The sequence below is a fragment of the Carcharhinus amblyrhynchos genome, chromosome 9 (genome assembly GCF_965287045.1).
Source record: "Carcharhinus amblyrhynchos chromosome 9, sCarAmb.v2.hapA, whole genome shotgun sequence".
In the NCBI taxonomy this organism is placed as follows: domain Eukaryota; kingdom Metazoa; phylum Chordata; class Chondrichthyes; order Carcharhiniformes; family Carcharhinidae; genus Carcharhinus; species Carcharhinus amblyrhynchos.
This window is the reverse complement of record NC_137332.1, coordinates 68,154,414-68,298,592: the sequence shown is the minus strand read 5'-3', so window position 1 is coordinate 68,298,592 and position 144,179 is coordinate 68,154,414. Positions and strand designations below refer to the sequence as shown.

General features: G+C 41.9%; 1 protein-coding gene across 1 annotated transcript; it reads left to right on the top strand.

The window, feature by feature from the left end:
* Nucleotides 1-81,688: 81,688 nt before the first annotated feature.
* Nucleotides 81,689-128,817, top strand: LOC145347910 (regulator of G-protein signaling 5-like). The gene is made up of 5 exons (XM_080195880.1): nt 81,689-81,811; nt 97,188-97,298; nt 115,835-115,896; nt 122,956-123,122; nt 125,029-128,817. Exons 1-5 carry the CDS (start codon nt 81,768-81,770, stop codon nt 125,188-125,190), a joined length of 546 nt encoding a protein of 181 aa, XP_080052006.1. The 5' UTR covers nt 81,689-81,767; the 3' UTR covers nt 125,191-128,817.
* The last annotated feature ends 15,362 nt before the right edge of the window (nt 128,818-144,179 follow it).

Sequence of the window (144,179 nt, the reverse complement as noted above, 5' to 3'; positions counted from 1 at the left end):
GTTGTTTATCTTTGTGGTTGTGCCTTGCATTCATGGTTTTTATTCCATGGTTTTCTCCCCAGTTGTTAATAAATGCAGAGAATAGTTGAGGCTCGAATACAGATCTTTTTGGGTACCACAGATCATATCCTGCCTTTTTTTTGTATTAATTCATAAGACATGGGGCATGTCTGGCTGGCCAGCGTTTATTGTCCAGCCCTAGCTGCCCGAGGGCCATTTAGAATCAACCACATTGCTGTGGGTCTGGAGTCACACGTAGGCCAGACCAGATAAGGATGGCAGATTTCCTTCCCCAAGGACATTAGTGAATCAGATCACATTTTTCCGACAATTGACAAGGGTTTCATAGTCACCATTCTTAATTCCAGATTTTTTTTATTGAATTCAAATCCCACCAGCTGCTGTGGTGGGATTCAAATCTATGTTCCCAGAACATTAGCTGACTTTCTGGATTAATAGCAATAATATCACCAGGTCATTACTTCTCCCTGATCCTTACACATTATTTCATACATCTTGGCCAATCTAGGAGTTGTACTGATTAAACAGATGGAGCTGCTGGCTGACAAGTTTCTGGGTTCTGATAGACTTCATCTTAGGATCTTAAAAGAAGTGGTTAGTGGGAAAGCAGAAGCATTACTGTTAATTTTCAACAGTTTGTTTAGATTCTGGAAAGATTCCATCGAACTGGAGGGTAGCAAATATAATTATTCAAGAAGAAAGGGAGGCAGAAAACATGAAATTGTAGGCCAGTGAGCTTGTCATCTGTTGTGGGGAATGTATCAGAATCAATCATTAAAGTGGTTATAGCTGGCCACTTAGACAAGCTCAAGGTAATTGGGAAGAATCAGCATAATTCAATGAAAGAGAAATTGCGCTTAACCAATTTACTAGAGTTTTTTGGGGAGTAACATGTGCTGTGGATAGAGGGGAAGCTGTAAAAGTATTGTACCTGTATTTTCAGAAATTATTTGATGACGTGCCACATCAAAGGTAATTGCAAAAAATAAAAGCTTGTGGTGTGAGAAATAACCTATTAGCATGGATTGAAGATTGGATAGCTGGCAGAAAGCAGCGAGCATGTGAAAATGGGTCTTTGTCTGATTGGCAGAATGTGATGAGTGGAATCCCACAGAGGCTGGGAACTCAACTTTTTACAATTTATATTAAAGAGGGGAGCAAAGGCATAGTAGCTAAATTTGCAAATGACGTAGAGAGGTTGGAAAATATGTTGTGAAAAAGACATAGAATTTGAAGATGGATTTAGATAGATTCAGTGAGTGGGCAATAATCTGGCAGATGGAATGTAATGTGGGAAAGTGTGGCATTGTTCACTTTGTTGGGAAGATTGCAAAAGCTGAGTATTACTTAAATGGAGAACAACTTCAGAATGCTGAGGGATTTAGGTGTTCTTGTGAGTGAGTCACAAAATGTTAGAATACAAATGCTGCAAGTAACCAAGAAAGCTAATGGAATGCCATCCTTTATTATGAGGGGAAAGAAGTAAGGATGCTGTGCTTCAGTTATGCAGGTTATTGGTGAAACTGCATCAAACTGTGTACAGTTTTGGTTTCCTTATTTCAGGAAGCTTGTAAATTGGAGGTAGCTGAGGGGAGGTTTACAAGTTTGATACCTGTAATGAATGGGTTGTAGACTTGATGCGACTTGATTGAAATATAAAAGATCCTGAATGGTATTAACCAGGTGGAAATTGAAAGGATGGCCACGATTCTCTTGTCGCGACCTGTGACTTTTCTGGTGGGTCGCAGTGGGAAATACGCATTGTTGGCCTTGTACCGGGATTTGCACATGTGCCAGGAATGCATGCGCATCTCCCACAGCCAGAGAACAGTCGGAGCCCAGACCACGCAGGAAGACAGGTAAGTCATTTGAATCTTTTTAAAATGTATTTTAAATATGTTTTCAATGTGATTATTGGGAACTTTCAGGTCCCGATTGAATCTCCCACCCTGCCAGGAGTACTTCATTCTGGTGGGGTTTACACTGACTCCCCACATTCAGGGAACTAGCGGGAAAACCTGCCGGAATGAAGGGGGAGGGGCAATCGAGGTGGCGGGGGGGTGGTGGTGCCCCCGGACATGGGCACCCTGGCAGTGCCAGCCCATGCCCCCGGCACTGCCCAAAGGGCAAAGTGCCTAGGCCTGGGGGCAACTTGACATTGCCCCTTGGAGCCTATTGTGGGCAGGGCTTAGAGGCAATTGGTGGGGGTGGGGTGTCCCGCTGCCCCTCTGCAGGCAGGATCGATCTGGGATGGAGGGAGGGCAGCTATTGGGGCAGGTGGGGATATGCCTGCCCCTGGCGTGTAGGGGGGGGGGTCTGACCCCACGAGGGATCTGCCAGGGTGAGGGTGTTGAGGGAATTGCTCCTGCTGTGGGAAGGGGGTGGGCTAGACATTGGGGTGCTCCAGGACTGGAGTGGAGGGGGGTCAGGCTGGTTAGCGATCAAGCTGGCCAGTAAACAGGGAGTCTGACAGATCAGGACCATTGAGAATGCGCAGAGGTCCAGAACCGTCAAACCCTGGTGAGAATAGGCCCCAGCCCCTTTGGTTTTTAATGAGATTCATGACTGGGCCCTCTGCAGTGCACAGAGTGCAGAGACTCAGGTGAGAAGCTGAACTGAGAAAACAGTCAGGATCTAGAACAGTTTACCCGCCAATTCAGCACCTTTGGGGAAATCGCGGATGTTTCTTCTTGTGGTAAGTCCAGATTAGAGGGCACTATTTTGAAATGAGGGTTTCCCTTTTCAGGACAGAGATGAAGGCCAAAGTTTTACTGGCATGCCCACCCCAGAATTGGGGCAGGTGAGGCTCACAGAACGGAATTCTCCATTGGCTTTGGTGGGATTTTACGAGCCTCGCCTGAATGAGGTCTTAAAATACCAGCTGAGGAGAATATTTTTCTGAGGGTTGTGTAACTTTGGAAATCTGCTTGAGGCGGCTGAGGCGGAGTCACTGAATATTTTTAAGGCATGGATTGACCCATTCACTCCTCCAATTTAACTTTTTTCCCATATGTTCAAGAGCTAGAATGTAATTTTCTTGTCTCTGGCAGGAGAGAAATAGTTTGAAAGTTGCAATGGACTATCTGCAATGTCCTAATTATGTTAGGAGCTGTGAGTTTTAAACAAAAAGAAAAGGTGTGGTTTATACATATAAATTCAAACTACAACAACAAATTTATTCTAGGACCTTTTGTATAGACTGAAACTAAAACAGCAGCCTGTGCAATACCCTAACACTATCAAATCACATGATCAGCTCTTAAAGTCATCATGCAACCATTTAAATATCTAACACAATCAAAATAATACCAACGGTTCAAAACTTCCACCCCAAGGTGTGACTAAAATGTACATTCCTCCAATTTCTCTAATCTATTATTTTCTCCTCACAAGTTTCATTCTCTCTCATTTTATGGATTGTGGTCCGTATACATTGAACATTCAACCTTTAACTTGCTTTGTCTTTCTTTATGTATTTTCATGCTTAGTCATTATTTCCAAGACTTCAAAGTCTGTTAAATTTCTTACCTTCCTCAGCATTTCTTTACTTCTATCAACTATGTATTTCAAAAGTCAAGCTTGATATTGTTCAGTCATTACATCCTGGGGGCCAATTTAGCTCAGTTGTCTGGACAGCTGATTTGACCTACCTTCAGGAACAGACATGAAAATGTATTTCATATGGTGGTGATTCAATATCTTGATAGTTGCATTACAAACATTGTAGTGACCAATAACTTTTAAGGAAGAAAATTGAACCTCTAGTGACTGACTGAAATGATGTGACAAGATTTCAAGACTTTTACTGTAATAAACAAGTTAAAAGTAACATTGACTAAACACTTTTTTTAGGCAACTTATATTTTAAACTATGGAAAAGTGTCCCCCTTTTAATCTTTAGATTGATCAAAAATCCTACTACATGGTTACACTTTAGTTAAGTGGACACTTAATTTTCCAGGAAACAGTCCAAAGTGATGCTTAACTGCCATAGGCTTGTTTTCTTTCTTATCCATTCCTTTTCCAGTCTGGCAACTCTTAATTCTAGAACTGACTTTCAAACTGACTTTGAAAATTCTTCCCTTTATCTGTGACTTTTAAAATCTTGAGAACTCAGTGAACTCTTTGAACATTTTGTATCTTTTTTCCAGTTCTTTCCCTCCCTTTACCTATGAAGTTTGTACAATATAAGTTCTTCCTTACCTCTCTTTTATTCATTTTGACAACTGTTTGTACCCCATGCAATTATTTTTCTTGATAATAAATTTACTCCCATCCAGTGTAGGGATACAAAACAGAAAATGCTGGAAAATCTCAGCAGGTTTGGCAGTATCTATAAGGAGAGAAAAGAACTGATGTTTTGAGTCCAGATAAACACCGATGTTTCTGCAGTCACTGTGATTCAATGTTTTCAATTTCTTACAATCTCCTCATAAAATGTAACACTAAAGTATTATTAAACCTCCTGGAATTCAAATCAAGGCAATGAATAATGGACATTACTTTCTTCATGTGTACCTCATTCACTTTAATACATGCAATTTATTGTTTCATCAATCTTCTTTTGATTGACCACTTCTGCTTTTCTGTTTTGCCAGTCATTTCCACTTTTTCCATACTTAGTGTTTTTAAAAAAGCTTTAATTATTATTCATTTTTATGGAGGCAGATCTAAAATTAGTCAAATATTAAGCAACTAGGTCAATTTAATAGATAACTTTTAATTGCTGACCGTGTTAATTAACCTACTAATGTAGCACTTGTGTTATTAGCTACAGGTAACACAGTAGTGACTGCTGTTGACTCACAGCTCCAGGGACCCAGGTTTGATTTAAATCTTGGGTCTCTGTCTGCATGGAGTTTGCACGTTCCTCCTGTGTCCAGGTGCTCCAGTTTCTCCCACGGTCCAAAGATGTGCAGCTTAGGTGGATTGCCCCTCAGTTTGTTTGTGAGTGTGTGTCCTGTGATAAGAACATAAGAAATAGGAGCAGGAGTAGGCCATCTAGCCCTTCGAGCCTGCCCCGCCATTCAATAAGATCATGGCTGATCTGTTGTGGCTCAGTTCCACTTTCCCGCCCTCTCCCCATAACCCTTAATCCCCTCTCTTATCAAAAACCCATCAACCCGCTTCTTAAAAATATTTAGCGAGGCAGCCTCCACCACTTCAACGGGCAGAGAATTCCAGAGATTCACCACCCTTTGAGTGAAGAAGTTCCTCCTCAACTCCGTTCTAAACCGCCTCCCCTTTATCTTGAGGCTGTGCCCCCTAGTCCTACTGTCTTTTTTGAGCGGGAAGAGTCTCTCCACCTCTATCCTATCCATCCCATTCATCATCTTATACGTCTCAATGAGATCTCCCCTCATTCTTCTAAACTCTAGCGAGTACAAGCCTAGTTTATTCAGCCTCTCCTCATAGCTCAACCCCCTCAACTCCGGTATCAGCCTAGTAAACCTCCTCTGCACTCCCTCCAGGGCCAAAACTGGCATCTCTTCCTAAGCGTACCCTGCTTAAGACAGTGTCTATTGGGATAGGCTCTGATTTCCCGTGGCCCTGAATTGGAAGGAAGAGGTAAAATGAAGTTATTAGTGATGTACCAAACTGTTTTAAAACTGCTGTTATATGTCAGCTGTTAACTGCATCAGTAAAAAATCTTCTCGGTCTTTTAATCTTCATCTGTTGGTTCAACCTCCTGATGATATTCCAAGTTAACCATCACTACCTTCTTCATTGTTACCGCTGGTCAACTCTGAAATCATTTTCTGAGCACTTTTAACCCTAGTGTTTGTGTGAAGCCTGCTGACTGGGTAAAACTGTTCCGCTGACTCAGTCTTACCCATGGACACCTACATATAGGAATAAAAGTTATGCCTTGCAGTAAAAGTAAAAGTAAAAGTAATACCTTGTATTAGAAACCAAGTACGATGGTGACTTATCATAAATTAGATTTTTTTCTAACATTCAGGTCATAATTCACATCGCCATGAATGAGTTATTTGAACTGATTGATGAATAGTGAAAAACATTGAATCACTGGTTAGATTATTTTGTATCCTTTGTGGAAGGAGTTCTTTTCCATTCAGTTATAATGTAGCTTACCAAAGAGAAAATCTTCTCTTGCCAGATTGTGTCACTAGGCAATTCATAGATATTAAAAGTGATTTGGATATTGTAACTCCCTTAGATTAAGCCAGAAATTCTAATGCGTAATGAGAGAAGCAGAATACTTCTTATCTGCTGTTATGGTTCATTGTTTTTTTTTGAAAGACTCTAAAATTTTCCAAATGCAGCATTTTCATATCAAAGACAGGACAGAAGATTAAGCTACTTATGACTCTTGTATTCCCAATGAAATAATTGACAAATTCATCCATTAGTGAGATCAACTCAATATTAAGGTCAGACTTTTTGAGCCCTGCTTGCCTGAAGTCAACAAACTTTTTAATGGTCCACTAAATTGTTTGTCCTGTCCATGATGGTTTCCGCAGTGGGTGGCATCGGGAAATGTACCCCTAAGTTTTGGTCAGTCTTAGACTGCCATGAGGTTGGCCCAGTATGATGGCAAGAAGTTAAGTTACAAGCAGCAGCCCCCCAATTCAAACACAAGGTTGTTAAGTAAAGGTTGTGATTCTGTCATGGTGGCAATGATTTATTCCTGTGTACAATTCTACAGAAAATCTATATGGAGCTTCCTAATATATTTAAACACATCAAAAAATGTTAATAACCCTTATTGTTGCACCTTGCTAGTATTTCTAGTTCCTCATTACATACATAGCAAACTATCTGGCTGAAATTGTGTAAATCACATAATTCTGAAACATTGGGAGTTGCAGCAATGTCCTCTGAATCATTTATAATCACAAGAGATCTGTTTACTCCAAGCTAGAAATTCCAGCATATCAAAAATATTTCCACAGCAAATGCCAAAACAAGAAGGAAGCATTATCATTCTCCTCTGAGACCGCTGAACGTGAATCCAACCAGAATTCCTATCATAATGTTACTGAGTTTTAACTCATGTACCTATACACAGCAGTGATTCTTTGTCCTATTTTGTACTCCTCAGTTAATAATTTAGCTCCTGAATTTCATCTTTCTGAAGTGCTTTTAAGTAATTTGCTTTGACTGTGCACTCAAAAATATCAGCTAATAAATGTTAATTTAGTATTGAAACAATATTTTTTACATATTTTTCTGTTGCAAGTAGTTAAACAGCAATATGTCGAGGCATAGGGATGTGTCATGGAACCCTATAATAAGAGTTAGGTTTAAACAGTTTGGGGGAGACTACCCATTTTACAAGCTCAATATGTAAATCTTAGAAGAGACCCTGATAAGCATCACTTGATGCATTTAATATTAATTCCAAATTTACAACCAAAACTTGGGCCCTGGGAATTCTGGCAGTTCTAAGGTGACGAGTAAAACCAGATCCATGAGATAAGTCCATTTGTAGCACTACTTCTTGGCCAGGAGGAACATGAGCATTTCTTTTATTCAGTAGGATTATATTCATGTTGTCTAGAATCCCCAAGGTGGAGGAGGAGGCCATTCGGCCCATCAAGTTTGCACCGACTCTCCGAAAGAGTATCTTACTAGGCCTATCCATCCACCCTATGCCCGTAACCCCACACTTTTTTTTAACCATAGCTAATCCACCTAACCTGCACATCTTTGGACTGTGAAAGGAAACTGGAGCATCTGGTGAAAACCCATGTGATGCAGAGAGCATGTGCAAACTCCACATAGTCACCCAAAGCTGGAACTGAACCCCGGTCCCTGGCACTGTGAGGCAACAGTGCTAACCACTGTGTCACTGTGCGCCCCACCTGCCAGCAATTATGCTAGCTCTCCCAATTATGTTGGACATGTGCCATGATGTCTGGTCTTAACCAAAATCTTTTCCTCCTATTGCCGCTCCAAGTAGTTTTAAGCGTTAAGGTGAAGCAGAATGTTCTGGGCAGGGAAGGGTTGGTGGTCATACCAAGCCTCTTTCTGAGACAGGTCCATAAGATCAAGTTGTCATGGGAAACCTATTGAAATGCAATTTGACAGTTTTCACACTGGGGGGCACAGTGGCACAGTGGTTAGCACTGCTACTTCACAGCGCCAGGGGCCTCGGTCCAATTCCAGGCTTGAATTACTGTCTGTGATGAGTCTGCACGTTCTCTCTGTGTTTGTGTGGTTTTTTTCTGGGTGCTTGAGTTTCCTGCCACAGTCCAGAAGGCGTGCTGGTTATGTGTATTGGCCATGCTAAATTCTCCCTCTGTGGAACAAAACAGGTGCCGGAGTGGCGATTAGGGGCTTTTTACAATAACTTCATTGCAGTGTTAATGTAAGTCTACTTGTGACAATAATAAATAAATAAAATTTGTCACAGGAAAAGACACATCTGTTTTTTAGGAGCGGAGTAAAAAGTCTCACGACACCAGGTTAAAGTCCAACAGGTTTATTTGGTAGCAAAGCCCCTAGCTTTCGGAGCACTGCCCCTTCATCAGGTAAGTGGGAGTTCAGAAGCTGACATAGCGACAGAGAGAAAGAGAGACAAAAGTGGTAACTGCTGTGAAGAACAGAGAAAGATTTTGCTTCAGCAATTCAGCAGCATGCTGGTGAGAGCTGGTTCACTGTTTGAAACAATGGGGATGGGACAGATGAGATTCTTGGAGATTTAAGGCACACTGAGTTTACAAGGTGGGTATTGTAGGAAGGAATCAGTTTTGGAATACTAAGAATTTGATCAGGCTAAATGGAATAGTGTTCAAATAACACTGGAAGATTTGACCTGGTATGGATGGGAGAAGTGAGCCTAATGAGAAGCTGGGAGGAACTCGAAGCTCAACTATCATGCTACACATTACCAGAAGTTGGCGTGAAGTAAAATGTTTTGGATGGAATACTTCAATTGCATTAATTAGTTCATACAAAAGTACCTTTTCTTTAATTTGGTGTGTGGTAACCTTTGAAGTAGCACCTTGTAAAATGTCTTCTTGAAATCTAAATACAGCACATCCACAGGTTCCCCTTTATCCATGTTGCTTGTTATTTCCTCAAAGAACTCCAATAAATGAGTCAAACATGATTTATCTTTCACAAAACCATATTGCCTTTGCCTGATTGCTCTGAGATTTTCTAAGTGCCCCACTATAACTTCCTTAGTAATAAGTTCCAGGATTTTCTCTATGACAGATACTAAGCTAACTGGTTTGTAGTTTCCTGTTTTCTGCCTTTCTAATTTCCTGAGACCTTTACAGAATCAAAGGAATCTTGGCATATTTTGCCATAGAACTGGATTTTAAAAGTAAAGAAATGTTGTTATAATTGTACAAAGCATTGGAGAGACCTCACCTGGAATATTGTGTCCAGTTTTGGTCTCCATACTTGAGGAAGGATATATTGGCACTGAAGGTAGTTCAGAGGAGGTTCACCAGGTTGATTCCAGGGATGAAAGGGCTGTCATACAAGAACCAGTTGAATAGCTTGGGCTTGTACTTACTGAAGTTCAGAAGAATGAGGGGGCAATCTGATCAAGGTGTATAAAATGCTAAAGGGGATTGATAAGGTGAACATCGAACAAATGTTTCCCCTTGTGGGACAGTCTAGAACAAGAGGTCACAGATATAGAATGATGGGAGGTAGATTCAAAACTAAGATGAGGAGAAACCACTTCTCTGAGAGGATTGTGAATCTATGAAACTCACTGCCCCTGACTATAGTAGAGGCAGTATCAATCAACAAACTCAAGAAAGAAATGGGTATATTTCTGATGAAAAGTGGCATAAAGGACCATAGGGAGCTGGCAGGAAAGTGGAGTTGAGACCAGGATAAGATCAGCCATGATCATGTTAAATAGCAGACTGGGCTCGAAGGATTGAATTACCTACTCCCTGTTAACTCCTATGTTCCTATGTTATTATATTTTAAAAGCTAATCTCTTTACAAATATGAGAATTTAGCACCAATATTGGACCTTCCAGAGTATAATGTTTTAATGATCTTTCTCTCTAACAGGAAAGGTCCGATGGAACATAACTACAGCTTTTGCAGTTGTTGCAGTGGAGAATCTGATTCACTTAAATGTGTTTCACTTAAAGTTGCACTTTTCAGGAATGCATCTACAACTTTAAGTGAGGAATTACTGCACAGCTTTATCATAACTTCCTTGATTTTGTACCCTGTGCTTGATGTATGAGGAGCATTTGAGGACTCTGGATCTGCATTCAATGGAGTATAGAAGGATGAAGGGGGATTTCATTGAAACTCACAGAATAATGAAAGGCCAGGAAAGAGTGGACATAGGGAAGATTTTTCCATTAATAGGAGAGACTTGGACCTAAGGGTACAGCCATAAGAACATAAGAACATAAGAAATAGGAGCAGGAGTAGGCCATCTAGCCCTTCGAGTCTGCCCCGCCATTCAATAAGATCATGGCTGATCTGTCGTGGCTCAGTTCCACATTCCTGCCCTCTCCCCATAACCCTTAATCCCCTTGCCTATCAAAAGCCTCAGGTTAAAGGGATGACTCTTTAGAACTGAGATGAGGAGGGATTTCTTCAGCCAGAGGGTGGTGAATATATGGAATTTATTGCCACAGAAGGTTGGAGGCTAGGTCATTGAGTGCGTTTAAGACAGATGGATTAGTTCTTGTTTGGTAAAGGGGTCGAGCATTACGGGAAAAAGCGGGAGAATGGAGTTGAGAAACTTATCAGCCATGATTGAATGGCGGAGCAGGCTCGACAGGCCAAATGGCCTAATTCTACTCCTATATCTTATTGTTTTATGCCCAGGATTACAAAAGCTTTATTATCCACTTTCTCAATCTGCCTTGTTGTCTTTAATGAGTTGCATCTCTGCTCCTATACTCATATTAGAATTTAACTCTTTACTTCATATTTCTTCACTCCTTATTCTTGCTACCAAAATGAATCACTTTGCACATTATACTTCATCTGCTACATGTCTGCCCACTCCACCAGTCTGTATTGAAGTTGACCACTATCCTCCTCACAGTTCACAATACTGCCAAGTTTTGTGTCATCTACAAATTTTGAAATGTGTCCTGTACACCCAAGTCTAGATCAATAATATATAACCTTGAAATGGAAAGATTTGTAGCACCATGGGGAAAATTGAACAATCTGAATAGATTTGAAAGAGCCCGCATGAGGGCATTATAGGCCAAATGACCTTCCTTGTGCTGTACGATTCAGTGATTAAATGAAATTAATTCAAATGGTCAAACTAACCTCTACATCATGAAGTTAGTGTGTATTTAAACTTACTTATAAACAAACATTTCCAGGAAAGTTGAATTCAGTTGTGCAAAGCCATATCTGATAATTGCCTTCTGGAGGCATCTCAATAACTGCTCAGCATGCATTTTTATTTTGCCTGGTTTCTGTAATTATGTTCTTTCATTTTAAATGGAAATACATTACCTGTAATTGTATTCAGTTCTTGGATGTATCCTGCATCCTAGTTCTCTGAAACCAATTGCAAATTATGTTCTTTGTTCAGGAACCATGTTTTTGTGTCTACCTGAATTGAGTCACATAGCAACACCCCTTCTATCTACTTCCCTTCAAAGGATCGCAGTCATAGAGATAAAGCTTCAGGAACACTAACTAATTACAAAGAAATGAATTTGCAACATATTGAGTTGAGGCTCATGTTCTGCTTGCAAATTCTAAAATAATACAAATACACATCAAAACAATATGTTCCTCTGTTAAGTAAGCAGATTGTAAAACACACTTCCTTTCAGACCTAAAAGTAACCTGATAGAGGTCTTTAAAATGATGAATAGGGTGGACACAACCCACCTATTTGAACAGACTTCTAATTGATCCCAATCAATGTTCCTACATGTTGGACAATCCAAGATTATGGCCGTACACTATATAAAATAGTAAATCTAACCAGTAAACCCAATAGGGAAAGAAGGACAAATTTCTTTACTCAGTGAGTAACTCGCTAACTTTGAAAGTGATTGAGACAAATACCTTTAATGATTTCAGAAGGAAACTAGGTGTGTACATGAGAGAAAAAGGAATAGAAACAAATACTGAAAGGCTGAGAGGAGATAGAATGGAAGGAGATTTATATAAACACCAACACAGAAGAATAATCTGTTTCTTTGCTGTAAAGTTTAAAGTTTATTAATTAAATCACAAGTAAGGCTCACACGGGAATGTGGAACTGAGCCACGACAGATCAGCCATAATCTTATTGAATGGCGGGGCAGGCTCGAAGGGCTAGATGGCCTACTCCTGTTCCTATTTCTTATGTTCTTATTATCACTGCAATGAAATTACTGTGACATTCCCCTAGTCACCACAGTTCAGCATCTTTTTGGGTCAATGCACTTACCCGGCACATCTTTCAGAATGTGGGAGGAAACCCATGCGGACACGCAGAGAACGTGCAAACTCCACAGAGAGTCACCCAAGTCAGAAATTGAACCCAGGTCCCTAGCACTGTGAAGCAGCAGTGCTAACTACTGTGCTACCATGCCGCCCCTAAGTTCTACGGCAAAAGAAAATCATTGTTTGGACCTGTGGCTAGGGCACCAAATGGTGCTGTGTGTCAATCAACATCATAGAAAGTTAGATTAAAGGTAATAAGGTGTCAGGAGGACAGAGAAGAGTGTGAACGGCTGATGTCCATGACTGGGTACTAAATATGGACTATGCCCAATTAGTAATGATTGCTAGAGGTCAAGATTTGTGGAGATCCATGATTAGTAACCTTCCTTCAATTGAGGATGCTACATGAAGAGAGATGTTCTATAAAGTTCAATGTAATCATCTCTCCATTTTATTTCCCTTTGTTCTGGACAGTGTGACATGGAAACTTGACTGCCAGTATGTTAACCGACAGACCATTCTTGTCCAGATGTTGAGTGTTGTCAAGCTGTTCTATGAAGGATATTACAGATCTTGTTGTCATGGTTTATTTCCACACAGGCCTACAACTTAGATGGTACTGAATAAATGTGGCTATTATGTGGTCACAGGATAATGTAATATCGGTGCATCAAACTGACCAAAACTGTAAAGCAACCTGCACTATCAGTGCTGCTTATTTGACAGTAAGTATCTCATATCATTTAAAAGCAGTCTGCAATTCTTAACAGATACAAGCTACAGGAAAGCACTTTGTGAGGCTAAGAAATCACTGGAAGAACTACATAACTAAGGATTGCCAGGTTTCCAAATGCAGCATTGGCGGTCATCAACAAAGAGGTCAGCACGGGCAGTGTGGTGCTTTTTTGGAGAGCTGGTGCAGACTTGATGGGTTAAATGGTTCCCTTCTGCACTGTAGGGGTTCTATGGTTCTCATTTCAAGTACCCCCTGCATCCTCTACTATCTCCCTACAGGTAAGAAGACCTCCTCCCTTCAACACATTGCTGCGTCACAGCGCCAGAGACCTGGGTTTGATTCCCGGCTTGGGTCACTGTCTGTGCAGAGTCTGCAAGTTCTCCCCATGTCTATGTGGGTTTTCTCCGGGTGCTCTGGTTTCCTCCCACAGTCCAAAAGATGTGCTGGTTAGGAGCATTAGCCATGCTAAATTCTCCCTCAGTGTGCTGGAACAGGTGCTGAAGTGTGGCGACTAGGGGATTTTCACAGTAACTTCATTGCAGTGTTAATGTAAGCCTACTTGGGACACTAATAAGTAAACTTCTTAAAAAATTGCAAATGTGCATTTTAACACTTTATGATGAGACATTTATGGTTATTTTAGACAGCATTGAGTTAGTGATACACATATGGACCATCATCCACCTGCTGTCCACTTGCATTAAATGGCTAGATGTTCTTTCTTGATGAGGATCAAAGGTCATGAAATCATCCCAGAAGGAAGGAAAATAATGATGGCCACAAAATGAGATTCAATCTTATTGTACATGTCAATGCCAATATGAGGCAGGACCAATTCACTCTGGTTTTGGCTTCTGTTCTTATTTGTGCTATAGATGGTGAGATATGCTGGTGGGATAACTGCTTTTCCCTTACCACTGGGTTGTTGTTTGAGTGTTGTGACTTTAAAATAGACAAACAGAGGCTTTCTGTTAAGTATTAAATCAGAAGAAATATCAATATTTATTTACGTAACACCTCAAAATGTAAATGCAAATATTCATTCCTTCAAAACCCACAAACACAAGCAGGGATGAATTCTAGAGTTGAAGCATTCACGTAACAATCAGTAAGAGAATCAAAAGTTATAGGAATAAAATGGAAAGTGGAGTTGAGGATTATCATATCAGATCAATCATGATCTCACTGAATGGCAGAGTAGACTTGATGGACTAAATGGTCTATTTCTGCTCTTTAAATCTTAGTCTTATGGTCTTAACAAGAAGCAAATCACATATTTAAATTAGTTCTTTAAGATGTAAGCCTTGCAGGCATGATGGGTTTTCCTTCATGGTCTTTTGAAGATAAAAAAGCTGAGGTTAAAAGATGTTGGATTGGGTTGTAGCTGAATTCCTTAGAGACAAACATTGGTAGGTGAAGACAAATGAATTCCTCTTTCATTGCCTGGATTGAATGGTTGTATTCGGTAGGATTCCTTTCATCTTATTGAAAGATGGTCTTTCTTGTGTGCTGTTGACCTCCAGACTGACTGGCCCCTGGCTAGTCCGCATAGTAATGAGATTTGTTATCTGCAGTGAGTTTCAATCTTGTCACCATATGATAAATTCTTCTTAGTCCACGCAAATGATTTGCAGTTAGGAGCCATTGCTACACAATAAGAGAATGAATGATAGCCATTCACACCCATTTGTGATAAATTGGATCCTTCTTAGGTCTTGTTGTTAAGTTTTAAGATTGCATACTTAGGTACCGATTTTACCATCAACTTACGCTTGTTTTTGGATACAAAAAATTGGTAAAGTTGAGCTTAAGGCGAGTAGCACGATCTGCACCCACCTCCGCGCTGGTTCCCCCATTACCGAGGCCCAAAAATGGTCACGATCATTGAATGCATTAAAAATGAATAAATGGGCTGCATGCCCACCTTTACCAGCACTTCCCCCTTTACCACCGTGTTCGCCAATGCCAAATCGGCGCGAAACAGACACGCTCCATAAAAGTCCAATTCCTATGCTCCGTCAGTGAGGGTTGGGGAGGAGGTAAATGCTTAGTGTCCAACAGCTCTCTGCTGCTCACGGGTGGCTTTTCGTTGAGGCCATTTTCTTTCTCGGGTCTTGGTGGCTCTGCAAGTGTGGGGGTGGGGGGTGGGGGGGCTGTTGCTCTACAAGGTCTCCGATGTCCGATTTGCAGCACAGACCCGGGTCTCAGCACTGACCTCAGGTCTTGTGATGCTGCTGGGTCTTAGCGCACTCAGCTCATTTCCAGCTGAAGGACATGCACAAAGTTCCTGCGATGTTGCACTGCTGCAGCCCCTCAATTTTTTCAAAGAGCTGTGATTTGGGGAGCATGTGGCTGGGGGAATTAGGGACCAGTGATTGTGGGGAGCATATGGCTGGGGGAATTGGGGGGTATGGACAGTGACTGAGATGGGGGGGTCACAATCCGCTGCCATTCTGCCTTAGATCAGTGGGGAGGAAGGGAGGTCCGCTGCTACTCTACCCGAGATTGGTGGGATGGGGGAGGCAGAGAAGTCCACTACTCTTCCTGAGATCAGTTGAGCGGGGGGGAGGGTTCGTTGCCACTCTACCTGAGATCAAATAGGTGGAAAGGGGGTCCGCTGCCTCTCTGCCTGAGATCGGTGGGATGGGGAAGGAGGGTCCACTGCCACTCTGCTTGAGCTCAGTGGGGGGGGAAGGGTGTCTGCTGCCTCTCTGCCTGAGATCAGTGGTGGGGGGAAGAGTGAGGGGCCATGATCAGCCTGGGTGGCAGGGTGTGGGGTGATAAGGGGATCATTAATGTTGTGGGGATGGGGCAATGTCTGTGGGGGCCAGGGGAAGGTATTATTCAGCCCAGGAGGGATGTGGCAGGAAAGTGTCATTGTAGCATTTTTTGTCTGCTCATGTGCATTTGGAGACGCCGATTGGAGCTGCAGGATTTTAGGCATATTAAGCCCCACAACTTAGTGCAGCGCAATTCAGAATCGCTGATATTTTTCAGGCAGTGCGTGTATGGGGGCACCTGAGGATGGATCTAAAAATCGGATCTGAAACACTCCAATTTCAAGTGTGTGCCCAGTACTTCGAAGCAAAATGGTAAAATCGGGTCCACAGAGTCTGGAGAACTGTTGCATTCAAGTTCACGTACAAGGGAAATCCTAGGGGATTTTTCACAGTAACTTCATTACAGTGTTAATGTAAGCCTACTTGTGACACTAATAAATAAACTTTAAAATATATCCAGACAATGAGGCTGTAAATTGCATATGTGACCTTATGCTTTGAATGTCTTTCCAAGGTGAGTTTTTAAAAATTCATTTATTGGATGAGGACATCACTGGCTAGGTCAGCATTTATTGTCCATCCCTAGTTGCCCTTTAGAAGATGGTTGTGAGTTTCTTGTAATGCTGCAATCCCTAAGATGTTCTCAGGATGAGTGGTTGTGGGTTTGGAAAGTGCTGCCTAAGGAGCCTTGGTGAGTTCCTGTAGTGCATTTTGTAGCTGGTACACAGTGCTGCCACTGTTCATTGGTGGTGGAGGGAGTGATTGTATGTGGGAAGGGTAGCAATCAAATGGGCTGCTTTGTCCTGGATGGTGTCGAGCTTCTTGAATGTTGTTGAAGCTGTATTCGTCCAGGTAAGTGGAGAATATTCCATTATACTCCTGACTTGTGCCTTTAAGATGGTGGAACAGGCTTTGGGAAGTCAGGAGATGACTTACTTGCCACAGAATTCCTAGCCTTAGACCTGCTCTGGTAGCCACATTATTTATATAGCTAGCCCAGTTCAGTTTCTGGTCAATGGTATCCCTTAGAATGTTGATGATGGGGGATTCAGCAATGGTAATGCTATTAAATGTTAAGGGAAGGTGATTAGATCTTCTCTTGTTGGAAATGTTGAAAGAGGAAGGGTGTAAGAGGAAGTTCAGCTTAACAAATAGTAGACAGTCCACAATGAATAACTTAAAAGTTATGACTGTGCCTTCACTAGGCATGATAAACCCCTCCACTCCAGTGAAAAATTGAATCTTGATTACTTTTTTTGTTTCCATGTTAAGGCATGAGAAGCTTCAATACACATTCCAACATGCATACATCCATCTTTCAACAGTCACAACTGGCATTATCCACATCAGCCAGATTTTCTGTTTCCACGTTGAAATTTCTCATTACCTTTCTCAAATGATGCAAAAATTGAATTTCTTTTGGGCATTGGCATTTGGCCCCAGGAAGACTCTAGTTCTCCCTTTCCTTTGGGAAAATGCAGAGTCTACACTGGATAGCGTTCGTGTCTTATAAGTTTGAATATGACATGGGCATTATATTACCCAATGACCTAAAGTGGAATATGCGCTTAAAATGTGCCTGTGGGAAGTGCAGTCAGTTCTGCTGAAGCTGTATATCATTCCCCATGCCTACAATTGGCTGTGGTTTGACTTCTTACATAAGCAGTTACTGGAAAATGTAACATCGATTCGTCAGTTGAAAACTATTTAGTTGAGGATGGAAAGGAAGCATTTGGGTCATACATTTCTCTCAACATTGCCAAACCGAGTGCAAAACCGTGCTTAACAGAAAAGGAACCAATGGTCCACGTAGTTTCTGTAAAGTTGATTTATTCCCAGAGGTTGAGGTCTCGAGGTTTACTGTTGAGGGAAGCAGGAACACATTAGCAGAACTGTGCAAAATAGGGACTCCCTTCGCAGTTATTTTAAAATACACTTCTAATTAGAATCAATATTTATATTGAACAGTCTCAAAGGCAATCTTCCTAATCAAAAGGCCAGCAGACATTGAGGGCCAGGATTTCGTCCGGAAATATAAACGCATGCATTGTGATTCTCCAAGTACTTGCACAACTGGAAAAGGTTCACTTGTTTCCTCTTTCTCATGAAAACTAGGGAAACTGGAGTATGCCGTGGGAAAACCATGGGACGGTCTGGAAAGGTTTGGAACATTTAATTAAAGCATTTTTGGATCAATTGAGAGAAAGAAAAACATTATTAATCCGTTAATTGTAAACAGAAGGAAGAGCTAAAAGTACCCAAAGTTAATATTTTCCAAAGATTAGAGTCACTTTTCTAATGGACTCGGTTTGATCAAAAGCATCAGAGCCGTGTTTATAAAGACGCTATGTCTTGCTTCATTAGACTGACAATATCAATACACAACAGGAATTGTCCGGATAATCACATCTAATCTTAACACCAATAAAATAACAACCTTGTTTTCTGGCTACACTGGAGAAATAACAAAACAGGTCCATAATTTCCTATTAAATGAACTTTGATATCCCACCAGATGGCCATTGAAAAGGTCGTTAATGAAATAACGAATGAAATCTATCAAGCAGGGACGTGCAGTCCAAATCACTGTGCGATAGGAGTTTATTTTCCTGCACGTTTTAAAAATGAATTTTGTGCTCATTAGCCTGAAAAATGGGACTGCTGGAGTATGAATCTCTCCTTCACTTTGCACTAAATGCCAACGTAAAACACTCCCAACACTAGTAACATATACCTCAATCTGATTCCATTGTGCCAAACTATTGCCAGCTTTGAATTTTGTGCCTTCATCAGAACTTGGTCCGAATCAATGCCTCCCATAACCCAAGACATTTTAAAAATGCAAGTTCCGGATCAGGTACTCCCCGTGCAGGACTAACGCTGATCAGCATATTGTGAACCTGCATTGAGAGCCTAATCTTTGAGGTCGGAACGATTTGCGGTTTGGGCTTGGTTTCGATCAAGCTGGCGCCTGCTACAGCTTACCGACTGTGGGAAAGCAGTTCCCGTACGGAGCTGGCCGGGAAGTTGGAGCCTGGGTTGGCAGCAAGAGCAGCATCAGGGAGGTAGCTCCTTTTCTGGAACCAGGCACTCCTGCTCCTTCTAGCCACCCCCTTTCTCCCACCACTAGAAAGAAAAATAATTTAAACTTGTTTGGCCCAGCAACTTGGTGTCAATAAACGTAGAATTTGCAGGCACATGAAAATTGCAATTGGCGCCTTATCATGCTAATGACCAATTGTTATGCAGATTCATGATAATATATCATATAATGTATGGTTCTCGAATTTTAGGTATGATATGGGGTCAGAGGTCAAATGTTCAGGGAATTGCATATGGGGAGTTGGTAAATATGATTAAAATCAGTGAAAATCAGGTCAAATTTTAGTCTTAAGAGTTCTCATTTTTTAAATACCTAAACTTGGTCAGGGCAAGATTAGGGCCAGTTACAGACAGCAGGGGGAAGTTGTGTGTGGAACCGGAGGAGATTGGAGAAGTATTGAACCAATATTTCTCTTCGGTGTTCACGCAGGGGGACATGAATATAGCTGAGGAGGACATTGGGTTGCAGGGGTGTAAAATAGACAGTATTACGGTTGATAAAGAGGATGTGCTGGAAATTCTTGAGGGGCTGAAAATAGATAAGTCCCCTGGTCCGGATGGGATCTACCCTAGGATTCTCTGGGAGGCTAGAGAGGTGATTGCAGAGCCTCTGGCTCAGATCTTCAGGTCGTCATTGGTCTCTGGTGTAGTCCCGGAGGATTGGAGGATAGCGAATGTTGTCCCATTGTTTAAGAAGGGGAACAGAGACTTTGCCGGGAATTATAGACCGGTGAGTCTTACTTCTGTTGTGGGCAAGGTTTTAGAAAAAATTATTAGGGATAGGATTTATAGTTATTTGGAGTGTAATGAATTGATTAGAAATAGTCAGCATGGTTTTGTAGCGGGTAGGTCGTGCCTTACTAACCTTATTGAGTTTTTTGAGAAGGTGACCAAAGAGGTGGATGGGGGTAAGGCAGTTGACGTGGTATACATGGATTTTAGTAAGGCGTTCGATAAGGTTCACCATGGTAGGCTTCTGCAGAAAATGCAGATGTATGGGATTGTGGGTAATCTAGGAAGTTGGATCAGGAATTGGCTATCAGATAGGAGACAGAGGGTGGTGGTGGATGGTAAATATTCATCATGGAGTGCAGTTACGAGTGGTGTGCCTCAGGGATCTGTTTTGGGGCCACTGTTGTTTGTAATTTTTATTAATGATCTGGATGAGGGTATAGTTGGGTGGATTAGTAAATTTGCTGATGACACCAAAGTTGGAGGTGTGGTAGATTGTGAGGAAGGGTGTCATAGTCTGCAGGGAGACTTAGATAGGTTGCAGAGCTGGGCCGAGAGGTGGCGGATGGAATTTAATGCGGAGAAGTGTGAGGTAATTCACTTTGGTAGGAGCAACAGATGTGTCGAGTATAGGGCTAACGGGAGGACTTTGAATAGTGTGGATGAACAGAGGGATCTAGGTGTGTGTGTACATAGATCCCTGAAAGTTGGGAATCAAGTAGATAAGGTTGTCAAGAAGGCGTACGGTGTCTTGGCGTTTATTGGTAGGGGGATTGAATTTAGGAGTCGCAGTGTAATGTTGCAACTGTACACTACTCTAGTGCGGCCGCACTTGGAGTACTGTGTGCAGTTCTGGTCCCCGCATTACAAGAAGGATGTGGAGGCGTTGGAGAGGGTGCAGAGGAGGTTTACTAGGATGTTGCCTGGTATGGTGGGGAGGTCCTATGAGGAGAGACTGAGGGATCTAGGGTTGTTTTCGTTGGAAAGAAGGCGGCTAAGAGGGGATCTTATTGAAACATATAAGATGATTAGAGGTTTAGATAGGGTGGATAGTGATAGCCTTTTTCCTCGGATGGAGAAAGCTAGCACGAGGGGGCATGGCTTTAAATTAAGGGGGGGTAGCTACAGGACGGATGTCAGGGGTAGGTTCTTTACCCAGCGGGTGGTGAGGGATTGGAATGCCCTGCCTGCTGCAGTTGTAAATGCGTCTAGTTTGGGGGCGTTTAAGAGATCTCTGGATAGGTTTATGGACGAAAAGGGATTGGTATAGGCTAGTGGGTCATTGTTTTTGTAACTGGTCGGCGCAACATCGTGGGCCGAAGGGCCTGTTCTGCGCTGTAATGTTCTATGTTCTATGTTCTATGTAAACTTGGATATGGGCATTGTTGACTAGGCCAGCATTTATTGCCCTTGACTAAGTAGTTTGCTAGGCCATTTCAGAGAATTTTTAAGACTCAACCACATTGTTGTGAATTTGGAGTCACATGTTGGCCAGACCAGGTAAGGATGGCAAATTTCCTTCTCTAAAGGACATCAGTGGTCTAGGTGGTTTTTTAATGACAATCGACAATGGTTTCATGGTCATCATTAGACTTCTAAGTCCAGATCTTTATTTAATTCAAATTTCACCATCTGCTGTGGTGGGATTCGAACCTGGGTCCACAATACATTATGCTGGATCTCTGCATTACTAGTCCAGTGACAATACCATTAAGTTTATTGTTGATTAGTATCACAATTATGCTTACACTAACAAGCAATGAAGCCACTGTGAAAATCCCCACTGCCTCCCCAATAATTGATCCAATATTGGTTTATAATATATTCAATTAGGTTACTTTACCTCTGGCAGCATATATAATTTTGATGGATTGGACAGGATCAGAGATGCAATTTTTAAAAATCCTTCAAGGCAAATAGCACCATGGCCTAGGACAGCATCTGTTGCCCATACCTTACTGCCTTGAGAAGGTGGCAGTGAGCTGCATTTTTTAATCACTGCAGATATGTAGATACACTCACAGTACTGTTAGAAATGGAGTTGCAGAATTTTGATCCAGTGAGAATGAAGGAGTATATATTTTAGGATAGTGGTGGGGCTTGGAGGGGAACTTGAGTGTAGTGGTGTTCATGTACATTTGCTGCCCTTGTTCTTCTTGGTGATAGAGTCATGGGCTTGGAAGGTGCTATCAAAGAAGACTTGTTGCAATGTAACTTTTATTTATATATACACACACAGAAACAGACAATGCTATACTGTGCATCAGTGATGGAGGTAGTAAATGTTTATGTTGGTGGACAGAATGCCAGGCAAGTGGGCTGCTTCATTGTGGATGGTGTTGAGCTTCCTGAGTATTGTTAGAGCTGCATTCGTTCAGGCAATTGGAGGATATTCCATCACACTCCTGACTTGTGCCTCATAGATGCTGAACAGGCTTTGGGAGGTCAGGAAGTGAATTGCTCCCACAGAATTCCCAACCACTGACCTGGTCTCAATCATAGTATTTGTAGGTGTTTGATCATTTGATCCTAGTGGTGAAGCTAGTATAGTGAATGTATGATGGATTGAATGGCTGGAGGAGTTCGGGGTTTAACTTGGCAGGTTAGTGGAGGACTTTGTTACTCTGCAATGCTGGGGTATCAGAGGGAAACATTCAAAACACTCGCTGACACAAGATGATCATTACTTTGTGACAGATGCATTCAACAAAGACTATGTGATGAAGACAAACACAACATTCCAGCAAGACATTTTTTCACCAGATGAAGCAGACAGATGGGAAAAATGTTGCCCAATTGGTCGCTAGATTGCAGCATGCATCTGTGTAATTATGCAATTGATTTGGCTATTCAGCTCAGCGATCAAGTTGTACAAATTTGCCAACACGAGGCATAGGTTGCTTGAAAAAGCAACTTGTTAACACTGGCACACATGTTGAAGGTGGCAGCTTTGTTTGAATCTGAGGAGCTTCAATTCTAGTCAATTACATTGGATGCAGATAGTTTAACTTCAGTGTTCGTGAGATCAAACTCAAGCCAGCGAATAAGCTTAAATCCCCCAGGGAAAAGGTAAGGGTAGCCCAAGTATGAATTCTTCATTAGTATACAGTGAAAAGTATTGTTTCTTGCACACTATACAGACAAAGCATACCATACATAGGGAAGGAAAGGAGACAATCCAGAATGTAGTGTTACCATCATTGGTAGGATGTAAAGATCAACTTAATGTGAGGTAAGTCCATTCAAAAGTCTGATGGCAGCAGGGAAGAAGTTCTTGAGTCAGTTGGTATGTGACCTCAGACTTTTGTGTCTTTTTCCAGATGGAAGAAGGTGGAAGAGTGTATGTCCATGTGTGAGGGATCCTTGATTATGCTGGCTGCTTTTCCGAGGCAGAGGGAAGTGTAGGCAGAGTCAATGGATAGGAGGCTGGTTTGCATGATAGACTGGGCTTCATTCACAACAGTTTGTAATTTTTTGCTGTCTTGGACAGAGCAGTAGCCATACCAAGCTGTGTTACAGAAATGATGCTTTCTATGGTGCATCCACAGAATTTGGTGAGAGTCATAGTGGATATGCTAAATTTCTTTAGGCTACTGAGAAAGTAAAAGTATCAGTGAGCTTTCTTAACTATAGCATCAGCATGAGGGACTGAGACAGGTTGTTAGTGACCTGAACAACTAGAAACTTGAAGCCTTCAAACATTTCTATTTTGTCCCCATTGATGCAGACAGGGGCATGTTCTCCTTTACACTTCCTGAAGTCAATGATTATCTCCTTCCTTTTGTTGAGATTGAGGGAGAGATTAATGTCATTGCACCGTTCATCAGAGTCTGTATGTTTCTCTTGGATACTGTCTCGTCATTGTGACCCACTATGGCGGTGTCATCAGCAACATCACTTGAAAATTGAGTTGGAGGGGAATTTGGCGACATAGTCGTAAGTGTATAAGGAGTATAGTAAGGGGCTGAGACACAGTCTCTGAGGACACAGCCTTGAGTATTATGATCCACAAGCACCAGCAAAAGTCATTGTGGATTCCAGTCATGTGGAACTAGGAGTAGTGCTAGTGCTGACATGTGCTGGAGAACCAAGTCTCACTGCTTAGGCAAGTTGACCTTAGATGTGGGGGGACTGAGACGGAGTCAGAAGCCTTGAGACTGCTCTCAGCATGTGAAAGATTACTTACATACCTGTTTGGCATTGAATTTGAGTTGCTGACTGACCATAAAGCACTGGAGGTGATATACTCTGAGGTCAAAATCATGTGTAGATAGTTAAATTTCAGCAATACCAGGTTTTCCACAATGCTGATTTACTATCAAGGCTACTGGAGGTGGACAAGATGGAAGGGTTTATGCTAGTGAAGGAAGTTGAATGACTTGTGCAATTTGAAGCAGTGCATTCAACACCCAAAACAATGAAAACAAGAGCGATAAAAGACAGAGTCATGCAGAGACTCAGAATTAAAAGTCATCAGGCATTGAGAATCCAGACTGGGAAATGAAAGGAGTACCCACACAAGCCGTACATTACTGTGAGAGATGATCTGTGCACAATTGGGAAATGTTGGCTCAGAGGCAACAGACCTTTAGTGCTAAGGTGCCCAAGGTATAGGATGGTGACAACACAGCTCATGAAGGATTGCTTGATATGAAGTAGAACCTGCAAACCTTGGTTTGGTGGTCTGGAACATAGAACAATTCAGCATATCCTCTCACAGATGCCATGTTGTTAGCCAACCCAACCCACCTGAATCACTATGCAGCACAGTTGCACTGTAGGAAAGCGTAGCTGTAGATTTCTTTCAAAAGAATCAATTCTCGTTCGACTATCACATTTGCTACTATGTGTTGAGATGAGGTCTACAACAGCAGAGGTAACAATGACAGCATTGACAGAGATAATTGCAAGGCATGATCCATCAGTTACCTTGTATTCAGACAATGGGCTGCAGTTTATCTCACAGGCCTTTGCTGATTACATGCAATTCAAAGGGATTCGGCACAACAGAGTAATGCTGAAATGACCGCAAGAGATGGAACATCATTACTGGCCACTAGCGAAACAAATGAAATTTGGATTTGAAAAGATCTTTTACTGTTTGGAAATATTTAAATGTTCTAAGTGGAAAGTCAGAAGGAATCTTGGATGTGTTTTCTGTCTGATAAGGGAGCGATGTCATGATAATAACTGTTTGTAATGTAAACCAATGTATTAGCTACTGTACGATACGTTCTGTATTCCATTTGGGGCCAAGGTCAAATTGCACATGTTTGGAGACTGCATCTCAAGGGCAAAGATGTCTGAATAAAGTCAATGAATCAGATCAAATCTCTGTCCCGCTAAGTGCCATCATTGAAGAATCTGACAGGCAAGAAACGAGAGATTAGCAGTTGAAAATCATTCCTATCAAATTATACAGCAGAGGACATGGCATTCAGCTTTCTGTGTCTATACTGTTTATTCAGTTAGAATTCCTCCTGAAAATTGCATCAGTTGGGTCTTAGGCATCAATGAGATTGCGAAGGCAATTTTCTGCTTCAATCTTCTCCTTTCCATTTTCAACTAATGGATGTCCATTTCTGCTTTTGGGGATATGTGAGCCTAGTGGTAATGTCAGAGGACTGATAATCCAGAGGCCCAGGCTGAAGCTCTGTGGACAAGGGTTCAGATCCCACCATAGCAACTGGTGGAATTTAAATATAATTAATAAACATGGAATTGAAAGCTTGGCTCAGTAACAGTGACCATGAAACTATCATCCATTGTTGCAAAAACCTGTCTGATTCACTAATGTTCTTTAGAGAAGGAAATCTGTTGTTCTTACCTGATCTGGCCTACATGTGATTCCAAACCCACAGCAAGGTCTTAACTACCTTCTGAAAATAAGTTGAAGAGCAATTAGGGATGGGCAACAAATGCTGGACTTGCCAGTGACATTTGCAACTCATGGAAGAATAAAGGCAAGAAACAAATGATTAGCAGTTGAAAATCATCCTGATTCAACAGTAGAAGTGATGGGCATTCAGCTTACTGCATCTATTGCTGTCTGAGGGAGCCAGACAATTAATTGTGTTCCCATTCTCATTTCCTCTATCATATAACATGCGTAATGCTGCTCATTTTTCTGTATTTTGTTTTAAGACATTTATCTATACTCCTTATTACAGCCCTCTTTGCCATTCCTATTCCTCCTGATCTTCCCTCTTCCTTTTCCTACTCTCAACATTCCAAAAATTCTACTTTCATTGTGCATGAAAACTAAGAAAGCCTGTAATGTCTCAATCAGTTCAGTGTGAGCATTATTTACCCCCCAATAGGGAATGAAGAGCAACATTTTATTGTAAGTATTACTGTGTCAGCATATCACCAATCAATTAACAAATCTGAACATTGCATTTACCATTAAAATTATTGGTTTGTAGTTCTGAAAGGACAATAATTTAGTTGTGCAAAGTATAGGAAGAGCGATAGTTTAATCAAGAAGTGGTACGGTATGACACCAAGTAACAATTGGGAACTTTAGCAATAACAACTTGAAGCTTTTGGTTGAAACTGCCAGTGATAATGACAATAATTGGATTGTGCTATGCATTTTATCTGCAATGTTATAGTGTAATGGCATTCATTCTAAATTAGACTTGTGTAATGCTGTGATATTGTAACTGAGTACAAAATGAGCAATTTGGACCAATCTTAACTCATTTCTATTTACTTTTCAATTTCCATCATTAGTAAAATGCACATTAAGGGAGGGTCATGTGATGTGTCTGCGTGGGTTTCCTCTGGGAGCCCCGGTTTTCTCTCAGACTCCGAAGATGTGCAAGGTTGATTGACCATGCTAAAGCGCCTCTTAATGTCAGGAGGATATTAGCAGGGCAAATACATGGCATTACGGGATGGGGCCTCAGTGGGATTATTATCAGGGCAGACTCGATGAGCTGTAGGAATTCTATGATTCTATTTAAGCGACTCTGTTTTCACGAGTCCTGGCACTTCGCATCTTTTGATTTTTTTTATCCTGATGCTCAGCCCATAATTATTTCATCCTGATGTGTGTAATCTGTGCTGTGTTCCATGGAGATCCTGGCTAAATTAAGAAAGTTTTGGTTTGATTGAGGTGGTCAGAGACAACTGGTGTTGGGCCCTGTTCACAGTGGTGGTTTTGCTGGTGAATGGGCCTACATTTCAGCAATGCCATTGGCATCAATATGATGGCTGCCATTGTGAGTCAAGTTGTGGACAATGGTTTCAGCTCCCTGGCACAGGTTATTGATGAGCATGGCCAGAAAATCCCACCCTATGTCTCCTGGACAATCAGATGCACTTAACCATTTTTTTGAACATTTTTTTGGATTCTAATTTCCCCTATTCTGATACATGAGTATTTGTGTGGTGGGGTGGTAGGAGGGGTGGGGAAGTTTTACTTCTCAGGATTTAGTGGTTAATAAATTTGGTCCTTTAACTCTGATTGGCTTCTTATTGCCCATAGCTTAAATAGTTAAATACATTATGATTTGGAAAAGGCATATCCCCCTGAAAGAGAAACTTAAACATTTGTAGTGATCAACTGAGGAGGTTGAATAGAAGGGAGCCAATTCAACATTTCTCACCTGGTTGTAGTAGTAATACTAAATCTTATAATTAAAAATACTGTCAAATAAGGTGATTCAGGAAAAAAAATGTAATTGTAAATTGGCACAGTATGAGTATAAACCAGTGATTGTTAATATTGGGGTGACAAACTGATCCATAGAATAAGAGCAGAAAAGGCTGGATAAACTCAGCAGGCCTGACAGTATCTGTGAAGGGAGAAATAGAGTTAACATTTCAAATTCATATGACCCTTTTGCAGAACTGTAGAATAAATAGTCTGGGTATAGAGTCATAGAGCCATGAAAGTTTACAGCATGGAAACAGGCCCTTTGGCCCAATTTATCCATGCTGCCCTTATTTTTTTTTTAAAACCCCTAAGCTAATCCCAATTGTCCGCATTAGGCCCATATCCCTCTATACCCATCATACCCGTGTAACTATCTAAATGCTTTTTAAAAGATAAAATTGTCCCCAATTCTACTACGACTGGCAGCTTGTTCCAGACACTCAGCACTCTCTGTGTGAAAAAATTGCCCCTCTGGACACTTTTGTATCTCTCCCCTCTCACCTTAAACCTATGCCCTCTAGTTTTAGACTCCCCTACCTTTGGGAAAAGATATTGACTATCTACCTTGTCTATGCCTCTCAATATTTTACAGATCTCTATAAGATCACCCCTCAGCCTCCTATGCTCCAGAGAAAAAAGTCCCAGTCTATTCAGCCTCTCCCGATAACTCAATTCATCAAGCCCTGGTAGCATCCTAGTAAATCTTTCCTGCACTCTTTTTGGTTTAATAATATCCTTTTTATAATAGGGTGACCAGAATTGCACACACTATTCCAAATGTGGCCTTGCCAACTTCTTGTACAACTTCAACAAGGTGTCCCAACTCCTCTATTCAATGTTCTGACCAATAAAACCAAGCATGCCGAATACCTTCTTCACAATTCTGTCCACCTGTGACTCCACTTTCAAGAAGCTATGAACATATACCCCTAGATCTCTTTGTTCTGTAACTCTCCTCAATGCCCTATCATTAACTGAGTAAGTCCTGCCCTGGTTCAAACTACCAAAATGCATTACCTCACATTTGTGTAAATTAAACTCCATTCGTCGGCCCACTGGCCCAATTGATCAAGATCCTGCTGCAATTGGAGATAACCTTCCTCACTGTCCACCATGCCAGCAATCTTAGTGTCATCTGCAAACTTACTAACCATGCCCCCTATATTCTCATTCAAATCATTAATATAAATGACAAATAACTGTGAACCCAGCACTGATCCCTGAGGCACACCACTGGTCACAGGCCTCCATTTTGAAAAACAACTCTCTACAAACGTCCTCTGGCTTCTGTCAAGAAGCCAATTTTGTATCCATTTAGATACCTTACCCTGGATCCTGAGATTTAACTTTATGCAACAACCTACCATGCGGTACCTTGTCAAAGAACATAAGAACATAAGAACATAAGAACATAAGAAATAGGAGCAGGAGTAGGCCAACTAGCCCTTCGAGCCTGCCCCGCCATTCAATAAGATCATGGCTGATCTGTCGTGGCTCAGTTCCACATTCCCGCCCTCTCCCCATAACCCTTAATCCCCTCTCTTATCAAAAACCCATCAACCCGCTTCTTAAAAATATTTAGCGAGGTAGCCTCCACCACTTCAACGGGCAGAGAATTCCAGAGATTCACCACCCTTTGAGTGAAGAAGTTCCTCCTCAACTCCGTTCTAAACCGCCCCCCCTTTATCTTGAGGCTGTGCCCCCTAGTCCTACTATCCTTTCTGAGCGGGAAGAGTCTCTCCACCTCTATCCTATCCATCCCATTCATCATCTTATACGTCTCAATGAGATCTCCCCTCATTCTTCTAAACTCTAACGAGTACAAGCCTAATTTATTCAGCCTCTCCTCATAGCTCAACCCCCTCAACTCCGGCATCAGCCTAGTAAACGTCCTCTGCACTCCCTCCTAGGCCAAAATATCCTTGCGTAAGTATGGCGCCCAAAACTGCACACAGTACTCCAGCTGCGGCCTCACCAATGCCCTATACAGCCGCAGCAAGACCTCCCTACTTTTATATTCAATCCCCCTCGCGATGAAGGCCAGCATCCCATTTGCCTTCCTGACCACCTGCTGCACCTGCAAGCTGGGTTTTTGCGACTCATGCACAAGGACCCCAAGGTCCCTCTGCACCGTCGCCTGCTGCAGTTTTTCTCCACGTAAGTAATAATCCTTCCTACCATTATTCCTACCAAAGTGGACCACCTCGCACTTGCCAACATTAAATTCCATTTGCCATTTCCTGGCCCATTCGCCCAGCCTATCTAGATCCTTCTGTAGACTCTCCCCACCCTCCGCACAATTTGCCTTTCCACCAATTTTGGTGTCATCAGCAAATTTCGACACCCTACACTCGGTTCCCTCCTCCAGATCATCTATATAAATGGTAAATAGCTGAGGCCCCAGCACTGACCCCTGGGGCACTCCACTAGTCACCAACCACCAATCCGCATAGCACCCATTGACCCCCACTCTCTGCCTCCTATTTGACAACCAGTCCTCTATCCACGCTAACACCCTACCCCCAAATCCATGCCCCCTGATGTTCTGCAATAACCTCTTGTGAGGTACCTTGTCAAACGCCTTCTGAAAATCAAGAAGCACCACATCCACCAGCTCTCCTCTATCCACCACCCTAGACACATCCTCATAGAACTCCAGTAAATTTGTCAGACACGACTTCCCTTTAACAAAACTGTGCTGCGTCTGCTCTATCAAGCAGTTCCCCTCAAGATGCCTCGCTACTTCCTCCTTGATGACGGATTCTAACATTTTACCTACAACAGACGTTAAACTAACAGGCCTATAATTCCCCGCCTTTTGCCTGGCACTTCTTAAACAACGGCGTAACATTAGCCGTTTTCCAATCTTCCGGCACTTCCCCGGAATCCAGCGACGTCTGGAAAATAACCACCAAGGCATCCACTATCACCTCAAGGCCTTGCTAAAGTCCATGTAGACAACATCAACTGCACTGCCCTCATCTACCTTCTTGGATCCCCCTTCAAAAAACCCAATCAAATATTTGAGGCATGATTTTCCACTCACTCAGCCGTGCTGATGTCTCTAATCAGTCCTTGCACCTCTAAATGCCTGTAGATCCTGTCTCTCAAAATACCTTCCAAGAATTTAACCACCACAGATGTGAGGCTAACTGGCCTGTAGTTCCCAGGCTTTTCTCTGCAGCCCTTTTAAAACAAAGGCACAACATCTGCTACTCTCCAATCTTCAGGTGCCTCACCCATGACTATTGATGATTCAAATATCTTGGCTAGGAGACCCACAATTTCCTCCCTAGCCTCCCACAACATCCTGGGATATACCTCATCAGGTCCCACAGATTTATCTACGTTGATGAGGTTTCAGAATTCCAGCACCTCCTCTGTAATATCTACACACCTCAAGACATCAATATTTAATTCCCAAGTTCCCTAACATCCATACTTTTCTCAACAGTAAATACTGATGAGAAATATTCATTTAGCATCTCAACCATCTCTTGTGGATCGGCACATAAATGACCTTGTTGATCCTTAAGACACCTACTCTCTCCCTTGTTACTCTTTTGCCCTTTGTGTATTTGTAGAAGCTCTTTGGATTCCCCTTTGCCTTCTCTGCCAAAACAATTTCGTGTCCACTTTTTGCCCTCCTGATTTCTCTCTTAACTCTTATTTCTACATCCACTTTTGTAAGCATTAGTGAAAGTTTACACAAAGTTTATACCATGATTAAAATAGTAAAGTAAGAGTTAAAATTTGGAGTAATGCATGAAAGACAATTTCTGAAGAAACAAAAGCTTAAATTACAGATACAATCATTTTATAAAATAATGCAGGGAAGCCTAATGCACAAAAATTAATCATATAAACACAAGGCAGGGGATATTGAAGAAGGTTATGAACTGGATGCAGAAAGAAAATTTAGGAAAATAACTTCTTTAAATTTGGTGTTATTTTCTTGCAGAATAGATAATTAACTTGTTCCAAAAGTAGTCCTGAAGTGGATTTTGATGGGCATGATAAGATAGTGGATGATTGGAGGTTCCAAAATTTATTAGGTAAACAAGAAAATCCAAAAAGAGAATCCAAAATCTCAATCCATCCATTTTTTCAATCCATCACCAGTGGATTTAGTTCAGAGTTTGAAATTATAATCACATCAAACATAACAGCTGCACATATGCAACTGTTCTCAGTTTAGACCTAAACATTATAAACTAATTTTTGTGACTATATTTGGCAATAGAAGTTCTCTGTAACAAAATGAAATCCTCAGTTGATCCTCTGAGATTTAAAATTAATTTTGAATCTAAACCAGTTGACTCTGTTTGGAATTATCTTTGGGGAAAAAAGAATATGTTTACTGAAAGTTAAGCAAATTCATGATTGTGATTAGAATATCTACAGATTTATTTGCAGTTTAAAGAAAAAGCTACAATCAACCCATTGCCTAATAAGGTGACTGCTCTCAATATCTTCCTTTATAACCTTTCATATGGAAGAAAGACTTGTAATTGTGTGGACATTTCATGACATTGGGATATCCTAAAGCCCTTCTCAGCCATTGAAGTTCTCTTTCCTTGAAGTGTAGTCAGTGTTGTAAGAGTGAACCACAGTAGCCAATTTGCACACAGGAAACTCCCACAAAGAACAATGGAGTAATAATCAGATTATCTATTTTGGCGATGTTGATTGAGGGATAGGTATAGGCCAGAATGGAAGGGAGAACGCCTTACACTTTGACATGGAGCCCTAGGATGTTTTAGGTGTGCCTGAGGAAGCCAACAGACCTTCAGTATAACATTTTATCTGCTCTAAACTGGCTCTTCTGACAGTGCAGCACTTGAGTCTGTCAGCTGAGATGATATACACAAGTCTCTGCAGTGGAACTTCTGCAAGAGTGCTGCCCTGATCCAAGACTGATCAACTTTGAGAATTAACTATTTTACTCAATGGGCTTCCTGTAATTGATTTTGTAGGTTCTGATTATCACCTCACAGGAAAGGTGTAATCATACCAGAGAAGGTGTAGAGCAGATTTACGAAGGATGTTGCTGGCTTGTAGTTTAGTTTCTGCTTTGAGTAGTACTTGGATGTTTGAGGAATTTGTGGGTTAATCAATATTGGGAAGATTTCTCTCTTATGAGTGGTGTAGGTGCAAGGCCTTGGTTTTTCAAAACAACTTCATGAGCTTTGAGGTAAGTACATCTCTCTTGTGTACAGTCTATTCCACCTTATCTTCAAAGTACCTGATACGTAACTGGTGATGTTGCTGTTACACCACTGTGCATTTCACTACTTCTTTAACATAGCTATTAACCCATTATTTTACAGTTGCTAAGATTAGGAATTCTTACCTATGACCTAAGATTGATATACTAGAGCTATTTTCTTGGGAATAGAGGAGGCTGAGGGGAGATTTAAATGAGGCGTATAAAATGAAGGGCCTTGGTAGAATGTATTTGGAAGGTTATTTTTCTTTGCAGAAGTCAATAATCATGGGTATGGATTTAAAGTAATTGGTATAAAGATTATAGTTGAGGAGATGTTTCCTCAGCTATAGGATGGTGAGGTTCAGAAGTTCACTGCTTGAAAGGGCAGTATAGGCGGAAACCCCATCAGATGTAAATATAGGTGCTCACTAGAAATGCTGTGACATGGACTAAAAACTGAGAAGTGGAATTAGGCTGGATGGCCCCTTGTCAGGTGTATTAGGCCAAGTGCTGTAAAATTTCTATGTTTCTGCATGTAACAGTTGATCAAATAAGCTTAGAATCCTCTTGCGTATCGGAGAACCAGCAAATCAGTTATTTCAGCTGCCAGAGATTCGAGTCTGTTTAGACATGTAACTGGGTAGCCCACTATTTGCAATTTGTCCTGTTATTTAAGGATGTACGGAGAAGCCGGTGCAGTTTGGATGACCATAGAGGAGTTATCTGTCCACATCTGCGGATTTCCTCAGAACTGCTTGATCCCACTAAACGCTCCACGGAAGATGAAACCACTCGGTGTCCTCAACAGTTGAGCCTCCTAAGATCCGACATAACTTCCAGAATAGATGCTCTGACTGAAGCTTCATTCTACATTAGTCTATCTTTTCAGGATTCACCATGTTTGGGAATAACAGAGACAGCCAAAATGCAAGGTTTCAGCAAGTTAATTGCTGCCAGAAGTCTGTTCCTGCATAATTATATCAGATTCATCAATCATTTCTCAACTTGCTATTTCCTGGAACAAATTACCAAAGCATGTGGCAAGTATCAACTTTATGCAGCCCTTCAAAAAAAGTAAACACTCCTGTGAAAGAGAATGACATCTTAGACTTTAGAAAGTATGTACAGGGCAGGTGTGATTAGTGATGTTAATCTTGGAATTTAATTGATTTGGGGGACAGAGAAGAGCATCCTAGATAATGCCCTAATTTGGCCTTAGATTTAGTCTCTTTTTTTAAAAGCCATTCCTAGAAGATTACATGATTGGAAGAATGCACTCATAATGCATATATGTTTCTGTAGATCTCTGGTTATTTTGAGGGGTGGCCCAATAGCAGAAAATTGTCAAAAGCTGTTATGGATGATAGAAATGTTTTGCAGAATGAAACTGCATTGCATCTAAATCACTACAGCTATATGACTGGAAAGAAGCCAGAATGGTTCAGTTGAGGGAGATTTTGCAAAGAAAGATGGGTCAAGGTAGCCACCAAGCCACATCACCTTCAATTCTAAGATTATCTAGAAGGGAAAGGATTGCATTTATATTGGTCATTTCACAACTCTGAATGATTGTAGAGGAGTCATCAATTCCCATTTGTGAATTCCAGCAACATACCATGTAAAGAGAAGCCACTCAAAATCCTTAACAATTGAGCCCTTCTTGACTAAAGTCCTAAGCTCAGACATGGCTCCAAGAATAAATACTCTGGCTCAAGCTTTAGTCTGGGATAATCTATCTTTTCTAAATTCAGCAGGTTTAGGAATAACACTGAGCCATCCAAAATACAAGGTTTGAGTAAGCTGATTACTGCCCCAATTTTAGAGTTTTATACAGCTCAATTAAATGCAAAGTACCTTACAGCCAATGAATTACTTTTAGTGCAATCACTAACGTAAAGTAGGAAACATAACAGTCAATTTTCACACAGCATCTCCCACAAGCAATAATGTGACAATGACCAGATAATCTGTTGCAATTATGTTGATTTGAAGGGTAAGTGTGGCGGTCAATGGTTCAGTTCTTCTGTGTTCAATTATATGAGTCTGGTAACTGATTCATGTTCACTGTGTTTGATTGGTTAAGCCTAGGTGTGGACCAGAGTAAACAAAGAAGCAGGAACTGAGTGTAGACATTTTAAAGTACTGAATATAAGGCTGTTGCACACTTCGGAATTAATATCACTGCACTGTTCTGTGGCAGATCAAACATATAACAAACCAGCAAATATGCAACAGTAATTACTAGTTAGGTTAGATCTCTCCTGTTCTTTTTTGAAATAGTGTCATGAGGTCCTTTACATCTGCCTGAGGGAACGGACAGGGCTTTAGTTTAACACCTCATCTGAAGGTAGGGAGCGCACGTCTAGGAAAGTAACATGAATACTGTCCCAAAAAAGAAACACAAGTAAATGCACATTGGATATACCTGAAGCACACACTGAAATGTTTATAAAAATTGGCCTCGTCTATACTCTAATCAGTTCTGACAGCTAATTGGTGTTGACTCACAATATGCTCATGGGTGAAAAATGCTGGGTTCGTGGCTCCAAATAGAAAGGTAGAAAGACTTGCAGATGGGAAATGGGGAATAACCTTTCAATAAGATAGCAAAACAAAATACGCTGTTGAATTGTTAGGCCACATTCAACTGCTTTCTGTCATCATCACGTGGATTCTCCATGAGGAAAAGATACCTGAATCAGCCGACCATGCAGCAACATGTTTGAATGGCCATGAATACATTGTGGGACCATCAAGCCATTGCAGTTTTTCACGGCTGTTGCGCAAGTCTCTGTGCTGTGCACATGGGGCCTTGGCACTCAATAATACAGATTACCAGCATCCAATATATGGAATTGACCTTGAGTTCGCTTCCAGGACCGAGGAATTAGCACAGGCAAGCTAGAAATCACACAAAGTAGGGGCTCCAACTAACCTGTACTCATTCCCCATTCTTTTTGATGGAGGCAACACACAAACCAAATGATGCCTGCTGCTTAGAATGATAGTAGAATGTATTCAAGTTCTAAACTCACTGTTTAGTAGCTGGGTGGCTTTATAAGGGGCCCAAGTTAATATGAGGCAAATGCCATTTAAAGATAGCCAGTGCTAGTAAAGTTGTCCTGCACCTCTGAAAGGGGAGATGTATCCCTGTTGCAGCAGATACTGGAAGTGACTGGCAAGAGCAAGAAGAACACTGATAAAATATATAGCAGGGCAGCAATTGTGCTATAAACTTCTCCGACGTAGTAGCAGAGACCTTAAAACAGGACGTGGACAGAGGCAAAGATGTTCTTTATTCAAATGGGGCCAGGAAACCCTCTATTCAAAAGGTAATGAGAACAGATGAACATTATGATCAATCCAAGCATTGCAGCCCTGAGGAATTGGATACAGTGCAGCAAGAAATTCAATGACCTCACACAAGTGACCAACGTCACTGAATTCATTTCAGAATACAATGAACCATAATTGTCAGACACAGCGTCATTTACCATCCCTCTCTTCATTCACACACCAACAATCTTTGTTAAGAACAATTCATTCCTCTTATTCATAGCTTCACCTCACATATGTGACGTTGCTGCTAGCCTGACATTGGCATGCACATGCTGCTGGCTATTCAAAGTTTTATGACAACGACAGCTATAAAAATACCTTCCCCCTGAATTTGACCTAGCTTTCTTTGAGCTGTGAGATTTCCTGAGGCCTGGGAAATCCGGCAAGTCAGGATTAAAATTGCAAAGTGAAACATATCAGCACCATTATAATATTTAAATGAAGAACCTACTTCTTTTCAGTTGATTTTTTTTTCATGGGATGTGGTTGTCACTGGCAAGACCAGCATTTGTTGTTCATCCCTTTGAACAAGAGGGCACTTAAGAATCATTGCTGAGGGTCTGGAATCACATGGGGGGCAGACCAAGCAAGGAAGGCAGGTTTCCTTCTTTAAAGAACATTGGTGAACCCGATAGGTTTTCATGACAGTCGATAATAGTTTCGTGGTCACTAATACTGCGACTAGCTTTAAATTCCAGGTTTTATTAATTGAATTTAAATTCCACCAGCTGCCTTGGGGGAATTTGAGCATATGTCCACAAAACATTTGCCTGGGCCTCTGGATTAATAGTCCAGTGACATTGCTATTATACAACTGACTTCAACTGGGTTGGCTGTCACTACTTTAATCCAGAAGTGGGTGACTGAGAGTCCAGTTTGAGATTTTCAAAATTTAGCATCTGGACTAGTTTCAAGCCGCTCATTTGTGTATTCTTATATAATAATCTATCGGATATTCCCAAGACCTCTGCTTTGTTCTACTGATGATCTGATTTGTTGTTGTTTAGTCGAAGGTAGAGTGGAATGTCTGGATTTGTCCTACTGCAAGGTCCATTCTGTTTATATATCTTCTAATTATGTGTACTAGTTCAGTCTTTGACTATTTGGAACTACTTCCTCCCAATGTTCTTGTGCAATTTTTTCTTCTGAAATTCTCTAAATATTTATTTTTACCATTGTAAATGTTTGAATTCACATTCTCCCTTCTTTCCATTTCAATTATTCAGGTACTTCTTTGTGAATGAGGGCACTCTGCCGATATGTTAAAAATCCTCTCTGTTTTGTTTGGAGCCAATCGTATCGGCATATATCCAAAGATATACAGATTAGGTTGATTAACCATGCTAGATTGTCCCTTAGTGTCAGGAGGATTAGCAGTGTAAAGAGTGAAGGGTTACAGGTATACGGCCTGGATGGGATTGTTGTCGGTGCAGGCTCGATGGACTGAGTGGCCTCCTTTTGCACTGTAAGGATTCTATGATTCTATGATTATTTATAAAAAAAACAAAGAGGACCTAGAGGAATAATATATCACAGTCACAGAAAAGGTTGTTTTAACATTGGATTTGATAAGGTACCACAACAAAAGTTATTGCAGAATATAAAAGCTCATGTTGTAAGGGATATCATCGTAGCATGGTTAATGGCTGGCTGGCAGAAAACAGAGAGTATGCATAAGTGGCATAAAAACAGAAAATGTTGGAAAATCTCAGCAGGTCTGACAGGATCTGTGGGGAGAGAATAGAGCCAACGTTTCAAGTCTAGATGATCCTTCATCAGACCATAAATAATTTTTTTCTGATTGGCAGGATGTGACGAATGGAGTCTTGCAATGGTCTGTGCTGGGCCTTCAACTTTTTACAATTTCTGTCAATGACTTAAATGAGGGAGCAAATTTACAAATCGTACAAAGAGAGCTTTGTATTCGTGAAGCGGACATAAGGAGGTTGTAGACAGATATAGAGCTTGAATGAGTGAGATATTGAGGGGTTAACATTCGCATGCAACTAAAAACTTTTGAGTTGATTTCAAAATAAGAACATAAGAACATAAGAACATAAGAAATAGGAGCAGGAGTAGGCCATCCAGCCCTTCGAGCCTGCCCCGCCATTCAATAAGATCATGGCTGATCTGTCGCTGCTCAGTTCCACTTTCCCGCCCTCTCCCCATAACCCTTAATCCCCTTTCCTATCAAAAACCCATCAACCCGCGTCTTAAAAATATTTAGCGAGGCAGCCTCCACCACTTCAACGGGCAGAGAATTCCAGAGATTCACCACCCTTTGAGTGAAGAAGTTCCTCCTCAACTCCGTTCTAAACCGCCCCCCTTTTATCTTGAGGCTGTGCCCCCTAGTCCTATTGTCTTTTTTGAGCGGGAAGAGTCTTTCCACCTCTATCCTATCCATCCCATTCATCATCTTATACGTCTCAATGAGATCTCCTCTCATTCTTCTAAACTCTAACGAGTACAAGCCCAGTTTATTCAGCCTCTCCTCATAGCTCAACCCCCTCAACTCCGATATCAGCCTAGTAAACCTCCTCTGCACTCCCTCCAAGGCCAAAATATCTTTGCGCAGGTGCGGCGCCCAAAAATGCACACAGTACTCCAGTTGCGGCCTCACCAATGCCCTATACAGCTGCAGCAAGACCTCCCTACTTTTATATTCAATCCCCCTCGCTATGAAGGCCAGCATCCCATTCGCCTTCCTGACCACCTGCTGCACCTGCAAGCTGGGTTTTTGCGACTCATGCACAAGGACCCCGAGGTCCCTCTGCACCATCGCCTGCTGCAGTTTTTCGCCTCGTAAGTAATAGTCCTTCCTACCATTTTTCCTACCAAAGTGGACCACCTCACACTTGCCAACATTAAATTCCATTTGCCATTTCCTGGCCCATTCGCCCAGCCTATCTAGATCCTTCTGCAGACTCTCCACACCCTCCGCACAATTTGCCGTTCCCCCAATCTTGGTGTCATCAGCAAATTTCGACACTTTACATTCGGTTCCCTCCTCCAGATCATCTATATAAATGGTAAAAAGCTGAGGCCCCAGCACTGACCCCTGGCGCACTCCACTAGTCACCATCCGCCAATCCGAATAGCACCCGTTGACCCCCACTCTCTGCCTCCTATTTGACAACCAATCCTCTATCCACGCTAACACCCTACCCCCAACTCCATGTCCCTCGACCTTCTGCAATAACCTCTTGTGAGGCACTTTGTCAAACGCCTTCTGAAAATCTAGAAAGACCACATCCACCGGCTCTCCTCTATCCACCGCCCTAGACACATCCTCATAGAACTCCAGTAAATTTGTCAGACACGACTTCCCTTTAATGAAACCGTGCTGCGTCTGCTCTATCAAGCAATTCCCTTCAAGATGCCTTGCAATTTCCTCCTTAATGACAGATTCTAACATTTTACCTACCACAGACGTTAAACTAACCGGCCTATAATTCCCCACCTTTTACCTGGCACCCTTCTTAAACAACGGCGTAACATTAGCCGTTTTCCAATCATCCGGCACTTCCCCGGAATCCAGCGACGTTTGGAAAATAACCACCAAGGCATCCACTATCACCTCCGCCATTTCTTTCAGAACCCTCGGATGCATTCCATCCGGTCCTGGGGACTTGTCCACAATCAGCCCCTCCAGTCTGTTGAGCACCGCCTTTCTAGTAACAGTAATGTCATTAAGACCCTCCAGTCCTACCACCTTTCTATCGCTAACACCCGGCAAATTATTCACGTCCTCCTCCGTGAAGACAGAAACAAAAAAGTTATTCAATACCTTAGCCATATCCCCATCCATGGAAGAGTCTCGCAAAAGATCTGGAGGAGGGAACCGAGTGCAGGGTGTCGAAATTTGCTGATGACACCAAGATTGGGGGAAAGGCAAATTGTGCGGAGGGTGTGGAGAGTCTGCAGAAGGATCTAGATAGGCTGGGCGAATGGGCCAGGAAATGGCAAATGGAATTTAATGTTGGCAAGTGTGAGGTGGTCCACTTTGGTAGGAAGAATGGTAGGAAGGACTATTACTTACGTGGCGAAAAACTGCAGCAGGCGATGGTGCAGAGGGACCTCGGGGTCCTTGTGCATGAGTCGCAAAAACCCAGCTTGCAGGTGCAGCAGGTGGTCAGGAAGGCGAATGGGATGCTGGCCTTCATAGCGAGGGGGATTGAATATAAAAGTAGGGAGGTCTTGCTGCAGCTGTATAGGGCATTGGTGAGGCCGCAGCTGGAGTACTGTGTGCAGTTTTGGGCGCCGCACCTGCGCAAGGATATTTTGGCCCTGGAGGGAGTGCAGAGGAGGTTTACTAGGCTGATACCGGAGTTGAGGGGATTGAGCTATGAGGAGAGGCTGAATAAACTAGGCTTGTACTCGTTAGAGTTTAGAAGAATGAGGGGAGATCTCATTGAGACGTATAAGATGATGAATGGGATGGATAGGATAGAGGTGGAGAGACTCTTCCCGCTCAAAAAAGACAGTAGGACTAGGGGGCACAGCCTCAAGATAAAGGGGAGGCGGTTTAGAACGGAGTTGAGGAGGAACTTCTTCACTCAAAGGGTGGTGAATCTCTGGAATTCTCTGCCCGTTGAAGTGGTGGAGGCTACCTCGCTAAATATTTTTAAGAAGCGGGTTGATGGGTTCTTGATAAGAGAGGGGATTAAGGGTTATGGGGAGAGGGCGGGAAAGTGGAACTGAGCCACAACAGATCAGCCATGATCTTATTGAATGGCGGGGCAGGCTCGAAGGGCTAGATGGCCTACTCCTGCTCCTATTTCTTATGTTCTTATGTTCTTATGAACTTAGCATGAGTGAACAAAAATCTGGCAGATGGAATATATTGTGGGAAAACATTAAGTCATTCACTTTGGTGGGAACCACATAAAAGCTGACTAAAATTTTGCAGATGTTGGCTTCTAACACTCTTACTCAGAACCATTGATTTTGGATTCTTGAAACATTTGGAGGTTGTGTGAAGATTCTGCTGTATCACAAAATGCTTTTAATGATAGCTGACTCTCAAAATGTCTGGGCTCTGCCGGAAACACAAAGGGATTGAATTATATGCCACATACATATTCGAAGGCTCCTAGCAAGGTTAGAGATAAGAACCCAATGAGAGAAAATGCTGGAAAATCTGTAAGAGAAAAGAGCTAATGTTTTGAGTTCAGATGACCCTTTGTCAAAGCTTTGACAAACAGCCATCTAGACTTGAAACATCAGCTTTTTTCTCCTTACAGATGCTGGTAGATGTGCTGAGATTTTCCAGCATTTCCTCTTTTGGTTTTAGATTCCAGCATCCACAGTAATTTGCTTTTATTAGAGATAAGAACAATTGCCACAAGAGAATGAAATTTGATTTGGGGAAAATTGATCCTTACAAAAGGGAGTTGATCAGTATCTGTTGAAGAGGAAGATTGCTTTTTTTGGGCGGTTGGACAGAGAGAGGACATGTCCCCTTTTCTTCATGCTTTGTCACTTTTCTTTTGGCTCACATCCAACCCTTGTTGCTCCCTGTGATGTCTTGCCCTTATCTTGTGGCTTGTTTGGGTTAAAGAGTTATTTATAGTATTGCCTGATCTGTTTTAGTTTGGGGAGATAGAGAAAGCGCTTCATGTTCATTAAAAGAGATAGCCTGTCATGGAGAGAAAGCCATGGTAAAACATATTATACATGGGTTACAGAGAGAGCAAGCTTGATGGATAAGTGACCTTCTTTCATCCTGAATTTTCCTAACTGTGTTTCTATTTACAATGGATTACATTATTGGTAATCGCCTTGGTTAGAATGTACATGTATCAATGTTCCCTATGTACAGATTAGTTAATTCCAAAAAACTTGACAGTTTGCTTTTATGAGGATAACAGGAAGAAATTTACAGGCTGTATCTCTTTACTTGAGAAAAAAATGAAGGCGGTGAGGGGCGATCTCATCTCGGTCTTTAAAATCATGAAAGGTTTTGATAGGGCAGATACATAGAGAATGTTCCCTCCTATGGAGAGGTTATAAGATAGTCAACAAGAATTCCAACAGGGAATTCAACAGAGGCCAGTAAGTGATAAGAATGTGGAACTCACTGTGATAGGGAGTGGTTGAAGCGAATTGCACTGATGCATTTAAGGGAAAGCCAAATAAGCATTTGAATAGATGGTTACTATCATAGATTTAGATAAGAACAGATGGGAGGAGGCTCGAATGCAGCATAAACATTTGCATGTACTGGTTCGATTGAAAGGCCTGTTTCTGTGCTGTATATCCAATGCAAACTCCACCATGTCCAATTGCTGTATTATAGATGTCTGACAGGCATTTAGAGATGCAAGGACTGATTAGGACAGTCAGCATGGCTTTGTGAGTGGAAAATCATGTCTCACAAATTTGATTGAATTTTTTTGAAGGGGTAACCAAGAAGGTAGATGAGGGCAGTGCAGTTGATTTTGTCCACTTAGCAAGGCCTTTGACAAGGTACCACATGGTAGGCTGTTGCATAAGGTTAAATCTCACAGGATCTGTGGTGAGGTAGTCAAATGGATGAAAAATTGGCTTGATGACAGAAGACAGAGGATGGTTGCAAAGGGTTGTTTTTCAAACTGGAGGCCTGTAACCAGTGGTGTTCTTAGAGATCGGTGCTGGGTCCACTGTTATTTGTCATTTATATTAATGATTTGGATGAGAATTTCGGAGGCATGGTTAGTAAGTTTGCAGAAGACACCAAGATTAGTGGCATAGTGGATAGTGAAGAAGGTTATCTAGGATTGCAACAAGATCTTAATCAATTGGGCCAGTGGGCTGACAAATAGCAGATGGAGTAAATGTGAGATGATGCATTTTGGTAGATTGAACAAGGGCAGGACTTACTCAGTTAATGGTAGGGCGTTGGGGAGAGTTATAGAACATAGAGAGCTAAGGGTATAGGTTCATAACTTCTTGAAAGTAGAGTCACAGGTGGACAGAGTGGCGAAGAAAGCATTTGACAAGCTTGGTTTAATTCATCAGAACATTGAATACAGGAGCTGGGACATCTTGTTGAAGTTGTACATGACATTGGTAAGGCCGTACTTGGAATACTGTGTACAGTTCTGGTCACCCTATTACAGGAAGGATATTAAACTAAAAAGAGTGCAGAGAAGATTTATTAGGATGCTACCAGGACTTGCTGTTTTGAGTTATAAGGAGAGGCTGGATAGACTAGGACATTTTTCCTCTGGCACATAGGAGGCTTAGAGGTGATCTTATAGAAGTCTATAAAATAATGAGGGGCATAGATCAGCTAGATAGTCAATATCTTTTCCCAAAGGTAGGGGAGCCTAAAATTAGAGAGCATAGGTTTAAGGTGAGAGGGGAGAGATATAAAAAGGCCCAGAGGGCAATTGTTTCACACAGAGGCTGTGAGTGCCTGGAACAAGTTGCCAGAGGTAGTAGAAGTGGCAGGTACAATTTCGTCTTTTAAAAAGCATTTAGACAGTTACATGGGTAAGATGGGTATAGGGGAATATGGGCCAAACATGAACAATTGAGAGTAGCTTAGGGATTAAAAAAGGAGTGGCATGGACAAATTGAGTCGAAGGGCCTGTTTCATTTTGTGAACCTCTATGACTTTATGATTCTGTGACCCTATGATTAAAACACAAATCCTCACAAAGGCATTTCCTTTCCACCAGACAAAATCCTTTGCTTTAAGACAAAACGTATGTTTCTTTATTTACCTGGTTGTATTTTCTACCTCTTCTACAATTTGGAAAAGGATAGCATCATATTGAAACAATTTCTTAAAAAAAACAGCCCACAGCAGGTCCAAGGAAATAACAGAATGACAGGAACAGCCAGGAATTTTTTAATATAAATTTATCAGCTCTCAGGTGCTGCAGCGAAAGCTAACATTATGCAGCAATGTTACTTGAATATTTGCTCATGGGATGTGGGAGTTGCTGGCAAGTCCAACATTTATTGCCCATGCCTAATTGCCCTGAAAAGGTGCTAGATGAGCTGCCTTCTTGAACAGCTGCAGTTGCTATGGTGTAGATACATCCACAGAGCTGTTAGGATGAAAGTTCCAGCACTTTGATCCAATGATAATGAAAACACATTGATACTGTGCTCGATGTAGTTTTGTCATTTCTGGTTCCTTGGTCAATATCAGATTGTCCATCTAATTTTATTCTCATTGGACTTTGTTGCAGTGGTTTTGCTATAACTAAGTGACATTTGTAGATTAAAGAGTTTATATTAAAGATATAAATATATTGCCTACATCATCAGTGATGCAAGATCACACAATAAGAGAGCCTGGAGAGAGATAGTTCTGTGTAGGGATTCGTGCCAAGTCTGTATTGTATGCAGTTGTCTAATGGTAAATAAAGTGCAAAGTTTATCCACAGCTTTATCTGTAAGTCCAGATCATGAACCAATTCCCTAAAGAGCCACAACAAATAAGCTGGGCCATTTCAGAAGGCAGTTAAAAACAAGCAAATTTCTGAGGGTCTGGAGCAAAAGGCCAGACTAGGGAGTGAAGGGTCACTTTCTCTAAGCAACATCTAGAATCAAATAAATTTTTCAGACAATGCAGTAGTTTCATGAACATCTTTCTGATACCAGCTTTGTAATTACTTATTTTCTAAATTAACTGTATTTAAATTTCCCAGGTGAGTTTTGAACTAATGGCCAGAACTTCCACTGTTGACTATGGTGGGACCAGGGGATTCCACCAGCAGCCAATGTCTCCCACTGCTGTGAAACATGTGGCAGGGTGCATGGTAAATCCCGTGCAGTCCTTCTGGGCTAGTAGTCTAGCCTAATGGTGTAACTGCTATGCTATTGTGCAGCAGTACACCACTATCCCATAGAATACCTACTGTGTGGAAGGAGGCTATTCGACCCATTGTGAGTACACCAACCCTCCAAGCATAGCATCTTACCCAGGCCCATCTCTCACCCTATCTTCATAACTCCACACATTTACCCCACTAATTCCCCCTAACCTACACAGTGTGAGACGCTAAGGGCCTGATTTTACCATTTTCATTCTAAGTGCTGAATCTGGGCACAATTCAAATCCAACTTGGAAATCTGCTTTCAGGCGCCCTTAGCCCGGGGCACTTAGCCCGAAAAAAAAAACATTGCGAATCTGAATCACGCTGTGGGTGGTGCTTAGTACACCCGAAACGATCGGAGCTCTGAAATGCACATACGTAGTTCGAAAAAAAATTGAAAATCGCACCACTGTCACATTACTGCCAGGCCGCTAAAAGCAGATAAAGTGGCCCAGGATGAAAAGCAGGAACAATGATCCTCACAGGCATCACCCCCACCCCGACAATATAACAGTCCTCCTTATTCACCCACACCACCCAGCTACCCGGACTGATCACGGTCCTTTGCCCCCTTTCCTCCCTACCGATTGCCCACAGAGTGGCAGCGGTCCCCCCTTCCCCTGCCCTCCCCGCCCTAACCCCTTCCCCCCAAGAACAATCTGGCCTCCCTTTATCCGCCTCCCCCACCAGAGATCTATTTGGCTTACATCCACCTCCCCCCCCGCCACTCCTTAGAGAATGGTCAGGCCTCCCCCGCACCATACAATGATCTGGCCTCCCTCCTCCTTTCCCACCCGCTCCACCAGAAAATGATCGGGCCAGTCTCCTCTCCACTCGCCCCACCAGAGAATGATCGGGCCCTCCTCCTCTCCCCCCTCTCCCCCAACCAGACGACAATGTGGCCTCCGTCTGCCTCCCCCCTCCCCCACCTCCCACCAGAGAGCAACCTGTCTTCCCTACCCCCCATCATCCACCGGAGGGGCTCAATAAAAACACATGATTACCAGAAGGAATTCTTGCTCACACCATGAGAAAGGATGAAGGCACACACAGTGACCAGATAGAATGCACAAAAAAGTGCATCACACCAAAGGTTAAGCTATTGTGCTCTTGTAGACTTTATACAGATCATCATGATCAGGCTTCTATGACTTTACTGGGGATCTGGCTCATCTATCTGTGAATCTCTCCGTTAATCTTTACATATTTGTCACAACTAACCGCTTGAAACATTACTTTTGGTGCAGTCTTTGACCAATCAAAGGATCTTTGAACATTGTAAACAGGAGTTGAATATCCATTAAATATTTTTAAAAGTGACAAGCTTGATACCAGCTGGAAAAACCTATTTTGGTGCAAATATAAATGGGAGTGACAATTAAATAGGAGACAGGGAAGAAGGGACAAGCAGAAGTGTATAAAATGTCTCATTTTAAATTATGATGTTGCTTTTTTTTACGTTTACCATCAATATGACTACATTAAAGCCAGTTCAGACAAAAAGTAGTTTTATTATTATGATATTAGCATTTGATCCACCCAAAATAGGTACTGATCTCCTTCTAAAATCCATGACTCGATTTTAATGGAATGGGATTAATTTGTACAAGGTATGAGGTGGGATGGGGAAGGTTGGTTAGCTCAGTTTGACCAAAGTGTGGTACAGAATGATACCAACAGCACGGACAGATTTCCCTCTGACTATTGTAAGTCATGGAGGCCTGCCTGCTTGCCTTGCCCATGTTTGATGCAAAGTGGTGCCCTCAAGCTGTATAACCATTTGTCTCTCATATGGTCCCTCATGGACTATGGCTAATTACAACCTAATGAGCTGAAGCCATGCTGTGCAATGGTATTAACCAGTTGGTTAACAGACTTTGGGAAAATTACAGAGAAAATTACTTCAGATAATTATATGTGTTTCATGTATGCATCTTTGATAATGCTGCATAATGTGATTTCGACCCTCCAATTTATCAAATTAGCAATAAATTTAACCCCAATTTACCTGAGGTGGGTCCATGAGACATTCATGTGAAAATGAGGAGTTTATTTATACTCTGTAGCTGACTTCATTTCAGAGACTCACCTGCATCAGAAATTCGGAGAGTGTATGTGCTGAATATTTTGTTAGAAGTTGCTCCCCTTAAATTAAATATGCTACTGGCTCCTGAAAGGCTTGGTGTGTAGCACACTTGGCAAGACAGCATTAAGTCAGGTGAGATTAAACGAATCTCTCTTATGGGAATTGGAGAAGGTGTGTCTCCTCCAACCACTGTTAGCTGGGCAAAGTTGTGTTGCATGGAATCGACAACTTGGGCACCTGCACAGAGAACATTGTAAAATGTTAATCCACTCATTAATTATCCAATATGTTTCATTGTATCTCTATTCATCCAGTGTTCATGACAATCAGAAGTATCTCATGAGTCAGGGTAGAAGAGTCTTTGATCTCTTTCAGCTTTGATTTCCTCAATTTTCCTTTCCATTGTAGCTCAATCTTGTCGGACTGTCTTAAATTACTACCTTGTTTATTCTTTCATGGGATGGGTGTGTTACTGGCAAGGCTTCATCCTTAATTGTCCTTGAACTGAGAAGTCATTGCAGATGACAATTGAGAACGCCAGGCCAGACCATGTAGAAATAGCGGATGTCCTTCCCTAAAAGACATTAGTGAAACAAATGGGTTTTTTATGACAATGATCATCACTGGACTTTTAATTCCAGGTTTTTGTTGAACCCAATTCAAATTCCACCATTTGTCACTGTGGGATTCGACCCTGGGTCCCCAAAGCATTATTCTGGGTCTCTGGATTAGTGACAATAACACTGTGCCATCACCACACTACCCCTCTCCCCCCACTTTCCTTTGAAAGTAAGCATATTAGCTTCCTAACTGCTTGCATGCTGATAGAATGGGTTCACCTGTAATTTACCATAATCTGTGCAAGAGATCAGTTAGCCACATGAGAGTTATCAATGGTGTCTTGGACTTTGTGGTGCAAAGTGAAAGATAAAACAATTCTATGATCTCTTATTTGGCTGCAAGAGCTCATGGAGAAATCTTTAAAAGTGTTTGCCCTGTCGTACATTATATTGGACACTTGTATGATGTATTTGTGGATTGATTGATATTCCAGATATTCAAATGTAGCTTGCAAGGGGCAGCAAAATTTATGCTGTGGTCATAGATGTAGAATACCTACTGTGCAGAAGAAGGCCATTCAGCCCATCAATTGTACACCAACTGTGGTGACCTTCTCTGTACAGTGCTATGATCTGCTTTGCCTGCCAGTCAGATTTCAGGTGAGAGCCCAACTTAAATCAATATTTTTCTGGTCATGAGAATGTTGCAGAAACAGTTCCTAGATAATGTACCTGGATCTGCACAAATGGCTGTGTGATTGAGGGCAGTTGTGGGTAGTATAACTCTGGTGCAAGCAGACCTACCTTGCATCCCTCCTGCTTTTTCTATGTTTCTCCTTCCAGGAATATTCAAACACAGAGAGACGCACATATATATTGGAGCAATTAAAAGTACCGCTCACAGTCAAAAACTAAAGCACTCCTCACATTTACTGGCTATTTTAATGGATGAATTGTGCAGCACATTCCTGGCATTAGGTCATCCCATGAGAACTCATTTGCGTTTTATGACCATGAAATTTAGCACTTCAATGAAGTTCTAGAATATTCTATGCACGAGCCATCCTAAAGATTCAGCCAGGATTGATCTTGAAATGTAGTAAGTCGCAAAACAAACCCATGTTTGGTTCCCCACTGTGCTATTCTGATTGGCGGTTGGTGACTAGTGGAGTGCCTCAGGGATTGGTGCTGGGGCCTCAGATATTTACCATTTATATAGATGATCTGGAGGAGGGGGCTGAGTGTAGGGTGTTGAAATTTGCTGATGACACAAAGATAAGTGGAAAAGCAAATTGCGTGGAGGGTGTGGAAAGTCTACAGAGGGATCTAGATAGGGTGAGCGAGTGGGCGAGGATCTGGCAGATGGAGTACAATGTTAGCAAGTGTGAGTTATCCACTTTGGCAGAAATAATAGTAGGAGGGATTACTATTTAAAGGGCGAAAAGCTGCAGCATGCGATGGTGCAAAGGGACCTGGGGGCCCTTGTGCATGAGTCGCAAAAACCCAGTCTGCAGGTGCAGCAGGTGATCAGGAAGGCGAATGGGATGCTGGCCTTTATAGCGAGGGGGTTAGAATATAAAAGCAGGGAGGTCTTGCTGCAATTGTACAGGGCACTGGTGAGGCCGCAGCTGGAGTACCATGTGCAGTTTTGGTCGCCGCACTTGCACAAGGATATTTTAGCCTTGGAAGGAGTGCAGAGGAGTTTCACTAGGCTGATATCGGAGATGAGCGGGTTGGACTATGAAGAGAGGCTGAATAGACTGGATTTGTATTCGTTGGAGTTTAGAAGGATGAGGGGGGATCTTATAGAGATGTATAAGATAATGAAGGGGATGGATAGGGTAGAGGTAGAGTGGTTCTTCCCGCTCAGAAAGGACAGCAGGACTAGAGGGCACAGCCTCAGGATAAGGGGGGTGCAGTTTAGAACAGAGTTGAGGAGGAACTTCTTCACTCAAAGGGTGGTGAATCTCTGGAATTCTCTGCCCGTTGAAGTGGTAGAGGCTACCTCGCTAAATATATTTAAGACATGGGTAGATAGGTTTTTGGTAGGCAAGAGAATTAAGGGTTATGGGGAAAAAGCGGGAAAGTGGAACTGAGCCACTTCAGATCAGCCATGATCTTATTGAATGGCGGGGCTGGCTCGAAGGGCAAGATGGCCTACTCCTGTTCCTGTTTCTTATGTTCTTATGTACATACCTGCCCATTGTCAATGGGTTCACGTCAATGAAAAATCCATTCTTTTGGACCTATTCATGCCACTGTTGTCAAGTCTGTACAGGTGCAGTCAAAAAGGCTGGACGAATGTTATGTCCAATTTCCAGGATGGTTATTGACTCTATATGGAACAAGATTTGATCTGGTAATAGTTTGCATACGTCAAAACATTTTCATGATTCTTGTTATAATTGATTTGCATATATGTTATGCAGATTCAACTTTTCTTGGACATATTATACCACGTGCAACTCATTAGTTTATTACTTATTAGTGTCAAATGTCAGCTTACACCAATATTGCAATGAAGTTACTGTGAAAACCCCCTATTTGCCTGTTCGGGTACACTGAGGGAGAATTTAACATGACCAGTACACCTAACCAGCATGTCTTTTGGACTGTGGGAGGAAACCGGAGCATCCGGAGGAAACCCACACAGACACGGGGGGGCACATGCAGACTCTGCACAGACAGTGTTCCAAGCTGGAAATTGAACCTGGATCCTTGGCACTGTGAGGCAGCAGTGCTAACCACTGTGCCTTTGTGCCATCTTAGTGATATTTCCTTAGGCATGCATAATTGTAACAATGAATTGGTGATCCGATTGAGATTTTAATGATGTTTGAAGGCTTTTGATGCACTGTAAGGCGGTAAAATCGTGCGTGAGAAGAAATAATCTTAAAATTGGTGCTGGATCATTTGGAAACACTTTTTCACACAAAGGATAGTAGAAATCTGGAATTTTCTACCTCAAAATCTTTGCAAGCTGGGTCACTTGGAGCTTTCAAGGTGAGATGGATACACTTTTGCTTGAGATAAGGGATATGGACCTAAGTGGGTAAGTGGAGTTGACATATGTAACAGCCATGATCAAAGTGAGTGGGAGGCAGACTTGAGAAGCTGAATAGTTCAGATTTTTTCCCATGTTCCTAATCTCATATTTGGCGATGACTAACTTCCACAGAAACAATGTCCAACAGTTTATTTTAGTCATTCATAGGCATGTGGGCGTCACTAGCTGAGCCAGCATTTGTTGCCCATCCTTTGTTTCCCTTGAATTGTGTGGCTTGCAGAGCCATTTCAGAAGGCACTTAAGAATCAAACACATTGTCGTGGATCTAGAGTTGAATATAGTCCAGACTGTGTGAGGATGGCAGATTCCCTTCCTTAAAGGACATTGGTGAACCAGATTGTTATTACAACAAGCAACAATGGTTTCACAGCCATCATTAGACTTTAAATTTTTATTGAATTCACCCTCTGCCATGGTGAGCATTACTCTGTGTCTCTGGATTACCGTTCCAATGGCAATATCACTACACTACTGCCTCACTTGTGTTTTTCACTAAAGTTTTGTTTGGTCATTATCCATTTCAAAAATGTATCTCATCGACCAAAACCTCATTCAGCTCTATGGAGTGAACATCAACATTTTGAAATGCATCTCATCCAGCAATTGTGGAGAGCAATAAAAATAAACCAGCTTAATGGTGTGTTTGGGGAAATATCTTTACCCAGTTCTGCATCACTGTTATGAGTGAATCATAGAACCCTACAGTGTAGAAAGAGGCCCTTCGGCCCATTGAGTCTGCACCGAACACAATCCCACCCAGGCCCTACCCCCATATCCATACATATTATATCCACTAATCCCTCTAACCTATGCATCCCTGGACACTAAGGGGCATTTTCTTAGCATAGCCAATCAACCTAACCTGCACATCTTTGGACTGTGGGAGGAAATCAGAGCACCCAGAGGAAACCCATGCAGACATGAGGAGATTGTGCAAACTCCACACAGACAGTGACCTGAGCCAGGAAACAAACCCAGGACCCTGGAGCTGTGAAGCAGCAGTGCTAACCACTGTGCCAGCATGCCATGTAACTTTATGTCAGCTTCGAGAAATAGTTGGGAAGTAATTGCTTAAAGTAGTTTCAATCTGATGAACTGGTGCAGCAACATTAATCTCTCCCTTAAAGTCAACAAAACGAAGGAGATTGTCATCGACTTCAGGAAGTGTAAAGGAGAGCATGCCCCCGTCTACATCAATGGGGACGAAGTAGAAAGAGCTGAGAGCATTAAGTTTCTAGGTGTCCATGTCATCAACAACCTGTCATGGTCCCCCCATGCTGACACTATAGTTAAAAAAGCCTACCAACACCTCTACTTTCTCAGAAGGCTAAAGAAATGTGGCATGTCAGCTACGACTCTCACCAACTTTTACAGATGCACAGTAGGAAACATTCTTTCTGGCTGTAACACAGTTTGGTATGACTCCTGCTCTGCTCAAGACCGCAAGGGACGACAAAAAACAGTGAATGTAGCCCAATCCATCACGCAAACCAGCCTCCCATCCATTGACTCTGTCTACACTTCCTGCTGCCTCGCAAAGCTGCCAGCATAATTAAGGACCTCACGTACCTCGGACATTCTCTCTTCCATTTTCTTACTTCAGGAAAAAGGTACAAAAGTCTGAGGTCACGTGCCAACCGACTCAAGAACAGCTTCTCCCCTACTGCTGTCAGACTTTTGAATGGACTTACCTTGCATTAAGTTGATCTTTCTCTACACCCTAGCTATGGCTGTAACACTACATTCTGCATTCTCTTGTTTCCTTCTCTATGAATGGTATGTTTTGTCTGTATAGCGTGCAAGAAATAATACTTTTCATTGTATGTTAATACATGTGACAACAGTAAATCAAATCAAATCAATAAATAAGAGCAGGAGCTGCATGTGATGCACAGAAGTAGGTGTCACAGTGGCACAGTGGTTAGCACTGCTGCCTAACAGTACCAGGGACCTGGGATCAGTTCGAATCTTAAGTGACTGTATGGAATTTGCACATCCTTCCTGCATCTGCGTGGATTTCCTCCAGGTGCTCTGATTTCATCCCACAGTATAAAGATGTGCAAGTTAGGTGTGTTGACCATGCTAAATTTGTCCCTTAGTATCCCAAAATGTGTAGGTTAGAGAGATTAGCGGGGTTAATATGTGGGATTACAGGGATAGGTACAGGAGTGGGGTTGGATAAGATGCTCTGTTGGAGAGTCATTGCAGACTCAATGGACCAATGGCCTCCTTCTACACTAATTGACAGTGATTGACAATGTTGACAGAGAAGTGATATCACCTTATTTTATGAAAGAAATCTGTGGGACAAATTATATAAATAACAAGCCAGACATATATGTATGTGCCAATTATTTTGAGTGGTTGTATGTGTATTGCGCATATGTAGGTTTGTGTCAAGGGAAGAGAAAGATATGTGTATTGGAAGAACAATTCTCCACCTTATTTTCTATATTGCCATACCTGTCTTCAGTACAGGCTGCCTACTGTATCATACAATGGCAAGGTGCCACAGTGATTAGCACTGCTGCCCCACAGCTCCAGGGACCTGGATTTGATTCCTGGCTTGGGTTCTTGTCTGTGTGAAGTTTGCACATTCTCCCCATGTCTGCATGGATTTCCTCCCACAATCCAAAGATGTGGAGTTTAGGTACATTGGCAATGCTAAATTGCCCCTTTTTGTCCTGGGATGCACAGGTTTGAAGGATTAGCAGGGGATAGGGCCTGGGTGGAATTGTTGTTAATGCAGATTCGATGGGCCTCCTTCTGTCTGCACTGTAGGATTTCTATGATTCTAACCACTCTACGCAAGATTGATTTCATAAAGTAAAAACAGTTTAATCAAAAATATAAACACATAGAGTCATTTAGTGAGATTACATATTATAGCCCGGACGTTAAATTTAATTCCAATAACCCTAAGATCCAAGAAATGCACAGTTTTTCTGGATACATTTGGCTGGAAAGGGGTATCTCATGACATGCCCCATTTGTCAGTTTTTTTTATATTTTTAGATTCAAAAATGTTTTGTCCGCAAAGTTGCTAGATGTGTGAGCTGATAACGGGGCAGCAAAGGAAACAGATGCCATGCCAAGGGCAAAAGGGCACCAAGCACTTTGCTGAACAATGGGATAACAGCTTATCACCTTATTCAATGAACTTTAAGGATTGAGAAACAGAGACGTGACTGAATAGGAAGGTTAATGAGGATGGATAAATTCAGTGTCATTTCAGGTACAGAGGGAGAATAAAGGAGTGAAAGAAAAGCTAGATTCAGCTAAACAGAAAGAAAGAAAGGAAAAGTGTGGGAAAAAATGTCAATTTTAAATCTGGCATTTTTAAAAATCTCCAAAAACAATTCACTACCATTTACAATTGTTCACTTTCTGGGGTAGTGAGGGTGATTCATGAGCAGTCTTTAACAATTCCATTTTTCCCATGAGTGCTCTGCAGGAAGGCAAGTCCTTGGCTCCCTTCTGATTAGCTATTTCTCTTGGCAGTTTTGTAAATAATGGTTTGTCATCGTCTGCCATTGTCAATGTGAGGAGCTTGTCCCAACTCTACTACAGCCAGAACAGGAATTGAGCTTATGCTATTGACCAATACATTCACCATTGAGCCAACTTGAAAGAATCCCTAGAGTGCGGAAGGAGGCCATTCAGCCCATTCAGTCTCCACCAGCTCCAAAAGAGCATCTTATCCAAGAATATCCCTCCATACCCCTACCCTATCCCTGTACCTTGTGCATTTGTCATGCCTAATCCCCCCTAACCTACACATCTTTGGATACTAAGAAGCAATTTTAGCATGGCCAATCCTCCTAACCCGCACATTTTTGGACTGTGGGAGGAAACCGGGGCACTTGAAGGAAACCAATGCAGAGATGGGGAGAATAGGCAAACTCCACACAGACAGCCACCCAACTGAACTATTTGGACCCCTTCAGCAACAATGATTACATCATTAAAAAGTGTTTATGCCATTTATTACTCACCCTATCTTTCTGTGGCAAGTTTAATGGGCAATTATTGTGCAAATGCAGCAACGTCATGACGATCGCAGAGAGGTTAAAGTTGTTTATAATTCATGTTGTGTCATTTCCTCACTGGTTGTTGATTTGTGTATTTATAATGTCATGCGTCATTTCAGCAAAAATTGGCCCATTGTAACTGAGGTATGTAGGCAAACAACTTGCATTCCTCAGCATGTTCATAATTTCAACTGCTTGGTGACCTTTGAATCATTTTATAGGGAAGCTAAGACTTGCATTTTTGTGGAGATGGAAGGGCTCCATGTCTTAGCAATAATGGTAAGAAGTCTCACAACACCAGGTTGAAGTCCAACAGTTATATTTGGTAGCAAAAGCCACTAGCTTTTGGAGCGCTGCCCCTTTGTCAGGTGAGTGGGAGTTCTATTCACAAACAGGGCATATAAAGACACAAACTCAATTTACAAAATAATGATTGGAATGCGAGTCTTTACAGGTATTCAAGTCATAAAGGTACAGACAATGTGAGTGGAGAGAGCGTTAAGCACAGTTTAAAAAGATGTGCATTGTCTCCAGACAGGACAGTTAGTGAGATTTTGCAAGTCCACTCAAGTCGTGGGCGTTATAGATAGTGTGACATCAACCCAAGATCTCAGTTGAGGCTGTCCATCAGGAGGTGCATCAACACCAGATTCATCAGCTGCACTCACAAGACAGCCCCGAACATCACCCAAGCACAATGCAACGCCATCTGCGCCCTCAAGACCAACCGCAACATTGTCATCAAACCAACAGACAAAGGAGGGGCCATTGTCATATTGAATAGAACGGATTTACTACAAAGAAGTATACCGACAACTGAACAATGAGGGACACCACAGACAGTTACCCACAGATCTGACCAAAGAACACACCCGTCAACTCAACAGACTGATCAAGACCTTTGATCCGGACCTTCAGATCACCCTCCGTGCCCTCATCCCACATACTCCCTGCTTTAGAGATCTCTCCAGCCTCCCAAAGATACTCAAGGCAAACACATCAGACCGTCCCATCGTATCGGGCAATGGGACCCTGTATGAGAACCTCTCCGGCTACGTCGAAGGCATCCTGAAACCCATTGTACAAAGAACCCCCAGCTTTTGTCGCGAAACTACAGACTTCCTACAGAAACTCAGCAAACATGGAGCAGTTGAATCAGGAGCGCTCCTTGTCACAATGCATGTCTTAGCACTCTACACCAGCATTGCTGCAACTGCCTCAGTTGTCAACGCCGACAACTGCCAGTCTCCAGATGCAATTTTGCAACTCATCCACTTCATCCTGGACCACAACGTCTTCACCTTCAACAACCAGTTCTTCATCCAGACACATGGAACAGCCATGGGGACCAAATTCACACCCCAATATGCCAACAACCTCATGCACAGATTCGAACAAGACCTTTTCAATGCACAGGACCTTCAACCGATCCTATATATAAGATACATTAATGACATTTTCTTCCTTTGGACTCATGGTGAACAATCACTGAAGCTACTATATGATGACATCAACAAGTTCCATCCCACCATCAGATTCACCATGGACTACAATCTGGAATTGATTGCATTCTTGGACACACATCTCCATCAAGGACGGTCACCTCAGCACTTCACTTAACTGCAAGTCCACAGATAACCTCACGATGCTCCACTTCTCCAGCTTCCACCCTAAACACGTTAAAGAAGCCATCCCCTATGGACAAGCCCTCCGTATAAACAGGATCTGCTCAGATGAGGAGGATCACAACAGACACCTCCAGACGCTGAAAGACTCATCGATTGACAGTTCCAACGCGCGACAGCGAAAAGCCGCACCGACCTCCTCAGAAGAAGACATGGTGGACAGAGTACCCTTCGTCATCCAGTACTTCCCTGGAGCAGAGAAGCTACAACATCTTCTCCAGAGCCTTCAACATGTCATTGATGAAGACGAACATCTCGCCAAGACCATCCCCACACCCCGAATTCTTGCCTTCAAATAACCGCAAACCTCAAACAGACCATTGTCCGCAGCAAACTACCCAGCCTTCAGGAGAATAGTGACCATGGCACCACACAAACCTACAAACATCCGCAAGACGTGCCGAATCATCGACATGGATGCCATCATCTCATGTGAGAAAACCATCGACTAAGTACACGGTACATACTCTTGCAACTTGGCCAACATTGTCGATCTGATACGCTGCAGGAAAGGATGTCCCAAGGCATGGTACACTGGGGAGACCATGCAGAAGCTATGACAATGGATGAATGAATACCACTAGACAATCACCAGGCAAGAGTGCTCTCTTGCTGTTGTGGAACACTTTAGCGGTCACAGGAACTCGGCCTCTGATTTTCAGTTAAGAATTCTCCAAGGCAGCCTTCATGACACATAGCAGTGCAGAGTCGCTGAGCAGAGACTGATAGCCAAGACCCACACACATTAGGATGGCCTTAACTGGGATCTTGGGTTCATGTCACACTATCTGTAACCCCTACAACCTGTGTGGACTTGCAAAATCTCACTAACTGTCCTGTCTGGAGACAATACACATCTCTTTAACCTGTGCTTAACGCTCTCTCCACTTACATTGTCTGTACCTTTAAGATTTGATTATCTGTAAAGACTCGCATTCCAATCATTATTTTGTAAATTGAGTTTGTGTCTTTATATGCCCTGTTTGTGAATAGAACTCCCATTCACTTGACGAAGGAGCAGTGTTCCGAAAGCTAGTGGCTTTTGCTACCAAATAAACCTGTTGGACTTTAACCCGGTGTTGTGAGACTTCTCACTGTGTTTACCCGAGTCCAACAGTCCAATGCTGGCATCTCCACATCATTGCAGTAATGGTGCCAGAGCTAGACTTCAGAGATCCTGCCCTTGAACCCATCACCAATTTTGCAGGGTGTGTGTGTGTGTGTGTGTGTGTGTGTGTGTGTGTGTGTGTGTGTGTGTGTGTGTGTGTGTGTGTGTTTCACAGATGCTACTGTACATGTAAAAGTGCAGCTGCCTTCAGCCGTTTACAATTTTCATTATTGTGTTTCTGTGCAACTACACTCAGGGTACTACGTGTAGTTTTTGTCTCCATATTTAAGGTTAACACAATTAGCATTTATTAAGACATTTAAAACCCTAAGGATGGATCACAGCACTTGTCACACTCATGACCATACAAGCTCAAAAGTCACAGAAAGAAAGGGGAAGAAATTGTGAGTTACATAAAAAAATCAAAAAATATTAGCATTAATTTATGTGAGTGGAGTCTGGTAAGTACAATGATGGCCCTTTCAAGTGGTTTAAGCTGGCAGATTTCCTGGTGTTGGTCATAGAACTTGCAGGTTGGAGCTGCAGTGAAGTATTTTTGTATTCTGAGAAGTAGTTCACTCCATAGACATCCATCTCCTTCTGGAGATCTGATTTTGAGAGAAATGGAGGTCAGCGACAGGCCTGAAGTTCAGTTTTCTCTGCCGCGAAAGGAAAACAGTCCAAAACCAGGTCATCTCTTGGTCATGTGACAGGATGGTTTCAGGTCAAGCCATTCAGCTAACCATGTACCTCCAAGCAGGTAACTGTGGGACGATTAATAAATATTAGAGATAAAGAGTCATAAATTTGCTGCGCAGGGGCAAACATCTTATCTACTAATCATTTGGCGTTGGCTTCTCTGGAATGTTCACATAATGAAAAAGGTTGTCACATTTCAGGAGGATGATGAGTTGGAATTTGTCCATTGGAATTGTTCAGAACATTCCAGAACGACTATGATGTGATCCACTGCAACTGCTTTATCGGTCCAGTACTACTGTCCATTTAAAAAAAAACAGAATTTAGGTGAGAGAATATGGATGCAAAGCAATTTTTTAAAAGATTTTGTTCTCGTCATATCTGCTTGGAGAAGAGGAGAAATTTCTTCATACGAAAGTTTGGGAATCCCTGGAATTCTCGACTCCAGAGGTTTGTGGATACTCCATCATTGACTATATTTAAGCCTAGGATAGACCTCTCAATGAATCAATAGATTTGGGGAGTGGATGAAAAAGTGAAGTTGAAGCCCAAGGCCAGCCATGATTGAATTGAATGGTGGAGAAGACTCAGTGGCAATGTGATCTACTCCTGCCCCTATCTATTGTGTTCTTGCATTCTCCAATAGCATCACAGATTATTGGACAGTATTACATATTTTGAAGAGCACATTTTAATTCTCTGTGGATGGATTTTTGCTTTATTGTTTATTAAATATGAGGACTGAGTACATTTTCTGCTTGTCAATTTCCATGTAAATATCTTATCAATTAGTTTTCGATTGAGCCTAACTTTGGACATTATTGTACTTATTAAATTTCCAAGTAGTTAGTCCTGTGACATGCTATGCTATTCAATGCACATAAAGGATGCCTATAATAGACTTCGCCTGTTTGTGAAAACTCTCTTTTTTGTATTTAACATGAAGTAAGGGGAAAATCTGAAACATTAGGTATTTAAGAATGTTGGCCTTTCAGGAGATTGTACTCCAGTCTCCTTAAAAGCCAACATGCCATTTGGCTTCCTAATTCCTTGCTGTACCTGCATGATTCCTTTTTGTTATCATGTCTGAGTAAGAGGACATCCAAGTCTCTTCAAGCATCAATTCTTACAAGTTTCACACCTTTTGGAAATACTCTGCTTCTTTACTCTTATGACCAAAGTGAATGACCTCACATTTCTCCGCATTATACTCTGTCTGCCATCCTATTGCTTACTTACTTAACCTGTCTATAGCTCTTTGTAGCTCTGTATCCTCAGCTTACATTCCCACCTAGTTTGCACTGTCAGCAAACATGCCTACATAACACTCAGTTTCTTTGTTGAAGTCATTAATATAGAATGGAAATAGTTGAGGACCCAACACTAATCCTTACATCACTCCAGCCTACCATCATGAAAATGCCCCATTTATCCTGATTATGCTTCCTATCCATTAAACAATCTTTCATCCATACTAATACATAACCCTTAACTACATGAACCCTTAACTTGCATGTTAATCTTTTATGTGGCACATTATTAAATGCGTTTTGTAAAGCCACGTGTTTTATAAACCCAGGTATACTACATCTACCGATTCCTCTTAATCTAGTTTATTAGCTACATCCTCAAAAATTATGATAAATATGTCAAATTTAATTTTCTTTTATAAAACCATGTTGACTCTGTCTGATTATACTATGAATCTCAAAGTGCATTGTTGAGACTTCCTTGGCAAGAGATTCCAGAATTTTCCTGACAACTGATGTTGGGCTAACTGTCTGACAGTTCCCTTTTTGTATTCCTTCCTTTCTTGAACAGCCGTGTTATGTTTGCTGGTTTTGCTTAACACCATGATCGTATACATATTAGCTGGTGATTATCATGGAATTGGAACAAATTAAACCAAAGATTTAAGGAAAGTCTGCAGAATTTATCCTAAGTGACAACACATCAGAATGAATAGCTACCAGTCAATCAACTTAATTGACCATTTAATAAATTCCCTGGTTGTACCTGGTCAGATTGAATCTTTTTTCCAATCTGCAGGTGCTCTGAAGTTCTGTAAGAGCAACAATTTTACCAACATGTTGTAGGATTGTTGTTGATGTCATCCCCTATTCCAAAGATATATACATATTACTATAGTCCCTGGCTTTGTTTTAAGCTCTGTTAAAATGTTTATCCTGTGCTGTATAGTGACAGCATTGTAAATAACATGCTAGCTTATCTTCACCTGCAATTTTTATAACTTAAAGTACCTGTTTACAAAATGACCTATTTATATAGATGTGGGTTTCTTGTCTGGCTGACAATTTTCATGCATTCCACGTATAAATCCTTAAAATATTATACCTTGTTGAATGAGGTGTAACAGAGTTTATAAGTTTATAATTACTGCTGAACAATTTCACTGTCCCCCAAAACCTAATTTCATATTTGTGGAACGTCAAATGTGTGATAATACATTTCCCCTATTAGAAATAATAGTTTTTATAAGAAAGATGATGGGCAGAATTCTCCAACCTTGTCAGCGGCTGGGATTCTCTGGTCCTGCTGCTGGCAATGGAGATTTGGCTTAGCACCAAATTCATCATTCTCACAGCAATGGCAGTGAGTGTGAGACCAAAGAATTCCAGCCATGTTTCAGCTCCTACATTAATTTCAAGTGCATGTCCCAAACAATTATTTCAGTGTCTGTAAAAATGTAATTAAGAGGGAAACGTTCAGTGCATTTCACTTCCTGGTTTGATTTCTGTGAGAATACTTCAATGCAATTGGCTACTTATGCTGCTTGATGACATGTTTGTTGTTACACACGTGGAGATCCTCATAACTTGGCGACAGGTTCAAATTAATGTCGGGAAAAGGGAGATCCAGCAACAGACATTCCTTCATCTTTTTAGATAGCTTTTGTTCAAGGTCAGTGGCAAGCATCATCATGTTTACTGCTGTGCAATCATGCAAGACAAATGATCATTTCAAGCTACCTGCAAACGTGCCTGATATGCAGTTTCCTTTTGTTTTGCCTCAGACCAAAACAGAGGAATGTCTAACTAAAAACGGTAACTTCTGCCCTGGTCAATTGAAAGGCTGCCTGAATCAATTTTCACTTTGTGAAAGCAGCATAGAAATAGCTCAAACATCTTTGCAATATGCACGCATAATGCAAAATTGCCAAGATTAGGAAGAATTCCATGATTACAATTAGGTCATAAATCATTCCAAACAGGAAACATCAAAGAACAGTTTAACACACACCAATCAATCAGCCTAAGGTTCTAACTTACACTAATGGAAATGAAATGGTTTTAATTTAAGCACTTATTATTTTTGTATAATTTGTTTCATTGTTTTATGTGGTTTTATGCTCTAAGATGAATGGCAGCAGGAAATTTACAGGGAAGGGTGGAAGAATGACAGGATCATGCTAAACTCCTTGGCTTGGATTTGCAATCAACTTCTGAGTTATTGCCTGATTTTATCTTGTATACAGTAACCAAAAAAATCAGCACAACTGGCCTGCTACAGAAAAGCTGACCGATACCAGTATGTTAACAATTCAAAAACAGCCTTCAACGTGAAAACAAAGAAGTAGACTGAAAGTGTAATGGGAAATGGGCTAAGAACTAATGCTGACATTAGGTGGGTGCCAGAAGTAGGAAAGATACCTGCCATGTGAGTCACAGGGAAGCAAGAGGTGACCGACAGAGTTTAATGTGACTCAGATGCAGCAACAAAACTCATGGATTCCCCAGAGGAAGGCAGGTGGGAAACCATGAATGTCTGCATTTCTCACATCTCAGCATGAGACCCAGGGATGTAGCATGGGGCTGCCTCACTGCCCTGACACCAAATGGCACCAAAGATCATTTCAGATGCCACTGCTGCCTGCCTCCCAATCAACACAAAGGCAATGGCTATCACTGGAAACAAATGCAGAATGTAATAGCTGATTAAGCTTTCTCTACAAAGTACATCTCTGCACGCACCACCTTTTGGCTTTGCCACCAAACAGCTGGACAAGTCACTGACAACCAACAAGCCTGGGCAGGCCACTGGATCAATGGAATCTTCCAGAATTTTTCAAGAACAAGGACCAAAATGGACGGGAATTGCTGGATAAACTCAGCAGGTCTGGCAGCATCTGTGAAGAGAAAAACACTGTTAATGGCTGGATTTTACCATCCAGCCTGCCACAGGAATCAAAGAGGGCGAGGAGTAAAACATGGAAACGTTGTTGACCTCTGGCAGGATTTTATGGTTTCAAGACAAGTAAGGTTATAAACTTCTGCCCATTGTTTCGACTCCATATGACTCGAGTCCATATGAGCTCTGGGTACTGCCCCCTAGCATTGCCAGGGCATTGCATGCTGGTACTGCCCCCAGCACTCAGAGGGCAGTGCCCAGGTACTCTCTCCCCACTGAGCAATGCATTCACCTGATCTTCTCTGGGGGGTCTGCCCATCAGTTGCCCCAGTTGTAAGGAACCTGTTGACATTCACAAAGTGAATGGATTATCTAACGGGGGGTGAGATGATCCACATAAGGGTCTGATAATGAGATTCATATCTATTATGAGGGTGTTCCTCATGGTCAACATTGGGATTCCTGTTATGTCACAGGTCGGGGGACAGGAACAATTGTGGCGAGTTTGCCCACTGAAGTAAAATGTGATTTGGGCCTCTCGCAAGATTTTCCACTCCCATCACCAAATATGCCAAAAATGATGGGATCAGAAAACCTTGACCTTAGACTTACCAGCATCCCATTGAGCAACTCCGTGTTTATCTGTGTTAAAGGAAGCCAATCACAAATGCTCAACAATGGTCTACCATAGGGGTCAGTGTTTGCACCAGCCCCTTTTCAAGATCTATACTGTGGGCATTCTCTGCACCAAATCCCAGAAGGCCATCTATGCGGGTGACATAGCACTGCTGTTGGAGACATCAGTACCAGAGAAAGAAAATGGGACAATTACTCAGATAATGAGCCATCTCTGCCTACATACACAAAGACCTGGACATCATTCAGGCTTGTATTGATAAGTAGCAAGTAAATTTATGCCAGGCAATGATCATCTCAAACAAGAGAAAATTTAACCATCTCCCCATGTCATTCAACAAATTACCATTGCTGCATTCCCCATCATCAATATCCTAGGGTTTATCATGAACCAGAATCTAACGGAGGGGTGAGATGATCCGCGTAAGGGTCTGATAATGAGATTCATATCTATTATGAGGGTGTTCCTCACGGTCAACATTGGGATTCCTGTTATGTCACGGGTTGTTTAATATAAACACAATGATTAAAATAGCACATCAAAAGCCTGGAATTCTGTGATGAGTAAGTCACCTCCTGACCCCGCCGTCTACAAGGCACAAGTCGTGAATCTGATGGAATATTCCCCATTTTCCTGAATGACTGCAGCTCCAGCAAAATCAAAAAACTCAACACTATCCATGACAAAGAAGCTCCCTTCATTAGTACTCCATCGACACGACCCTTAGACATTCGTTCATTCTATCACTGACACACAGCGGCAGCATTGTGTACTATCTACTAGATGAGCTGCAATAAATCAACAAGGCTCCTTCAATAGTACCTTGCAAACCCACAACTTCTGCCACTTAGAAGGAAGAGGTCAGGAGATGCATGGGAACACAAGCCTCTGCAAATTCTCCACTGAGCCACACAGGATACTGACTTGGAATTATCTTGCCATTGCTTCACTGCTATTGGGTCTGAAACTCCTTTCCTTAACAGCATTGTGGGAGTATCTAGACCAGATGGGTTGCATCCCTTCCAGAAACTCACAATTGCCTTCTCAAGGGCAGTTACTGACGAGCAACAAATGTTGGCCTTGCCAGAAATGCTCACATTCATTCATGAATAGAAGACTTAAAAGCTTACCAACAATCTGGACCTGCTGGAATGCTACTTCCAGATCCACTGCTCTCCACAGTCTCAGCTATTGTGGGCAACAGGTTTGCCTTGCTCTAGGACTGCTGTGGTGTGTAACTGGCAAAGAGTTCTATGGAATTTAGTCAGTGAATTGTAAATGGTCAGCATTCACAATGCAAAACTGAAGCTCGTTGCTTTTGACATCGAAATAACTCCCTCTCCAACTTGGAAGCTTAGCAATTCCACTGCCAAGATCATGTCAAAATCAGTAAATTTAGGGCCTTAGTGACTCTAGGACAGTGCTGAAGGGTAGGCAACCGTGGTGTGAGTAAACTTAAGTAAAGGTTACTCACATTTTCAGCTCCTTAAGGGATTTCAGCCCCTTTGTTTCAGCCCCATCTTCAGATAATCCTCCACTATTAATGAGTGTAAGCATACGTCCTGAACATTGTGAGTAAAAACAGGAGAAAAATTCTAAACTCATTGAAAAAGTCCTACACTTTTCATTCTTTTTTAACATTAAACTTCTTAATCACAGCATTTGTTGAAGGTAGAAAAACAGCAGTCTAACTGGGAGCTGGGAGGACATGTGGTGAAATCTGTCGGATTACATCCACCCAGAGTATAGAGCTCGCTAACTCCTTCAAGCTCATTGCTCCTGTATGGGGAATATTTCCTTTTCATCCGTGTGTAGAATTGTAAACATGCTTGGCATTTATATGTTACACATGGAGGCATTTGTCCCCCCCACCCTTGATATCACTAAAACAGTTAAAAATGACAGAAACAATTCATTTATCTACAAAAGAACATAATCTGACCAAATCCCACTGGAATTAACGATGAGACACACAGCACATAATCACTTCCTGCAAGCGAGATCAGTGGGATTATTAGGGCATTCTGAAAATAACAAACAGAAATACTTCGTGTACTTCTGTTTGTTATTTGTATACTTCCCAAATTGCCTCCCTACTTTGAGTCTTTCCAAAGTTAACTAAATGATCACTGTTACCCTAAATGTTGAGCCTAGTGAGGAGTCTAACGTTGCCTGACTCTCTAGAAACAAAAGGTGGAATATCATGGCCATTCACGCTGGCAGAATTTCCTCATACTGCTGCAGTGAACGGAGATTTGGCTGGGTATCAAACTCTCTGATCTCGCTGCAGCAGGACCGTTTCCGTGAACAGCTGGTAAGATTGCACCCAAAATCTTTTGACCAGACAGTCGAATTGGTCAAAAATCATTTTAACCCCGATCCTCAGTCATTATTTTGAAGTATAAATTTAATTGAGCAGTCTGGGAGCCAGGGGAGATAGTCGCAGGTTTTGTGGCCAGATTGAGAGGGTTAGCAGAACACTATAAATTCAGCCCAGCTTTCAGAGAAATGTTAAGAGACCGTTTGGTCTCATCGTACAAAAGAAGTTACTGGCTGAGACCAAAATCTCTTTAGAAAAAGCTGTGGTGTTGGCCCAGGCCTAATGGCCCGAGGTTGGCTACAGCACATAAAATTAGATTGTTTGTAAATATTAAACCTATGAGACAGAGATTTCAAGTGTTGCTATGTAAATATTCTGAGGTTTCCCAAAAGGAGCTGGGACAAATAAGGAGGGCGAGGGGGGCTAAAGCCAAAACTTATCCAAATCCTGATGCAATGCCTAAATTTTTTCAGGCCCACCTACTGGTTGGGAGATTTAGGTATGATAAAACCTATACAATTCTCTGAATGGGCTGCACCCATGGCCTGTTTCCTCAAGTAGGGCCATACTGTCAGAATTTGTGCAATTAGAAACTAACTGTCAATCGAGGAGCTCAGATAGACAGATACCCCATTCCTAGAATTGAGGACTTTGACGCCAAATTAACTGGGGGTTTAAAATACACCAAGTTAGACTCAGTCACACCTGTCAGCAGCTGGAGTTGGGTGAAGATTCCCAGGTATAAGTTACTATCAACACCCACAAGGGGCTATACCAGTATACTTGTTTACCTTTTGGAGTCTCATCGGTCTGTGCCACTTTCCAGCATACAATGGAAAGTTTATTACAAGGCATCCCTGTTGTAGTGGTTTATCTCGATGACGTCCTGATTACAGGACCCTCACCTGAGGAACACAGATCAAGTTTAGAGGAAGTTTGAGAAGATTTAAAGAAGCAGGTGTCCGTTTAAAAGAACTTTCCAGATGGATGATGTTACGTGCTTGGATTTTAGAGTGGATGCTAAAGTTTTGCATCCTTTGGAAGATAAAGTTGAAGCCATTAAGGAAGTTCCACAGCCGAAAAACTGAATTAAAGTCATTGTTCAGGGTTCTGAATTATTATGGTAGATTTGTACAGAATGTGTCCACAATTGTTCCCCATTTCTCTGGTTTTTAAAGAAATGTCAGCATTAGAGATGCTGAGAAAAACCAAAAAGAAGCGTTTACAAAAATAAAGCAGACCTTGCAGACGTCTGCTTTGCTTGTACACTTTGATCTAATCAAGCCATTGGTAGTTACCTGTGCTGCATCACCGTATGGAGTGGGAACAGCTTTGTCCCACAGGATTTCTGATGGAGTAGAAAGGCCAATTGCTTCTGTATTGAAAACATTATCAGATGTGGAAAAAAGTATTCCCAGAGAGATAAAGGAAGTTTGGCAGTAAGTTATGGGGTGAAGTTTCATGAACATGAAGACATTTCAAGATGGTATCAGGACACAAACTGTTGTTAGGTTTCTTCAGAGAAGATAAGTCGATGCTGCCAACTGGCTCGGCAAGGTTACAGAGATGGGTTGTATTGTTAGCATACAGTTATACGTTCCAGGGTCGCCCAGGGACACAAACAACAAATGCGGATGCACTTAGCCATGTGTCTTTACTGCAGACAATACCTTCACCACTGGTGAAATAGGGCTGGCACTACACCTAATAGAGACTTTACTGGTCTCAGATAAACATGTAAAAACGTGAACTGAAAGAGACCCAGGGCGAGATTTTCTGGTCCAACATGTCACGAGAAGCATAGCGCACAGGACAGAAAATTTAGCAAACGTTTTAAAGGTCCACTGACCTTGGGCAGGAATTTCCAATCTTGGGGCACATGCAGCTGGAAAATCCCACCCTCAGTATTATCAAAAGTTAAGAAGATAGTGATGCAAGAATGGTGATTATGATAGGTCAAAGCTACTTAAATGCTGCCAGCAGAGAAGAACAGAGATAATATGTGAGGACGGCATGTTATTGTGGGTGGCTTGTGTTATAATGTCACCTCCAAGTGAGATGACTCTTAGTTATAATGTCACCTCCAAGTGAGATGACTCTTATTACAGGAATTGCACAATGCATGTCTGAGGCAAAGCAGCATGAAAGCACCTGCCCAAAGTTTTGTTTGGCGCCCAGACATAGATAAAGAATGGTCAGCCACTGCACTAGTTATAAAGCCCAACAGGCACTGTTGCCATTGTAAATATGCATCCTTCGGCGTGGCCAGGTAGGCTATGGGCAAGAATACATGTAGAATATGTAGGGCCATTCATGGAACGTATGTTTCCCATCTTAGTACTCACACATTCTAAATGGTTGGATGTCCAATTGATGATGTCCAATTGATGTCCAATGCCACTGCCACCGTTAACAAATTAAGACAGATTTTTGCCATCCCAGAAGTCTGAGTGTCCGGCAATGACACATCTCTCACAGCGGCGGAGTTTCGTAAATTTGTCAAATCAAATTGTATTCAGCATACTATGTCAACATCTTACTACAGTAAGAAGCCTCACAACACCAGGTTAGAGTCCAACAGGTTTATTTGATTGTAAACGCCACAAGCTTTTGGAATGCTGTCCCTTCATCAGGTGAACTGTGTTTACCCCAGTCCTATGCCAACATCTTACTTCCCAGCCTCCTATGGGGTAGTGGACTGAGCTATGCAAATGTTCAAATCATTGATGAAGAAACAATTAATAGGCCTTTACCTCCCCGTATGGCTAGTTTCTTGTTGTCAGACAAGACCATGCCAAATGTGATCGTAGGGGTTATGCCAGCTGAGTTATTAATGAGATGCTGCTAACAGACACGATGGGTTTTGATCATAGAAGCATAGAATCCTACAGTGCACAAGGAGGGCATTTAACCCATCAGATCTGCACCCACCACAATCCCACCCATCCTTCCCCATAACTACATGCATTTACCCTAGCTAGTCCCCCTGACCTTAAGGGTCAATTTATGATGACCAATCCATCTCACCCACACATCTTTGGACTGTGGAAGGTAACTGGAGCAACCAGAGGAAACCCATGCAGAAACAGGGAGAATGTGCAAACTCCACACTTCCCAAGGATTTGAATCCAGGTCCCTGGCATTGTGAGGCAACAGTGCTAACCACTGTGCCATCGTACCACCCCAATGATATTCCCAGATTTGGCTGGAAGGTGATGGCTAGGCAAACCTCCCAGAGAGAAAATCACAACTCACGGAAAAAAAGGACGGAGTTTTCCAAGTAAACGATTGAGTTGAGGTCAGAAACTTTGCAGCAGGACTGACATAGGTCACTGGAGCATCACTCAGAAGTGAACATTCTGTTGCTGGGCAAAGATAAAATCTGGAGTACTGAGCCCAACCCCTCCTCACCATCCCCACCCCCCCCTTCAGCCCTCTCCCCCATGTGTACAATGAAACAGCATTTCCCCCCATATAGACTTGCACAGATCATAGATATAATAACCCCATTATTTATAATGAGGCAGAAAAGGAACTGGGGCTCTTGCTCATGGGAGTGGAACTCAGGAGTGCCAGGAACACAGAGTTCCTGTCAAATTAATTGTCACTGTCATTTTTTATTCCCTGTCTCTCACCCTGTCAGGCTTGAAAGTCAGTGGTAGTATTCTGTAGCATAAGAGGACCCATGACAAACATCGTAGGTTGTGGGAGGGCCAGAGTTAGATTGACAAGTAGCAGGGAGAGGGGGGATGGTAGGGTAGCTGGCGGGGCGGTTGATGGATGGTGGCAAAGGTTTGCTTGTGGAGCCTTGGAGAAGCACTCCTGCTTTTCTTGGCTCACATGCAGTGCTACTGAAAGTCCTTACCAGCTGTAATTAAAAACAGAAAATACTGGAAATTCCCAGCAAGTCTGGCAGCAACTATGGAGAGAGAAGCAGAGTTAACATTTCAAGTCAATGACCTTTCATTGGAATTATGAGGATTGATACTCCTATAATGAGATTCCTGTTACAAGAAGCTGTCTTTGTAATGAATGTGGAATGTATTTTTGGGGGGTACTTGCTTACATGGGTTTCTCTCTTTATTCTGGTGATAACACTAATCTATTCTACATATATTGCCAAACAAAATTGGTCACACCGTGCATACACGGTGACTTATGAGATGGTGCTTACTTTAGTAAGATTGAAATTTGACCTCCCTAGTTCCCAATGAAGAACGAGCAGTGCCCAACATGAAGTGACCAGTCAAAATTGGACCTCGAATAGCCTGAACATAAAGATGTGAGCTGTGCTCAGATAGTTAAGTAAACTTTGAAAGTATGTGCTGCCATTTCAGAAGAGTTTCCTGTTTCAAGGACTGTTTTCTTCTTGGGAAAAAAAACAGGATGTTCTTGTAACAGGCCGTCACGGCATTTAAATCTTCAAAATCTCATCTCTAACGCAATTACATTTTTAATACAGATCATGACTGTGGGGTGGCCTGGTAATTACTGTGGTAGACAGATGGACGCCCAAATAAGAGGTCACAAGTTTCGAGATCGAGCCTCGCCTCACATTGTCTGCTCTTAATCACTCAGAGAGTTGAACCACTTTTCAACTTCTATCGAGAGCTTTCTAGTTGCAGAAAAAGAAAGTGTTTCATCTCCAGACTGAAGCTATATTGTGGCTTTTTTTTACAACTCACATTTGATGCTGCCAGTCAACCAACCCAAATGGGAATTAAATTCTCTTCGTATCTTTTCTTCAAGCATTCAGATAATACCACACCATATAATTACAATGGAATAAAAATGAGGCTCATTTAATAATCATTCCTTAGTTTTAGTGCACACAGTTTAATAGATAAAACAGTGTTTTGTTATTGCTGTTTGAAACAATTCACATTTAAATTGTGCTTTTAACGTAATAAAATTACCAAGGTGCTTCACAGCAGTGTAATAAAATAATGATATGGCACCACATAAAGAAATAATGGGTGCAATCTTACAGATTGTGCCCTGCTGCAAGCCAGGATGGAGAATTTGGCTCTGAGCCAAATCTTCATTCACTGCAGCAAGGCCAGAAAATCTCGTTTGCGTGAACAGCCAGAAGATTTTGCCCAGTAGGTCAGGGAGTGGGATAGCTTGATCTTAGGTTCCGACATAACTCAGCACAACATCAAGGGCAGAAGGTCCTGTACTGTGCTGTACTGATCTATGTTTCTATGACAAAGGTTTGGTCAAAGAGGTAAGGGTGACTTAAAAGAGGAAAGTGAGGTAGCGAGAGAGACCGACAGACGGAGACAGAGAGCTGGAAGGAGAACGTTCCAGAGCTTAGCACTTAGCATTTGTTTTGTGGCGGGTGGGAATGGGAGGCTGGAAATCAATTCAGAATTTTTCCCCTCAACACTTTCATGGAGGGCTGATGGCAGGTCAGGTTTCTTGTTAATCTTTAACAGGAATACAATTTGCATGCTTAAGTATGTCATGAAAACTCATGAAAAATACGATGCAACAGAATCACATTCCACACCACCCCTCACCTTTTCAAATCTTTCACCATGCCAGCGATTATAAATGAGTGGTGTGCAGTTGGCTGCTGTGGCTTTGAGGTGAGTGTGACATTCAAAGGCTACCTGCTGCAGCGCCACTCCAAATTCTCACCAATGACAGTGAGACATCACGCTAGTGAGATGTAGTCGGTTAGCTCATTGTCAGGGGACATTGTGTAATGGAAGGATTGGTGGGGAAGGGGAGGGAGACTGAAGGAATTGAAGCACTCGTTGTAAGAGTCATAGTCCCTGGTCTGGGACCGAGAGGTTGGAGTGAGAGATTAAAGGCAGTCTTGAGGCTTGTGGATCTCATAGTCAGTGTCAGAGTTAAAGGTATCCTTAGGTTTTCATAGAATCATTGAATCCTACAGTGCAGAAAGAGGCCATTTGGCCCATCAAGTCTGCACTGACCATAATCCCACCGAGGCCTTATCCCCATAACCTCATGCATTTAGCCCAGTTAGTCCCCTGACACTAAGGGGGCAATTTAGCATGGCCAAACCACCTAACTCACACATCTTTGGACTGATGATTTTTTGTGTACCTCATAACTAGGGTGAGAGATTAAAGGCAGTTTAGTGGACCATGCTACAGGATTATGCATGACATGGCCCACTAAACTGCCAAATATATGTTTTAGTCCCACATCAGGGAAGGGCAAAACCTTTGTGCTCAGTGGGGGTCAGGCATAGCTTGGTGTGCAGGACATACCCATTGCCTTGTGACTATTGTGTTGTGTGCCCTGGTACCGGCTTACGGATGGGATGGTCAGGGTGAGGTGAGGCATCTGTAGCCTGTAAGTGGAGAAAATGTAACAAACAGAAGGGTGTTCAAAGCTCTCCTGGGCGGGGAAGGTAGGGGAGTTGTGGAGGCAGGGGAGAGGTCCTCCTCTGTATGTAACCGTGCACATAGCCTTGAAATGGAGAGAGGTGAGGTCCATACTGAGCATGGGCACATCACCTGTGATGGGTTCAGGTAGGAGGGCTGGAATGTCCACCACAGGAACAATGAGATTCAAAGTTACTGGAGGAAGCTCTACCTGCCATTCTAGGAAGGTTAGAGGGACCCAAACACTGATAGGAATGAAGCTAGCCTTATTATAAAAATGCAACATGACTAGCTTGAAACCCCAAAGTTGTGGCACTGTTTGAATTGAAAGTGGAAAAGTATCAGCACAGGGGGAGGGGGGGTGTGTCTCAGGCAGTATGGGGGGAGCTCACTGCTGACATCGGGTCCCTTCAGGGTAATCCACAATCCGCTTGGAGTCACAACACTGAAGTTGAGCCAGAGTTGAGAGAAAAGTGGAAGACTTCCTTGAGAAAGTGCAAATGGAGCCATTGCCGTTTTGTGCACTCTTACCAGAGATTGCAGGAGCCATTGACCTCACAAAACAATTGCTCAATTTGAGCTTTCATAGAAAGCTAAGTGAGAATGGAAAATGCAGCAAACTGTTAAGGAGACACAGATGCTGCATATCAGCCAGACCATCAGTGAAAGCACAGGTTGGCATAGATCACTGGCTACAGGGCATCCAGTCATGGCTGAAGGGCATGTACAACTTGATCAGTAAATCAGATGAGAGATTGCAGGATTGCCTTTGATAAGGTGGGACATTTCGTGAATGTGTCCAAACCTCTGCCAACCTCTGTAAGATTGAAATATCAAGTAACAGGGTTGCCATCACGGTCACCCAGATTTGTGAGCGCCCATCTCAGCTGCAAGGCTGTATCAGTGAAAGGCTAGTAGCACAGACACAGCTGTAGGACATGACAGTGGCTTTCTGTTTGCGAGTGGGAGCTTTGCTATATATGTCCTGTGTTCATTAATCTGTTGCATGTATTAATCCACAGGAAGAAGGAGCATTGTATAATGGAGCTTGTGTTCAATGCTGCCTTCTAAATGGCAGTGATCCGATTGACGAGGAAAAAGTACTGCCAAGCCCAGCTTCGAGACGTCCATGGCCTAACTTCCTCATCCCAGAGGATGAGGAAGTTAGACCCATGGCAGTAACTCACATGACTAAGGGTATACTGAAGAAGATTTTCCTGCCTAGCAACGAGCAACAGAAAATGCCATGCTAGTCTGCACTTGTCAAGAGAAGCGATGGATCATAGCTGCAACATTCTGCAGGAGAATGTCATGGCCTCTGGACTGGGAAGACATCCCTGCCAATGCCCTTGAAAGTGACTGTCATGTTTGCCTGTGAATCATTCCAGAGATCCACAAGGGCTCTTGGAGGGAGGCTGAGCTGCCCCATCACCCTCTTTCCCTGATAGATTTCACCCACGTCTGTGATGATGGAGTGCAAATCTGAAGGCAAATCCAGCAAAATCTGCTGGGCCAAGGTCTTCAAGGTGGCTGCCACCTTTTGCATGGAGACCTCAAGATGGTCACCAGCCCACACCCGCTCACATGTCAGAGCCATGATATTAGGCAGAATGTAGGAGGACTCCTCCGATCTTTGCTCTAGTCTGTTGACTGCCTCTCACAATGCTACCTGATTTTCCACCATCTGTCATTTCATCGCCAGCATTTTTGACATCGTCATTTCCAGAGGCTCATCATCACACTCAGACTCACGGTTGCTTAATTTCCAGCAGTCCTCCGAGCGCCGGAGACCTGGGCTGCCACTGCTTCCAACTGCTGTGGAGACATGTCAGTGAGCTATTCCCCAGCATGTCAGAAGTGTTATGGTTCAAGTCAGAAACTCCAAAATGTTTTATGGAGCCCAGCTGAATCATGAGCTTTGCATCTTAAATTTGACTAGGATAAGCATGCTATGTTTCACTTCAGGTGTGATTCAAATGACCCACCAGGGAGCTTTTATCAAATGAAGTTTGTTTAAGAATATAGTTAAGATGCATGGAAAGAAAATTACAATAACTTTTATCAATTACAAACAAAAACAAAACAACCACAATAATGTATAACCTTTAACAAATATCTTTAAGCTGTTCCAATCGGAATCAAACTTCCTTTAGACAAAACCCTTTAAACAGTTCAACACAACAAAGTCATATGATACTAGAATTGAGCCCTTTGGATGAATGCTGCAGTCCTCTTGAAACACTCAGAACAGTTTGAAGTCAGAACAGCTTCCCAGACCAGGGAGACACTCTGGTCAAGCCACCAACAGCAGATCTTCCAGTCCAGGAAGTCTTTCAGTTCAACAGTAGAATTTCCCAAAACGAGGGAGAGAGAGAAACTGCTTTCCCTTCTAAACTGAAACACTGCTGCCAGCCAAAACCTTGAGTTCGCTAGAAAGGGAAAAAACCTGACCAGAACCTATGACCTTCCTTTTAATAATGCAGGGCCATAAAACCAATCCCAGAGTAAACATAAACAACCCCCATTTAAACCACTTGAAGAGCAATAAAAGGACTCATCGTAGTCAGCCCACCAACAATGACATCAGCTAAGGCTGTGAGCTACGGAGAACATGATTTTTAAAAAATTCTTAATGGTACACTAATGCCACAGAAAGAAAAGATCATTATCAAATGTTTTTGGAAGGGAATGATGGATTCATCGTGGAAGGAACTCAGAAATGGATAAATTAAATAGATTGCAAAAGCAGATACATTGGAATAAAGAACAACCCAGGTCTAAGCAGCAGATTAGTTGATACAGAAAATGGAAGGAAAAGATTGGTAAATGCAGCTATTTAATTGAAAGAGTTGTGCTAAAGAGAACTAGACAAAGCAGCAATTCAGGTAGATAAGTCAACTGACATTACATGCCAGAACAAGATTGCTGAAATGGTCACACTAATAGAAAAGTACAAGAACCAACATGATGTGCGGGATTTTACGGCCTCGCTTGAACGAGACTGGAAATTCCCGCCTGAGATCAATGAACATTTCCGTTGTCTGCCCCTCACCCGAACCGATTCTGTGGCAAACAAGGCAGTAGAATTTTGGCGGATAACATGGTTGATGGAAAAGTGCTGAGCAGAAAGAGTAGGAAGAGTACTAACTTCACCACATGACCTAATTACAGAAATAGAGGAACATGACCGTGTGTAAGAACTGTCAGGCCATAAAACTATGTTGTGTTGTGATGATTGTGCCTGCATGCTTGTAGAGTAAGAGGTCTGAGAAAAGGATCAACAGTGAATTGGAGAGTGACACCATCTGCAAAACAAAGTAAGTAGCCCTTGGCCAGAGCATAATCTAAATAGAACTCGGGAAGCAGCAAGCCCGTATGGAAGAATCCCATGCAAGATTATATTTCGATCTGTGCAAAGTTGAAGCTTTCAGAAGTGTAATGTTCCATGTGTGCCTCAAGGTCCCTCCATTGAACAATTGCTACATTGATTTACAAATGTCTAATTTGTGTGTATAATGTTTATTTAGAATTTGGTTGAGTAAATTGATTTTGAAGATTATATAAGGAACTTAAAGGGGGAGAGATGTGTATGCAGTGTGTCTCCCTCTTAAGACAGTACAGCAAAAGTGAGTCCCCTGACTTGAGGGACTAATAGAAACTGAGAGTGAGGATGGAGGACCCTCTGTCTCTCTGTGCTGGTTGAGGCTAAAGATGAACACATTGATGGGTGTTCTTCAAATGGGTCTTTATCGTCCTCTTTTGAGGTGGCCTGGGGTCTGAGATTTATACTGCCTATGCTGGCCTGAACCTATAGCTGCTGGTGTGAGAGAGAGGATAGGTTTAATTCATGAATGGGCTGAATACAACATTGCATGTCACTGAGAATGGCAGGATGTGATCAACTCAAGGAGAACTCATCCATACTGCGAGAGGTCAACCTTACTTTCCGTACAGGAGCGATCGCTGTCCTCCCCGCCAATCAATAGCATCTTCCTTGAAATTGGAGATCTCTTGCATGTTGGGCGTCTGTTCTCCAATCTGGGATCTCTCCCCTTATAGTAGACAAGCTTGATGAGTTCGAAGACAAATGAATCAGAAGGGATGGAGGAGAGGTTGGGAAGCATGCATGCCTGTTGTATGTGCTGAGTCCTCCCTGAAGATGGACTTTGTATAGCATTTGGATGTATAGCATTGTGGGTACACCTTCAACATATGGACTGCAGTGGCCTAAGAAGGCAGCTCACCAAGGGTAATTAGGGATGGGCAAAATTTTGCCCACATCTCATGAATGACTATTACAAAATGATAGATGTAATGCTCGTGATGTTAAGATATCCGTGATACAATCTGTGTTGATGTACTCCCTGCTAATATTGTGTGTGATCTCTGTGCATTATAACCCTTTGAGTGTATGATGCTTTTATGAGAGGGTGAGATTGAAAACAAAACAAAGAAGAAAATTACAGCACAGGCCCTCAAAGCCTGCACCAACCATGCTGCCCAAATGAATTAGACCATATCCCTCTATTTCCATCTATTCATGTGTTTGCCAAGACACCCCTTAAAAGTCACTATCATATCTGCTTCCATTATCTCCCCCAGCAGCGAGTTCCAGGCACCCACCAACCTCTGCATAAAAAACGTGCCTCATACATCTCCATTAAACCTTGCCCCTCACACCTTAAACCTATGCCCACTAATAATTGACTCTTCCACCCTGGGAAAAAGCTTCTGACTTGGAGTGAGCTGAAGGTTGATTTACCCTGCGGGAACAGATGAGATCATTCATCCTTTTCCTGAGCTATAAGGTGTTAGTCAGGCAAGTGCCCGATGAGCTGACATCCTTTGCAACTGCTTCCCAGACTGGCAAAGTACAGCTGGTTGGCCTCCCTTGAGTGAAGGGCATCCCAGTGCTGGCTGACTCCATGGATGAGGGCCTCAGGGGGGTCATTGCTGAACACTGGTGCAGTTTTCTCCTTGGGCACAATCAGCTTAATTCCCCCACACTGATGGACTGGAGAGTGAGAGTGTGCATGTTCAACTGACATTTAAATATGGTGCCCAGATCTTTGAACCCATTAGGTGGCAGTGCAATGAATGAATTGGTTTCTGACCTGCCATGTATTTCGGAGATCTACTCACTGATGTATAATTAATTAGTTTCCGTTTATGAAATTGGGCACAAGTTCCTGCCACGTCTCCCATTGGGAAATGTGCCAGGAAACCTGCCCACCACAGCGTTTAGACTCCAAAGTGGAAAATTCTGCCCTAGGCAACTGAAGGCACAGCAAGCAATGATGAACTGTTGACACTGGTAATACTCAAGAGGTCAGAATCTAAAAAGCACAGATATCTCAGAGGATTTGGGGGTTGGAGGAAATTACAGAGATCAGGAGAGGTCGGGTCATGGAGCAATTTGAAAGCAAGGATGAGAATTTTAAAATCAACATGATACTTGAGTGGAAGCCAGTGTAGGTCCGTGAGCAGAGTGATGTTCAATGAATGGGACTCGCTGTAAGAGAGGTCAAGGGTCGCAGAGCTTTAGATGCGCTCAAACCTATAGAGAATAGAAAGTGGGAGACCAACCATGTAATAAATAGAGGGTGACTTGATCTGGCTCAAAGGAACAAACAATTTATTGCCAACGGTAAATAGGTATTTACAACAACAGGGTCAGACAGAATAAACTATGCAACTGTACAACATTCCTCCCTGGCTCCAACTGAGCATCCTCCCTAACCTGGGATATTTATCCTTTCTGGATGTATCACAGTTTGGTATGGCTCCTGCTCTAAACAAGACAGCAAAAAAACTACATAGGGTTGTGAATGAAGCCCAGTCCATCAGGCAGACCAGGTTCCCATCTGTTGTTTATGCTTCCTGCTGACTCGGAAAAACAGGCAGCATAATCAAGGACCCCATGAACCCCAGACATACTCTCTTCCACCTTCTTCCATCAGAAAAACGATACAAAAGTCTGAGTAACAAGGGACTGAATATGCAGATCAACTCCAGAAATCGGAGCTGCATAAGCTATTTAAATACTGATTATCATTTCATTAGCTGGCCCGGGACTGAATTCTCCAGGCCCGCTAGCATCTCTACCCCCACCAGGAATGTTTCACTCCAGTGGGGTTTACAACAGCTCCCCATGAGCGGGGATATAGCGGCTCAACCCCACTGGAATGAAGGGGGCTATGGAGACCCCCCCCAAGGAGGTCGGGGTAAGGGGGGAATTCACCCTCGACAATGCCAGTCAGGCAATGCCAGTCTGGGCGCCTGGCACTGCCCAAGGGGCAAAGTGGCAATGCCCATTGGGCAGTGCCAAGGAGGTGGGGCCAGAGGGAGCAGGGTCTATAGGGGGGGCAGTCCCTCTGTGGGGAGGAGATCCCCCTGCCCTGCTGCCACTCTGCATTTGACAGTGACAGAGCGAGACAGGCCAGTGATCGGGGCTGGCCTCGGCATAGGAGGGGGGCAGTGGCTTGCTGAGGGGGGTCAGGGCTTTGGGGGCGGGGGGGGGCAGGTTTCATGGCTCATCTGGACATATCCGGGAGGCATGATGTGGAGATGCCGGCGTTAGACTGGGATAAACACAGTAAGTAATCTCACAACACCAGGTTAAAGTCCAACAGGTTTATTTGACAGTAAATGCCACAAGCTTTCGGAATGCTGTTTCTTCATCAGGTGAGTGGAGAGTTCTATCAGAAACAAGGCATATAAAGGCACACACAGTTTACAGAATACTGATTAGAATGTGAGTCTTTCCAGTTAATCTGCTATTCAAGTCTTAAAGGCGCAGACAATGTGAGCATTAAGCATAGGTTAAAGAGATGTGTATTGTCTCCAGACAGGACAGTAAGTGAGATGTTGCAAGTTCAGGCAAGTCATGGGGGTTACAGATAGTGTGACATGAACCCAAGATCCTGGTTGAGGACGCCCTCATGTGTGCGGAACTTGACTATCAGTTTCTGCTCAGCGACTCTGCGCTGTCGTGTGTCATGAAGGCCGCCTTGGAGAACGCTTACCCGAAGATCAGAGGCCAAATGCCCATGACTGCTGAAGTGACACGGATGCCATCACGTCACTTGAGAACGCCATCCATCAGGTACACTGTACATACTCTTGCAACTCGGCCAATGTTGTCTACCTGATATGCTGCAGGAAAGGATGTCCTGAGGCATGGTGCATGGGGAGACCATGTAGATGTAGATGCTACGATAACAGATGAATGAACACCGCTTGACAATTACCAGGCAAGACTGTTCTCTTCCTGTTGGCGAACACTTCAGCAGTCATGGGCATTCGGTCTGTGATCTTTGGGTAAACATTCTCCAAGGTGGCCTTCGCGACACGTGACAACGCAGAGTCATTGAGCAGAGACTGATAATCAAGTTCTGCACACATGAGGATGGCCTTAATTGGGATCTTGGGTTCATGTCACACTATCTGTAACCCCCATGACTTGCCTGAACTTGCAACATCTCACTTACTGTCCTGTGTGGAGACAACACACATCTCTTCAACCTATGCTTAATGCTATCTCCACTCACATTGTCTGCACCTTTAAGAATTGAATAGCAGATCAGCTGTAAAGACTCACATCCTAATCAGTATTCTGTAAACTGTGTGTGCCTTTATATGCCCTGTTTCTGAACAGAACTTTCCACTCACCTGATGAAGGAGCAGCGTTCTGAAAGCTTGTGGCGTTTACGATCAGATAAACCTGTTGGACTTTAACTTGGTGTTGTGAGACTTCTTACCATATCCGGGAGGGCCAGCGATCAAGTCGTGGGGGATTGGGGGATCAGTGGGGTTGCAATCAGGGGGTGGCAGTGAAAGGCTACTGGCATGTGCCAATCTCAGCACTTTCCATATTATAATCAGCTCCATGCTGGAAATCGGCGTGGAGCTGATCATGCAAAAAAAAGTAGCGCTGGAGATGCATGGACACCATGATGTCCAGAGGGAAACCCGCAAAATGGCTCCCGCTGATGTCGCCCATCCCACTACTCAAGCAGCCCAGCAGGCTGGGAGAATTGCCCCCATCAGGTCTAGATGTAAGAAAGTTATAAATGAGGGTTTTAGTAGCCGATCAGCTGAGGCAGGGCAAAATTAAGCAATGTTAGAGAGGTTTTAGCGATGGCATAATCCAATGGTCAGAAGCTCAACCTGGGTTCAAATATGATACCAAGGCTGCAAGCAAGGTGGTTAAATCACAGACAGGTGCCAGGGAGAGAGATAGAATCTGCCACTAGGGAACAGAGTTTGGAGTGGAGATTGAAACCAATGCTTCCCATCTTCCCAATATTTAACTGTAGGAAATTTCTGCTCATCAGGTACAGGATGTCAGATATAAAGTCTAACAATTTAAAGACAGGAGTCACGAGAGAGAAGTTAATGACAAAATAAGACAGATCAACACCTAATTCTGTAAATGCAACATTTCTGATTAACAGTAATTAAAAATCTCAAATTATCACTTATTATGAGACTGATTTGTGTGAAAGGCACATTAGTCTTGATTCTATATTGCTCCCATATTTCACTTAATCATTATTTCGTCCTACTAATTTGAACATCCCAAAAGGTGGCAGGACAGGTAGATAAGAGGGAGGAAAACATATGGAATGCTTTCTGTTATTGCACGAGTTATAGAATATACAAGCAGGGATGTAATGCTGGAGCTGTATAAAATGCTGGTTAAGCCACAGGTGACATTTGCATACAGTTCTGGTCACCATATTAGGGGAAGGACATAATTGTTCTGGAGGGATAACAGAGGAGAGTTGCAAAAATGATGCCAGGGCTGGAAAATTGCAGCAATGAGGAAAGATTAGGTCGTCTAGGGTTGTTTTCCTTAGAACAGAGGAGGCTGAGGAGTGACTTGATTGAGGTATACAAAATTATGAGGGGCCTAGATCAAGTCGACAGGAAAGGTTTTTTTTTCCTTAGTGTAGAGGTCAATTACTTGGTGGCACAGATTTATGGTGTTTTGTAGAAGGATTTAGAGGGCATATTAGGAAAAATATTTCATCCAGAGGATGGTAGGTGTCTGGAACTTGCTGACTGGATTAATGGTTGAGGTAAAAACCCTCAGATTATCTAAAAGGCACCCGTACCTGTATCTGAGGAGCTGCAAGACCTCAGACTGGGAGTTGGAAGGTGGGATTAGAATGGGCACCTAGTTTTTATTTTCAGCTGGCACAGGCACAAAGGGCTGAATGGCCTTTTTTTTGCCCTAACATTTCTAATGGTTATGGAGAAAGCCAAATTGGAATACGGTCCTTGTGAATGGTGAACTGCATATAGAAATATTTAAATAGTAAAAAGAATTACAGCAAAATAAACAATCAGTGTAAAATTTCAAAACCATGTTTTGCTGGAAATAACATTTTTAAACTAAGTGTAAAATAACTGTTCCACAACCTACCCTACATCGCTACAGCACTAAAATCTTAGTGCGTGACCCCCCAACTCTGCCAAAAAAACATTAAAAAATATTCTATCACCCATAACTACTGAACCACTGGAAAACAAAGTCCCCTTTTTTTGCTATGTGCTTCTGAACTCCAGATGTTACTGTACAGCTGTTGTTCCATTCTATTTTAAGGGCTGCACTTAAAGCTTTTGCTTCTTCTCTCTGTTTAATGCTGAACAACCGGCACATTTCCAATCGGCTGTTTCTATTCAGAACCTTTATCATGTTACTTATCTCCACTGGCCCAAATTCCAGCTTGCAACCTGTTTTGAGGATAGCATTGCCCGTGAAAAAAATCACAAGTGGCTTTAAGAGTTTTAAATTCCTTTGCCATCAGTGTCTACTTCACAAGTTGTCTGCTTTTTATCCTGCCTTCTATATGCTTGAAGATTCCTTTAGCACTTTGACTTCCACTGGCACGAAAACACTCATTATTTAATACCGTTATAAACTGCCATCATTTCTACTGGAGATGTGTTTGGGTGAAGTGAAATGTAGATTTTTGAAGAATAAAACTCAGCTTAAGACTGCAATCTTACAAGGCATCTGTGAGTGTTTTTAAAAGGAAAGATATGTTTTTTTTTGTGAACACTGATTAACCTTTCAGTCGCACTGCTGGAGGCTGTAATCTGCAGATCCCTGTGAGTGAGGCAGTCATTGGACTGGACTACAATAACTTCTGAAAGATTTAATTGGCTGACCAACCAGCGTCACTCAAGGGAGGAAAGCCTATATATAATCTAGATGGTTCTATTGCAAAAGGCAGGAGAAGCTCAAGTTAGAGAGACTTTAACTTTGCTGAAGGACAACAAAGCAGACAAACAACCAAAATGTGCAAAGGGCTTGGTGCATTACCAGCAACATGCCTCGAAAGGTGAGCAAATGAACCCTGGCATAAGTTAATGACTGAGTGTTATGTTTGTTCATTTTCATATATTTCATTGAATGAATGTGAATGATGAGCTTGTGATTGTTGAGATCCTTTTGTTAACCGTTTAAACAGGTCTCCATCACCTAGAATCTGGACTTCATTATACAGAGCAATATCCAAAACTTAAGGCACACAATGACATGCTTACAATCAAAGTTATGTTTTGGATAAATATCTGTCGCTAGGCCAAGCAATAGATTGTAATAAGTGACTTACCTTTCAAATTCTGGCACATTTACTGCCTCAGCATTTTCAATGCAAAAATCCAGGTGATAATTTATTGTATAAATTCAATGGATTTGTTGTGAGATGATGCACTGGATCTAATCACTTGTCCTATCTAGAGTGTGTCGCAAGTGAATCAATTGATCAGGGAATAGCTTGTTTTCAATTAATGTGACTGGAAAGTATTGATCAACCAACTGTTGATCCAACCAAGCAGAGTATTTAATTAGTCATTATTGATAAAATGTAATGCACATCTTATTAAAGCTTGTTTCTTTTATCAAGAGTGTGATGAAATAACTGTTTACATAAGATAAATGTTAAGAAAGCCAAGTAGTTGTGCTGACAATTAGGAAACATTAATTTAGCAGAACTGGATTTGCAGAAGTAAAGGAATGAATCTGGTGATTGAAATGTCATGTTATTATGAGCGCTTTCTATTTACCAAGTGCAATTGCTCTTTTTTTTGCAATCCTTTTCTTTAGAAAATATTAGAGCACTCTAGGTTCCAATTTAGTGCATCGATATATTTGACACTGCAATAGTTATGTCACTACTTTGACTTCTACTGTAGATTTTTAACAAAAATATTGTGATGTGAAGTTCACTGACAGGAACTTTAAAAGAAAAACAAATCAAACAACAGGTTGAGGCAGCAGAAAATATAGTTCATACCAAAAACAGGATTTGGAGAGAATAGTATCTCGTATTAGCAGCCCCACTCTGTATAATGTTTTACTACTGCATTGCAATTTGGGATATGAGGCCAATTAATCAGATACATGTATTCAGAGAATATGACAAAGTTAACTTTTAATGATACTGTAAAATGTATCAGGTGATTTATGGCATGAAAAACCAGGTGAGATGTATAACTGGTGTCTGAACTACTATCACCTATTTTATGGTCTCTGACAAAGTTAAAATGACTCCCTTTCACCTTTAGTGAGTTGAATTGGCTGTCAATTGCATTGAAGCGGCGGATATGAAATAAAGAATGAAAAATAAGGCTATTGAAACTTGTCAGATTCCGAGGGGATTTGCTGAGCTAAATGTTGCGAGATTTTTCCTTCTGGTTTGAGAGTCTAAAACTAGGGGACAAAGGGCCCGATTTTACCATTGCGTCGCACCTGTTTTTGGGCACGAAAACGTGGTAAAGTCAGGTGTGAGGCCATTAACGCAATCCACACCCATGTCCGCGCAGAGGGCCACTTTACCAAAACCGTGAATGGTGGCGATTTGATTTTACTCCCAAAAAGGTCACAACGGCGACTTAAATGTATTTGCATGCATTTGAATTGAGTTAATGAACTGCCTGCTCAACTTTATCAGCATTTCCCCCTTTACCAACGTGTTTGCCAATCCAGAACAGCCCTGTAATGGACCTGCTAAATAAAAGTGTGAATCAGGTGCTCCAGTTGCTGAAGATGATAGTTCAGCACTTCCAATGGCTCTCTGACTCAGATCAGTGATGGGAGGTGAGGTCAGATCATTCTCTGGTTGGGGGGAGGGGAATGAGGCCAGATTGTTGTCTGGTAGGGGAGGGAGGGGGAGGTATGTCAGATGTATCTTTGATGGGGGGGGCGGTGCGGGAGAGGGGGGTCTGATCGTTGTTTGGTGGGGGAGGGAGGAGGAGGTGGGTCAGATGTTCCTCTGCGGCAGGGGGAGGGTGATTGAGGCCAGATCATTCTCTGCGGGGGTGGGGGGGCGGGGGTGGGGAGGGGAAAGGGATGAGTGAGACCATATCATTGTTAGGGACTGGGGGTAGGAGGGTAAGATGTATCTCAGGTGGGGAGGGGGCACAGATGGATCTCTGGCAGAGGAGGACAGAAGGATCTCTGGTGGGGGAAGTGGGGGTCCGCTGCCACTCTGCTGGCAATCAGTGGGGGGAGAGGGGGGGCAGGGGTGGCGATCAGTCTGGGTAACAAAGGCGCAGGTGGATAAAGGGGATAATAATGTGTGTGAGTAGTGGGGGGATTGATAAAGGGGACAGTGATGTGTGTGGGTAGTGGGTAGGTGGATAAGGGGGACAGTGATGTGTGTGGGTAGTGGGTAGGTGGATAAGGGGGACAGTGATGTGTGTGGGTAATGGGGGAGTGGATCAGGGGGACAGTGATGTGTGTGGGTAATGGGGGAGTGGATCAGCGGGACAGTGATGTGTGTGGGTAGTGGGGGGGTGGATAAGGTGGATAGCAACGTCCGTGAGGGCCATCGCTCCTGCCTTCTCCACTTTTTGTGGCCGGCGAGCGATCTGACACGTGCGCGCTTTTTTGAATTTTTTTCTAACTGCACATGCGCAGTTCAGAGCTCCGATCGTTTCAGCCGCGTTTAGCCCTGCCCACAGTGCAAATGGGACTGGTGGGTTTTTTTTTTCAGGCTGAGTGCATATGGGGACTCCTGAAAGCAGATTTCTAAGTTGGATCTGCATTATGCCCAGAATCAGCACTTAGAATGAAAATGGTAAAATTGGGCCCATATTCTCAGGGTAAGGGATTGATAATTTAACACTGAAATCAGGAGAAATTTCTGCACTCAAAGGATTGTGAATCTTTGGAATTCTGGGTTTTGGATGCTTAATTATTGAATATATTCAACTTCTGTAATCTTGGGGGAAATCAATGGATTTAGGGAATAAGTCAAAGATCAGCCATGATGAATGGGGGTGCAGTCTTGAGGGCTGTATATCCTGCACCTGGTATAATTCCTTAAATGATTGTACTGGAAAGGCTAGCAACATTTAAAGTGGATAATCCATCCTATATGGGATACAATCTAGATTGCTGAATGAAATAAGGATAGAAATTCCAGAGGAGCTAGCCATCATTTTTCCAATCCTTCTTCGACACCATGGACCTGAAAGATTCCAACATTTTCCTTTACGTAGACAAGGGGGAAAAAAGGATTACAGACCAACCCATTAAACATTGGTGATCGGAAAACTTTTACAAATGATGATCTGGGACAAAATTGGCAAAATTAAGTACGGACCAATCAAGTAGAGCTGTCATGGATTTATAAGGGTGAATCATATTTGGACTAACTTGAGTTTTTTTGTTAAGGTGGCAGAGAGCAGTATAGTTGGTGGTGTATATATGAACTTTAAAAGACATTTGATGAGGTCCACATAACAGGCTTGCTAGAAAAGTCAGAGCCCATGGAATAAAGGATTTAAATAGCTCAATCTTACCAACTGTTCATTCCAGCTGCAGTGAGGTCAGAGATTTTGACACCAAGTCAAATCTCCATTCAATGTAACGTGATGGGAAAATCTCGCCAAGATGAACAATGGTAACATTCCAGCCATAGAAGCTGCATTGGTACAAAATTGCTAATGGATGGGACAACAGTGTTGTGATGAATGGCTGTTTATTGCACTTTTGGGAAGTATACAGTGGTATTTCCCAGGATTCAGCAGAAGGATCACTCATGTCTTGAACATGCTTGACTTGAGCTACAGGACACAGTTTCAAAATTTGCAGATTGCATGAAATCTGGAAGTGAACAGGAAGGAATATAACAATAGACTTCAAGAGAGGATGGGTGGACATGAGGGAAATTTAAATTCAATGCAGAGAAGTGTGAGATGATACATTTTAGTAAGAAGCATTGAGGAGAGACAGTATAAGCTAACTGGTCCAATTTTCAAGGGGGTGTGAGAAACTGACACCTGGGGGTGCTTGTGCACAAATCAGATGTAATAAAACAGCTAATAAAGTGAATGGGACTCTGGGGCTTTAGAAATAGAGAGAGTACAAGAGCTGTGAAATTAAGCTAAACTGATATAAAACACAAGTCCAGATCCAGCTAGAGTATTATGCCCCATTCTGGCCATCATACTTTGATAAGGACGTCAAGTCTTTGGAGAGTGATTGACTAGAATGGTTCAGGATAAAGGTTTACAATTATAGCTGGAAATGTTCTTCTTACAGCAGAGAGGCTAAGACAAGATCAAAATTATGAAGGGTTCAAATAACGTTAACAAATCAAAACCATTCCCGGTGGTTGGAGGGTCTTTAAGCAAAGAACAGATTTGAATTGGAGAAAACAGAAGGAAATTTTTTATGCAATGAGAGGAAGGGTAAGGTTAGGATTAGAATGCACTGCCTGATAGGTGGACATATACTCAATGGCAGCAAGGAATTTTATGAATACTTGAAGAAAAAAGTACAGGGATACAATGAAAGAGGTGGGAACATGACCAACTGAATTGTTCTTTAAAGAAACGGGAGCAGACTTGATGAGCCAACTGGCCTTCTGTGCTACACTAGTCTATCCAATTATTCAAAAGACTTTTATGATCCTATTGTGGCAGGGATGGGCTGTAAAATGCAGCGAGTCATTCAAATGTCCATTAACCTCACTGGGACTGGGATATCCCACTGGGAGATGGATGTAAAATTGCCCCAGTATTCTATCCTTCACCATTTGGTTATCCAAGTTATGGCACTTACAAAGCAACCTGGTTGCTTTTCACAATTACGTTAAATCCTGAGAATTCTCCAATTTTGTTATCATAACCTGCACTTTGACAACTTTCCTCTATTTAATTAGTGATTTGACCAGTGTTTGAAGTATATAATTGGTGTTGATCTGACAAATGCATAAATTACATTGACACTACAATAACTATATAGGATACAGTTAAAACATTAATACGCTTTTCAGTTTGGAAAATTTATTCTTGTGTAACCAGCATATTTCCTGGATATGACTTCGCAACTTCTCAGTACACCCTGTAAAATAAAATTAAGGAAATCATTGATTTAAAACAAGACATTAATTGCTCGAGAAAATTCTGCATAAAATAAATGATTAGTAGAGTTGTGTTTCTCCAGCATCTAAAATGACTGAGTAATTTGTTAATAAATTTTTTTGCATTTTGATTAAAAAATAGCATTTCTTTAAAAAAAACTTTCAATCATTTTCTAAATACTTTGTAACTCAAAGAACAACAAAACAGCAGTGACTTAACTCAATTCCCTGGGCATAGGTGGAAACCAATGAATTGCTATCTTTTCTGAAGACACTTGAGATAAGGAAAGATTGCTCTGAAATCCCTTGGCACTCCTGATAGCCGATGTTAACTTGCCCTGGAAAGTTGAGCACGCAATGGGAAAATAAAATAACAACTATCAAATAAACAATCAGTGATCTAATCATATTGCAGATGACTCCTCTGACATTTCAATGTCTAATGGTTTTATACATCTCAAGGTAACAGGTTTCAGTTCACTTTCCAATTAGGTAATTTGTATGTTGACATTCCAGATGATGGTCTACTTATGGAGGTTTATTTTACTTCTGTTGTCATGATGTTCAATGTCAAAACTTCCTATAAGTTACTAAATATTGTACTTGCCAAACACAACTGGATGCTGCCGTAGTAAGATTACATAACAAAAGTCAGCTTTTTTTTTGCTTGTTTAAAATATGCACAATCAAAGCTATACTTTGAAGCAACATAGCACTGGTAGTCCCTTTGTAATTTATTGCAGTATAAAAACAAATCACTTACTGCCTAGTTATCAACTGCATTTTCAGTGCTTTAACATTCTGCTAACATATTAATTATAAAACCAGAAAAAACGTTAACCATCATCTTTCGATTCTTATATGGCTCCCACACAAAATGCTAGTCTTTTAAAACTGATTTGGTAAGTAATACCATGTGGTAGCTTGATTTATGTTGACATTTGCCATGTAGGAGTGAGTCACTGAAATTATGATTGCTGCTATGTCACATGTAGTTGCCCACTCCCACTCCTACCCCTGCTCATGGTAGATCAATAGTACTCTACTCATGCTACAGTACTATTAGAAAATGTAACTTTCTGACATAAACCAGAAGTGAAATAGCCAGATGGAATTCAGAACTAAAAAAGACACCTGGATTTAACTTAAATGTTAAAACCTGCAGGGTCAGGGTCTGTGGTTCTTTAAGAAATAAAGAGTGCTTAAATGCAATGTGGTATTTTCATTCCCTGCTATGTCTAACATGCACAGGTAATGCATTTTCCTAATCCCATCAATTGGGATTGCAACAATCGGTGGCAAAGTATCTGTAGAAATACCCAGAACAAGAAATCAATTTTCTTTCAACCTGCACTAAGGTTTACGCATTCAAAGATGTAAGGACATTGGATCCTTTTTAAAATTTAATTCATGGGATGTGGGCATCCATGCCTGGGCCAGCATTTATTGCACATGATAATGACTTACTAAGTCATTGCTATGGATCTGGAGTAATATTTTGGCCAGACCATGCAAGGACAGCAGATTTCCTTCCCTATATAGCCTTAGTGAACCAGATGAAATTTTACAACAATGGTTTTGTGGTCATCATTAGCCTTTTAATTTAGATCTTTTTATTGAATTCAAATTCCACCATCTGCAGTGGTCAGATTCGAATCCAGTCCCCCAAAGCATTACCCTAGGTCTCTGGATTATTATTCCAGTGACAATACCACTATACCACTGCCTCTTCAAGCCCTTAGTGACTTATGGGGCTATACATTCACCACTTCTTATTTACCTCATCTCTTTCCTCTTCTCACTGTTGGGGTTGTGAAGAGGTGGTTGATCTGTTACTGTCCGAGGTACTTTCCCACCATTTCCTTAGTTTCCCAAAATCTATTGCTGTCAGCCTTGAGTATGTTCAAGATTGAACATCCACACATTTTCAAGTTTGCCGTTCTTCTAAAGAGAATTCCAAAGATCCATAACTTTCTGAGTGAAGAACTACCTCCTCAGTTAAATGGCCATTTCCTTATTCTGAGGCAATGATTTCTAGTTCGAGACTCTCCAGCCAGGTGAATCATCCTCCCAACAACTGTCAAGCTCCTTAACTATCTTACATCTTTCTAAGAGATTACCTCTCATTCTAAACTCCAAGAAATATTGACTTTTGCTACTCAGTTTCTCCTAATAGCACAAGTTTCTCATCCTAAGAATCTGCCCAACAAACACCTGTTGCTCTCCCTTCTAATAAATGTGCCCTTTTTCCTTCCATCGCCCTACATAAGTACAATAAGACCTCTTTATTCTTATACTGTAATCCCTTTGTTATTAAAGCAAAAATAACATTTGCTTTCCTAATTGTTTGATATATCTTTCACCTTCTTCGTTGGGAAAAAGATATAACAGTCTGAGGTCACATACCAACCGACTCAAGGACAGCTTCTTCTCTATTGCCATGAGACTTTTGAATGGACCTATGTTGCATAAGTTTGTCTTTCTCCACACCCTAGCTCTGACTGTAACACCACATTCTGCACTCTCTCTCCTTTCCTTCTCTGAGTTGTATGCTTTGTCTGTTTTGTGTGCAAGAAACAATACTTTTCACTATATTAATACATGTGATAATAAATCAAAATTATTAAGCTATTGTGATAACACAAGGACAGTCAGATCTCTCAAAATTACTACATTTTCCAATCTTTTATATTTTTAAAAAGTAAGCCTTTTCTATTTTGCAAACCAAGAAATGGGTGACTTCACACTTTCCCATGTTATACACCATCTGCCACATTCTTTCCCACACATATGATCTGTCTGTGTCACGATGCAAGCTTTTTGCATCCTCCTCACATTACAATTTTCCACCTAGCTTTGTATTTTCAGCAAATGTAGACTTGGTTCCTTCATCTGAGGTCACAGGTTCAAGGTGAGGGAGGTGAGGTTTAACTCAGATATCAGAGGGACGTATTTTACACAGAGGGTGGTGGGGGCCTGGAATGCACTGCCAAGCAGGGTGGTGGAGACGGACACGCTGGGATCGTTTAAGACTTATCTGGATAGTCACATGAGCAGACTGGGAATGGAGGGATACAGAAGAATGGTCCAGTTGGACCAATGAGCGGCACAGGCTTAGAGGGCCGAAGGGCCTGTTTCCTGTGCTGTATTGTTCTTTGTTCTTTATCTAGGACATTAATATTGATTGTAAATAGCTGAGACCCAAGCACTGATGCTTGTGACGCCCCCTAGTTCCAGCCTCCAGTCCAAACATAAGCTAGTTATTCCTGGTCACTGCCTCTCTCCATCAACCAATCCCCAATCCATGCAACGACAACACCCTCATTTTGTGTAATAACCTCTCGTGTGGACCTTGCTATTTGAAAGTCCAAAAGCAGTATATTTGCTGGTTTCGCATTATCCACCCAACCTATTATAATCTCAAAAATCTCTCATAGATTTGATGAACACTTTCCTGTTTGTGTTCACTCTGTCCAATCATATGATTTTCTAAATGACTTTGTACCACATTCAGAATAATAGACTCTAGCATTTTTCCTGCTAACAGTGTCAAGCCAACTGACCCATAGCCCCCTGTTTTCTCCCCTTTCCTTCATGAAGAATAGTTATGTTTCTTATCCTCTAATCCAATGGGATTGTTATAGGATCTTGGAAATTCTGGAAGATCAAAGCCAATATCTCTGAAGCCATCTCCTTCAAAATCCTAGGGTGTCAGCCATTAGGTCCAAGGGATTTATTGGATTTCTCCTATACTATTTCTTTAAGTTCCTGCTTCTACCTAAACACTTGGTTCCCCACTATTTACAAATTGCTTTTTACGGACAGATTTGAAAGCCCAGAAGGGTGTGGGAGTGAGAAGCCTTTGTGTCCTTGCTGGCCTCTTTGCAGGCTAGGCATTCCAAAGCACCCTCCCTACAATTTTGATGAGGCCAGGCCCATTTTGTTAGTAGCTACAATTCACAGAACTTCAGATGAGTCATCGACTATGGGGAAACCATGGTCTCAAAGTTGAAAACCAAAAATAACCATTCAATATTCCCACTGAAAAACATTCTTGTAAATGTGTCAGCCTCACAACCATTTGAATGGCAAAATCCTTAATCCAGTTCACACATCTTATTCATGTGGAAATAAATGCACAAGCATTGAACAAAAATTCTTCAAAGAAAAATCATGTTATTCTTCTTCTCCAGTATCCTGCCTAAAGGCAAGCCCAATAGATACTCAACCTTGACCACATATAGGGCAAGGAGGCAGATTCCAAATCCAACCCAGCTGGAACAGGGATCAAATTAGCACCAATCTGGCACACTGGCCGTCCAAACAACTGAGGTAATAAAGATGTTAATCAAACAGATCTAGTACTCCTTCACATATTGTGTCAACGTTGCCTGCATGGCTGAGTCCATTAGCCATTCTTGGAGCTCAGCCAAGGATTCATAATGTCATCCAGGAAAAAAACAGATGTCTGACCGTCTGCTGAAGCTGCATCTGTTAATACAGTTGTCTGATGGCTTATGAATGTTTGACTGAGTTCCAAGTGTGAAATCCTATTTAATTGAATCTTGATTACTAAATCTTTCATCAGAGTTTTTTTCAAAATCCATATGTTTGTTTATTCAAAATTAAGAGGTGCAAAGTGGATTAAAGCTTTTGGTCATATGTACTATGAATGCCTGTGTGTGATTGACACTTTAAAAGATGAACATTCTTTTTTCATGCCTCTTGTGTTGCTAGTTTCAGGAGCATTTCATAGACTTGCCAGTGGCTCATTGGTTCTGTACGTAGTGATCCTGGATGTGTATTTATGGAAGTGACTTGGGGAGAGTATGATGCAACATGAGAGATGGGAAGGGTCGAGAGTGAGCTTTGGATATGTGAGGAAGTGTGGAAGATGTATGGAGGAGGTGTAAGGATTGAAGGCTAGATGGCATGACAACCATGAGTACAACTGAACCAGCATCCCAGTATACAGAGTTGGGCCTGCTAGCCTAATAGCTTCACCATCTACCTGCCTCTAAAGATGACAGACATATCTCCTGACCGTATCCATCTCCCCCACCATGAAAATAGAGCAAGCAGTGACAAGATCAGAGATAGGAAATTTCCCAGCTCTCATTACAAAATCTCCATAATGAAAATCTCACCCAAATACAATAGGTTAACACATCTGCCATTTCCTTATTCTCCATTATATATGCTGTCTCTGCTGGTCGTTATGCAACCATATCTCCAAAATGGCTTTAGATCAAGCCCATTTATTTCATTTTGCTGTGAATATTGTGCATATTTAGTTGGGATGCCTTTAAGAATGTTGTTTTCCCTAATTTTACCACAGTCACTCATGCCCTCTGTATTTATTAAATTCTCTTTCCCTTCCTAACCAATTTACTTTGACCCAAATCGTTGCTCTACTCTACGTAACTGTAGCATTTCTCTTACTGCTTTTGAATTTACCTTTTCCTCAGTTCTCCCATACATGTCTTGTAAATATTTAAACAGTTGATATTCTTTTCAATCTATCACATTATTAAATAAATATTCATGAATAAATCAGAAACATTTTTAAAGAATTTCCATTGCTACCCGTTGTTTTTCTCATCTGTAGAAACTGATCTTCTCCGCTACAGAAATTCAAGGGGAAATAGATGCTTACTTTGACAAAAGGTTCTTTATTTTTCTAGTTAGCAGTGTATATATTGGTTAGAACAGCTAGCTGTATATCAATGGAATGAAGATAAATAGAAACAATAAATAAATACAAATTCATCTAGCTCACACCATCCATGTTCCAGACGTGAACATAACGTGTAACATCTCTCTTGCCTCACTGCAGGATCTGTAACCTTCCAATCCCCAATAAATAACAAATAGGTCCCATTGTATTTTTGAATGCATCATTGCACTCACTAACAATTTATTCCATAAAACAGGAGTAAAAACATTTTGGTTGAGATGGTGATGTTGTTAATTGAAGGGAAAATCTGGCAGATGTGGAAGGATTGCTGATCTACAATTGTTCACTGTTATGTAACATCAATTTCACTCCCAGATTATTTCATGTTTGGGGAATCTAACGCAGGTGTAAGGTTGAATATAAAAGATTTTGGACAGAGCAGCAGAATTGTTTTAACATGGGGTTAGTGATTGAAGCAGAGACCAAGAGATGGATTTTCAATTGTTTAGGGAGTGTGACTGGGTATGGGCAAAATTTGAAAATCTTGGTTTCGGTGGTCATCTCCGTAGCCCCACACCTCCAGATCACTTTTTTTCAAAGTTGGTTTGAGAAGGAAGCCAGAGTGCAGGGGTATGAATGAGTGGGAACCAATTTGCCTCCAATTAACAATCCATTAGATTTCTTTTGGAGCTTGTTAACAAGATGAGGATATGGGCCTGGGGATATGGGAACAAGAAAGATACACAAGATTAAGGCCAGGGTTTGAGTGCAGGATAAACTCCAGCATAAACTGGTTGGGCCAAACAACCAATTTCCCAGTTATAATTTGTATGCAATTAATTTCAAGTAGGGCTATTTTCAGATCATTTTTCATGGGGAGTCAACAGAAACCATGGGACAAACATAAAACATCTTGGCAAGCTTGTCATGTGCATAAAAGATCCAGCTGCACACACATGTTGCTGCTTTCCAGTTACATTTTTCATATTCCATACTCCAGGGAACCCTTCAAGCATTTGGAATATTAAAATGGTTAGGAAGTGTGCTTACACAATGCCGAGTGAGTCAGCCGAGAGGTCGCTCTGAATATTTAGCTCATTACAGCGGGCGCCATGAGCAGTCACATTTTGCTGTTCATGCTGTTGGGGAGATGGCACAGCCATTAGTATACAGGCCACATGTCAACAGTGACGTCGTGAAAGATGTCACCCGGGATCTTGGGTTCATGTCACATTACTTGTAACCCCCACCATTTGGCCTGGGCGTGCAAAATCCTTCTAACTGTCCTGACTTGAGACAATTCACACTTCTTTAATTTGTTATTATCTCTCTCTCCACTCACATTGTCTGTACCTCTGAAGACTTGATTATTGTAAAGTCTCGTATTATCTTTATTTTGTAATTGAGTCTGTGTCCATATATGCCCTGTTTGTGAACACAACTCTCCACTCACCTGATGAAGGGATAGTACTCCGAAAGCTCATGCTACCAAATAAACCTGTTGGACTATAACCTGGTGTTACTTCTTACTGTACATTTAAGATAACAAATCAAATGTGAAGTTTTGCAGGTTAAGCATATTCTGTAAATATTACTTACTTCCTGCAACATTTACCTAGCACTTTGTTGATCACCAACAAATACGACAAACACAAATAAGCTACAAATTAAAATCCATTCAGAACATGGGTAAAGGGCAAATGGACACAATTTTGCCAGTCTGGCCTGTTCAGTAGAATATTATCCTCATTTCCCATGAATTAGCATCGTGTGATCTATTCCTGACTGGAATATGAGCTTTGACTGGCATTTGGCACGTACCTCTTTTTACCCAAACCCATGTGATAAGAATGAACTAGTCTTTCCAGGTTCACATATGAACAGTACTATTGTAATTCCCATTGAGGACAATATGGAATTGGTCTTCATGGAGAACAGCAGCGCAAGTTGACGAATCAATATGCTTGATATTTGTCTACGCACAAAAAGAAAATGAAGCTGTGATTATCACTTCACTGCAGCACTCTTGAACATTGCAACCTTGACAATAGTAAATCCGACACTTAGTGGAACCGAAGCAAATGTTCAGATATAAATTTGGGTCTTTATAAAACCCATGGATATCAATGCATTTAAACCTATCATTGTGTAAACTGCAGCATTATTCTGCCTCTCTTGGGTATTATAAGCTCAGTTTACATGACCATCCTGTCTTTTATAAATACCACAATGTTGACTTGAAGCAGAAGGTATTTTCCTTCAATTCCATCAGTTAGGGATAAACCTTTGTAATGCAGCAATGTCAAACTGATCATTAGAAAGGTGAAACACAAAACAGAACTGGAAATTATTAAACTTCTCAGGCATCATCTGAGGAATGGGTAACAGAGTTCTGATGAAAGACCATCAGCCTGAAATGCTGTGCGGGAATTGTGGTGGGTGGGACAGGCAATTTGACAGATCATTTAAAGATCCATTGACCTCAGGGCTGGCCTGACTGGTAAATCCTACCCGTTAACTCTGTTTCCATTATCACAGCTGCTGCCTAATCAGCTGAGTATTTGCAGCATCTTCTGTAATTTGCTATTTGTTTTGGTTTTAAGAAGCAGTTGATCACAAAGTGGTTGATAAACAGCAGAGATGGGACTGGGTTGTGTAACCACAGTTTTGTATTAATGCAATTGGGTGGTGCAAAATAATTGGAGCATGAACTGTTAGTGGACCACCAAGCACAGGTAAAGCTGTTAGACTACTGCTCCTCCAGGTCTTTAACATTCATTTCATATGCTGTATGTTGGAATCACTTGCCTTTGACTGGTTTGCACCTCATAGAGTGGCACAGTAGTTAGCACAGTTGCCTCACAGCGCCAGGGACCTGGGGTCAATTCTGGCTTCGGATCACTGTCTGTGTGGAGTTTGCCCACTCTCCTCATGTCTGTGTGGTTTTCCTCTGAGTGCTCCAGTTTCCTCCCACAATCCAAGGATGTGTGGGTTAGGTTGATTGGCCATACTAAATTGACCCCAGTGTCAGGGGGATTGGCAGGTAAGTAAGTGGGGTTACGGGAAGAGCCTGGGTGGGATTGTAGTCAGTGCAGACTTGGTGGGCTGAATGGCTTCCTTCTGTAGGAATTCTATGATAGCATTTACAGTGCCGAAATAGGCCAGTCAGCCTAACAAATTCATGTCAATGTTAATGCTTCATATGGATCTCTTTGCACCCTTCCACATCTAACCCCATCAAATTATCCCTTTATTCGTTACACCTTCATGTTTATCTGGAATATGAGCTTTGACTGGCATTTGGAGACGTTGGGTTATACATGCTACATCTGGAGCTTCTGGTACGTTTCTCATTAGTTCAATTGGCTTCACACTCTTTATTGCCAAGAAAATTCATCAGCAACCGTCACATGAAGTGAATTCCAGGATCATTGCACAGAATGGCTCTCATGTGTATTATGCTTCTTCCTGCCAAGGGAAATATTACTGCCAGTCAGAAAGAAACAGCTCCATGTAGATGAAACATGCAGACAGTATTAAATTGCCACTAATCATTAAAATGCATTCAATAGTTTGGATTTCTCCCCATCGTTGCCTGCGATAATGAACATGGATATGTATGTCTAATCTCGTTTCAGCAAAATGTGTCATCTTGGGTACTAGTGTGATATGATAAAAATCTCCTTCTTCAAAATTCCCATTTTCATGAAGAAATTTGTCATATTTCACTCCAGCTGCTTGCAAAGCCCCTATGGTCAATGCCCACACTCATCCACAGTACAGAAAGATGCTGAGTTGATTCTGCAGAATAACTGCAGTTTCATATCCCACTTTACATGTGAGACTAATACCCTAATATCTGATAGAAAATCACTTTTGTAAATGTTACCTACATTGGTTTGAAGGTAATAAAGCAACTCAGTATTCAAACCTCTTGAGCTTGGGTTTACCTTTTGACATGCACATCCCTAGACTCATTTCAACAAAATTTAAGGAGAGGCAGACCATTCAGCCCAACTGGTCTATGCTGGTGATTATGCTCCATGTGAGCCTCCTCCTGCCTGCTTCCTCTATCCCTATTGCTTCTTATTATTTAAGGAGTATGTGGACTTCTTCTTCCGACCAAAATAGACAGCATTACAATTCTCTATGTTGAAATACATTTGCTATTTTTTTGCCTATTCTGCATGTTTGTTCTTCTTATAAGCTCCTTCTTGTAATTATTTCCTCAGTATTAACTGTATCCCCTTAACTTGGTGCCACCTGCAAACTTTTGAGGTTGAGTCCAAACTTTGAAAGACAGTAATGCAGTAAGGCTCCGTGAGAAGCACCACATCCCGTATTGTGTCAGTCTGAATGGCGACTTTAGGCTCATAACTCTTAGTTTTTTTTCTGCTCTGCAGCCAAGTTTTAAGCTTGAGTTTGTAAATCAGGCTTAATGGTAAACAGAAGTAGACATCTAAATTGATTTACGATGATTCAATTTGCTCACTGTACTAGAGGATGACATATTTTCCAGGGATTTGACAAGTCAGATAAAAACATCAAAACCGTCTCCTTAGACATGCTTTTGACAGCTTCAATCTGCCTACCATTTGAATTATTACAACTAGAAATGTGAAGCTTCGTGTAATGAATAACCACGCTTTCAATATTATCTTCCAGGGCCAAAGGAATAAAAACCAAATTGGGTATCCTGTTGCAGAAACCGGAATTGATCACTGACTACATCATCCCATACTCTGATAAGGCAGAGAAACTGGCCAAGCCCCAGAGGTAATAGACAATAGTCGAAGGTTTGTTCTAATTAGAGAATATCCATTATACATGGCAGTGTAATTGTTTAATTAATCTATCTTTGTCACCTTGTATTAAAATTCAGTGAAAGTTACAGGTCCTATTCCCAAGTGATGGCTCATTATATCAGTTTCTTTGCAGGCATAGAACCGTTTATAAAAAAAACTGTATTAGGTAAACTCTTCACCAGGCATTTAAAAGCATCATACTTGATATTAAGCCAACTATTTTACAGTGAAATGGATATAATAAGCCATTGACATTACCAAACATCTCATACATAATAGCATTGTTCACGAGATCAAATAATGTGCTGTTTTGAGTCAAAAGTCTAAATAATCAGATTTTATTGCTGTGTGTGACATGGAGACTTTTAGGATGTTCCCATAACATTACTCATGGTGTCAAATTTTATCACTACTTGAAGAAGCTTCAATATACAAGACCAGGAAAGTTAGTCTTGGATAGTTGATTATGCAATTTTGTAGCTTCAAATTCTGGTGGTCCTCTCCACTAATGATATACTGCAGGTATTTGAAGAAAGCTCCGCATGTTGTTGAAATTGTCATGGACAAAATGTATTTTTTTTTATTGTCCATAGTTGATATGTTTTATAAAGAGGCCTGTCTTTTTTATCCTTGGAATGTGTAATCCAATTAAGTAATTCATAGCAAGGTTTTGAGTTTAAAGCTCACTCTTTTACCATAAATTAATACAACTTCACGCACTTGGTCACAAATGCATGCGCACGCACACACACCAGATAGCAGTAATGCACGTCTCCAGATTATAGTTACTTCAGTCACAGCAGGCTGTGAGGTTTCTTGGAGTCAGATTAAGTACTTTGGCTGCTAGATGACTTGCTGCTGCTTTAGAGTCTATCTCTCAGACTGGCTCATGACTAAAGTTTCTAATGAATCTGCTGGGTCCTGGCTTAATAAGGGTGCAGACATTGAAATCCATTTCAATCACATGACCAATAGGTTAACACTTCTGAGACCCACCCAGTCTAATTTGGGTGGAGGAGGCCATTGGGGTGCAATGATAAATTTCATTACAATCCTCCCTTTTATCTAGTTGAGTGTTGGCCCATCCTTAAACAATGAGACGTGTGAATTCTACAAATGGCTGTGTAGTACCCTCACTATGTCCATATTTAAAGTATTCACCAGCCACTTGATACTATCAGTAATCCAAATGCCGACAGGAACATGATTTGCAGCAACTATCTTAACAACTTGTACCTAACCTTTACAAATACTGACTTGAAAGTTAATATGACATGCCTTTACTGGGCATGAAAAGAATCAGGACCAACTTCATTAACAGTTGCAGGCTGACGGTAAATGCAGACATTTACTTAGTTAAGCACCAAATTTGGAATTCCCCAATTTCACTGTGGCAAAGTGAAAATGTGACTTCCCTGCTATGGGTGGGGGAGGTAAACCTTACTCCAAATTTTTAGACATGTGCAACGGGGTCTGGAGATGTAAATCATCCTGCTACATTTACGCCATCTTGTGTCATTGCTGCTAGCAGGTTAACAGTCACAAACTGTGAGCCTGTGAGAATCTCTCAGTGTTTTCCGTTTACTATCTCATATTGCCAGAACGTGTGAACAACAAATCAAAGCACATGACCTACCAAGTGCACGAAAGCTCCAAAGTGCTGCACCGTATCTCCCTTGGGGCTTTCTTATTTTACAGTGGATAAAGATTAGCATAAGGAATATGCTAATGTTTATAAAGCATTTGAAATGTAAGACTTTGGCTGCCTTGAACTGATTATATCTGATTTTGGTAATAGACACAAGGTGAGAGATTATTTCTCCACTTTTCTATTTTGCATGTCACCAGGAAATAAATATTGTGTGAATTGAGTATTTGAATACATTCCTTGATGTTCTGCTGCAAATATTTCAGTTATTCTGCACAGCCTATTTAAATTCTCAGTGAATTTAATTAGTTGGTGGTTGAGGGAATTAACTTCATTAACTGTAGCAGTTAGATCATTCAGAATTGCAACAAGGCTTTATGAATTCTTATACATGTCACTCTCCAGAACATTTGCAGATTTCCAAGAAATATAATTTCCACTTGGGTAATATCCAGAATGTAGCTTTTTTTTTTGATGAGTAGATTAATAGAAATCTGAAATGAGAAGTTTGGACTTGGCCCAGAATTTTGCAAATTCAAGCCTTGTCCTAACTAACATTTGAACTCAATCTGTCCTCACCATATGTGCCTTATTCACTGAAAATTGTTATGGCCAAAAAAAGGGCTAAAATTGGCATGGTAATAATTAATCTGAAAGATGTGCTGGTTAGATACATTGTCCCAAACAGGTGCTGGAATGTGACAGCTAGGGGAATTTCACAGTAACTTCATTGCAATGTTAATGTAAGCCTTACTTGTGACCAATAAATAAACTTTACTTCAATTAGCTGCTTTTATTTCAAGGCCCTCTGGACCATTCCATCAAAAGATAAGAGAAACTAACCAAGAGAAGGATCTTTACGACAACAGATTTATTCACACTAGGGGTTCATTTACTTTTCAGTAAACAGTATGCAAGTACTCTGTATGTTCAATGGTTTGATTGATCTGTGTTTAATTAGGTCATTTTGTTCTCTGATCAAAACCAGCACTTGATTGCTTAAGCTATTGGTGGAACGAGAGAGCTAATTAGATAGAGAAGTAAGATTTGGGTTCTGGCTCAGACAATGTGTGGAAACTCCTGTTAAGTTTTTTTTAAAGATATTTTTAAATGTTGTAGTGTGAGGTCACAACTAGGAAGCCTTGAATCAAACAGTGATTTATTGAAGGAAAGATAAAACTACATACAAATAAGCTCAATGTAGGTACAGGTCTAGTTCCACCGATTCCTGGTCTCACACCTAAAGGTTCCCTCCAACTAGGAACTGCACTCTCACCCTAACACCCGATAGGATCCGGTTCATGCACTTCCTTCTGATAGGTCCCAGGAAGCTCCTGTGACCCACAAACACATATCCCTTGCAGAGGCCAGACTACCACAGTAAATAAACCTGTCTGGATTTGAAACTAGTGTCTTCTCAGCATTACTCTTGAAATACATTTGAACATCTAAGATTTATAGTAAATCAACAAATACGTAACACTCTGCGTGCCAGAAATCAAATTACAGGTCTGCTTGGCAGCAGAATGTTCCAATTCACGGGAAAGGCAATCGGACCAGAGACAGCCAGCCTGATGTTCCCTGATTTTCCTCCTTTCTTCTTCCAAGGAAGTGTCTCAGGGAAACTTGAGCCACAGCGTTGTGTCTTTAACAAATCAAATTGTGAAGAATTATATGTTCAGTTACTCTTTCTGTAAACACTTGCACAGAAACCCAAATCTTATAAGGAAACTTTGGGAAACAAACAGCTTAATTTCAGCAATATACCCTCCCACATCCATAGTCAATAAATTACTTTTGAACTGTTGTTTGCCAACAAAAGTGGAAACCAATTGATGCACAGTAAGGTTCTGTAAGTGCAACACAGTCAACTACTTTCTAATATGTAAACAAAAATATTGCTGGAGACACTCTGCAGATCAGCAACATCTGTGGAGAGTGTAACAAAGTTAAATGACAGTATTTAATGCCTCCCCCCCAACCCCGGATCATGGAGATGGTGATGGGTGGGCACGGGGTGGAGATGTTTCCTGCTTCCCCTCAAATTAAGTCTAGGGTGGGGAAGCTTTGCCATCCAGAGGTCATTGAGGGCCATCATCTTGTCAGCGGACTCATCATCCTGGGGCAGCTATCCAGTGAGCAAGTACTGAGTTTGCCAGTGACCTTCTAATGGTTTGCTCGAAGGCACTGTGCCGAATTGAGGGAACCAGTATCAGAAAAGTGGAAGGCCTGCAGGAGATCAATCCCGACCCATGCACTGGACCCTCCTCCCAGTCTAGATGAGCCAGTCTGGATGCTGCCAATTAGGGACATTATTTTGCTTGGGCTTCCAGGGAGCAGTTTGACGCAGATGCCACCTGATTTTCTTGTGGATGACATAGCCTCTGCCACCCACGTTTCTGATTGAATTTTGTATCAGAACTGGAAAAAAATCGGAGGTATAGCAGGTTTTAAGGAAGTACACCAATAGGGAAAGATGGGAGGATAGAAAAAGGTTTGTGAGGAGGGACAAAAAAGCAAGAGAGATTAAACACTGAAAGGAATAAAGCAGGATGCTCTAGATAAGTACCATCAGTTGTTGCCCAATGGTTTGATGATCTCAAATTACTGTGATCAGGCAGGGGACGAGGCAAGCCCATTGCACTAGTTGGGCGGGGTGAGGGGGAGGAGGGGCGTGCTGACTCCTGCGATTGGGCCAGGGTAAAGGATTTGGGTAGCCAATGAGATTAAACCAAGGCTTTACCTGATGCAATTTTTTCAAAGCCATCTCAGCCTTTTAGCTAAGATGAAGTGTGTTAGATCAAGCCCGGGAGGAGGTGCAATGCCTCTTCCTGTCAGCTTGGATCTTGTTTGACTGAGCCCAGGATGGGGATGCAAAGTCTTGTCTTGTTGCTTGGTTCTGGTTTGTTCATTGTGGGGACTGTGATTGGACTAAATTTGAACTAGCTTTTCTGATTAGAAATGAAGTACTGAAAGGTATCAAAAAAAATTGAACACCAAGGGCCTGATTTTATCATTTTCATTCTAAGTGCTGAATCTGGGCGCAATTGAGATTCGACTTAGAAATCTGCTTTCAGATGCTCCCATATGCACTCAGCCTGAAAAAGAATTGCAAGTCCGAATTGCAGTGTGGGCGGGGCTTAGTGCAGCTGAAACGATCGGAGTGCTGAACTGCACATGCGCAGTTAGAAAAAAATTTGAAAAAGTGAGCCCCTGTCTCATTGCTCGCGAGCTGCAGACAGCGGCCCAGGAGCGAAAAGCAGGAGCAATGGCCCCCACAGACATCACTGTCCCCCTTATCCATCCATTCCCTTGCTACCCAGCCCGATCGCATCCCCCATCAGAGATCCATCTGGCCTTGCCCACACCCCCACCCCAACCAGTGATACATCTTACCTGTCTCCCTCCTCCCCCTCCCCTCCTCCAAACCAGAAAATGATCTTGGCTCATTCCCCCCACCCCTGAGAATGGCCTGTGCCCCCCTATGCCCACCGGACAACAATCGGGCCTCCCCCCCCACCACAGAATGATCAGGCGCGCCTACACTCACTCCCCCTCACCGTTGATCTGAGTCAGAGAGCCATTGGAAGTTCTGAACTCACCCCTTCAGCAGCTGGAGCACCCAAAACAGGCTTTTAATCAGCGTGTCCATTTTGATGCTATTGCGGATTGGCGAACATGGTGGTAAAGGGGGAAATGCTGATAAAGTTGGGCAGACAATTCATTAACTCAATTGAAATGCATGCAAATGCATTTAAATCACCGTTGCACCAGTTTCGAGCAAGAATTGGATTGCGGCCATTCCTGGGCCCCGGTAAAGTGGCCATCTGCATGGGCGCGGATCATGTTAATGGCCTCACACCCAACTTTACCGTGTTTTCACGCCCAAAAACGGGTGCGACGCAATGGTAAAATCGGGCTCAATGACTCTGCACTAGCTAGTGTGCTTGGATGATGTTGGTTAAGGAATTAATAATGACAAAAAAATTAGCACAGTCCTCTCTTCCTCGGGTAGTATGCTCGAATCTTGTACATGCACCTTGCCTCAAAGATGTTCCCCCGATGGATCTTTATTCCTTCAACACTACACTAAAAGTATCAGGCTGGGCTAGGTGCTCAGGTCCTAGAGTGGGGCTTGAACCCTGGATTTTCTAACTTGGAGATGAGTGTACAGCCCACTGAGTAAAGCTGACATTTTGTAACTGGACAGATTGAGAGGCAGTAAAACAGATTGTAATGTTTTCAGTTGTTTGGTACACATGCTGTAGCCTGGAGGGAGCACCTTGAGTTTAAAAAGATTATAGCAAATAAAAGCACATTTATTTCACAGCAATCCCCTCCAGCAACTTGCATAAATGAATTACTGCAGAGTTGCCTCGCTTGTTTTCCTCGGTGGTTATGTATCACTGTTATGGATTATTCCACATTCAAAATAATGGAAGAACAAATTACAATGATTTTCAAATTATCTGTCAATGGTAGTTGGAGGTCACATTGAGGTAATAGTGCACATAAAGGTGCAGCTTATATAAACCCATGTGCCTTCTAGTAAACTACAACCGAGCATCATGGTCTTTGTCCAGACAAAACCGAGTTCCAGTAATGTAATAAGCTGTAAAAATCATGGTGGATTCAAGTAAGGATCCAGCCATTGCTTTTGCCATCTATTCCCTTTGAAACAATTTACCAAATGAAGCTAATTTACTTGCATATATCCTTGCATTGTACATTAATCTTCATAACTTAAACAAAATGCATCCGCTTTCACTGAGAAGTATTGGAACATAAAGCAATACCAGGTAATGCATTATGTTGACCTGCTCAACCTTTCGATTCTTAAGGTGCTGCCAACTGCTTCTGCTGTTCTCTTCCACCCTGACTGCAACTGAAACCATTTTCTAATGATATGCTCATAGATTTAGAAATTTGTCTTGGCTCAAAGGAACGCATTTCTTTCCTTTCATCCCACTAACAAACCACATCCTCCTGTCACCTATACAACTAATAACTGGAACCGAATGGAGTCCAATTAATTGAGTTTTGGAAATTAAACTAATTATTACGCGCCAGTGAAAGATTAGAGAAACAAGTTAAAATTGAAGGAGGGCAGAAATCTTCTGTCTGGCACCAAGTCCCAAGGCAGGCTTCTTTCATCATCACAACTTTTTTCTTTGTTTGCGGCATCTTCAGTGACATTCAGTCTTTCGGAGACAAAGGTAACTTTTTTAAAAGGACTTAATCGGGCAGGACAACTTGGAACTTCCTTCATGTTTGTTCAACAGAAGCAATTGCGTTCCTTGAGCTAGACGAAGGTTCAAGCGCCTGTGTTAGTGCAGATTTCAGTGGCAATTTTGTATTTGGTTGCAATGTTGCTGGGGTATTTCCTGCTGCGGAGGCTGGCTGGAAAACTTGCCATATCCCCCAGTCCCAAACTCATGAATTATGCCCCTGGGGCCATTCCGCAGTGGGGCAGGCCTGATGGCATATAGCCACTGGGGTATCTGGGCACCATATTGCAAAGCTGCCCACCATACTGACCCATGATTTGAAGAAAGAAGATGGATCTTCTGAACATTATGGTGGACTCTGGGAGCACTCTAAGACAGGAAGATGGATCCCCTGAGAAATTAGATAGATCTCCACAAACTCATTTGTTCCATGTTAACGAGGCATGGAGCTGGACCTCTTCCAGGACACCAAATCTGGAAAGTCCACCTGTAGATTCCATCCACCCCACCCCTCTGCCGCATGGCTCCAAGGTTGCCAGCAACCTCCATTCCAAACTCCGAAGGCAGCCCCAGGTATTCTTCAGGTGAGTCCTGACACCTGCAAGCCACATCATTCCAGATGTGTTTTGCACCATGTGTTTTCTCACTGGCGTCATGGAGAATCAGACCTGGATGATCTTCCTTCATCTGTATCCCATTAGCAGGATGCAAATCAGTTTCACTCCAGTTGCCAATCCACCATGATGGACACCAGCAGAAGATCCAACAGGAAATTCATGCCAGCATAAAACTGACTTCCTGCTGAATTCTTCCTCTTGTCCACCATTGAGCCTGCCAAGGTCCCTTGGCAGAATTCACCCCCAAGCTTTACTGCCTCATGGATCTTAAGCAATATTGAGGGTGGTGCCTGGACTGTTAGCCCCAATTTTTCACATGGATTTTTCCTATTCAGACACTGCTCCTAATTTAAATGCAAATCTGCAAATTTCCATATTTGTTTCTGCCTTTCTGTTGATTCTATCCAATTTGCATGATTGTCTAGTGACATAAAGCATAGTTCAGAGTCTTTCCAAAGAGCTTTCTACATCTATCCCTTTGACTGGACCAATTTCTCTGGTACTTTAACATGGATACAGGCTGTGATGATGATTACAGCTCCATATGTCGTGCATCTTATTAAACTTTTGCAACAACAGCCCAGTGAATTAACAGTTAACATTGAACAAATGAGTAGAAGACCTGAGTGTTTAGAAAAGAGAAATGGGAGAATGGTTGTAAAATGCAGAGAGTTAAAGAAAAATAATGATGATTTCACTTCTCAAAAGAAAAGAGGGTGAAACAAGGGACAATACAATTATTTGGACTTAGTCCAGAACATAATTTCTTATAAAGTCTGTGCTAAAAGGCAATTACGATGTGGGTATGCCGGCGTTGGACTGGCGTAAACACAGTAAAAAGTCTGACAACACCAGGTTTTAGTCCAACCTATTTATTTGATAATATACTCGCAAGCTTTCGAGGGGTTACCCTCTTCGTCAGGTGAATGGAGAGTTCTGGCCTCAGACAGAGCATATAAAGCACAGACAGTTTAGAGATTACTGATTAAAATGCGAATCCTTACACCTAACCTGCTGTTCAAGACCTGAAGTGGCTGATAATGTGAGTGGTAGGAGCACTGATCACAGTTTAAAGAGATGTGTATTGTCTCCAGACAGTACAGTAAGTGAGGTTTTGCAAACCCAGGCAAGTCACGGGGGTTACAGATAGTGCGACATGAACCCAAGATCCCTGTTGAGACCGTCCTCATGTGTGCGGAACTTGGCTATCAGTCTCTGCTCAGCGACTCTGCGCTGTCGTGTGTTGTGAAGGCCGCCTTGGAGAATGCTTACCCGAAGGTCAGAGGCTGAATGCCCGTGACCACTGAAGTGTTCGCCAACAGGAAGGGAACAGTCTTGCCTGGTGACTGTCGAGCGATGTTCATTCATCCGTTGTCGTAGCGTCTGCATGGTCTCCCCAATGTACCATGCTTCGGGACATCCTTTCTTGCAACGTATCAGGTAGACAATGTTGGCCGAGTTGCAAGAGTATTTACCGTGTACCTGGTGGATGGTATTCTCACGTGTGATGATGGTATCCATGTCGATGATCCGGCATGTCTTGCAGAGGTTGCTGTGACAGGGTTGTGTGGTATTGTGGTCACTGTTTTCCTGAAGGCTGGGTAGTTTGCTGCGAACAATGGTCTGTTTGAGGTTGTGTGGTTGTCTGAAAGCAAGAAGTGGGGGTGTGGGGAGGGCCCTGGCGAGATGTTCGTCTTCATCAATGATATGTTGAAGACTCCGGAGAAGATGTCGTAGCTTCTCCGCTCCGGGGAAGTACTGGACGACGAAGGGAACTCTGTCCACTGTGTCCCGTGTTTGTCTTCCGCACCGATCTCCTCAGAAGACAAACACGGGACACAGTGGACAGAGTTCCCTTCGTCGTCCAGTACTTCCCCGGAGCGGAGAAGCTACGACATCTTCTCCGGAGTCTTCAACATATCATTGATGAAGACGAACATCTCGCCAGGGCCCTCCCCACACCCCCACTTCTTGCTTTCAGACAACCACACAACCTCAAACAGACCATTGTTCGCAGCAAACTACCCAGCCTTCAGGAAAACAGTGACCACAATACCACACAACCCTGTCACAGCAACCTCTGCAAGACATGCCGGATCATCGACATGGATACCATCATCACACGTGAGAATACCATCCACCAGGTACACGGTAAATACTCTTGCAACTCGGCCAACATTGTCTACCTGATACGTTGCAAGAAAGGATGTCCCGAAGCATGGTACATTGGGGAGACCATGCAGACGCTACGACAACGGATGAATGAACATCGCTCGACAGTCACCAGGCAAGACTGTTCCCTTCCTGTTGGCGAACACTTCAGTGGTCACGGGCATTCAGCCTCTGACCTTCGGGTAAGCATTCTCCAAGGCGGCCTTCACAACACACGACAGCGCAGAGTCGCTGAGCAGAGACTGATAGCCAAGTTCCGCACACATGAGGACGGTCTCAACAGGGATCTTGGGTTCATGTCGCACTATCTGTAACCCCCGTGACTTGCCTGGGTTTGCAAAACCTCACTTACTGTACTGTCTGGAGACAATACACATCTCTTTAAACTGTGATCAGTGCTCCTACCACTCACATTATCAGCCACTTCAGGTCTTGAACAGCAGGTTAGGTGTAAGGATTCGCATTTTAATCAGTAATCTCTAAACTGTCTGTGCTTTATATGCTCTGTCTGAGGCCAGAACTCTCCATTCACCTGACGAAGAGGGTAACCCCTCGAAAGCTTGCGAGTATATTATCAAATAAATAGGTTGGACTAAAACCTGGTGTTGTCAGACTTTTTACTGTCTAAAAGGCAATTACTACAGTAATGCAATTCGGCATTCCCTGTTTTTGTAAGATTTGCTTGTATATCTTTGTCTTTTTGAGTTATGTAGTGAAGCTGGTTTAGGTCATTAGAGATGTTCTGTTTTCTGTATCTACTCTCCTCCTGCACTCCCATCTCTTTAAATGGTTTTGAAGACATTTAGATAGATAAAAGCAACTTGAAGGAGCCAGTACCAATGATGAATCAATACAGACTAAATTTACATGCTGTGAAAATATTCTGTATTTCTGCAGGGAAAACGTATATCAGAGCAATGTTGTAAAGCTTTTGCAATTTAGCTGCTGGCAACAGCTGTTTGCAGTTTAGGAAGAAACGGAAGGCAGTAATGTTGATTTTTCTTTCAGTCAATGTGGACCTCATCGACATAGTTTGCTTTACACATTTCCAGATTTTGCACAATCCTTACCCAGCTTTTTCTAATTTCAAAATATTTGTTGAACTCTGGAAATGCAAATTGACTTGAACATTTATTCAATTTAATTCCAAAATGGCCACTGTGATGTTGCTGCATGGTATATAAATGGACTTCAGCTCAACACTACCATCTTACACTGAACACTTCTCCCATCTTGAGACACCATATGCCAAGAGAAACCTGAACTAAATGGATTTCCCACAAAAATGCACGTCTACAAGCATTTTGGCTTCCAAATTTCTGTAAGAATGGTTCAGAATTCAGAGGGAACTGAGTTGGATCTGGGCAAATAAGAAAAACAAGAGTGAAATGAGGAGGAATTTCTTTATTGCGGTGGTGAATCTTTGGAATTCTCTACCCCAGAGGACTGTGGAAGTTCAGGCATTGCATATGTTCAACACAGAACTTGTTAGATTTCTGGATAATAATGGCTTCAAGGATAATGGGGATAAAAATTGCATCATCATCATGATTGAATGGTGGAGCAGGCACGATGGGCTGAATGGCTGAGTTCTGCTCCTATTTCCAATGTTCCTAAATGAATGGGTAGTAGGTGAGAAAGAAAAGAGCACAAAGCAAAATGAGGGAAAGGTATAAATAGCAATTTCAAGGAGAAACAAAACAGCTGGCAAAAAAAAAGAAACCAGGGAGAAAGAATGATTTGGAAATAAAATACATGAACTTTCCCTTTTTTTTGCCTTTTTCTTATACTGTCGGAAAGTGAATTGAAAGTTGTGCTTATATTCAAACCCTGATTATTCATGTATATCTTTGCAAAGAAGTCAGAATAAAACTAAACTATCTTTGGGATAGATTTTTTCACTCCAGGCAAGGCAAAGAAATGTATTTGTTAGAAGGTTAGGGGAGAAAAGAGTGCTTTCTTTGCCAGCTGTAAAGGGCTGGAATAAGAAGGCAATGATCAGATTTTCTCATCAGTCAAGAGCTATATTTGCATCTAATAGTTGCTGGGGAAGAAGTACATTATTCAAACCCAGTTTGATATTCCCTTTCCCATTAGACAGTATTTCTTTATTTTGTTCAAAGCAAATCCCACATGGAATGGATCATCCAATTATTTTATGAAGAATGCTAAATCCTCAGCTACAGCCAATAATATTTTCACCACAGTATGTTCTCCTTTTTCAAAATAACAATTTTCTGGTCTGTTTTTGATATGTAATAAATTATAATTATAGAAGTTTCAGCCCATCAAATTAGGCACCGTGGGTCAAGCAAATGCTTCTTTCTTGGTCACAATTACTGTTTGCGTCTTGGGCAAACATACTATTCATTACATCTGAACATGTGTCGCATCACTGAATCTGACATCAACAGATTGTTTTCTGATGTTAAACACTTGCTGTGATCTTTATATGTTTGAGCCTTCATGTAGCAAAACAAGTTCAGTAAGTGGATTATGATGATCGCTGGGTAGATAGTGGACCCAAAACTACTGTCAAAATAATGGTGAGGTTAACAATTCTTCGCAGCAATTTCAGATAAGATGCGACTGAATGTGAAAATCATGGTGTCACTGAGGAGAGCCATTGTATACTTACTTTCATGTTAATGACATTGTGCAATCTAACTCACCATTTGTCAGTAGACACAAGCCACACTCACCAAAAAAGTAGGGCTTATCCCTTTCAACTGATGTATGCTTTTTGCCTGTAACTATCACAAGTCAACCTCTCTAGGACTACTATTCTTTTAGGTTTTAATTATTAAAGGTTTGCTTATTTTCTTTGTCATTTTTTCTCTCTCTCATATTTATTTCCTTCTCTTTATTCCTGTACTTTGATTTGACATTGCAATCTTCTGTAGTAGAGAATTCCATAGGTTCATCACCCTCTAAATGAAGAAATTTCTCCTCCTCTCAGTCCTAAATTGGCTTCCTGTGTATTCTGAAAGCATGGTCCCTGTCCTAGATTCCCCCAGCCAGGGGAAATATTATCCCTTCATCGAATCTGTCCAGCCTTGCCAGAATTTTATTAGTTGAGATCTCCGGTGAATACAGATCGAATCTCCTTGTGTGACAACCCCATCATCCCAGGAATCTTTGTCTGTGGTAAGTATATCCTTTCTTGGGGAAGGAGACCAAAACTGCACATGATACTCCAGGTGTGGCCTCAGCAAAACCCTGTACAGCTACAAGAAAACATCCTTGTTCCCATGCTTAATTCCTGTCACCGTGAAGGCCGTCACACCATTTACATTGCCTTCTCAGCCCTTATGCTGTCAATTTCACAGTTCTTCAATATGATCTGTTTAGGAGCTCCACAATGAACATTCCTTGAACATTCCGACCCCTGATGTCCTGTACAGGGTGTGGCACCATTTCCATCTCCCACTTCCAGCAACATGTGGAACAAAACAGGTTAAACAGACAAGAGCAAGTCAAATTAATAGCAGGCATCGCTTGGTAGCCTGCCACAGAGGCCTTTGGGCTACGGTGAATTGCTTGGCTAAAGGATATCCAAAAATCAGCTTCAGGATTGAGAGACATTCTGACGCTTAGGGGCTAAAATATGGGCTTATTTTTGGAAACCATCCAAAACTTGAACTTGGAGTGATTAGTTTTTCTTTGTACTAACTAGGCAGCAAAATTCTGGTAAATGAACCAGAATGTCACACAATCTGTTGTACGTCATGGAAAAATGATGCCAGATAAAACACATTTTCAATCAAATAGGATTGCAGGCATAAACTGTAAGCAAGGCAACAAATCCTCCATCTGCACACCGACCAGAGCGAAGAACCTCATTGGACACAATCATACCCTTAACAGAGCAAACCACTCTCACCGGCTCCCAGGCTTAAAAAAGCAGACACTCCAGGAAGCATGGAAAACATGCAGGCCTGCAGGTGAGAGTGAAATAATGTGGTCCCAAGGCCTCCCTCCCCAGCTCATTCCTTGCAAATGTCCAGTCTCTGAAAAACAAGCTAGGTGAACTTAGAGCTAGACTCACTTTCCAAAGAGAACTGAGGGATTGCTATATACTCTGTTTCATGGAGACATGACTTATTCTTGCTTAGTGGACAGGGTTCTACAACCAGAAGAGGGCTTCTTAATCCATCAAATGGACCGTACAGTGGCCTTAGGCAAGGCCAGGGAGGTGGGGTCTGCTTTCTCATCAATACCTCGTGGTGCTTAGACGTAGCAACACTGGCAGCTTTCTGTTCCCCAGACTGAGGATACCTGACACTAAAATGCTGCCCCTACTACTTTCTGCAGGTGTTCACTTCCATTATCCTGATGGCAGTTTACATCCACCCCATGCACACGTGAAGGTCACGCTGGATGAAATATGCACCACTGTGAATAGCCTTAAGACAAAACATGCTGAGGCCTTGTTCATTGTGGCTGGGAACTTCAGTTAGGCCAAGCTCAATAGCGTACTATCAAGTTACCACCAACACGTCTCCTGCACCACGAGACGCCCAAACATCCCACACCACTGCTACACAAATATCAAACATGCCTACGCTCTATCGCCTGCCCACATTTTGGCAAATCAGACCACAAGGCTGAACTCCTGCTCCCAGTTTACAAGCAAAAACTGAAGCGGGAGAATCTGTCAAAGAAAGTCATGCAAGGTTGGTCTGAGGAATCATATGATTTCTTATGGGGATGCTTGGAGTCAGTGGACTGGTCAGTATTTAAAAATTCTGCCACCAGCCTGAACGAGTACGCCACTACAGTAACTGACATCATTAATAAGTAAGTGTGTAGAAGACTGTGTTCCAAAGAAGCAAATCCATGTGTTCCCCAACCAGAAACCATGGATGAACAATAATATCTATTGCTTGCTGAAGTCCAGGTTTGAGGCATTCAAGTCAGGCAACATTGACCAATACAAGAAATCTAGATATGATCTAAGGAGATCCATCAAAGATGCCAAAAGACAATATCGGATCAAGCTGGAGTTCCAGGCTAGCCACACCGACCCCCGCTGACTATCTGACTATGGTAAGGTCTGTAAGACATTACAAGCTACAAGATGAAAGCATGCAAAATTGCCGACTCCAATACACCCCTCCCTGATGAGCACAATGCATTCTATGCCTGTTTTGAGCAAGAGGTCAGCGACAACATGCCCACCACCCTGGATGAACCTATATCTGGCGTCACCATTGCAGATGTCTGAGCAGCTTTCTTGAAGGTCAACCTACGGAAGGCAATTGGCCTGGATGGGGGACCTAGACATGCACTCAAAGCCTGTGTGGATCAACTGGCAGAGGTATTCACAGACATCTTCAACCTTTCTTTACAACAATCTAAGATCCCTATTTGCTTCAAGAAGATGACCATCATCCCGGTACGTAAGAAAAACCAAGCAGCACGCCTTAATGACTATCGGCCGGTGGCTCTGATATCCATCATTATGAAGTGCTTCGAAAGGTTTGTCATGGCATGAATCAATTCCAGCCTCCCGGACTACCTGGATCCATCATAGTTTGCCTACTGTCACAACAGGTACACAGCAAACGCCATTTCCCTAGCCCTGCACTCAACCCTGGAATATCTAGATAAAAAGGACACCTATGTCAGACTCCTGCTTATTGAGTACAGCTCAGCCTTCAACACTATTATTTCCATGAGACTCATCTCCAAACACCATGGCCTGGGCCTCAGCATCTCCCTCTGTGACTGGATCCTGAACTTCCTAACTCACAGACTACAATCAGTAAGGATAGGCAACAAAACCTCCTCCATGATAATCCTCAACACCAGTGCCCCACAAGGCTGTGCTCTCAGCCCCCTACTATACTCCTTATACACCTCTGACTGTGTGGCCAAATTCCCCTCCAATTCGATTTTCAAGTTTGCTGACGACACCACCATAGTGCGTTGGATCTCAAACAATGATGGGACAGGGTACAGGAATGGGTGAGACAACAATAATCTCTCCCTTAATGTCAACAAAGTACAGGAGATTGTCATCAACTTCAGGAAGCGTAAAAGAGAACATGTCCTTGTCTATATCAATGGAGATAAAGTAGAAAGTGTCGAGAGCTTCAAGTTTTTAGGTATCCAGATCACCAACAACCTGTCCTGGTCTCCCCATGCTGACAGTATAGTTAAGAAAGCCCACCAATGCCTCTATTTTCTCAGAAGACTAAGGAAATTTGGCATGTCAGCTACGACTCTCACTTAGCTTTTACAGATGCACCATAGAAAACATTCTTTCTGGCTGTATCACAGCTTGGTATGGCTCTTGCTCTGCCCAAGACCGCAAGGAACTACAAAAAGTCATGAATGTAGCCCAATCCATCACACAAGCTAACCTCCCATCCATTGACTCTGTCTGCACTTCCCGCTGCCTCGACAAAGCAGCCAGCATAATTAAGGGTCCCATGCACCATGGACATTCTCTCTTCCACCTTCCACCTTCAGGAAAAAAATACAATGTCTGAGGTCACATACCAACCTTCTCAAGAACAGCTTCTTCCCTGCTGCTGTCAGACTTTTGAATGGACTTATCTTGCATTAAGTTGACCTTTCTCTACACCCTAGCTATGGCTGTAACACTACATTCTACAGGCTCTAGTTTCCATCTCTGAGTGGTATGTTTTGTCAGTATAGCGTGCAAGAAATAGTACTTTTCACTGTATGTTAATGCATGTGACAATAATCAAATCAAAATGAAGAAAAATTTGTTTCAAGTCACCTTGTATTTAGCCATCTCGACCTGCTCTTCCTAGTTAACAATTCAATCTGACTCCAAGCACAAGAAGCTACTCAGTGTTCCTGATTTAGTGCTCACTGTTATCTACTGACAGATTTCATGTAAATAAAGATATTTTATTACATCTGTTAGATTGTTTTCCTTCTGTGAGTGTTAACTGCATGAAAAAAAGCTAAATACAACATGTTTGCCTTGAAACAAATTTCCATCTGCCTGTTAACAATTGATGAATGACATTGCGGTGTTAAATTGTATTGTCACATGATGTGTAATGCAAAATCCAACAGAGTTCAAATAACTCACTAATTAATCAATTTTCACTGATGGTGAGGGAAGTATGTTGGCCAGGAACTCCCTGTTCTTTTTCAAATGACACATGTGATCTGTTTATATGTTTGCTGTTGGCCAAGGCAACTGGTTCACGTCTGACCAAAACTGCAGCACCTCCAACAATGCAGCAGTTCCTCAGTACTAGCAGCCTAGATTTTGTGTTCCGATTTTGATATTGGATTTAAACCTACAACTTTCTTGGCCCAAGACAAAACTATTCACAAGGCCGTGGATGCCATTCTTTTAATCTCAGTGGTGATAATAATACTGGCAAGATGGATGTCAGGGAAATAGGAGTGCTGGGAAGAAAGTACAAATATTATAGCTCCAATGGTTCCCAATTCATAATTGAGAGAATTTTTTTGTTTTCTGGTGCAGATTCCATTGGGGAAAATGTGGTTATAATTGATGATGCTTTATCAGGATGTGGGTTTCCTCCCACTGTCCAAAGATGTATGGGTTAGGTGGATTGGCCATGCTAAATTGTACCTTTAGTGTCAGGGGGGTTAACAGGGTTACGGGGGTAGGAACTAGTTGGGATTGTTTTGTGCACCCTCTATGGACCAAATTATTTCCTTCTGCACTGTGATGTATGGGAAAAAGAAAATACTAAAATCCAGAGAGAAGAGGGCATTGAGCCAGTTTTGTATTTGGATATGTTGTTTGAAATCTGCTGTAACTGTGACAATGGTAACTATCTGGCTTTTGTAATCATAAAACTCTAAGGGAAGAGGATTATACCGAATACATCAACTCATAGAACCATAGAACATTACAGCACAGACACAGGCCTTTTGGCCCTTCTTGGCTGTGCTGAACCATTTTCTGCCTAGTTCCACTGATCTGCACCTGGACTATATCCCTCCACACCCCTCTCATCCATGTACCTGTCCAAGTTTTTCTTAAATGTTAATGTCATCTACAGACAATTGCAACCTCCAGTGTCACAAAGCATGCTTTAAGAGATCCAAATGGCTTGTGTGCAAGAAATGGCTTTCTCTTTAGTTGAATTCCCAACTTGATAATTAAACTGCAGTAATGGCCAATTTCTAGCTTCTACCTTCAGAATTCCAGATCCGCAAATATTACCTTCACTGTGTTTATAACAGCTAGAATTTCGGAAACAGGGAAACATATGAAAAATAGGCGCATTCAAAAGAACATAATCATTTCATAAGATGTTGCCGTGTTCAATATTGCTACATGAAAGGTTTGCAAACCAGATAGCTTTGACGTTTAAACATAATTCTAAAAAATGTGAAAATGAAAACAAACTGATGTGCAACCCTCTGCATATGAAACACTTGAATAAAAATTCACTTTGTGGGCACAATAGTACAATTAAGACATGTGGCATGGTGCTCAGAGAAGCCAAGAAAAGCAACTTCATTAACATCTATTACAATATGTAAAGCCCAAAAGTGCCCTATGAGTACTTTGGCTGAGCAACAATTTTGTTCATTATTCCCCTGTGAATCACTTGTGGTTCTTTTCAATGTTTAAATGCACTGTTGGATGAAAGCTAAGGAGAGACTTCCCCACAATTCTAGAAAGTAGCATGATGGTACAAGAATAAAATGCATCGCCTGACAGTCTTCCCAATAAACTTCAACAGTTATTTTCCAAATTGTGTAACTGCCTAAATATTTTCAGTTACACTGTTGACCAATTAATATGATTTGGTAGTGGGTTGAACTTGAAGTATCTACTTGTTCAAAAATAATCTGGTTTTTCTTCCTGTAGGCCTTCCCAACTAGAGGCGCTGAAGTGGCGTGAATCTCTGGAAAAGCTTCTGATGAACAACTGTAAGGAACATGATCATTATTCTGATTCTGGTTTTAACAATCTCAAAGATTTCAGTCAATTTAGTTTTACTTCAGAATGTAGATAATTTGATGCAGGGGCATCATATAACAAGAATTTGTCTTGTTCCAGCACTTTTAGCATAGTAAAACAGCTCATCAGCAGAATTGTATTCCACCACAATCTGTCACCTCATGGACTGGCATGCCCTTCACTCTACCTTTGGGAGTGTAGAAGAGCATGAAGATTTGTGTTGCAGAACTAGCTGCATCCCTAGCCAAGCTGTTGCTCAAGATCTATAACACTGGCACCCAATTGACAATACGGGAAATTGCCCCGGTGTCTCCTGTGCACCAAAAGTAGGACAAATTCAATCCTGTGAATTACCACATCATCCGCCTACTCTCAATCATTAGTGCGATTTGTGGTTCTATCAAGCAGCGCTTACTAATAATGTGTTCAGCTTAGGTTCCGTGAGGACCACTCAGTTTCAGACCTTATTGTAGCCTTGGTTCCGATGTGGACAGAAGTGTTGAATTCTAGTTGTGAGGTGAGAGTTACTGCCCTTAACACCAAGGCAGTATTTGACTGAGTATGACTTCAGGGAACCCTAGTAAAATTGTAGTCTTTGGTAAGGGGCCATAAAGTCAGAAATGGGAATGTCCATTGATAATTGCACAGTTTCAGTACTATTGATAGTTCCTAATATAGTGAAGTAGCCCATGCTCACAGATGACAAAACCTGGATTAATGCTCAAACTTGAGTTGATAAGTGGCAAGTAAGTTTATGTCTCAAGTGCCACACAATGGAAGTCTAACCACCTCGGCATGATACTCCATGACATAGCTATTGCCGAATTGCCTACCATCAATAAAATAAATACTGTAATCTAAGAACACGTGACAGGCTGGGAATTCCAGCATTACAGGCACCAGACAGGAATGGGGGGAATACTGTTCACTTGCTTGGATTTGTGCAGCTCCAAAAACAGTCAAGATGGTCAACAATATTGAGGACAAAGTAGCCTGTTTGACTAGCACCCTGTCCACCATCTTAAAGGTTCACTCCCTCCTACACCAGTGTACAATGGCTGCAATTTATCTAACCTCCAAGATTCATAGAATATAATCCTTACAGTGAAGGAAGAGATCATTTGGACATCAAGTCTGCACTGACCTTCCAAAAGAGCATCCCACCAAGGCCCTCCCATCCACCCTACCCCTTTAACACTGTGCATTTACTAAGCTAATCCATTTAACCTACACATCTTTGGACACTAAAGGGCAGTTTAGTATGCCCAGTCCAATCCATCTAACTGCACACCTTTGAACTGTGGGAGGAAACCAGAGCATCTAGAGGAAACCCACACAGATATGGGGAGATCGTGCAAACTCCAGACAGACAGCCACCCAAGGCCAGAATTGAACTTGGTCCCTGGTGTTGAGGCAGCAATGCTAACGTATTCATTCCATGAATTTGCTAGGACTTCTTTGGTATCCATCAAACCCACAAACTCTGTTGCCTAGAAGGACAAGGACAGCAGCCACATGGGAGCACCACCACCTGCAATACCCCCTCAAAGCCACGCAGCATCCCAATTTGCAACTATGTTGCTGCTTCTTCGTTGTCACTGAGTCAAAATCCTGAAACTCCCTCCCCTAACAGAACTGCAGGTGTATCTACACCAAATGTACTGCAGCAGCTCAGGAAGTAGCTCACCACCACATTCTCAAGGGCGATTCAGGATAGGCAATCAATGCAACCACCACATCCCATGAAAAGATAACAAAGAGAATGCTTCATAGGTGTAATCAGGAGTACAATTTCAAAATGTGCAGATGACAATAAATTAAGAAGGTATAGTTAATGTTTAGGAAAGCTTCAAAGTACTGGAAGATGTTGTGGAATGGGCATGTAAATGACAAATGCATTTCACTACAGACAAGACGAGAGGTGGTGCATTTTGTTAGGAAGATAGAAGGCCATATGTTCCTCGTAAAGTATGTTTTTAAAATGGACAATGAATCTCGGGGTACACATTCACAATTTATTAACATTATCAGCCCCATAAATATAGCAAACAATGAACTTTGGTTCATTTCTAGAGGGATAGAATTGAAAAGCAGAGATGTTACATAGAGAACCTTTGTTTAGACCACACATGAAGTACTGTGCATTGTTCATTCCTTCATATTACAAAATGATATGGAGGCACTGAAGAATGTACAACACAGATTTACATAGATAACTGAGAGGTTATAGCAATCAGGAAAGACTGAACAGGCTGAGGGTCTTTTCTCTAGAAAACAGAAGACTGAAGGGTGACCTGATCGAGTTCTTTGATATTATTATATAGGACTTAAATAGGTAGGGTGGATGTAGGAAACATCCGTTCATGAAATGTCAAAACCTAGAGATGATAAATATAAGATAGACACTAATAAATGCAAGAAAAGATTCCGGAGAAAAGTCTTTCCCCAGATAATGATTAGAATATGGAACTTTACATCACTGATATTAGGAGCATAGATGCATTTAATGGGAAGCTAGGCAAGTATGTAACTGAGAAAGGAATAGAAGGATATGCTGATAAGTTTGACAAGTCAGGAGCTCAGAGGCTTGTGTAGGTTATAGACATTAATGTTGTGCCAAATAGTCTGTTTCTGTGCTGTGAGTTGTATGTAATCCTTAGAAAAGCCCAGTATTCTTGCTGGTTGGAAAACAGCAGAATCCTTATATAAATGATGTCATTGGGCCCGATTTTTATTTTAACCAGTGGCTTGACTGAGGAAATCAGGACTTTCCCACCAGCTGATGCCAACCTGAAAATCAGTCAGTCCAGGAAATGGCCAAGGTTTTAGGAGTATAGACAGACTTGCCCTGACCCAGGCTATCCGATCATGAGGCCCTTCCATCGCCCACTGCCCCCACCCCACTAACAAATTTGGGATTTAAATTTACCGAGTTATAAATCCTCTATTTTTCCTAACCTCAGAGCTAAACCTCCCAAAACAACATCCCATTGGTTTTAAAAGTATGAGCAAATTCCAACAATAGTTACCACACTGAGGCACCTAGATCTGTTGGGCTTGCTTCCAATTTGGAACAAAGACAACTAGTTTCTCAAAACATACTTTCTCCAGGCAAAACTTGAGTGAACACAACATTTTGTTATGTGGCTGCAATCTCAACACCAGCTTCTCCATAGGATGAATTTGTCTCTGATGTACTGTCTTTCTTTTATAGTGGTTAGCAATGCTGCCTCAAAGTTCCAATGATCTGGGTTTGATTCCCAGCTTGGGTCACTGTCTGTGAGGAGTCTGCACATTCTCCCCGTGTCTGTGTGGGTTTCCTCTGGATGCTCCAGTTTCCTCCCACAATCCAAGGACGTGCTAGTTGGATGCATTGCTAAATACCCAAACAGGCACCGGAGTGTGGTGACAAGGGGATTTTCACAGTAATTTCATTGCAGTGTTACTGTAAGCCTACTTGAGACACTAATAAATAAACTTAAACTTTTTCATCTTTCCATATCTGAACTAACCATCTCAGAAGTCACCCATAATTACCTTCATTACACAAACTCACCTTTTAACATGCAAATGTGAGATCCATTCCATCTGCTATTGTTTAAAAAGGGTAGCAGACAAAAGGCAGGGAATTATAGGCCGATTAGCTTAACGTCCATAGTTGAAAAAATGCTAGAATCCATCATCAAAGAGGAAATAGCAAGACACCTAGAAAAGTACGGTTTGATCAAGCAGACACAGCACGGATTCGTGAAGGGGAAGTCGTGTTTAACAAATTTATTGGGTTGGAGATGGGAGGATATAGGAGATTGTTTTAAATAAGGTTCATTATAACTGGGACGTCCCTGGTAATGTAAAAGGATGTGGTATGATACTAATGTTTTTCTCTTTTAATTCACAGCCATTAGCTGATTGGAGGTAATAAATTGTCCCTAAATTAGTTTCCCTCGATGTGGATTGCCATAAAAGCAATAGATAAGGGTCATGGGTGGAGGGGGGACTGGTAATGTTAAAATGGCGGCGCGGGCTTGTTGGGCCAAAGGGCCTGTTTCCCAGGCTGTTTTTGTTCTTTGTTCTTTAATTTCTATGAGGATGTGACTAGTGCGATAGACAGAGGGGAACCGGTGGATGTGGTGTTTTTAGATTTCCAGAAGGCGTTCGATAAGGTGCCTCACAAAAGGTTGCTGCAGAAGGTTAGGGTGCATGGAGTTGGGGCTAAGGTGTTAGCGTGGATTGAGGATTGGTTATCTAACAGGAAGCAGAGAGTTGGTGCTTTTCTAGTTGGCAGTTGGTGACTAGTGGAGTGCCGCAGGGATCGGTGCTGGGGCCTCAACTGTTTACCATTTACACAGATGATCTGGAGGAGGAGGCTGAATGTAGGGTAACAAAATTTGCTGATGGCACAAAGATGAGTGGAAAAGTGAATTGCGTGGAAGGTGCAGAAAGTCTGCAGAGAGATCTGGATAGGCTGAGTGAGTGGACGAGGATCTGGCAGATGGAGTATAACGTTAGCAGATGTGACGTTATCCACTTTGGCAGAAATAATAGTAGGAGAGATTATTATTTAAAGGGTGAAAAGCTGCAGCATGCTACAGTGCAGAGAGACCTGGGGGTCCTTGTGCATGAGTCGCAAAAACCCAGTCTGCAGGTGCAGCAGGTGATCAGGAAGGCGAATGGAATGTTGGCCTTTATAGCGAGGGGGATAGAATATAAAAGTAGGGAGGTCTTGCTGCAACTGTACAGGGTACTGGTGAGGCCACAACTGGAGTACTGTGTGCAATTTTGGTCCCTGCATTTGCAAAAGGATATATTGGCCTTGGAGGGAGTACAGAGAAGGTTCACCAGGCTGATACTGGAGATGAGGGGGTTAGCTTATGAAGAGAGATTGAATAGACTGGGTCTGTACTCGTTAGAGTTCAGAAGGCTGAGGGGGGGATCTTATAGAGACATACAAGATAATGAAGGGGCTAGATAGGGTAGAGGTAGAGAGATTCTTCCTGCTTAGGAAGGAAAGCAGAACTAGAGGGCACAGCCTCAAAATAAGGGGAGGGCAGTTTAGAACGGAGTTGAGGAGGAACTTCTTCACTAGGGTGGTGAATCTCTGGAATTCTCTGCCCATTGAAGTGGTGAAGGCTACCTCATTAAATATATTTAAGTCACGGGTGTATAGATTTCTGATAGACAGGGGAATTAAGGGTTATGGGGAGAAAGCAGGAAAGTGGAACTGATTCACTTCAGATCAGCCATGATCTTATTGAATGGCGGGGCAGGCTCGAAGAGCTAGATGGCCTACTCCTGCTCGTATTTCTTATGTTTTTATGTTTCCAAACCTGCCTTAGGTAACACTTGTTCCTAGTGCTTCTATGCCAATCAGCATGCCAAAGCCCTAGTTCTATCAAATGTCACAATTTGTCTCTTATCTTTAAAAATATAGTTTATTTTCCCTTTAAAACTGCAGCCATCAAAACACATTCCCAACTATTGGATTTCTTTTTTCCCCATTTTATCACAATGTCCCAACACAAAAAAAGGCAAAACAAAAGCTCCAGTATTCACATTTTCCATCATCCAGAACTAGTAGAAATGTAGCTGCTGTTGACTGGATTGTAATAAAAGTCACTTGCAGGTAATTGTGTTGGACTTTGCACAAGGACAGATTTTGCCTTTAATTTCTTCCTTACTAAATAAGTACAAATGTATCATGCATTCCAATTTAATCTTTAAGTTTGTGCAGTTGTAAACAGTACTAATATTTTCAAACCTAAAATACCCTACAATTCAATGTTACTACTTTAGGGATGACCACTGGATAGGAACGGTGGAATATCTGGATCTGGACAGAAGGGTGGATACTGCTGTAGACTTTGTAAAGCTAAATATTCCTCAAGCATATGGGACAGAATTTTCTCGTCCTGCCCTCCACCGGAATTGCAGTGGGCAGGACACGGACCATCACAGCTCCAGGGTCCTGGGTTTGATTCCCGGCTCAGCTCACTGTCTGTGTGGAGTTTGCACGTTCTCCTCATGTCTGCATGGGTTCCCTCCCGGTGCTCCGGTTTCCTCCCACAGTCCAAAGATGTGCGGGTTAGATTGTTTGGCCATGCTAAGAAATTGCCCCTTAGTATCCAGGTTAGAGGGATTAGTAGGTAATAATATGTAGGGATATAGGGGTAGGGCCTGGGTGGGATTGTGTCCGGTGCAGACTCAATGGGCCGAAGGGCCTCTTTCTGCACTGTAGGGTTCCATGGTTCTATGGTTTCTATGACCATGGAAAGATTTGTTCACCTCAGGCAGGATTTCCTGGTCTTGGGGCAAGCGCGGATAGAAAATATCTGCCATGTATTTTGCAGTCATGCTATTTGGGCATTATGATGATTTTGATCATTCAACATTCTTGTTTCATACAAATGCAGTGGAAATTCACAACATCAAATAAAACTTTTAACAATCATGAGAAAAGGATTCTGTTTTTGTTGTAGTTATTTGTAATCTCTCTTTCTAAATGCACACTTTTCGATCACACTCTTGTCAAAAGATCACTTGAGGCCAAATGTAATATCAACTATGCTGGAATTTTGCAATACCCCTTCTATTGGGCTTTAGAAAGTTGAGGGCAATTTGTCATCAGTTCTTTCTTCTGCTTAACGCTGGTGTCCTTCTTAGACTGAAGTTAGCGCTTTCTGGAGTTGCACTGAGATCTGAACCTATTGTTTGACCTGAAGAGTTGAACCCTAAGATCTCCCGCTTTGGAGATATTTAGCTGGTGGTCTCTTGAGTTGTTTGCCTTCTGCCGACATCTGGACAGTTTTTTGCCTCAGTGGTCCATATCAAAACAGTCATCAAACTTTCTCATATATGGTATCAAACATATGTGGCCAAGAATGTCAAGCACTGTAGCCAGATTTAATTGACAGCAGAATGAAAGTGCTTGTGATTAAACCATGAAATATGCTTGTTTAATCTATTCCAGCTGATGGCTGTGGTGAAACAAGATAAACTTAGAAAGCTATTTTCCACTGGTTTGTTTCCAGATGGCCAGGCTGCCTTCAAAGCCTTCCTCCAATCGGAGCACAGCGAGGAGAACATCGAGTTCTGGATGGCCTGTGAGGACTACAAAGCAACCAAGTCACCTATTCAGCTGGCCTCCAAGGCAAAGAAGATCTATGAAGATTTCATCGAGAAAGAGGCTCCTAAAGAGGTAGGACAATCATCAGAAGAGCCAATGTAGATTTGGCTTTGTTTGAGACAGGGAGATATAACACCCTTTCTAACTGAAGAAATGAAATCTCTTTCTATATCCTTTGACTTACTCCTTCATGGTTTTTATTGCTGTATGCTCATCGCGAAGATCACCTTAGTGGAAAACGTCAATGTAGTAGACCATAAGACATTAGAAATAAGAAGAGGAATAGGTCGTTTGGCCCCTCGAGCCTGCTCTGCCATTCAGTAGGATCATTGCTGATCCAATGTTCCTCACATCCATTCTCCTGTCAACTCCTCTTGATTCCCTTACTGATCAAAACTATCTATTTCAGCCTTCAATATACACAAGGACTTAACCTTTCATGAGGTACCTTGTCGAATGCCTTCTGGAAGTCCAAATACTGGATCTCCTCTATCCACTTTGGTTGAGACATCCTCAAAAAACTCTATATTAGTCAGACATGATTTCCCTTTCATGAAGCCAACCTGACTCTGAATGATTAGATTATGATTTTCCAAATGTGCTGCTATTACTTCCTTAATAAATGATTCCAACAATAGATGCTAAGCTAATTGGCCTACAATTAACCACTTTTTTCCTCTGTTCCTTTTTGAATAGGGGTGCCACATTGATAGTTTTCCAAACCTCTGGTACTTCTCCAGAATCCAAGGATTTTTGGAAAATTACAACCAATGCAACCACTATTTCTATAGCTTCTTCTTGCAGAATCCTAGCATGCAAGCCATCAAGATTAGGGGAATTATCTGCCTTTTGGCCCATTATTTTGTCTTCCCTGGTACAAAGTCTCACAACAACAGGCTAAAGTCCAACAGGTTTATTTGGAATCACAAGCTTTCAGAGCACTGCTCCTTCATCAGGTGAGTGGAGATGTTTATATAGTCAATGAGACAATTGTAAGATAATTACAGATTGGAATGTGACTCGCATTCCAACCATTCTTCACATTCCAATCTGTAATTATCTTGCAATTGTGCCTTTGCCTTATTTGTGAACTAACTCTCGTGATGAAGGAGCAGCACTCTGAAAGCTTATGATCCCAAGTAAACCTGTTGGACTTGTGAGACTCATTGTGCCCACCCCAGTGCAACACTGACAACCCCACATCACTTGTCTAATGATGGTGATGTTATGTTAATGATTTGAAATTGGATGACACAAAAAGCAATAGCACATGATTAGAGGATATTAAAGCACTGTCTGCACTCATCTCATTCCAAGGCAAAAAAAAATGCAGCTGATTGAAATATAAGATTTCTTGCTCCTGGAAAGCTGTAGATCTTCTCTGCAGCATGGAGTTATGAATTTATTAACTTAGGATAAGATTTCCCCAATGGTCATGTATGCTAGCATGTACATTTTAACATCTGGAATGTACTGGGTCTCTTCTTTGACAGCCGCTTTGTTTCGGAATACCATGCAAGGAACATTTGCTCTTGTATCATGAGGATATCATGAGGATGCACACTTTAAACTCTAACTGTAAAAATTATTGCTTAATTACAAATAGAAAGCCAAGGACACTTTTTTTTCAAAACATTACTGATGAATGCTACAGAGAATAACAGGGCTCCATGCATATTCCGTGTGTGAAGTAATCTTTCCAAACATTCGGAAGACTTGTTTTCCGTGAAAATGGTACTGTTGTGTATAAAGTGCTTCCCTTTTCCAGACTTTTTTCTAGACCTATAAAGGTCTAGAACATAGAATAAACATTCCAGGTTAAAGATTGCATCCATACTTTCAGATCATTTTGAAATCCAAATTTATTCGATTTTTAAAACAAGAATATAGAACTTGAACCCAAACATTCTCAATGGCTAAATGATGCTTTTACAATGTAATGAGAGCACATACTGAGCTTTTGCCTTCTGCCATTTAGGTTAATGTCGACCACTACACCAAAGAGATGACGGTGAAGAGCCTTGCTGAACCTTCAACTTCAACATTTGAACTGGCCCAGAAGAGAGTGCTCACTCTGATGGAGAAGGATTCATTCAGCAGGTTTCTGAAATCTGAACTCTACCTGGAGCTGATAAAGTAACAATGTAACTGGGCTGTGCAAAGGCTGGATAGAGTGAGACTATTGGTCTCCCCACAGAGTCGCTAAGTGAATATTCTCTCACTGCTGTTTGCTACAGCAATTATTCCAAATGATTTTTTTTCTTTTAAGGCTTTGAGCACTACACTGAGCTATCATTTAAATCTAACACTTGTCTTTGCATAGCCCTGAAATAAACAGGCACCATCTATGGCAAAGTGTACCTTTAATGTTGTACTTGTCTTTTATGTGTGTTTTCTTTCTCTATATTTTTCTGAAGAGATTATATCCAGTGATAAATAACCTTGTGGCTTCAAACAAATTCTTGGAAAATTTAATTCATTCCTTTAAAATTCTTATCACCATCATGACAAGAGTCTGGAAAAACCTTCTGAAAGAAATGAAAGTAAAAATACACTGCTTTTTCTATGAGCAAGCATCTTTTCTCCTTGTGCGCAGTAGGTATAGCAAATGCTGTGGAAGGTATCTTATTGGAGTTATCAAAAGGTTCCTATATTTAGTAGTAAAGGTTTACTATATTTGCTCTGGATATATCTATAGTTTAAGAATATGCTCTTAAACTACAATAAATATTCTGATAGTTTGTTTCAACCCACAGAAGCACTGACAGTGTACGGAGTAAGCAATACAAGTATCAGCAGATGTAGCCCTCAAGGTTTAGCTTTATGGCAACACAAGCCTTGATAAATGACTGTTCTAGCTGTTTATATTGACCACCAGATAATCACCTTTCCTAAGGTGTGGTGTGACTATCCTATCTTAACTGTAGACTGCATTGCACACTTGGATGAAGCCTGTACACAAGTTCATACAATCATTCATTTGATCACACCAAATATATCTCCCTACTTCGTCTGAGAAATGTTTCAATAAATAGCACATTCATCAATCAGAACGTGCAAAATTCCTCTCCATGATCTACAATACTTCAGTGGCAACAACGTATCACAGATACTTCACTGGCAGGGGCAGCCTGGGATTGCGGACTTACCATAAATCGATTTTGAACCATGTCATTTCAATTAGATTCTGTTGAAGGCAGGGTGAAAGAGAAAGAGATTGGAGCTCAACACGGTCAATCCACCTGAATGCTGACCATTACAATCAATTAACTCAATATTAGCACAACCCCCTAATAAACATGTCACATTCAAACAAAGTAACTAAATAAACCAAGAAGTATCAGGATACACAGTTACGGCACTGCTGTATATCCATATATAATCTATATTAACATGTCCAAGTAAAATCTCTACTAATAGGTCCACATGCATCTTATGTCAGATGTTTATTTCCAGTTATATGAAGTTCCCAAATACATTTAAGCTCATATGAAAAAATTATTCTTGTCACTTATGAACATCAGCAGCCAATAAACATGAAATAAAATAGTCTTGATTCCATCACTGAAAGATTTATTCTGCTCTAGCACATTTATTTCTCCTTCTATGATGGGCTATCTGCTAACAATGTTAAGATTAAACCAACTCTGTCATGGAATGGCTGGAATGTGTTGAATGACTTGAAGGAAAACAAGAAAGGATGGAGGTGAAATGGCCCTAGAAAGTTGTCCTTGCCAACTTCACACGTACTGTATTGTGGCGGGAATAAGTGGAGCACTTAAAGAAAGGAAATGCCTGAAGGCAGTCAGATAATCAGATATTAATGTTACTCAATCCTTACAATCACATTTCGTCTCATCCTCTGTAACAAATAAACATGGCAGCACGTTTTGTGAATTGTTGATAGAATGATTTTATTTTGTACGTCAATTATCTGACTAATTAGATTGAATTTAAGAGGGACTGCACTGCCATGTTAAGGAGTAGCACATCAGACTGACTTTAATGCAGAACTGCATAATTTCCTAACAATGATTTGCATATGCTTTGCTGGAACATAACACAGGCTAACCACATTGTATTAATGAGGTTCTATACTGTCCTCCTAATGAAAACATGTGGTATAATATTGCATCAATGATAAACTATAAAGACAAACACTAAACATAGAAGAAATTCCTAGAAAGGTAGCTATACTCATGCAATGAATAGAATACTTTGTCAGCATTGTATTCCTTGCCCATTGACAATATTAACCAAAACATTTAAAGTAAATGCTTTAAGTATTGAAAATTGTATAGTCAGTGCATGATCATTATTAAATATACTGTGTAATGCATGTTTCTTCATATTCCATTTTTGCATAATTTTACCTTAAAAGACAATTCCATAGGAAGAGTTTCAGTAAATGCTTCATTAATTCCATTGTTAGGATGAGAGGTCAGAGAGAAACCTAGGTGAGGGCCAAAGCCCACAGTGCAGGACACTACCCAGGTTGAACAAAGCAGGTCCGATGAAGGAACAGTGATTGGGTGATGACAAGTTAGAGGCTTGCCACTTGTACAGAATACGGTCATTTCTGCCTAAGAATGAACAATTGATTTCTGCACAAAATGGGAGTGTTTTTGGTATTCAGAACAGACACACAAACACACAAACATTGCCTGGTCAATAGTTCATAACAAACTCTACCAAATGCTACACAATCAGCTAGCTTTATTGCCTTCACTTTTCTTCCCAGTGGTAAAATAAGAATACATTGACTCGATATGGATGCCACCTTGTTGAAATTTGCTTTGAATGCTCTATGTTTTGATTGAGCAGTTGTTGGCTGCTGAGCTTGGCACTTAATGGTGAGAATCCATTTATGCTGGGCTCCATCAGGTGAGGTTGATCGCTTTAAAGCCAGAAAATAATGCCATCCAAATGAGCAGTTTAATCATTTCTGAAGCCAAAATCATAATGGGAGGTTGGTACTGAATTGTAAAATCACATTATTACTCAACTTCTGTTTCAATTTAACATCGAAATGAAGCAAATACTGAAATTCTAAGTACTGCTCATTATTAAAAGTGAACTTTTTCATTATTATTCTGCTTTGTATGCAACATGTATTTTTTCCAATGGTTTGAACTCTCCATGATCTGACAGTGTCTATGGATTATATAATGCCAAGAATAGTTTGCAGAAGGGGAGCAGGTTAGAGTACCATCCAGATTTGATTGGTGCCAACCTATGTGTTGTTACGCCCTCCATTTCACAACCAGATAATAGTTACATTCCAAGCAAAATGGAGGAATTTTTAATATGGGTAACTTACTGAGCAAGAAATCATCTCGTCTTCGATCATAGAGACCCAACATTTAATTCATAAGGCGATGGGAAACCCAGCCTCCTATTGCAAATGTAATTGTTCCAGGCATTATATTGTCATAGCAATGAATTTAAATATGTTCATTAAATAGACCCATGAACAATGGCAATAAAAGTAACGCTTCACTTTTATCTTGATCCAACTCAGAAGCAAATTCTAAACCACCACCTATCAACACTTTCATGTTAATTTTATGAAGTGTTCAGTTGGGAGTTCAGTTCTTTAACTGAAACATTTGAATTATTATGGGTGTTACATTTATCCCTTTCTTGTTATAAGAGCATTAATGTACTGTTAAAGCTGGTAAACGGCTGCAGTGGCCTTCTCATGCGTACTGTCTGATCTTGAAAGAGTTAGGAACCTAATGAAGTAAATGTGTATCAATATATCAAAGTCTGACTATTTCTTTCTGGGTAACTTAATGATTTTCTCATAAGCAGCTGCAGCTGGATTCAAAGTGGCACTAAATGAATGCATACTTTTCATGAATCTGTGGTGAAAATCACAGTGTGTACTTTCCTCCATGAAAATTACAGTACTCACAACACAGTGAAAAGCTGAATTATTAATGCTGTAAGATGATGAGGTTGCAACAATCATTTGGTTTAATGCCAAATTATCCTTTCAATGACCTTTTAAGTCACTAAATCCAATAAACAGACCAGGAAGATTATTGCTCTATGTTCATTATCACTCGTACATAAGTCAGAGGAGAGGTATCAGTAACTTCAACATTAGCATATAATCACCAATCCCACACTTTACTGAAGACCCACACCTGAAAGAAAATTAAGATTAATGAAATTACCCCATTCACCCCATTTTACACATCAAATTACAGGCGAACAAATGTAAAAACCACCATTATTGTCAGAAGTAAAACTTTGGCTTATGAAATAATCTCTGAGGAAAAGGTATATTTTCCTTTTGATTAATGGTTGAATGGAGAATGAAACCATTGGGCAGGAAAAATTAAACACAAAATAGACCATAACATTTTAAAGTGTTTCTTTTTTCCTGGTCTCTATTCAGACTCATAATTATCTGCCTGCCTGCCATTCCTCCCCTTAGGATAAAGAACAAGCACAGAAATGGAATCTGATAGGAATCAGCACAATGCAGTAAAGAGTTAAAGGAACATTGCAAAATGGAAGCTACTTATACATTCAGTTGGATTTCAGCTATATTTTGCAAGTCATAACATACAAATCTACATCTATTGAGCTAAACCTAGAGAAAGCTTGTAGATTGAAGGATGAGGCTGAAGGGAAAAGCTGCCAATCATGCCACTTTGCCAGGAAGAAAATGTTTGTGCAAACATACCTTAAAGGAATTTAGAAGACAAGAGAATCAGAGAATGTTTATGCACAGAACTAGGCCAGTCAGCCTATCAAGTCTCTGACGACTCAGCAGGTCCCACTCCCCTGTTATTTCCCTATTGAACAGCAAGTGTTTTCTTTTCAGAAAATTACTGAATACTGTTTTGAAAGCCTTGATTAAATTTTCCTCCCCCTCACTCTCAAGCAATGCATTCCATATCCGAACAACTTGGCTGTGTTGAAATTTTTTTGTTGCAATGTGGCTTTTGGAAATCTGTAGTTCACAATATTTTCAATTCTTGTGTCTTTTGCACATTTTGAAATTGTGCCCTGTACACCCAACAAAGAACAAAGAACAAAATCAGCCCGGGAAACAGGCCCTTCGGCCCAACGAGCCCGCGCTGCCATTTCAATACCACCAGTCACCCTCTCCACCCACGACCCCTGTCTAATGTTTTATAGCCATCCAGATTGAGGGATTGAGTCTAGTTCATTAAAAGAAATCAAGGAAGACAGTGGTCCTATACCAATCCCTTGGAAATCTCGCTATTTATCTTCCGCCGGTCCAATAAACAACAGCTCAGCTCTATCTCCTGCCACTCAACTTCATGTGTCTCTTTTGCTCCATGAGCTTAAGTAGAAACATAGAAGATAGGAGTGGAGGAGGCCATTTGGTCTTTCAAGCCCGTTCCGCCATTCTTCAGGAACATGGTTGTTCGTCCAACTCAATAACCTAATCCTGCTTTCTTTCCATAACCTTTGAACTCATTCACCTGAAGTGCTATATCTAGCTGCCTCTTGAATGCATTCAATATTTTAGCATCAACTACTTCCTGTGGTAATGAATTCCACAGGCTCACCATTCTTTGTGTGAAGAAATATCTCATCTCTGTCCTAAATGGTCCACCACAAATCTTCAAACTGTGACCGCTGGTTCTGGACTCCCCCACCATCAGGAATATCCTTCCTGCATTCTACCCTGTCTGGTCCTGTTAGAATTTTATAAGTCTCTTTAAGTTTCCCCCTTCATTTATCAGAACTCCAGCAAAAACAATCCTAAGCTAGTCAATCTCTCTTCATATATCAGTCCCACCATCCCCAGAATCAGCCTGGTAAACCTTTGCTGCACTCCCTTGAGAGCAAGAACATCTTTCCTCAGAAAAGGAGACAAAAACTGCACACAATACTCTGGGTGTGGTCTCACCAACACCCTGTATAATGCGGCAACACATCCCTGCTCCTGTACTCGAAACCTGTCACAATGAAGGCAAACATACCATTTGCCTTCTTTACTGCCTGCTGCACCTGCATGCTTACCCTCAGCAATTGGTGCACAAGGACACCCAAGTCCCCTGCACACTCCCTCTCCCAATTTACAGTCATTCAGATAGTAATCTGCCTTCTTGTTTTTGCTTCCAAAGTGAATAACCTCACATTTATCCAAATTATACTACATCTGCCATTGATTTGCCCACTCACCCAACCTGTCCAGATCATGCTGAAGGATCTCTGCATCCTCATCACAGTTCACCCTCTCACCCAACTTAGTATCATCTGCAAACTTTGAGATGTTACATTTTGAGCCCCCATTCAAATCATTAATATGATTTAATATGATATAATAGCTGGGGTCCCAGCACCGATCCCTGTGACATCCTACTTGTTACTGCCTGCCAATTTGAAAAGCACCCATTAATTCCTACTTTTTGTTTCCTCTCTGCCAGCCGGTTTTCTATCCATCTCAATACACTTCCCCCAATCACATGCGCTTTAACCTTGCATGATAATCTCTAATCTCTTACGCGGGAGTTTGTTAAACACTTTCTAAGTAGCTTTCCTATCATGCCAACAAGGCAACAGTTTATCACATGCGTTTTGGGAGTCCATATGTACCACATAGCCATAAATGTGTTGTTGGCAAGTCCAACTACACCTAGAGAAGGAAAGGAAGAATTCAAGGTGGTATTTCTGGACAAGTTCGTACACTCCTACAAGCCAGGTTGATCACAGCACAGAAAGAGGAGTCCCATCAAATCTACAGTCACTCGTGTCTCATGGGTACACGAAACATGGGAGAGGCAGAAATTACTGGAATATAAATACTGCGACAGACATTGGGCAGGATTTTGTAGCCTCGCTCATCCCAAAACCGTAAAATCCCACTTGAGGTCAACAGGCCTTTCCATGGTCAGCTCCTCACCTGCTCCGATTCCCATGGCAGGTAGGAAAATTCTGGCCATTGTTGTCAAAAATGTGTGCTGGCAGAAATGTACGCAGCACAGTGAATGCATCAATTGGGAGAACACGTGTCAAAATGCATGTATACAGCAAGGCAAATACTTGCAGCAAGCTGAATGTGTGGAAAAAGGTAGATATGGCAGAAACACCAAGGTGTCTCTGTAAATGCATGGAACGGAGTATAGGATTAAAAGGCAAAGATGTAAAGAGGCAAATAAATCCTGATGCACTTTGAGTCAGCTGAGGCTGTGCTAAGTGCAGTAACAGTGTACTCAATGGAAGAATGCCATTGAAGGTTTAAGATAAATTGAAGAATTGGGAGGAACATAACATTGGCTACAATACTGGCATCTGACAATCTGGAAGATTACCCAGGTATGTCCTATCCACAATAATCCAGTCATTATCACTGTCGGTCTACTTTCCATTGTCAGCAAAGTGATAGGAGGTTTTGTCAACTGTTCTATCAAGTGGCATTTGCTCAACAATATCCAACATTCAGTCTGGATTCTGCCAATGTCACTCAGCTTCTGATGTCATTATAGCCTCGGTCCAAACATGGACAACAGAGTTGAACAGAATAGGTAAGCTGAGAGTGACTGCCCTTGACGTCAAGGTAGAATTTGGCCAAGTGTGGCATGAAGGAGCTCTAGCAAAATTGAAGCCAATGGGAATCAAGGGGAAACTCTGTACTGGTTGGTATCATGGCTGCATCGGTGACCATCCCTCCATCATGGAGTCAGAAGTGTGGATGTTCACTGATGAGTGCTATTCATGACTCTTCAGATACTTTCCACATACAGTGTAACCTGGACAACATTAAGCTTGGATTGATAAATGGTAAGTGTTATTCATGTCACACATGTGCCAGGCAATGACTATCTCCAACAAGAGACAACTTAAATGCCCAACCCTGACATTCGACAATACTTTTGGTGAAACCCCAACCATCAATACTGTGAAGTTACCATTTAGCAGAAACTGAACTGGACTAGCCATTTGAATGCCGTGGCTGCAAGAACAGCTCAAAGGCTGGAAATCTGTGGTGAGTAGCTCACTTACTGATTTCTATAACCTTGTCCATCATCCACAAGGCGCAAGACAGGGATTGGATACTTGCCCGGATGAATGCAGCTTCAACATCACTCAAGAAGCTAAACACAATCCAGGGCAAAGCAGCTTGCTTGATCGGTCTTCCAACTACCACCTTAAACATTCATTCCTCCACCATTGCACAGTAGGAGCTGTGTGTAGCATCTCACAAGATGCACTGCATCAACTCATCATGTCTTCTTCAACAGCATCTTCCAAACCCATGACTTCTACCAACTAGAAGGACAAGAGCAGCTGATGCTTGGGAACACCACAATCTACAACTTCTCCTCCAAGCCACACACCATTCATTCACTGTCTCTGGGTCAGAATCCTGGAGCATCCTTCCTAACAGCACCATGGGATGTACTTATACCAGATGACTGCAATAATTCAAGAAAGGGCTCACCACCACCTTATCAAGGGCAATTCGGGATGAACAATAAATGCTAATCTTGCCAGTTGACTGAGGACAATTGAGAGTCAACCACATTGCTGTGGCTCTGGAGTCACATGTAGGCCAGACCAGGGAAGGATGGCAGATTTTCTTTCCTAAAGGGGCATTAGTGAACCAGATGGGTTTTCCCAACAATCAACAATGGTTTCATGGTCATCAGTAGATTTTTAATTCCGGATTTTTTTACTGAGTTCAAATTCCACCATCTGCCATGGCGGGATTTGAATACGGATCCCCAGAACATCAGCTGAGTGTCCGGATTAATAGTCCAGCAATAATACCATTAGGCCATAGATACAAATGGAATTATAAAACACAGCAACGATTTTGGTCCATTTGACTCATTCTTCCTTAAATATTAACAATTCTGCATCATTGCATCTGCTTATTTTGTAAAGATTGCAGAATTTCTGCATCCATTCTCTTACCTGGAAGATCCTTGCCAAGTATGTTTCCCCACATCAGTCCTGACCATTTTCATTCACCAGTTTGTGTGTAATCCTGTGGCTATTTTTTAATTTGGGATAGTGCTCCAAATTAGCCTGCTTTTATTACAGTTAGTACCTTCTATACCTTTAAAAGATCATTCTGATTGACCTCTTTCCAAGATTGAGCCCTATAAGCCCCAGTGATAAATGAATAGAATGGACCAAGTCTTGGTCAAACAAGGGGGCTAATTTTGTGTGATAGTGTAAAGCAGATAATAGTATGTTGGCAACCCATTTTATATCTCTCCGCATTTTTTATCAAGTTGAAAGAAAAATCAGGAGAGATTCTACACTTTCACACAAAGATCTGCTTAAACCTTTAAAGAAGTTCTGAGTAATTGCAAATTGAGTTGAGCTGCCTGGCATTTCCTCTTTCCCATGGCCATTCAGCTATTAAAGCTGTTCATTACTAGAGTGCTCCCAGCTTCTGCAATGGATGCTCCAGCAGATCACAGGGAAGCACAAGTTAAGCTAAGTGCACTCTCTTGTCTCCTCTGCATGCTCAGAATAGCTCTTGATGATTTGATCCAGCTGTTTGCTCAAGCCAGGCCATTATTAACCTCTCTCGAGCTGTTCTCTGGATGTTGTACAGATATTCAGTCAAGCGTTCTTAGGTATCTTAGTGTGTGTATCATCAACTAGAAATGCCTTTGAATTGTGAGGCTTGCCTGCTAAAGTTGAACATAGCCATGACTGGATAATAAGTTTATTTGCCCCTCCTGCATACATTAGTCCATTCTCAGTTGACACATCGTCTTCTGTTTATCTTCTCTGGCTGATCTACTGCAGCTGGAATCCTTTACAAAATTCTATCCACAAATGCCTATTCCTCTGCCTGCTATCTTCTGCCTTTACTTTTTACTTTATTCACCAGTGATATCAATCCAACCCTCTATGCAGCAAGAGCTCAAATGGTGCTGCTCCATGCTCACATACGAATAATCCTTGCTGCGATTTTTATTCTCAGAGAGTAAAGGCTCTTGGAATCATTTGGGTTAGGTACACCTAGAGTATTGAATGCAGGATCATTGGCACTGGTGCCTCACAGCGCCAAGGATCCGGGTTCGATTCCTGGCTTGGGTCACTGTCTGTGCCGAGTTTGCAACTTCTCCCCATGTCTGCATGGGTTTCCTCCGGATGCTCCGGTTTCCTCCCTCGGTCCGAAAGATGTGCTGGTTAGGTGCATTGACCCAAACAGGTGCCGGAGTGTGGTAACTAGGGGAATTTCACAATAACTTCATTGCAGCGTTAATGTAAGTCTTACTTGTGACATTAATAAATAAATAAACTTTATGTTGAATTCTAATTTACTCTGGAAGATCCCACTTCTCTTCATCTCTGTTGAAACTTGGCTATTATTCCTTGTCTTTATTTTAAATTTTGTTGGGATTTCCCCAAGTGGATCCATGTTGATTTTTCTCATCCTGTTCAGGAGGGTGTTTTTTTTAATTCTTCCTCAATCAACAACATTTGTAGAGTTTCAAAGTTTATTTACTAGTGTTACAAGTAACTTACATTAATACTGCAATGAAGTTATTGTGAAAATCCCCTAGTCACCGTACTTCAGTGCCTGTTCAGGCACACTGAGGGAAAATTTAGCATAGCCAATGCACCTAACCAGCAAGTCTTTCGGACTTTGGGAAGGAATGGAGCAACCCCACACAGATACAGGGAGAACGTGTAAACTCCACACAGACATTAACCCAAGCCGGGAATCGAACCCAGGTCCCTGGCGCTGTGAGGTAGCAGTGCTAACCATTGTGCCACCATGCCACCTGTATATAGCATCAGTAGGAAAAGCATCGCTGACGCAAAAGAAAAAATGGATGCAAGCGAAAAGAGATACTAGGATTTCAGCATTTTTGAAATAGAAGGTGACATTATCTCAGGAGAGGATAAAATATTCACTAGCACAGAGTGAAATATCCTGGGAGAGATGATGAGAGAAATGGGACCAAAGGGGAGGGAGGTGGGGGGGCTGGTGCAGGAAGGGAGGTCACTGGATGGAGATTTGGCTAGATTGGAAAGAGGAAGACAAGAAAACAACTAATGCATTTGATTGGATGGTCTCAGCCTTAAAGTCAAAAACAACTATGAACTCTTGCATTTTGGGAACAAAGATGAGTGTGCGGTGGGGGGGAGCGGGGGCAGGGGTGGAAAAGGGCAAGCAAAATGATCGGTTGTGGAGAAAAGAGGCTTTTGCTCTCCATGATGTCCTTGGAGTAATAAGTGATTTTGTGAGAAGCAAGTGAGACCTGATAATGCCTGGAGTGAACCTGCCAGATGTGATGATGCATGACCATACCAGCTGTGCACCAGGTAAGCACAAAAAGAATAAAAAGAATAAAATTCAGTTGCAGAAGCTGGGGATCTTGGTTGGCAATTAATACCCCCACTTGACTACTCCCCCAACCAATCAACCAATTACCCTTCACCCCACTGTTTCCTCAACAATCAAACTACCTTCCCTTCCCCACCTCACCCCCTCCCACAGCACTTCCTCCCCCCCCGCTTATTTCTTCCCCAACCTCCTAACAACCACCCAACTAGACTACTTCCCTGACCACCCGACTGCTCTTCACCTGATTATCTCCCCCCACCACCCAAGTACACTCCAACCAACTACCTCAGTCCCAATTACCTACTCACCCACTTACCCACCTCACCTACTATCCCACTTCGCACTCATCCACCCACCCACTCACCCAACTTCCCACCTCACCTACTTGCCCTCCTCACCCACTTACCTACTATCCACCTCACCCACCTCATCCACTTACTCATTTCTAATTCACTTAGCCATTCATGAACCCTCTCATTTACTGATAGTTTTGGACCTTTAAAAACTTACCTGATGTGAAGTCCTTCAAGAGGATGGAATTAGAGCAGCTAGATTGTTCTCCTGGTTAAGAGGACATTTGGTACAGATGTTCAAAATCATGACTGTCTTGAAAGAGAAGCTGTTCTCTCTGGCAGAGAACCAGAGAATCATTCACGCTTAAGCTGGATGGCAAAAGAACCAAAAGTAGCATTAGAAAGCAAGTTTTATGAAGCAATTGCTGAAGACATGGGCAACATGGTAGCACAGCTGCCTCAAAGCGCCAGGGACCCGGGTTGAACTCTGGCCTCAAGTCACTGCATAGAGTTTGCAAGTTCTCCTCGTTTCAGCGTGGATTTCCTCCGGGTGCTCCAATTTCCTCCCACAATCCAAAGATATGCAGTTTAAGTGGGTTGGCCATGTTAAATTGCCCCTTAGTGGCAGGGGGATTTGCAGGGTAAATATATGGGGTTATGGGAATAGGGTTTGGGAGGGAGTCCAGCTTCAGGGTGGGCTTGGGAAGGGCACTGGGACTGCGGAGGGGCACTGGGACTGTGGGGGAGGGCAGTGGTTGGTACTGTCGGGGAGGAAATGGGGGGCAGGGATTATGGTTGGACCTGGACATGACCAGGGGGCCAGTGATCGGGCCACGGAGGGAGAGGGGGATCGCTCGACAGGTAATGTGGGAGTTGCAGGACTGGCCAGCGATCAAGCATAGTGCTGAGCGGGTGTGCCAATCTCAGCGCTGACAAATTGGTGCATGTGCAGTGGTCCGCTCAGCGCTAAGCTGTCAGCCTCTCCAGCGGGCATAGGCCCTGCCCACTAGTTTTTAACGTGATTCATGCTGGTGCACTCTGCAGTGCACAGAGTGTGGGAGATTCTTTCCTAAACTCCTGTTGAGAAAACTCCTGTCTTCAAGCAAATTCGACACTTTGGGAGAATCGCTACCCTAATATTCTTCTTTGCAGAGTAGATGCAATAAGGCTATTCTCCCTAGCTGAAATTAGCCCAGAACTTGGGTCACTGTCTTAGAATAAGGGGGCGGCTTTTTAGGTCTGAGACTATGAGAAATATCTTCACTCATATGGTGTGATTCTTTAAAATTTGCAGCTTGGAGAGCTATGAATGTTCCTTTGATAAGCATATTTAAGACAGAAATCAATGGATGTTTGGGTATTAAGGAAATCAAGGAATATGGGGATAAGGCAAGAAAGTGGATCTGATGGAGAATTTCAGCCCAGATCTTATTGAATTGGGGGGGCAAGCTTGATGGGCTATCTAGACTAGGTTTTCCTCTCTGCCTTTTCAATGACAAATATTCCCCATGGTGGTCTTTATTTTCATTGCATAATTCTTAATGTTACAATCTCTATCTCTTTCGGTCTCCACAAGCCTTGAGGTCACAGGGGCAAGTTCCACTGAAATAGTTTTCTTTTGACTGATGATTAAGAGCATGTCAGGTCAAAATAGCTCCATGAAAGCGGTCTTATCCAGCCTGCCCTGTGAAGTTAAGGAGACCGACTAGTAGGATGAGACGACTTACAATTTTCACTCATTTTCTTCAAGGTGTTTTCCACCAGCGGCTACCAATTAAGGAGGCTAATTTCCCTCCGACGGTTCCATATGGTCCAGCTCTGTGTTTATTCACTTAACTCTCACTCCAGCCCCAGAGTGGATATTCACTGCCCTTTGGAAGTGTTAATGATCACAGCATACAGGATTTTCTCAGCAAATATATCCTATGGCTATTGTCTGTGGGATAAATAATGGAGTAAAATTGGGCCAGGGTGCATGTGAAAAATGGGCAGCCTGTATCTGCTGCCAGCTATATGTCCTGCCTAATGGCCAATTCTATTCAAGCCAATGGAAATTCTGACTGGGCAGGGCATGTATTCTAATGACCAGCTCCATGTCAAGTTCTCCCAAAGTTATTGATCTGGGCCTGATCCCTCGATTTGTCCAGCTGGGAAACCCACTATTTGTCACAACCATGCACGGAAGGATGACGGGCTCCATGTTTTTATTCAACCCATCCTCTGTTGCTAACAAAGGTTTGATGTAATGAGGTTCCCTTCTCTTTGGGTCCCTTTTCCAGACCCATTAATTAAGGAGAAATGGTTAGCACATGCATCTATTTCCATATGGAGTAGAAATAAATACAAATATAAAATTAAACAGAAGTCCTTGAGTTGCAAGAAGTTGATGATACTGAGGTGCCACTGATACGAGTCTTCAGTAAAGTTGGGTTCTGCTGAATAGTTGAATCTGTGGCCTGTAGTGTCCAATCAAGAGCTTTCTGTCCCTTTCCCACTCACTGTTGCCTTCAGTGTGTATAGTAACTCTTAGCTGCTGCCCCTCAGCACGTGTGCACAGACACACACACACACACACGCATACACACACACACAGGCATACACACATACACACGATGCATACACACACACAGAGACACACGCACATACACACACATGCACACAGGCATACACACACACAGATACGCACACACACGCATACACACACACACACACATGCACACAGGCAAGCACACACAGACACACACATGCATACACGTGCATACACACGCATGCACACATACGCACACACACAAACGCGCGCACGCACATGCAAACACACACGCATGTACACACATACACATGCACGCACACACACATCCCCAGATATGTATTCTATCTGGTATGTACTCGTCTGTCTAAGGCATTGTAGCCAAGACCTTGAAATGAGATTGCTGTGATGTCCCTTTGTCTTCCAGAGATGGTAGTCAGTCTTAGAATGTGTTTTACAAGTATCTTGACTAGCCTGGAAGCATAGGAAGGGTGGTCTATTTTACAGAGAGACCCCCCTGCAGCCATTCCAACCCGTGGCTGATGAAGCATTTATCAGCTTTCTTCAGTGCCTCATGGCCATTTAAATAAATATACAACTCAGCTCCTTTTGAAAGTTGAATATCTATGATTCTATCATTCCATATAGTATTCCAAGTCTTTCTCTATTGTCGTAACAGTATCAATAGCCAGATGTGAGGCTGCAGCTTTTGCATCCCTGCTTCTGACCAAATTCACTTCCAATGTCACCAACTCAACTTGCTTGATGTTTCTTTTTTCTGTCCTCTAATTCTGTGCTCACGGTTTGTTTTTCTCTGCATCTCCTCAGGTCGTCTCAATATTCCAAGCTCCAATTCAGTCTCATCACTCTTTCCCAAAGTTTAAGCCTTAGATTTATCCCTGTCACCCTCTCTAAACTCCTTCCAATGCATTAGTGCCCAATTTTCAAGTTCCTAATTGTCAGTCCATCATTTTTGACTCAAACTACTAACCATTACAATACAAACATAGACAAAAAATTGTATTTTCAACAGAGTGGGCTAACAACTGGCCAGTGCTGGGGACAAAAACTCTAACATAATGAAAGACATGTCCTTTATTGATTTATTTCTTTTTTTAAAACTCAACAAAAGCAGCCATATGTGTCTGCATGCAGAAGGAAAGCGGGCATGACATTTTGGTTATTTATTGAAGAATTAAAATACATGTATTTAATCATTGTGAAAATGTCATCGCAATTCTTCAAGACAGCTGAAAAGGTTTGTTGCTGTAAAAAAGTAAAGGGAATGTGCCAAAGGAATGAAAGAAATTTGCTAAAATATGTTGTTGGATTCCCACTGCAAGATATTGGTTTGATTTCTCTTGGGTGTCGGGTACGAAAAAGATCATAGAATCCAAGATCATAGAATCCCTACAGTGCAGAACAAGGCCATTCAGCCCATCAGGTCTGCACCAACAATAATCTCACCCAGGCTCCAACCCCGTAAACCCATAGAATTACCCTGCTAATCTCCCTGACACTAAGGGGCAATTTAACAGTGAGTATTTTAACACTACTTAGCAGCCCAGAGGACGGCAAAGAATGAGGTGGTAATCATTCCAATTCTGTTCCCACACCGAGTGGTGCACCAAGGTGGAGTTTCCTCTGTTTCCATTGCTAGTAATTCCTGGAACTGATCCCTAATCTGTCACCACAGGCTTATATCTTGAGGGGTGCCACTCCATATCAAGCATGGCTGACCAGGAGTTTTTCCCACTCCTATCACCAGCCGTTGATATGCTGGAAGAATTTGCGGGTTGATACACTCAACTTGTTCGACCGTGTTATGAATGCATTTTCCGTGGTCATCAAGTCCTGGACCCAAAGCTTCAGGCTCAGAGGCAGAGGTGCCACCCATTGCATCACAAAACCTCCATCAATTAGTATTAAAAGCGCACGAAATAATGCTTTGAGGAGTCACATCTTCTTTATTGATTTATTTCTTCTTTTGGAATTCAATAGCTTGCTTCAAACTCAACATAAGGAGCTACATGTGTCTGCATGCAAAAGGAAAGACGGCATGACATTTTTGTCTGAATCGGCATTTACTATCACTTAAAATGCAGTAATCAGTGCAGCCACTGGCCTGTGTGTGCTGGTAGAATTCTTTCACTCACTTCCTTGAGGTTGTGGAGCATTTATTATTACTTACATCTTACCCGTGGCTGGATGAACTCTAGTAAAATTCCTGTGGGATTACACATTGCTGAGAACTGTTTCAACAAGATAATCCCACAATTTATCTGCTTTCAGCCCAAAATGTCGCGTGTGATCATTTGGAAAATCAAATACAAATCTGGGGACTATGAACCCTTTGAGTGCCGAGTTACTCCTCTTTGATTCTCAAATCTTTTCTTCTGTATAAATATGCCCCATGTATCGAATCTCTAAACTTCCTACTCTGGGTAAAAATAGCAACACAATACAGTGCGCGTAGCTGTGAGAAAATATACTTTAATATCTTATGCTGGTGAATGAGTCATCCATGTGGAGCTGCAAAACCTTTGAAATGGATTAGTATCAGACAGCCTTCACAATTCCCAACAAAGATAATGACATGGATTTTCACTGAGTTGGGAGGCCTCTAAAAGTTGTGGGTGGGATCCGATTTCAAGATTTCAGCCCCTATCCCCCTTTCCTAGAAATTATTGCCAGTGCAGTATAAGAGTTGCAGATAACCAACTTTCACACAGCACTCTGACCTTTCTTCGTTCCATTATAGGAGTGGGAAGTTCAAACCACTGTGCTGCTTTAACAGAGTCGGGCTTCTTCTCTAAGTAGAAGCTTTACAGCGTCTCAGAGGTACCATGAACTATGAGGCAAACCTAACCTTCGCTCATCAACCAAAAACAAAGATTTCAACATTCCCACTGAATTACATTGGCCTTCTTGTAAAGATGTCAATTAATCAAAGTTATCCATGCCATCAATGTCAGAAGCTTTAATCCACTCCAGGCCTCTTAATCTTGTGTAAACAACCACACAATCAGTGAAAAGGATCTTCCAAGAAACATTAGGTTATTGCAACGTAATAAGAGCTGTCAATCAAACACAAAATTCCCTTCCCCCAACAGCCATATAAACATTATTTGCTGAGGTGCAAGCATATCTGTTATTTTTGGAGCTCAGCCATGTATTCATAATGAGACCCTTTGCTCTGCCTGCTTTTGTTGAAGATGTCACTGACTCAATTCTGCCCCACTTCCCAGGAAGTAAAATATGGCGGGTGGAACCTTTTTAAAGGTGTGCCGAGCCAGGAAGTTGCCTGACAGGAATTTCAGAAGTATTTCATTTGCTGTAAAGTGCTTTGGAAAATCCAGTGGGAATAAAAGGCACTTTATAAATGCTAGTTTAAAACAAAAGCTGAAAGAAAAATAAAAGAATAGAAGGCTAATAATGTATCCTCATAAATAATTTATAAATTGTAATGATCTACAAAGAACAAACAAAAATACATCACAGGAACAGACCCTTCAGCCCTCCAAGCCTGTACCAATCATGATGCCCTAACTAAACTAAAAAAAACTGCCCCTAGTCAGTCCATGTTCTTCTATTCCCCCCTATTCATGTCCCCATCCAGATGCCTCTTAAATATTGTTAACATGCCTGCTTCCACCATCTCTTCTGACAGTGTGTTCCCTGCACCCATTACTCTCTGTGTGAAAAACTCCCTCCGCACATCTCCCTTAAAATTTCCCCCTCTCATTTTGAACCTGTGCTCCCTTGTAATTGACACTTCCACCCTAGGAAAAAGCCTTAGCTTTCAATTTGAAGCAAATGGATGAAGGTGAAAATAAAAAACAGCACAAAGCCCCCCAGAGCTGCTGAAATATGGGATGAGGGAGTACATTTGGAACGTTAATCAGACAAAGACAGCTGCCTTGCTATGAAGGCAAAATACTGTGGATGCTGGATTCTGAAACAAAAACAGGATATGCCGGAAAATTTTTCCATATTCGAATCATTGGCTCTAGTCTGTCTCCACAGATATTGTTAGACCTGCTGAGATTTTCCAGCATTTTCTGATTTAGTTACATCTGCTTGCTGATATGGTACAGGCTTGTAGTAACCAATTGAATCTGATTCCAAGCTATAGTTCTGGGACACCTTTGATTCTTTGAAAAATCTTGATAAATTTCTTGTGGAAATGCAACATGACATAATCTGTCCAGATGTCATCCTGGTACAATAAAAGTTCATTGCCACTACTTCATTCTGGGAATGCATTTGATGCCTGAGGAAAGGAATCCGCTAATATTATTAGTGATATGCTCACATGAGGCTACATACATTGATGTAGAAATATATTTAGTCAAAAGGGAGAGGAAATGTCCCACCATTATTGGTAGCAACAGAAATGATAAGGCTAATCTTTTACTGATTCTAAAGACTGATATTACTTAGTAGTATTGAAGATGGGTGACTGCGCTTCAGAAAGTTCATAATATCTCTTAGACACTCTTCCCTTCGTCATGGATGAAGAAGAAAAGTCCCTTTTAGTATGTAACACAGTGCTTTAATACCAATATAATACTTTTGGAGTGTACTGTTGTAATGGTAGAAAACGTAGCAGCCAATTTGCACATAGCAAGATTTTATTTAAGTTAGAGTTTATATATTGGTCACAAGTAAGGCTTACATTACACTACAATGAAATTACTGGGAATTTCACAGTACATAAGAACATAAGAACGTAAGAAATGGGCTCAAAGGGCTAGATGGCCTACTCCTGCTCCTATTTCGTATGTACTGTGAAATTCCCAGAGTCGCCACACTCCGGCACCTGTTTGGGTAAATGCCCCTAACTAGTACATCTTTTAGACTGCGGGAGAACGCCAGAGCACACGGATGAAGCCCATGCAGACACGGGGAGACCGTGCAAACTTCATACAGTTGGTGACCCAAGCCAGGAATTGAACCTGGGTCCCTAGCGCTGTGAGGCAGCAATGATAACCACTGTG

Excerpts from the sequence above, each read along its gene's own strand:
- LOC145347910 (XM_080195880.1), top strand. The coding sequence starts at position 81,768 with ATGTGCAAAGGGCTTGGTGCATTACCAGCAACATGCCTCGAAAG. Across the intron at positions 115,897-122,955 it reads AAAGCTTCTGATGAACAACT|ATGGCCAGGCTGCCTTCAAA; the intron begins GTAAGGAACATG and ends GTTTGTTTCCAG. Across the intron at positions 123,123-125,028 it reads AGAAAGAGGCTCCTAAAGAG|GTTAATGTCGACCACTACAC; the intron begins GTAGGACAATCA and ends TCTGCCATTTAG.